Source organism: Bicyclus anynana, chromosome 14, assembly GCF_947172395.1.
Source record: "Bicyclus anynana chromosome 14, ilBicAnyn1.1, whole genome shotgun sequence".
In the NCBI taxonomy this organism is placed as follows: Eukaryota; Metazoa; Arthropoda; class Insecta; order Lepidoptera; family Nymphalidae; genus Bicyclus; species Bicyclus anynana.
Window position 1 is genome coordinate 10,962,186 of NC_069096.1, and position 144,179 is coordinate 11,106,364.

The window sequence follows — 144,179 nt, forward strand, 5'->3', positions numbered from 1 at the left end:
GATAGTTTGTTTGTTTGTTTGCTCTGAAACTATTGAACCGAAATTAAAAAAATCTCTTTTCATCTTTCTACTTTCAACAAATACTGAGTTATCTTACTGACAACTTGATATTTTTAAGTAACAACGGAATTAGTATACAATTTTCGTTTACCAAGTACGTTTTTTAAGTTGGTCGACTATTACTCTTTAACTAGCTGTTATAGTTTTCCTTGTAATTTCATTATATATCCTACTTTTGTGAATTTTTTCACCTACCTATAAATAACCAGTAGACCGTGGGGACACTTGATTCTAACAAAAATTACTTCTTAAAAACTTTAAGTATTTTACAAACGGATCCCTATATCAAAAAATATTGAAAGAAAACCCCTGATATCTTTGTAAGACCTATCCAATGATACCCCACACTATGAAATAAACGAGTAAAAAAAAACTTTACATGTAGGGGAGGCACCCCAAAAAAATATTTTTCGAGATTTTATTCTAGGACTTTGTTTACATTTTTACTGTACATACTCATGCTGATTTACAGCTTTCTAGTAGTAATAGTCTCTGCGCTAAACCGCGTACGGACGGACGGACAGACGGACATGACGAAACTATAAGGGTTCCTCCTGAACCGGAACCCTAACAAAGGGAATGTGAGTTTTTTGTTAAAAGCTTTCACGCCTAAGCCAGAAAACATTTTCTAATTTGTTGAAGGAAACAAGTGCCGCGGATTGCGTAGACGAATTTCTAAAGTAAAGTTACGTAATGGTCTAAAAATAATTACCCTTTCCTTAGGGTGAGAAAAGATGATTTGTACGCACACATATTGAAGTAATAATTAGGTATTAGATATAATGTTGCCAACTTTTAGAATAGGTATAAATTACGACTGCCCAGTGCCAAATATCATTAAAATTTGTACATGAAATATTAAAAGAATAAGATCGGAAAATTATATTTCCACAAACGAATGCAATGTTTTTCAGTTGGTAGGTAGTTCCTATATCAACATTATCTAAAATTGTCTGATTACATTCCTAACTTGTCAACTCAAGCAGATTAACTAGCTATTCGTAAATTTTTATACTCTTATTTTAGATAGCTGTGAAATATTGTAATAATTTTTTCGTAAAACATTTTTCTATATTAAAGGAAATGTGTGACATTATTGGAACGCAAAAAACGAAAAAAAGAATTGCTTTTCAGAAGCAAAAAAATAGGTTGTTAATAAAGACCAAATTAGTGAATAGGCCAGCTGGTGACAGACGGACGGACGGGAGTTTTAGTAATAAGGTTTTACCCTTTGAGTACGGAACCATAAAAAGAACCAATAATTATAAAGTATAGTTATAAGATAAGTAGTTACGGTTAAGTTCCTTAATGTATTTTTCTCGATAAAAAAGCTAAAGTTTCGTTTCTGTATTTTTCACAATTAAGATAACCAATAAAATCAATGAAACTCTTACTTATGTGTACAGGAGGAAAAATCACATTTAACAGTAAGGTGCAGTTAATGCTTATAAAAATAAAAAGACAAGAGCGAAGATGATAAGAAAAGTGGAGGGGCAAGGAAAAAAAATCGTTTCTGAATTCTGACGTAATAACACATAAAATTTCTATAGAATAAAATAATGCTGTTCTATGCCTTCGTAATAAATTGAGTAGAACCCAAGTAAGTAGGTTATAGTGACGCCAGTCATCTGCTGAATTGCAATTAACACGGTGCATCATCAAGGTATAAGTAACTCGAATACATAGAAATTGAAATAGTACACCGGTCGTCCTATTTATGGACTTGCCTACAATGATTACTAATATCATTGCTTGCCTAAGCAATATTTCTACATGCGTTTTATTTGCGTTACACGTGTAGATGTGACTACTCTATACTTTGGGATAGGGATGCTGATAGTTTTAAATTAAGAGTGAGCTAATAGTAAAGCAATTTTGTAGAAGTAACAGGGTAGGTATCTGCGATCATTACTTTTGGAGCTACAGGGATTTAAAGGGTCAAATTTGCTGCCATGGATCCCTAAGAAAACGGTCCATAATAAATAATACATATAGCACGAAAGAATGACGTCGCTGAGAAAGATAGTTAAATTTGTATTTTCAAACAAAATTACAAATATCTTTGTTCTAAAAATAAGCTAAAAATGTATAAATTTACATATAATTAAGTAAAAAGATTTTTAATTGATTTTGATATTTTATAATCTTATTTATTTTATAAACATCCAGACAATTTTGGTTTTTTTATGTATTGATTAGTTAAATTACCTTATTTAACCGAATGTCTCATAAAAATCAATATATTGAAGCCTTTTCCTCATTCATTATAACCGCAAGTAATTAATAATTCCATTGGGATTTCACATTAATGATTTTTGAATTAATATCTTCACTGCAGTTGTGCCAATAGACTCTGTGCCAAATTTTAGGTAGGTAGGTAGGTGCCTTTCGCCGGAAAATGCAGATTTCATGATCATTTTGTTGGTAAGTGCAATACTGAACGAGAATCTACGATTGCCAGACATAACTAGGTACTTACCTAATTTTTGACGACTCAAACTTTTTTTATTCTTTACATGTTGGCCCTCGACTACAATCTCACCTGAAGTGATGATGCAATCTGAGATGGAAGCGGGCTAACTACTCGTAGTTAAGAGGAGGATGACATTCCACACCCCTTTCGGTTTCTACACGACATCGTACCGTATTGCTAAATCTTTGCCAATAGTATGGTAACTAGCCACGGCCGAAGCCTCCCATCAGCCATACCTGGACCGCTTAAGAAAACCTTAATTGGTCCAGTCCATATTCAGAACTTGGCCGTCTTATAAATCCACTGCGCATGACCAGGCCGGTATTGGGCATTCCCTTTTTGTCAGCCTATGTTCCAACCATGGGTAAGTTTAGTAGTCAAGTATGGAGTTTGGACCTTCGTGGTTTTAGTAGGTAGCAGGATTAATTTGTCCATGATTAAAACATAGTTTTTAAATATTTTCTACGGAATATCCTTAGAAATCATGTCCCCATGCATCCTTATACCCTTAGCTTCATGGCAACCCTTCGCTAGAAACCCTTACAGTTTTCATAAAATCTATCTATAACGGTAATTTTCAAAGGGTTGCCGCGAAGCTAAGTGACTGGCAACTAAGAAGAAGAAGAAAGAAAGAAAATGAATTTATTCAAATCTCAAAGTGATAGACAGTAATGACAGCATGACGTCTGTCTGTAACCCTTAAAAGAAAGGGTGTACAGCTCAGCATATTATGATATAAATTATACCTAAGTATATATATCTAGGGACATGATTTTACATATTATGCCAAAGAAAATATAAAAATGTACAATTTATACTTGGGCGGTATTTAAATAAAAGAATACAGATGGATGATTTTAAAAAGTTTCCATTTATCTATTGGAGGTTTTGTTTACTTAGACCTTTGTACTTAACAGATAGTGTACTGGACATTGCCGAGCCCCTTTCGACGGGCCTCACCAACTCACCAAGCGTCGCTTATCTTCGTTACGCGAGAGCCTCCTCCTCTTAAGCCGACCACACACGATCAAGTATACCACTAACACTGCAGCGTGCTTAGGGATGTAGGCAAATATAGAAGTGTTCATTTCGTACCCATAGCGCTATTTCGATATGTTTTTCACTGTCCACATCCGTAAGCGCGCTGCAGACTTGATTAAACTTAATCGTGTATAGCTGGCATTAGGAAAATCTGGTGCGAGAGTCCAGGCTACTTATACCCGGGCGGCCGGCCGGCGGCGTCATTCGAACACGATCCGTCGAGAGCGCTGTATCTACGTTTGTGTTTCGCAACTTTGATAATAAATTAATTTTAATTTACGTAGTGTTAGAATTTAGAAATCATGAAGGGAACCCTGTTAATTATACTAGCGGTGTGGACGCTGTCTGCCGTGACGGCGATACCCAGAATGAGGGTGAGTGCTTTTCCTTTTCTAACGTATTTTCGTTTGCAGCAGCGATTTCAGTTTGTTTGTAAACAAGTTTTTTGATGTAAACAGTGTTAATATTCAGCCTGACCAAAGTGATTTTCTCGGCGTGGAAAATGTTGTCTCAGTTTATAATTAGGTACACATTTCTCTGAACGGTTTTTAAATGAATTGTATATTATAATGAAATTAATGAAATATCAGGAACGGCTGACGCGATTTGAATGAGCCTTTTACCTTTTGTCCCGGAAAAATCCGTGGTTCCCGCGGGTGTTGTGAAATAGGCACCATCTGAATTTCTGACAAAGTAGTACCCAATTAGTAATTATTAACTAGGCTCGTGATAGCCCAGTGGATATGACCTCTGCCTTCGATTCCGGAGGCTGTGAGTTCGAATACGGTCCGGGGCAAGCACATCCAACTTTTCAGTTGTGTGCATTTTAAGAAATTAAATTACCACGTGTATTAAACGGTGAAGGAAAAACATATTCTCTGCGTGTGAGAAGTCTGCCCATCCGCATTGGTCCAGCAGCGTGGTGAACTATTGGCCTTACCCCACACATTCTGAGAGGAGACTCGAGCTCAGCAGTGAGCCGAATATCGGTTGATAATGATAAGGTAGGCTACCTATTCATACAAATAAGTCTGTTTGTAACTTAAAATTTACTAAGCTTTTACTAAATGCTTATTTAAAAATAAGTTTTTTTTCTAATAAACGATAAGTATATCTGAAACGGCTGTATCGATTTTGATTGGACTTTCATTGGTAGATAGCTGATGTTAAAGAGTAACTTGGGCTACTTTTTAATCTGACGTTAATACAGAAATGGTATTAGCGCGGGTGAATTCGCAAGTTAATAATAAAAGAATAATTCGAAATAAGAATGATAATCCTTTATAATACCGTTATAATATTTTTTCCTATCATATTTTTTTCTTGGAAATTTCCTTACCGGCTTATCAATGTAAATTACTATCTACAAGAAATTAAAAACAATAGAATTCTTTTAGATGAACGATGACAAACGAACGTTTGTATACGTACTAATATCGTATTCAGATATATACTCAGAGGTACAATTATCCACCCACTTTAATATAATTGCGTCATATTAAATCGGGCGGATAAGTGTGCCTCTGAGTATGCTTGTTATGACAGTTTGATTTTAATAATATACTAGCGGATGTCCCCGACTTTGCCCGAGTGAAATTCAGCTTTCAGAAACCCCGCGGAAAATGTGGATTTATCCGGGACAAAAACTAGACTTTATGTTGCCCAATAACCTCCTTCATCTTCTAGTGAAAGTCCCATTTAAATCGCTTCAGCCGTTCCAGAACCCGTAGAAATAGACAGAAAGACAAAAATTTTAAAAAAGCTTGAATATGTTTTAGTAAGTATCTCGTAAATAAGGGAAAACAGTTATTTTTAAATCACAGACACTTTTATTTTGTTTATATGTATGTATTTGTAAGAACTAATAATGTAATGACAGTCACGACCCATCTTGATGTTAAGTTCTCATCAATACAAATTAATCAAACCTAAACACAAGGTAACTACTGTAAACAGTTGACGTGTTCCCTTGTCAGTGATTCGGCTCCATCATCAGATCGACTCCTGACCTTCAGTAAGTTGTAGTGCATTAAAATACTTTATGAAAAAATAAGGAAACGAATTGGCCGCCCCTACAATTTTCAATAGTTCCTCTCGATTTCTCCAGGATCTCATCATCAAATCCAGGTTTCCTTATGGTACCACCCTGGAAACATCTCCTTTCCAACCAAAAAAGAATTATCCAAATTGGTCTATAAATGACGAAGTTATGCGCGAACACACATAAAAAAAATATATATACGGTCGAATTGAGAAACCTCCTCCTTTTTTTGAAGTCGGTTAAAAACTTAAAATTAAAGTTACGAAGGTTCCAAACTCACAAAGAGCCAACAACAAACTCAGCCAAGGTTTATTTTTTTTACCACCATTTTACAAACTTGATTATCTAGAACTAAGCACACAATATAATATATAAAAAAATATTAAATACATAAATAACTAATGATCACTTTCATTAATGAATCAGCCGGGTTATTATGTGTCTCAGTGATTGATATTCAAATTCAATTAATAGTCACTACATCGTAGTAATCATCTAAAATTGTTTTCAACAAAATTACATAATTGACGTCATTTTACGTAGTAGCATAGACCATAGTAGTGGTAGCAGGTAGTAATGTTTTTTACCGAAAACTTGTTCACATAATTTCGTTGATATAATCATGTTGATCGTAAAGCAAAACTCACTGTCATTTGATGCAAAATGGTGTAGGATAGGTAATTTCGTTTAAAAACCTCCCGAAAGTCCGTCAACCAGCAAGGTGTTTAACAGTGAAATTCGTAGACGTTGTAGGGGCACCCCCAGGGGATCATTCAGCCGCTGATTGTCAAATTTAACCTAATTTGTTTGAGAATTTGACACTCAGCGGGTGCAATTTTGAATACCCCCGAAGGTCATGAAATTATTAAATACAGCCTCGATCAAGTCATCAATATTCTCTCATATTACTCTCATATAATATAAATTGAAATCGCTTCATCCGTTCGGGAGCTATGGTGCCACAGACAGACAGACTGACAGAGAGACAGATACGTCAATCTTATTATACCCCTCTTTTTGCGTCGAGTGTTAATAAAAGTTGGTTTTACACCCTCTGCTTTGGAGAGCATGTTATACCGCCAGTCCTGGTCATATTATTAACACACTAGAAGACGCCGCGCGGTTTTACCCGCGTAGTTCCCGTTCCCGTAAGAAAACGGGAATAGTATATATACAGGAAGAAAATTTTTTTAGTGCGGATATTTTTATATTTTGTACATAAACAAAATTTAATGATCACGTATTTTTTCTTTTTTTTTTAACTCAAAAATAACAAAATTATCGTTAGCTAAAGTTATTTACTTTTGAACAGAATTTTAGGGTCACCCTATTGTGCGTTTATTTTATTTTCGTTTGATACCTAAAGGACGTTACCAGATCACTTTTAAGCTGAATATATCTTGTTTAGTAATAATATGTACATTATTTTGTTATTTTAGAGACATAAATTAAAAAAAAAAATTACATAAAATGTATCGAACTGTTTGTAGATTTATATTCTATTAATGATACAGAACCACGAAAAAAAATATCCGCACTAAAGACCGAATCACCCTGTATAGCCTTCCTCGATAAATGGGCTATCTAACACTGAAATAATTTTTCAAATCGGACCAGTAGTTCCTGAGATTAGCGCGTTCAATCAAACAAACAAACTCTTCAGCTTTATATATTACTATAGAATATAGATTATCATCCTACTCGTACACCCGCTTATCCGCATTATAGCAGCATGGTGTGTCTAAGCTCCATATCCGCTACCCTTGGTATATACGGAGGGAGGTCTTGCCCTGTAGTGAGTTGTTAAAAAAAAGCTGGTAATGTTATATTTATCAAATAACTTACCACAAAATGCCTAGTACTATGTAGTGTTCTATTACCGTGGGGACGATAATACCACCGGCACCTAGGTATATAAAACTATGTACACAGTACGGTAGGTACACTATAAATACTCTATGCTACGAGTTGACGCTATGATGACAAGCGACGGGTTCAGCACTGACCTACAGTACTAATACCTGACTTCACTGATGTTACATACATACAGATAGGTATGGTCATTAGAAATATATGTATACCCTCATCTGTTGTTCATTAGTGCTATGGAAAAATGGTAGATAATGTTCGCAGTGACACATTGTTAATAGTTTGCCTAGTTACGTTGCGGCCAAACACATTTTTCATACAAAATCAAGGAAACCATGAACTTGGTCAAAGGCAATCTAATACAGTTAAATATAAACTTAAAATAAACCTGTAGAGAGGTCAATTCTGTACATGAAATTTCCAAAATAAGTATCAGGGGGTGATTAGTGATCGATAATTATTCTTCATACTCCTGGGCAGGTTATAGTATACTTTTCATCACGCTACGATCAATAAGAGCAGAGAAGAGAAGGGAAATGTTGGGAAAACGGGAGAAGATACTCCATTTTTACAGCGCTGCTACTGTAAGGGCTGGAATAAAAAGGTCTAAGGGCGGATGAATAGAATAAGCATTCATTTGACATACTACACAACTAAATAACTGACGAGGGTATATAAGTTTCAAGTCTTTTGGGTATATTCTAATATTCCAATAAATAACTAGAGCATGTTTTTTTTAAATTAACCAATGAGGGAAGGAAATTAAAAAAAATCATTATTTAATACTGTTCCGACGCAATTTAGCCAGGCGTCCTATGTGTAATGTGCGAATGTGAATATTTTCTATGCCGGTATATATTTCTTATGCCGCATCTCGTACTAGTATGTGTAATAATACCTAACAGACATCACTGATGTCACAATAGATAGCTATAGGCAATAGAAATCATTGTGAAAGAGATCACAATTCACAACATATAAAAAACTAGCGGACGCCTGCGATTTCGTCCGCGTAGAATTTACTTTTTCACAAATCCCCCGGGAACCATGGATTTTTCCGGGATAAAAAGTAGCCTATGTGTTAATCCAGAGTAAAATCTATTTCCATTCCAAATTTCAGACAAATCGCTTCAGTAGCCGCAGGATAAAAGAGGAAGGAACAAACATACATTACACACAAACTTTCGCCTTTATAATATTAGTGTGATATCTACTTATAGGTAATTTCAAATAGTAGGCTTTTACTAAAACTTTCCGTTTTCATAAATAATAATTGAAACACTAAATTTAGGATGATTCCACAGTTTTATAGTCCTTGTGATGACCTTGGATGTAAACTTCAGCGGGACGCTCATGTGAACACATCGGCGGGTAAACTTAGCTCAGCTGCATTTGCAATAAGAATCACTAGACAGTTCACCGGAGTGGAATAAGCTGGGGTTGGTTATTTTGGGTACAGTGTGGTACAGTATAGAAATCCCTTTGATTAGAGTCGAGATAGCCCTGTGGTAATGAACTCTGCCTTCGATTCGAAGGGCGTAGGTTCGAATCCAAGTTTTTATGTGCATTTTAAGAAATTTTCTTATATTTCTACATGTGTGAAGTCTGCCAATCCGCATTTGACCTGTGCTCAACAGAGAGCCAAATATGGATTGTTAATATTGATGATGATAAGAAATCCTATATACAACTCTTTTATCAAAGCTACAAGGCAATCTTGAAACTGCAAAATGCAAAGTTTAAAATAGGTACCTATGTGTAACTGTCTCGTTGCTTTTGTGGTTAACAATATGTGGGTTCTCCTTCTTGAAATCTGCTTTCTTCCAAAGTCACCACAGACCAAACAAACTCTACCGTAGGTACTTACAGCTAAGGAACAGACAAACTGACAGCCAGTGCCCACGTCTGGGTGACGTCAGATATCAGGGACCTTGTCTTCGCCGGCGAAGACGCTGTGTAGCTTGTGTTTGTGTTGCCTTCCCTTTAATAAACTATTTAAAAAAACTTCGTACCGTAGATATAATATGTATCAATTAAGGTCACCTGAAAATGCGTGGATTTAGAAATTATGCTTTAATTTTCGTATGCTCGTTTTTCTCGGTCGTCTCTGGTGCCCCGCTAGACGGAATGCCATATGCAATTTCTTAGCTTACAGGCTAGGCCAGGGCTTAAATTAAGGAAGGTTAATTATCTTGCTATCGGTCCATGAAGAAAGAGTAAGTTAATTAAACCAACAAGTCGAAATAAGAACGAACTTATAAATCAGTTATATTGACATCAGTTACTTAAAATAATGTGTACCTACTGCCTACTCTTACTAAAAGGAACGTAGTTTTTTCATCAAACTGGAAAAGAAATTTCGATTCGAATTATTCAACGTTTTTATGCGTGTAAATGCACTTGTTTTCAGACTAACAGTGCTTAAATATTGTAAAGATAAAATTAGCCTATATTGCTTAATAACATCCTCTATCTTCCAGTAAAAACACCATTGAAATCAGTATAGCCGTTCTAAAGACTACACCGGACAAACAGGGACAAACAGACGAAAATTAAAAAAGAATTGTATTTTAATATCGTGTACATAATTGTACGCACTTGAGAAACATACAGTTGTTTTGAAATCACAGACAGACACTTCAATTTTATTTTTATGTACCTAATTGATATTTCCGATTTTATTTTTGGCGCGGATCTGCTAAGAATAGCTCTGGGAGAAACTGATTGATGGCGGGATGCCGCTCGGCTCGGCCGTGGCTGACATCACGTATACTGTCTGTCTGCTTCATTTGTTGAACTTACACATTATTTATATACATTGGAAACATCTAGAAAATCTAAATATGTAAATGGAAATGTTCCTCGCTGACTCAAAGGAAGGTTTCCATCCATTCAACTTTCTGACAGGCCTCTTGTATGGACTTCCAAACTACGGTCTCGAGCCGTTAATATCCAGCGGCTCCCTACAACCCGCTTGATGTCTTCAGTGGGAGTCGACCAACACTTCGCTTTCCAGAGCGGGGTTGCCATTCCAACACTTTGGAAAACCAACGTCCATCGGTTCTTTGAACTATGTGCTCTGTCCATTGCCACGTCAGCTTTGCGACTCCCTGAGTTACGTTAGTGACTTTGGTTCTTCTGTGGATCTTCTCATTCCTGCCCCGCTAGCCAAGTGGCACGTCGATTCTCTTTCTTCGATCGGTAACGCTTCGAAAACTAGAAAGATGTATGGGAATGACATTTGTTATCGACAGGTCACGTGATCAAGATCTATCATTTCCATACATATTTCTAGTTTTCGAAGCGTTGCTGCGGGCTGATTCGATCTTGCAAAGAAATACCAAGCTACTCTCTTACTGTAGTACAATAAGAGAGTAAAATTTTGACGTATTTACAAGTACCTAGATTAAAATTCTGAAGCGACAAGACGCATTTTTTAATAAATTTTTTTTTGTTAGTAGATACGCACATACTTACCATTTTTTACAAATGTAACTTGGAAAATTAAGAACTTCCCAATAAAAATCTTCACCCCCTTAAAAAGACAAAAAGTATTCTTCATAACGTAAGTAACCTTCTTCGTATTAGGTTCTGAAATCTAGCCAAGTTTCATTTGAACTCATTCAGCCTTTGACATCTATGTATCTATGCATTCAGCACGGACGGACAGACAGACATACTTTCCGACAGACAGACAGATTATATAATTTCCTCCGACAATAAATTTTGAAATAAAGTCAATGTTCAGAATTAGACCTGTTTCAGTTTTATTATAAGTAGATATAAATACTCGTAGATATAACTATTATTCTACAATTTAATAGTCATTTCATTTATTATAGAGTTCAGCAGTGTTATCAAATCTCTTGCCTTGCATGTTTGAGTTAGAAACCGCATTTAACTGGATAAAGTTGAAACTTTAATTACCTCTATTTCATTCTAAGTATCTATCTATGTCTATATCTATATTAATTGTATATCTATAATTATAATAAAACTGGTCGAATTCTATACATTTATTGGCAATTTGAGATTTGACTTATACCATTTGTAACAACAAACGTTACCGTAGCATAGAATACTATTAGCGCTATACATATAATACGAATTCTGTTCATTTTGTACATTCTGTACATTGAACTTATTTTGAAATTTTTTGTTGGGGGGCATTATGTAATCGATACTGAAGCTAAAAATATTTTTTTTTCGATTTTTTGTCTGTCTGTCCGTGTTTTCTTTTGTTTTTCGGGTATCACGCTGAAACTACTGAATGAATTCCAATGAAATTTGGTACAGTTTAAGAAAATAATACGAAGAAGGTTATAAGATACTTTTTATTGCGACCTTTCGCATTTATACCTACCTATATTGAGATATAACATAATATGCTCTCATACTTTACCTTTAAGGAAGACTATATGGTCTTAAAGCTTCGAGAGGCAATAGTGAATGGACCTTGGTAGTTTTGGGAGTTTATAAATTAATACTCATTATAATAAAACAAGGTCCTGCGCCGCGTCTATCTGTTCGCGATAAGCTCAACAACTATCTCAACAGATTTTCATGCGGTTTTCAGCAATTATTTTCCCTAAATATGGGGAACTCTGATTAAAAAGATGAATTTTAAAATATAAATGGTTTTAGTTTTACGCACGCATGACCGATTAGGGCTTCGCCGGGTTTTCGGCATTCTCATTTCCAGACAGTAGTACAAGTAGGGTAATTTTGTTTACAAGTATTTTATTCGAGATAAAATAAGAATTATAATGTCGAAGCATCGTGGCAACCTTTCACCAGATACTTTTATTCTTAAATTCGAAGATAAAAAGGCAAACTGGCTAAATTTCTTCTTCATTGTTTTTCTTCCGTTCCATTAAGTACTGTATTCCTGGAAATATTCCAGACGCAAAATCATAGGAAAGTATGTAAAAATAATTTCTACGAAAATAAGTAATTAGTGTTCGTTGTGTCACCTAAATATTTTAAGTTTGTTTTCTAGGATTCCTAGCACCCATTTAGTATATGTACTTATTACAAAAAGTAAACTGGGTCGATGCACTTTATACTTACTTTTAAAAATATTAAAGGACACAGTCACCTGTATTCAGCGAATCCTGGATGCAGGTGACTCAGTATCGTGATGTTTGGAAGTCCCTACAAAAGGCTATGTCCTGATGATGATGAAAGGACAAAGTACTAAGCAAACTTTTTATGACGAGAGACTCGCTATGAGAGGTATTTTAGAAATGTAAAAGAAAATTAATATAACTATACTACAGCCCTTCTTGATGAATACCAACAAAGAAATTGGAAATGAAGGTAGAAAACGCATGTCATTTCACAAGTTATTTATTTTAAATTATGTATGGTTTGTTTATAAATATTAACCATATCTAACTGTTCTAAGCTTATTAATCAAATTTATTTTCATTTAAAAGCAAGTTAAATTATAATTATTATTAGGTGTGAAATGACTAGTGATTTTTTTTTTATTCTTTACAAGTTAGCCCTTGACTACAGTCTCACCTGATGGTAAGTGATGATGCAGTCTAAGATGGAAGCGGGCTAACTTGTTAGGAGGATTTATATTTATAACCTCATTTTTAATTTGTTTGTTGGTAAATAGTACTCATCAAGAAATGTGTAGTATAGGTAAGTAGGTAGGTAGGTAGGTAGGTAGGTAGTAGGTAGCCAATTATGGAGTTTGGGCCGTGGTGGCTTTTTTTAAGGCCTACAGCACCAGGTACCAGATGTACAATTTTTCAAATATAAAACGCATTTTTTTTGTTATTTTTCACGGGTTAACATGAGGAATCCTGTTTGCAGTTAATAGTCCTTAGCTTCGTGGCAAAGGCAAGGGACTGTGGACACGATGATTTTTTGGCGCAGTGCAGCGGATTTATAAGACTGAAACACCTACGGACAAAAAGAAAATATTAAAGTAAACACTTTTGAGGGTTTGAGGGTCTGGGCTCTTGAAACTCAGCTATATATAGTAGAAGCCTTTACAAAACGTGGTACTAAGGTGTTTCTGGCTATTGCAGGCTTTTAGTCTATACGTTATTAAATCATACTGTTGGGAGACTGTAGTCGGAGAAAATGTGTTCGGCTATAATATAACATGGCTTACTCGTAGTTAGTATATCAGAACGCGTCCAGCGCTGCTCTGGTAGGATCTTAGCAGGTTTGGCTGGGCGGGGAGAATGATTTGAGCGAAAAAGGGGAGTGTTAACTAGTTTCAAAGGACGTCTTTAACCCTATTAATCGGTCACAAGTCCGGGACTTCGCTCAAGGTCATCTGCCACTCGAGGGTTTATTGGTAACATTCTTGGTAGGAATTGTTAAACCTGATAAGCTTTCAAACAATAATTATGTTTTGCCATTTAAATCCGCTTATGTGTCAACTGCCAACCCGTCTTCGACACTACCATCAATAAGTAATGTTTTAAAATTTATAACATTACTGGGTATAGCTGGGTATAGCTTACAAAACGCTCCTGCCTGCCTTCGGGCCCCATGAGGAAACCTCCCCGGTGACCATAGGCGTATATCGAAAGCTTCCTTGCCAGAAACTGTGTCAAGAGGATTTCCCACCCAAATCTCCTGCGACACAAAATCGTTCCGTTCCGAAAGTGCGAGACAAATATGAAGATGGTCAACGACCTGCGATTCTGTTTGCGTTGTGCTACTACTTCCTGTTTACATGTTATGTGATAGTCCACGTGATCGTGTATGAATGGCGGCATACAATGATTCGGAACATGCCTAACTTACGGCCAGGATTACACCGAGCTTCCATGTCCAAACTAATATTATAAAGTAGATTAAAAATAGAGAATATGATTTTCAAAGTGATAACTTCTTCTGGGAGGCTAAACCGCTTCGTAACGTAACACGTTACAGCGCCACTCTGTCTTTCTTCCTTTTCTCTCATGCATATGTTTAGGTTATCACTTCTGTCGACCGAGATGCACACTTTTTTGGTTAGTTTGATATTATTATATATATTTAACTCAAAAACTAGTCAACAAGTCAATTAGAAAAAACTAACTGGCTATCTGCGATACGTTCGGAACTACAGGGATATATAGGGTCATATTCGCGGCGGCGGCGTCATATTATATTAAATAGCACGAAAGAATGATATCGTCGATACATAAGAACGTTAGATTTGTATGGGCGTTCAAATAAAATTACAAATATCTTTGTTATTTTTTATGCGTCACATTGAATGTAAGGAATCTAAAAATGTATGACTTTTCATCTAATTAAGTTAAAAGATTTTTGATTGATTATTATTGTATTAGTGTCGGGGATATGGGTTGATAATGATGAATGATGATGATCTATCATTATAATTTTATTTATTTGTTTGTTTTGTATGTATTAATTTTATAATATTGACTATATTCAAACCTAGTCGTCATCCCCATCTGTGTAACGACAGCATGACATGTCTCCCAGTGTGCATGCGCCCTAACTGCGCGCTCGGTTCGCCGGATACGCTCAAGGGCGCGACGTGCGCTGGCTAGTGGCGTACACTCGCGCCGTACGATGACATCACTGTCCGTGTCCACTCACCACTGTCACACCACTTTAGGCCTGGAATACATGTGTTTTTAAAGCATTCTTGTTTTTTGCACCTTAGTTTTGAGTAGAGATTCTCTATTTTTTTTGAAGTGATAACTTCTTCTTTTGCTTCCTGACGTAACGCGTTACGGAATCATTTCGTCTGGCTTCCCTTTCTCTCACGCATAGGACACAGGTTTAATGTTATCACTCGTTTTTATTTTCTAATCACGAATTAACAGTTACTGAAAAAAAGTGACAATTGATTGGTTAATTTTGCTATTGATTGGTTGGGTCCACGGGAGACCAAAGAACAATGAGCATGCTCTAAACTTTATAACAAGCTCATTGATCTCCGAGCGTCAACATTCAGTCAAAAACACAGAGCTTAGAAGCACCACTTTTTCTGCTATACGCCTGAGATACTTACGTAGGTACACATTCTTTTATTTGGCTTTTAAATTGGACCTATGTGTTTCGGAATTCATTAAATTTTGTTATATTCTCCTTCTAATACTTTTTTTAAAAATACTTTTTATAAAATATTAGAGGAAGAAAAATAATTTGGGTCCAATCCAAACTATGACATGCCCGCAAAGAAGGAATACGTGAACCAAATTTCATGGTTTCATGTTAAATAGATTTTGAGTCATAAAGTAGACAAAAGTGGCCTCAAATGGTTCGTGTAAAGATACCTTGTCTTGTCGCTTTGTCAGACGTTCTCTCTGTTTTGCTGACGCACCTCCGTGCGTCTCGATGTTGAGACTTGCTTGCTTGAAGGATGTTTGTTACTTTTTCACAAAATGGATTTTGCTGAAATAGGAATGGGGATAGATTATATAGACAAAAACAACGGTTTTATAACCGATATCCGGTTCCCACGGGAATTATGCAAAACGGAATTTCACGTGGTCGAAGTCGCCGGCATTCGATTGCATGTTATTAGTAAGTAGGTAAGTAGATATGATAAATAAACATAATATGTAGTTATTCATTGAATTAATGTAGAACCGAGAAAAAGATAATACGAGTAGGTACTTTCCTGACAAAGAACAATAATAATTAACGATTCCAGTGAATTTGACGCAATTTTATGACATGACACTGATTAAGATCCCCGTTTGCCCTTTGAGACACGCTTATCATTTACTATGTTGTTATCACACTGGTAGCCGTACTACTTACACACAACTATAGTAAAGACAGAGAGATAAGTAGGTAATCTATTCACATTCGTATACAAGAAGAAACCCGTGACATCGTCGACGAAAAAATCCGCGATTAAAGCCTCAATCGCTCAAAAGTCAAAGGGTGAACTCGTCACCACTCCGATTAGTTGGCAGGGAATCGAATTTTTTTTTGGCAGATATTCCTAGAAAAAAACCCTTCTAACTTTTAGATATTTATGTTAGGGAAAAAGTTTCTTCGCATTTTATGTAAAAATTCAAAAGGTTTGTTTTATTATTATTTATTATTACATTTGACTAAAGTATGTAGATGCCATTTTGTTGCCTATCTTTTTGCTATCTTGTAGGTAGAGACGTGATCCCTTTGCTATAAAAATTTTGGGGCATCTGATCAAAAAACTGCGACAAGTGGTTTTGGCAGTCCTCTCGTGATGTAAACCTGACACTACCTAAGGAACTCTGCAGAGACCGAAACAGGTGGAAATCTGATGAAACTGGCTGATGCATGAACACCTCCCAGCCGAACTCTCGTAATTTTTGCTCAGTGGCTAAATATGGTGAAATATATCATGGTGAAAAACCCCTTCTGTTGAATAATCCTTACTCTCAATTTTTTGCTTTAATCTCATCAGTTGTTCGCAGTACAGTTCAGAAGCGATGACCCTGCCTGGCGGTATCAGCTCACAATGAATAGTGCCTTTCCAATCCCACCATACACACAGCATCATCTTGTTGCGAGTTAACCCGGGATTTGCCACAGTCTGTGAAGCCTGACCGGCCTTTGACCACGATCTTCCTCGCACGTTATTGTCGTGCGTACTTTATCCACTTTTTCATCAACAGTTATCAGCTTTTTTAAAGATGGTTCGGTTTCATTACGTCATCCACACAAATGAGTACACGGATCATTAGGTTTCTTTCAGTGAGCTCATGAGGCACCCAAATATCGAGATTTTTTGTGTGCAATTTTTAAAAGCGCCAAAATCGTTTCTGTGGTATAATATATGTATAACTAACATGCCAATCTGCCTCCACATTTTAAAAATTTACCTTTAAAATTCCCTATAATTAGCTCGAAGTTAAAATAACATTGGTTTATTTGTTCCAGAGGGCTATCAATCCAGATGAGGCCGAAGCGGTTGAGAACAAGGCACGAGTGTGCGCGCCACAGACTCCGTGCGCCTGGGAGATCTACAACTCGCACACCAAGATATCGAAGATCCGAAATACATAGTAAGTATTCATCATAATATCATCAACAGCCTTTTTCAGTGCAACTCCTCAATAATAATCATCATCAACCTTTTATAAACCCCGACACAAAAAGAGGGGTGTTATAAGTTTCACGTGTCTGTCTGTATGTGGCACCATAGCTCCCGAACGGATGAAGCGATTTCAATTTAGTGTTTTTGGTATGAAAGGTGACTTATGTGCGAGTGTTCTTAGACATGTTTGATGAAAATCGGTTAAGCCGTTTAAAAGTTCTGGGGGTTGAAAGTAAGGAAGAAAAACCGAATGTCTGCAAATATACTCGAGTGGGGTCTCAAATGAAACCGCACTGAAAAAAAATATCGATGACTTGATCGAGAGTGTGATCGGGGGTGTCAAAATTTTCAATTTTATGTTATTGATGCAATACCTCAATAATAATCAGCATCAGCCTGCTTTTGATGCGATAAATCAATCTGCCATGACTTTTATGAGGTCTAAGTAACAATGAGCGACTTGACATACTGCATTTTATGCGATGCAAATAGCAGCATGGAAATTACAATGAATACCTACCGCGTTTAACTAAAGTGCCCCGTGGGACAGTCGACAGTCGTTCCGCCAATCTACTCTGCTGGCATCACCAGGCAATGCTTTTGCGCTCGCCCAAAACCCCTTGTGACACCGCTGAAGTCCCATTTAGAAGTCTAAGGCACTTAGACAATCATAAAAAAAATAGGCTGGTGATGATGATGACCAAAACTTCAAGTATCTCAAAACTCAAGGCTTAGGTAAAAACCTTACTGGCGGATGCCCGTGACTTCGTCCGCGTGGAAATCAGTTTTTCACAAATCCCACGCGAATTATGGAAAGTAACCTATGTGTTAATCCAGAGTAAAATCTATTGCCATTCCAAATTTCAGCCAAATCGCTTCAATAGCCGCAGCACAAAGGAGGAACAAAAATACACACTTATACACACAAACTTTCGCCTTTGTAATATTAGTGTGATTAGTGCGATAGGGTTAGGCTTAGGCAAGGCTTATAGGTAACTGAGATAAACTGAAATTAGAAACTCATTCACTATTATCGTACATAGTAAGAGCTGTGTCTTTAAGATGGAAAAGGGAGAGAAATCTAACGCTATGTTAATTTTTAATTTCAGTTGTGAATGTGCAGAAGGAACAACGTGTGAAAGTAAAGAAAAAGACGAATCTGGCAACGTGTATATCTACAAATGTCTTACCACACCTGAAAGCTAGCTGGTCAACGGGGACTATTGCGACTTCTGATGACGCTTATTCACCGAAGACTTCTTCAGAAGTACAAAGGGAAAGCATAGATAAGAATTCCTATAGCTTGGCAAATTTATTTGTAACACCCCCGATGGTTCGCGCGGGCTGGGAGGGGGCAGCGATACCCTGCGCGCACGACTTCATACCCGTGCAGTATTTCCCCGTTGCCCGCATATCATGGGACTGTCATCAACAAACTTGCCAAGCTATAGTGTCTACATACACTAATAACACTTTACGTCTCCACGGCTCCAAAATTGCTGTTTAGGTGGTCTTGTGATGCTAAACTACTAACCGACAGACCACTGTACAATCCAATAAACACAAATGACCACTTGCTGTTACAACTTCATTTGCGTCATGTCATAGTTTCCATCTGCATATATTGTAATCTATGGAATAGTTTTTTTAATTTTTAACCGACTTTCAAAAAGGAGGAGGTTCTATGTTTGGCTGTATGTATGTCTTTTTCCAAACCATTAATTTCAAGTAGTGTGAATCTAGCCTTACGACAATAATTGAAACATTAAATCATTCAATAGTGGATCAACATGGATTAGGATTTAAACCTCAATTTTCTTCAAAGTAAAGTGGACCTAATCACTATTTATTAAAGTTCTTTTTATTATGAAGAATTTGAGTATTAAAGCCTGATCCATGTTTATTAATAAGGTCGTAAGACTAGTAGTAGTTTATTAAATAAAATGACAACCGTGCAAGAGGTCCACAACCTTTGCTATCTCCATAAAACGGTCGGTACTACGAAATGTTACATTCAATCTTTTATTACCGTAGTTATAATATAGGTAATTGGTTTTTTAAAGAGCTGTAGTAAAAATATTATAATAAATAATCATTTTTCTCTACTTTTGAGTATATATAATTTTATTTTGGAATTATTATCATTAATAATTTAAAGTACCTAGATGCAATTTTAATTTTTTTTGAAGTTACTTCGAAAAATATTTTGTCAATAGTCGTGCGACGATTTAAGAGCTGTTGCCTCGAAGAGAAGAGAGGAGAAAGTAGTCCGGATTTTCATTTTCTAAGTAGATATACTCTATCGGTGAGCGTAAAAAGTCATAGCAATAGTCCATAGTGCCTCTTCCGAGTTACTTGTCGTTATGTCACTTTAATTTGGCTGGACGCGCGACCGCGTGTCTCAATTTATAAATTTAATATGTTCATCATCATCATCATTACCAGCCGATGGACGTTCACTGCTAGACATAAGCCTCTAGCACGGACTTCCAACAACAACGGCTTCTAACCGCCATAGTGTACACTTTACTAAATCATATACAAATTCCCTTTGCTTCTTCGATTTTTTTTTATCAGATTTTCGCTTGGATGATGTTATTTTTAATTTTCGTGAGATAAAATGTATTTATTTACGTATCTATATTTAGCGTGTAATGCGTGTAACATTTATTGTTATATACTATTTTTTTTAGTAGTTTCACATTTTTTTTTAATCATTATAATAAAAAGTACTTATTAGATTTGTTATGTTTTGTTAGAAATACCCAAGTATTACGTACTTACTAATGACACGGTCAAAATTATTTTAGGGCTTGGATAACTTTTTTTATATCCGCATCTTTCATAATACAGTAAAAGCTCATTATTCGCGGGGGATACGTTCTCTAAATGTGTCGGGAATACAGAAACCGTGAATATGGATGGTATTTTATTCGGGATTATAAGGGATACGTTCTTGGGTGACAAAATAAATAACAAATATATAAAGAAAAAACAATTAATTGAAGTTATTGATTAACTATTATCTTCAGTCTTAGACAATGGTTTGAAGAATTTTGATTTCTTCTATTCAGCTTCTTCTATTCAGAGTGATCTTAAGTGGTATGGTGGTGGTGGATCGTGGTATTCTTAAACTATCCATTCGCAATTTCGACAATAGGTATTTGCAAGTTAAAGTTTAAATTTGCAGTTTCGTCAGTCAGATCCGCGAATAACGAAATATTTAGCCGCGAATATAGGAATTGGGACGCAATTTAAGCGTGAATAAGGAGCTTTTACTGTACATAGTAAAAAAAAACTTACCTAAAATGTATTTTTAATAGTTTTTGCAGAACTTTTGTTTAGTCAAAATTTCATTTCGGTCTAAGTTGGAGCTAACAGTTAGCTCTTAGACTAGATTACCTAGACTTAGACCGCATGATTGCTTTCCATCAGGCTTAATTGTAGTCAAGCGCAAGCCTTGTATAATAAAAAAAAAGTTTTGATCGTGTCGATGTCGAGTACTCGTAGTACCTACCTTCGTAGTGTACCATTTTCATTTTCTAGCAATGTGAATAAGCACGTCATTGTAAAGTTCCTATTTCGAATGAGCTATTTTGAGAGTATCACAAAGAAGTTAAAGATTGTCTTAAAACATTATAACGATTTTATAGATTAATTCTTTCCCGCAGAAAAACTTTCACAACAGTCATCAGTTTCCAACCTTTTCTTATACCAAATTTACGGATACGACCCTTATTGGTCTCTCGACTTTTTTTGTATGGAGGACGGGACTAAATAAAATTTCAAGCTCTCTTTTTAATTTTTGCATATATATATAATATCAAAATGTATGTATCATATAAAAAAATAATAATTTGCAAACTTATTATATTTTTATGATTAGGTTTCTTGACTTCAGTACTATTTTTGTGACGAGAAAATCTTAGTGTTTGTTGGTAAAAAAAAGACAACCTTTACAGAAAATTTCAATAAATATTAAAAAGAATAATAAATTGTAATTATTCGCATACTAAAGAGTTATTACGAAAATTAATTTCTTTGTGGCACTACCATTATATTAGGATGAGTGTTAGTTATTTAAGCATTTTTACTTACGATTAAGTAAATAGGTAGGTTACCTACCCAGTTAATATTTAGTGCGTTAATTTGTGACATAATTCATACGTCAACTGTAGATAGTTTACCAGTGGTAAAAAAACTGTTGGTGTTAGTAGGTATTTGATATAAATAAAGACTTTTTGAAAGTTTTTTTTGTTTTAATATCACCTATCATAACAATATTGATACTTAACGAGTATAGGTAAATAATTTAATCATCATTATCAACTCATATTCCGCTCACTGCTGAGCTCGAGTCTCCTCTCGGAATGAGAGAGGTTTGGCCAATAGCCACGCTGGCCCAATGCCGATTGGCAGACATCACACACCAGAGAATTAACAAAATTCTCTGGTGTGCAGGGTACAGGTTTCCTCACGATGTTTTCCCTTCAACGTTTGAGACACGTGATATTTAATTTCTTAAAATGCACACAAAAAGTTGGAGGTGCATGCCCAGGACCGGATACGAACCCACACCCTCGGGAATCGGAGGCACCGGTCATATCCACATATCACGACTCGAACAAATAATTTCATAGATTAAAAGGCAAGTATCCAATTAATTATTTAATTTATTATTCAAAGAGAATAGTCATTGACTGCGACCTCAGAAACACTCTAAGATGGTACGGGCTTACTTAGAAGAGGTACAAGTTTATTCTACCCATGCCTTTGAGGTTCATCGTACCGATACGTCTTTGCCGATATTACGATCAACATCTGGGAAACAGTGCTATATACTGATACCGCGAATAAAAATACGTGTGGTCGCTCATTAGGCTCATCATGATGAAAAATGTGCAGAAATTTCAGACCCGCACATAAACAATTGCCAAAGTTATAAACAATTGAAGATTTCTAAAAATAGGGGTCTACATTAATGGAAATTGAGAGCCGTGTTAGCCCAGTGGATATGACCTCTGCCTCCGATTTCGGAGGGTGTAGGTACGAATCCTGTCCGGAGCATGCACCTCCAACTTTTCAGTTGTGTGCATTTCAAGAATTTCACGTGTCTCAAACGATGGAAAACATCGTGAGGAAACCTGCATACCAGAGAATTTTCTTAATTCTCTGCGTGTGAAGTCTGCCAATCTGATGCCAAAGATTCTGAGATGAGACTCGAGCTCAGCAGTGAGCCGAATATGGGTTGATAATGATGAGTAGGTATATATTACGGTTGGCAACGCTAAGTGGTGATGATGAAACGAACGTTCACCACGTCAACTTTCCGAGGCCTAATTAATTTCCTAATGAAGAAGAAAACGTTAAAAAGTTAATAACTCCGAAGTTTCCGAGGGAAAACTAATGAAAAATATAAACTTTACTTAAATAATTTAGACCTACTACTATTAAAAAACATAACCCTTCTTGAAGTCGGGTAAAAAGAGGAAAGATTTGATTGTTTGTTTGCATTGAATAGGCTCCGAAACTACTGGACCGATTTGAAAAATTCTTTCACTGTTGGGAAGTTGGGAAGTAACACTATCCGCGGGTGCTACAGGCTATATTTTATACCCGTATTCTTACGGGGAAAAAAACACGTGGCGTCTGCTAGTCTAGACTTAAATGATTCTATTTCTATTCCAATATGGGGTCTACCCTTCTGGACTTCAAATTGGTCAAACGACGATCTCCGTGGCGTGTGTGCGGCGGTGTGGTCCTGAGTTCGATCTCCGGGCTAATTGAGGAGTTACCACGATTTAGCGTTCCAGCTCGATGTCGTGTAGAAACCAAAAGGAGTGTGAATTTTCATCCTACTTCCGTTAGCAAGTTAGTTAGGTTCCATCTTAGATTGCATCATCACCTACCATCAGGTGATATTGTAGTCAAGAGCTAACTTATAAATAATAATAAAAAAAACATAAACCAGTACGTACGTCGTACCTATAAATAAAATGGAAGTGTCTATCTGTGATTTCAAAGTAACCGTGTTTTATCAAGTGCTTATAGTTATTTACACACAAAATCAAACAATTTTAAAAAAATTGCCGGACGTAATAGGTACACTGAAATGGGTAAGCCCATTTTAACAGGACTTTCACTGAAAGATAGATGAGGTTATTAGAGAACATCATATCGTAGGTTTTTATCCGGGAAAAATCCATGGTTTCCGCGTGATTAGTGAAAAACTGAATTTCAGGCGGACGAAGTCGCCTGGTATACGAATACACGAATAATATATGCCTTCTACTCTTTAGAAGATGACTAAAATATAAGACTTAAAACAAGCTACAAATATTTCGCTTGTAACTTTCCATTAATATAGTTTTGAGGGTAGTAACTAATTCATCATATTTTGTGCACAGCGCATTTGTTTCATTAGCGGAGTTGAATTATTATTTGTAACTGCATAATGTTGCGTATTTACGAAGTACAAATTTTAGCTACGTCGTGCAGGCAGGATTAATGTATAAATTACTCATAATACAAATTAAAAAGTGCTTTGAAGTCTTATGTGATCATATTAAGTAATTTTAATAAACATGTATATCGATTCCTCTCACTTATTTATAAGATAAATAAGGTAGGTACGATTATACGTACTAATAGACCGGACGGACTTTGACAAACTAAATAGTGTCCTAACATAGGCAAATCTGTTTTTTCATGAAAACTTCGCTACCGGGCTCAAATTTTGTCCTACACACCTAAATAATACGTATACTCAAAATTTCATCTTTTTTTTTATTCTTTACAAGTTAGCCCTTGACTACAATCTCACCTGATGGTAAGTGATGATGCAGTCTAAGATGGAAACGGGCTAACTCGTTAGGAGGAGGATGAAAATCCACACTCCTTTCGGTTTCTACACGACATCATACCGGAACGCTAAATCGCTTGGCGGTACGTCTTTGCCGGTAGGGTTGTAACTAGCCACGGCCGAAGCCTCCCACCAGCTAGACCTGGACCAATTAAGAAAATCTCAATCTGCCCAGCCGGGGATCGAACCCAGGACCTCCGTTTTGTAAATCCACCGCGCATACCACTGCGCCACGGAGGCCGTCAAAAAACTAAAAAATCTAACGAAAAAAAGCGGAAAGTAAGAAATAAGAAGCGAGGGAATAAACATGTAGACTTATTTATTTATAACTATGTATATCAATACAACTATACTATACAACAAATTCGTTGGTTTAAATTTTCTTTTTATAGTACTGATATTAGGTGAGAAACATATAACAGAATATCATCTTCTATCAGGGCAACGAACATGATCTCAAATGATCTTCGTTCTCAACCAGATACATAGGTGTTAATAATTGTCTGCCAGTAATATTACCGGCAATCATTCAAACCAAAACAACAATAGGTTAGTCTGCATGGATGGAGAAATAAGTTTGGCGGTAGCACTTATTCGGACAAATTTCATCCCATACTGATTTTAGTAAACTGTGTCAAATGTTACTCCTATTTTAAATCTCCTACTTGCTCATTTACTGAATTAAAAATCGTTGAAAATAAATCTATACTAATATTATAAAGCTGAAGAGTTTGTTTGTTTGGTTGAACGCGCTAATATCAGGAACTACTAGTCCGATTTGAAAAAAAAAATCAGTGTTAGATAGCCCATTTATCGAGGAAGGTTATAAGCTATATATTATTCCCATATTCCAATGGGAACGGGAACCACGGGGGTAAAACCGTGCGGCGTCAGCTAGTTATACTATAAGGCAATCCAGACAATAAGAAATTTTATACTTTGTAATGATCCATTGATTAGTAGTAGTATGGTAATACGCGTTCAAGAAAATGTAATATTTCGAGGGTGGTTACTGAAAAAGTCTACGTTCAGTATTGGCGCGACCGTTCGATGTGTACGCTGATGGAGTCGTGTAGACCTGTGTACATGTGTGCAGTTGTTTGTGTCGGCTTATAAAAATCACGCCCCGTGACATCCAGATCATTCTTTGCCTATTTGGTGCCGCTTGAAGAACTCGTGAACACGCTGAAAATTTTCAAATAAAATGGAAAGCTACCAGTTGAACTACAACAAGATGGAAGACAAGTCTATATTTACGACGGCCAATGATAATTTAGTATCATCTACGACACCAACAGTAAGTAACATTACTACTAATATTACATATTTAGGGGTTTTACCTAACCATATTTTATATTATAGATTATAGATATATAGATATGTTACGTGCCTACAAAATCGCCGCAAAAAGTGATCCGAATTTAGCTACACCACTGAGCGCACACATAATCAATTTTGTGTTTACTTATATTATATATTTAAGTATATATAGTTTTTACGCTTCCTGAACACGACATTATAGACAATATATGGGTGTTATTCGTTAAAATAACTTTCGTTGATTAATAAGCGAAAGCACATTTATCCGCCCCAGTTTTTATGCCTATTATAAAATGCCTATCTCTATTATAAAATATCGTAGGTTTTACCTATATAATTTTCTGGGTGGCATACCGTTTAGATAAATCGTTTTTTCGTGGAGAATACCTAGGTACACAAAATGGTTGCTCTTGGTGGCCATTTTGCCATGCGGTTCTGTTTTACTTTCAGCATTACCGAGTCAATGATGTATATATAAAAAAATTGTTACTATTGTGTATTTTGTGTTTGATTTTATTCAAGTATCAAGACTTACACAAAATGGTTGTTCTTGGCAGCCATTTTGCCATGCAGTTCTGTTAAACTTTCAGCATTGCCGAGGCCATGATGTAGATATATAAAAATCGTGACTATTGTGTATTTTGTGTTTGATTTTATTCAAGTAACAGGACTTGTACAAAATGGTTGCTCTTGGCAGCTATTTTGCCATGCGGTTCTGTTATACTTTCAGCATTACCGAGGCAATGATGTTTAATATATTTCCACGTGGTTGTAACCTATACAAAATGCGCTGCGCTGCCGTCGTATGGCATTCCACTGTATCTTCGGATACATTGTACATTATAAAATGTTTAATGGTTAAATAGTTTATGTAGGGGTTTATCTTTTTTTAATCTAAACTTTTGGTTAACAACTATCAAAAGTTTAAAAAAATACCTAAGCCATTACAATTATTAATATTTTATGTCTTTGTTAGTTACAAAACTAATCCCTTAAACATGCAGAAATATGTTTTTTTTTAAATATTATAACGATTTTATATAAATTTAATTAATTTTGATGACCTCGTTATTGTATCGTTAATGATAGGTACAAGTCGGGAGGAGTAGTTCCTCAACAATTGTTACTAACCAGCTGTTCTTAAATTTGCTCCCTGGAACCTGGACGTGCCTGGACTATCAACTTCAATGATTTATTTTCAAAATTCCTTATTTATGTTAAAAGTTAATGTTATCAAAATGCTGAACCCTATAATTAATTATGACTGGTTTTAGAAATTGTATTTTTTGCCTTGCTGATAAGTCTCTAAAATATTTTTTTCTTAATGTTTCATTTGTTTATTTATTTACGTACACTTTCAACATAGATACATGTGTACATATAGATACATGCACAAATAGATAATGTTTATAAATATCTAACATATATATGCACACAACCTCATATTTTTAGGAGGTTTACGTTTTCAAGTTTTTTTAAACATTTATTAGTAGAAGATCAGTATTAGAAACGAACTTCACCCATCTGTTGGATGAATTGATTTTTTATCAAAGTACGTTAAAAATATGTTGCGAGGTTACCTCATAAAGTATATTTAGTTTTATGATAAGTATAGATATAGATTTTGCCAGATTTTTAAAAATGACCAATATTCCCCTCCAACTAGTAGGGAAAGACTGTATGTATTGGTACGACAATAGCCCAACGGGGCGGGGATTAAACCACCACCCCTCAGTGATGAGTCCGATCGCTTTACCGTTGAGCTATTGAGGCTCAGAACATTGTTTTAATGATGTTAAATATTTTAACAGGAAAGCTTCGCGCCGTCTGACAATAGAGGCACCATCAAGGGCCACAGCAGCGTGTTCTCCCCGCTCGCTCAGCCGTTCCAGAGCCGCATGTCTGGATTAGTGGGGATGGTGGCGCCGCAGGAGCCCCGCGTGGCCGATGTTGGTATGGCTTTTGTATAAAATGCTCTTTTATTATGCCATCAATACGACCGACAATTTTTTTTTTAATTTATTTTACGGCCTTGGATACAAGTCCTTATAGGCCCTGCTTTAAATGCAAATATTACAATTTTTGTTTTTTTTTATTGAGAAAGAATACAATAAGGAACTCAAACTTAACCTAATAACTATACAAATCATGCCCGCGTGGAATGGTGGCAAGAATACTGGCTGCATTTCCGCGCTGGACAGCCAGGCTGATCCTTTGCGCAAAAAATGAGCCAGCCCTTCTGTCACCAGTCGAGGCAACAAGCCGCGGTGAAATGATACGGAATTTTTTTTAAATAATACAAGCATTTAAAATTATCGTCATCGTCGTCTAAATATAAATTTATTACTGTATTTCACAATTTTTCTATTGTGTTATTAATGAAATCTAAAACAGGCTTATAAAATAAATGGTTCCTCAAGAAGTCTTTAATGTGGCGGGGATCACAAACGACAATGCTTTCCAGGCAACACAAACACAAACTACATAGCGTATTCGCCGGCGAAGACGAGGTCCCCGATATCTAACGTCACCCGGACGTGGGTTTTCTAACTCACGATCTTGGGGGCCCGGACTGATTCACTCAGGCCAAGGTTATCCCTTCCCGAGGACCGAGTCTCATAGGAGACGCCCTTAGAGAGCCGTTCCGTTCCGTTCCGTTTCTTTCAGCCTTCGGGCATAGGCGTATATAGCGGGAAATTCTATGATGGACGCCAAAATACAAAATAGAGCCTGTCCGACTGTAAGGCTATACTGGACCAATAAAGTAGATTTTTTTCTTTATAGTTTTTTTTTTTAGGCTCCCTTAAACTGTCCCAATACGTACAAAAACTCTTGGTAAATATTGTTCAATAAATGACTTCATATTTTTAGCACCTACAAGCACTGGATTGGAAGATGCTCTGGCAAATTTTCGCATCGGCAGCTCTGAAACACATAGTACGAGCCTGTATGATGAGCCCGTGGAACAGAATAACCACAACTATTTTATGGGTAAGAAACAAAATCTAACTTATTCCATAGAAATGTACTATTTTTGTATTATTTTTGACGACCTTCGTGGCGCAGTGGTATGCGCGGTGGATTTACAAGACAGAGGTCCTGGGTTCAATTACCGGCTGAGCCGATTGAGGTTTTCTTAATTGGTCCAGGTCTGGCTGGTGAAAGGCTTCGGCCGTGGCTAGTTACCACCCTACCGACAAAGCCGTACCGCCAAACGATTTAACGTTCCGGTACGATGTCGTGTACAAACCGAAACTGGTGTGGATTTTCCTCCTAACAAGTTAGCCCGTTTCCACCTTAGATTTCATCATCACATCAGGTGAGATTGTAGTCCACAAGACACATAATCATCTTCATCCTTTCTTTTATGTTTTGTAGAGGTTTGTTTTGATACCTCCTTTAAACGTATACTTTTTTCTTTTCTCTTGTTCCTCTTTTCGCGACTTTTATCTTTTAAAGTTTCTTTATTAGGTGCCGACATTTTATACTCTAGACATGTTACGTGCCTACAAAATCACCGCAAAAAGTGATCCGAATTTAGTTTACTCCATTGAGTTTTGTGTTTACTTACATTTTAAATGGTAAGTATCGAGGATGATTTTTCTGGAGACTCCATCAGGAAAATCATCCTCGATACTTAGGTAACTTTCTTTTTATCTTTTTATGATTTTGGCTTGGCTCCAAACATTGACGCATTTTAAGGTCATGTTTTATTATAAAACTTTCAGCGAACAAAGATAATATATTGTCCCCAGTAAAATTTATGACTGTGTCGGGAAATAAATCAACGTTTTCATTTTCATTAGGTTGCAGGTCTGAGACTAGTGAATCGACTCCTGTGAACATTTGGAATGAAACTTCTTCTATAAAGAGCAACGATAATAATATGTTTGACAGCTTTGAATTTTTCTTAAAAAGTAAGTGCCGTATTTTTTTTTATTAGATACCTATTTATACTTAGCCCCCATTCGCACGAGAATTCTTCTAACTGGCGCTAAAAAAGCGTCCAAATACAACGAATGCATTCCCAAGTATATGTTCACACGACAGCGTTTTTTAAACACGACGCTTTTTTTCGAGCTTTTTTTTTTTGGTTTTTTTAATTTTGGGCGTTAGAAAAGAAATAGGCCGATTGAGGTTTTCTTAATTGGTCCAGTTCTGGCAGGTGGGAGGCTTCGGCCGTGGCTAGTTACCACCCTACCGACAAAGACGTACCGCCAAGCGATTTAACGTTCCGTTACGATGTCGTGTAGAAACCGAAAGGAGTGTGGATTTTCATCCTCCTCCTAACAAGTTAGTCCGCTTCCATCTTAGACTGCATCATCACTTACCATCAGGTGAGATTGTAGTCAAGGGCTTACTTGTAAAGAATAAAAAAAAGAAAAAAAACTGAATTTGATATAATGACAGACGCTTATGTTTAAATGAATCCGTAATTAATGAAGAATTAAGTAGAGATAGGTAATATCAAATAATATGTATATCTTCATAGACTAGGCGCATTGAGGTATAGTATCCATAATGCGAGAGCCGCTTTATATTTATGGTTTTCAACTCAGACAAGCTATGATGAGAATGAGATTACGATTCTGCATGTTGCCATGGTTAGTTTGTAGGTTAGGTGAGTTATAGGGTAGGCGGGTTAGGAGTAGATTAGGTAGGGTACCTAGTGTAAAGTAGGGGCTGGGTAGGGTAAGTAAGTGCACATCTCAAAGCGAACCTTGACCGGTTTTTGTTTATCTATATATCGTGTTAGTTACACGTTATTTATAACTCGTTCTAGCTTATAACTAGGAGACGGACATATGATACTTAGGGATAGGGTAGGGGTAGGGTTTCACGCGGACGAAGTCACGGGCGTCCGCTAGTATCTTTTAAAAATAATGTGATTCAAGAATACTGTACTCTGCACGTTACAATAATATATACGAGCAGTATTTAACACCACCTCTCGTTTGTTAGCGTTGTCTTCAGCCAACACGTATGCGTCGATGCTGACTCGAGAGCAGCTGTCGGTGCTGCAGGCGATCCGCCCCAGTTTGCTTTTTGAATTCCTGCAGGAAGTCGCAAGAGTGCGCAATGACAAGCGCATGCAACGAGCGCTACCGCATGTAAGTACCGTTCATCACGATATCTCGAAAACCGCTAAATTTTTATTATTTAAAAAAAAAAAATACAATCGGATCTCTAAATCGAAAAATATTGGTAAACCCCCATACAAAATTTACCTACCTACCTACCTACTTATGATTTAATGACGTCGTAGGTGCATAATGATTGTTAGATTTATATAGGCGGTCAAACAAAATTACTAATATCTTTGTTATTTGTGCGTTTATGTTTATAGTTCACTTATTGAAAAAAGTCACATTTTATGTAAGGAAACTAAAACTGTATGAATTTTCATCTGATAACGATAAAAGATTTTTATATGTAAATCTTTGTAATAGATCTTTGCTTTTTATATGTAAATTAGTTAACATTGACCTTATTTAGCCGAATGTATCATAAAAATCAATACTACAGCCTTTCCTGATGAGTACTGTTTATCAACAAAGGAATTAGAAATGAAGGTAGAAAACGCATGTCATTTCACAACTTATTTATTTTAAATTATATATCGTTTGTTTATAAAACGTTATATAAAATATATTAACCATATCTAATTGTTCTTATCTTATTAATCAAATTTATTTTCATTTATGTAAGAACAAGTTAGTAGGAAAAACCTATGTATCTTAGTGCGGGCACTTACCGGACACTGTGGACTCAATAGACACATGTTCAATCTTAAACTCCGGGACACAGATCTGTGCAGACTCTGCCTAGAGGCAGAGGAAACACCTATGCACATCTTATGCAATTGCCCAGCTCTAATACATAAACGCAACCTCCACTTAGGGCATTACACAATGGATCCAGAGGAGGTGAAACACATCCCAGCCAAGAAACTGCTGCTGTACCTGGCAGCAACCAGTATTGGAGGGGATATCTAGTCAGTGGCGATCACAATAGATCGGTAACGGTCAACGTGATACAGGACCTCAAGAGACCTGCAGAGTCGCGACATCAAGAAGAAGAAGAAGAAGAAGAAGAACAAGTTAATTATAACTGTTATTAGGAGTGAAATGACTAGAGATTTATACCCTAATTTCTAATTTGTTTGTAAATAGTACTCATCAAGAAAGGCTGTAAGTATAGTTGTCATCCCAATTGTCACGACAGGAATGCGCGTTCTGCAAGAACAACGGCGAGAACGAGGAGAAGTACGCATCGCATGCGTTGAAAGATTGGCGTGGACGCGTGCAGTGCCCCGTGCTGCGCGCCTTCCGCTGCCCGCGCTGCGGCGCCACCGGCGACTACGCGCACACCATCAAGTACTGCCAGCTCAACCAGAACGGTGAGGGAAACGCCAGCCACACACGATCAAGTTTACCCTTAAGTCTGCAACGCGCGTAGCCAGTGTAACTTTACTGGGTTATGCCACACATCGCAGGATATTGTCCTGACGGTTAAGAGTGTGCAATATGTAATTTGGTGGTTACAGATTCTGGAAAAGTTAGGAGCCTGATATTTGGGTAAATGATATTTCAAAGTGTTAGCTTCGTTATGACTATACAAAATACACAATCTGTAAAACTTTTCTCGATAGTTTATTTTTTTGAAAAATACATGTATTGCTCACATTTTGCTTTCAATCTCAGGAAAAGCAAAGTTATTTTCTTAAATTTTTGTTTTGTATAGAAAATTAGGTATATATCTTGAACATTGATCACTTTGTTTTTCGTTATGTTGTTTAATTTACTTGCAATTAGGTAAAAATGGTTTTGGCGCCACGTCATAAAATTTGCGTCGCGCGTCAATCGCTTCGTGCTTTTCACTCACGTGAAAGTCATAATTCGGCGTCTCGTTTGCGCTTCAAATTTTATCCATATCGTACCGACGCGCTGCGCGCTTAATAGAACAAATTGTTTGGCATAATTCTTTAATAAAGCGTTTTTCTTTCTTTCTTTCTGAAAAAAATCGAAACCACACCAATAACTCAACGACTTGATCGTCATGTCGTCAGTTGCGGGCGCATGCGTCTTGCAGACTTGACTGTGAATTTAATTGTAAGTGTCTTATGTTAGTTAAATTATTGCCCTGTGCTGCTAAAGTAGTGTGAAAGCAACCTTAACATTTCTGTTTGGTATATTCTTTTAAGTAGTGTACCTACGTTTTTTATTAATTAGGCAAAGAGTCTTTCTCTTTGGGAGTTAGATTAAATAAATTTAATTAAAAAAAATAGTCATTTAATACTCACCTGGCGCAATTTTACTAGGCAACCTATTTGCAGCTAGGCAACCCATTTGCAGCTAGGCAACCTATTTTCAGCTAGGCAACCCATTTGCAGTGTGTCAGTGTGAATATTTTCCATCATTTATTTCTTATCCTAATTAAATAACAGACGAAGGTATATATTCCTTATGCCAGATCTGGTACTATATTAGTTACTTTGGTAATATTATGGTTTGTTTTCAGGCTTGGACCGTCGCCGCTTTTCTTCCAGTTCGTTCGTGATAGGCAACGGCTCCAGGGTGTCGGCACCCACCACTCCGGTACAGTCGCCGTCGGCTAATTCGTCTTTCAGCAACTCATCATACTGGTCTAATTTTAGCATTAACTAAACTGGCTAAGAGCCCGTTCACACAATATGGTCTCCGTTTTCCTAGTCCGTTTTATCGGATAAGTTTTTTTTCATCGATGGCGCATGGAGTTGTATAAGCGACTTCACATATAGTATACAATATTCGGTATACAGTTTAAAAAAACGGTCCGGTAAATGAAGACATTCCGTTTTGTCATCGAATAATGGATGAAAAATACGTATCCGTCAAGTTTCCGTATAATTTTACCGGATAGACACGACAACGTGTGGCCTGTGGCCTAATTCAATATAGTTTGGTCTTTATTATCAACCTATAATTGAAGTGGACAAAAAGTGTCGTCTACATAGGTACTATTATGATATCTACCGTAAGCACCGGATGATATTTGTAATTTTTATCTTATATAAATCTGTACAAGGTGTCATAGTATATGGATGACATTTTTTCAATTGATTTGTTTTTTATATGTTGTTGAAAATCAGTAATGACGGATACGTTGAACGTAGACGGTGCCTATGTATGAACAAAGCATAGCTTTTTGTTGGATCCGATATAATGGGTACACGGAGACTAGTGTGAACGCACTCTTAAATGTATTAGGCTGGACCAATCAAGCCAATTCAAAATCGCTAAGCTTGATTTCACTTTTTTATTTATAAACTCTCCGTTTACAAATATGACTAGGTATTATTGAAAAAAAAGACATATTTCAAGCTTGACGATTTGAATTTACCGACCATATATAGTTATCTGGCCTAAAAATATAATTAGGTAGGGGCTACACAGATTTGCGATGAAAGCTTTTTCATAGTGTGGGGATAGTGGGATATTGGCGCAGTGGTATGCGCGATGAATATACAAGACGGAGGTCCTGGATTCGATTCCCAGCTGGGCTGATTAAGGTTTTCTTAATTGGCTGGTGCGAGGCTTCGACCGTGTTTAGTTACTCTACCGGCAAAGACGTATCACCAAGCGATTTAGCGTTCCAATACGATGTCGTGTAGAAACCGAAAGGGGTGTGAAATTTTCATCCTCCTATCAAGTTCGCCCGCTTCCCTCTTAGATTGCATCATCACTTACCCTCAGGTGAGATTGTAGTCAACGGCTTACTTGTAATTAATAAAAAATCTTTTTATTGCTATTATTAAGAACTTAATAAAATTTCGGAACTTTATAGTGATGGTATAGGTTAATCATCAAAAACACCCACACATTTCGGAGGCCTGTGTAATGGTCAAGTACCCTACCTAATTGAAATTTTAGTCCTTCTTTATTTCTTATTTTTTTTTTCATTTTAGAATTTGAACTATTAGTGTTATTCATATTAATTTATTATAAAAGTCGGCTAAAACTCAGAACGGAACAGAACGGAAAATCAGGCGCAGTACCGTCTACGGTTGACTAGGATTATCATTTGACGCTCTGTAGGATTTGGCGCCTGGAGCGACTGCTCCGTTCGCCGTATGGACGGGCCGGCTCTGCTCATGACTAAGGGCCCCGTGTGGGTTCGAAACTAGTCGGGCCTACTCCGACGTTGTATCACATGAGTTTTGGCCGCGTTTTATAATAAATTAATATTTTTTTTTAGTAGGATTAGTATCTATAAGGAAACGAGTTATTGTTTTACAATAACCCGTAAGTATAGAAGTTCTATAGAGCTCATAAGTATCTTTATAGTAAAAAAGGACTGTATCCACAAAAGTCGGAACGTCAAAATGTAAGTTAGTAGCCTTACCCATCTCTTGGTAGGTAGTTCGTTTATTTTTATAATTAATAAAATTAATAAGTTGCTTCCAGGAAATAGGTACAATATTTTAACTTTATTTTGTAATTTGACACTCATAACTACAAGAACGTGTCATTTTTCAGATGATGGAAAACCATTTATTTGTACTATGTATTCTATATAAATAGCTACCCCGACCTCTTCAAAATAAATAAATAATTTGGACAATATACCTACCACCCACTGGAAAACGCTTCACATTTTGCAGTTGCGGGAAAACCAGAAAGCACAACTAAGTACCTATATGTTTGTTCGAAAATAAAATATTGATTATATATAATATATACCTATATATAATTAAATATATTCTATGGATCCGATCGACAACTTGATCACGTGACCTGTCGATAATGTGCCATTCCCATACATATTTTCGTTTTCGTAAGCGTTAGCGTTTGTAGAAAGAGAATGGACGTACCATATGGCTACAGGCCCAGGTAATAATACTTAACTGACAATGTGACCCTTTTAGGATTAGGGTTCGGGTTAGTGACTGACACAAATTAGTGATACTGTACCTTCTGGTTGCAACTTATCTAGTGTGTATGACGTATGCTATGTTATTATCATTTTGTACTGCTATTTAATATTCGGATCGTCCATTGGGCAAAACAAGTTTATATTACTACTGTAATTATAAGTAGAATTGTAAACCGAGCTACATTTAGTTGTAGGGACTTATCGGTACATATTGAAGTATGCGGGCCATACTTTATTTGTTATAGGTAATTGGTCTAAAATCAACTAATCCGGATGATACGTGTATTAATTTTCGTTGGTTATTTTAAATACTTTCTTATTCGCCATTTTTAACAAAATAATTTGTAATATTTCTCAATAAACTGTATTTATATTTGAAATCAAAATTGTTCAATACAATTTAATGTTAATAGTTGAATCAATTGATAAATAAATACATTGAAATTTCATAATTACCGCCATAATGCAATAAATTGCCACATTAATAAATTATTAACATTTTAGCAGCCGATTTACCATATAAAATATTTTCTTTATTTTTATTTAACTCGGACTTATATCATTTTTGGTGTAGGGTATTTTATTAAGTTTAAACTATCATTATTTTTTTTTCTAATAAAACTAAGCATCACAAAATATGTTTTTTATTGTATCCAATTTCCTTACCTTTTATATTTAGGTACGTGTGCAATCCAACCTTCCTAGCCCTTTTTAGGAATTCGTACGCAAAGGTTCCGAATCCTATTGCTAAAGCCTCCATATCTCAAATTCAATGTACATCTCTCTATATCTCATGATTCGTTTTGGCTAACGGATAACGTATTAATAAACGAATTAATTAGAATTTTAATTAATAGGTAAATAACAAATTAAGACAGAAGAAAAGATGTCCAATTTTCTTTATATTTTATTTAAAATACAACTAAGTAATAATGATTAATATACACAAACATCATAACAGGAGTATTGTATATGTAAGCAAGACACGATTATTAACATTATCATAATAACAATAATAATTTTATTAATTAATTAATATAATATACTTAATTAGGTTACATACAGTCAGAACCAGGGTTGTAAACAAAAAAAATATTACATATGTATTTATTGTGCGAATAAAATATAGTAACTTATTTACCTGTATAAAAATCCTCTTTACAATAACAAAAAGAAATGAAAGCTTCTTAAAAGTCATGAATCCAGTCTACCTACTAACTGTAACTATAACAGCACAGATTAAAGAATAATAGGCAGAAAGAGCGCACGGAACATGACAGTGGCAGTGGCAGTAGCCTTTCTAAATACAAATTCAAAAAAACATTCTTGAGTCAGTAGTACACTAAGCGTCGCCTCAGTAATTTACAATATTATTTAAAAAAAATGGCGTCTTAAGTTTTTAAACATTTAAAAAACTGTTCACAAAAAGTATAAAAACAAGATGCGAGTATTTTTATAGGTATTTATTAATCATTAGACTTTACGATGTCAATTTACGTAATTGTTGTTAGTGTTAAATCTTGAAATACAAATTAAGAAAAAAGTTTGTACTTATATATGTATGTCAAGGCAACGCGTGACGTATATATTTTTTTATTGGTTTTACCGGCCTCGCCGTGCAGTTTGTAAAGACTCATTCTGTATCATTCTCTATTCTGTGTATAACAAAAATAAAGTTACTTTAAATAGAAGACGCCCCGCGGTTTGACTCGCGAAGTTCCTCTTCCCGTGGGAATACGGGGATAAAATATAAATATGTCTATGTCCATCGGGGATAATGCAAGATTCGAATGGTGAAAGATTTTTTAAAATCAGTCCGTCACTTTCAGAACCTATTCATTGCAAACAAACAATAATTAATCCTCTTTATAATATTTGGTATAGATATAAAAATAAAAGCTGTACCTACTAATATTTAATTTCATCATGCACGTGAACTATGTGTCGTTTATATTTTTTTATTCGATCAATTGAAGTTTCATGACACGAGATTAGATTGTAGAGATTATAAATGCATTAAACAGTGTGCCTAGTGGGAGTTTTCAATATTTTCATACTGTTACTATCGCGTCGACGTAAACGCGAATTTATATGGAATTGAAACAATTGTGCAGTATTGCCACTAGATGGCGCTGTTTCAATTCCTTAGAAATTCGCGTTTAAGTTAACGCGATAGTAACAGTATCAAACTGCCACTAGGCCCTTAGGTTACAACCCTAGGTGGGTTGCGCCAAACTTAGAGTCCCCTCTGATATTGTAACACGCTGAACTTCGCAGCTATGATTAACGCGGCTGGGATATGTTTCCGTTAACTACGTAACCGATCTAGGGGGGGCATTTGTCAAGAGCACCAAAATCGAGGGGGCGGTAAAAATGAATTGCGACAAAGTTAACTAATTCCCCAGCAAATTTATTTTATTTCTTTGAATTAGTTTAGTAACAAAGTAGGCTCAAAAAACTAAAGAAAAAAAAAATACTTTATAATATTAAGAATGGGCGGCAAAATATATCTTTTTTTTTATTCTTTACAAGTTAGCCCTTGACTACAATCTCACCTGATGGTCAGTGATGATGCAATCTAAGATGGAGGCGGGCTAACTTGTTAGGGGGAGGATGAAAATCCAGTTTAGGTTTGACATCGTACCGGAAAGCTAAATCGCTTGGCGGTACGTCTTTGTCGGTAGTGTGGTAACTAGCCACGGCCGAAGCCTCCCACCAGCCAGCCAGACCTGGACTAATTAAGAAAATCTCAATTTTCTGGGATCTAGGAGCGAACCCAGGACCTCCGTTTTGTAAATCCGCGCATACCACTGCGCCACGGAGGCCGTCAAAATCTTTGCCCGGAGCGGCAAAATTGCTGGTTTCGGCCTCTACGCAACCATACGTGTTCAGAGCGGACTCGAAGGTTGGCGCGGTCTATACTATTGGTTCATCATACACAATTCCAGTACCTCAATTCTATCGATGGCACTCAAAATGAAACTCAAACATTATATATCTTCTATACTTACTTATAATAAAATTGTAACAGATCAAATTCTTTACATTGAAGAATTTTATTTGGAAAAATGCTTAAAGGACACTAGGTAGGTATATTGAATTATTGATACTGAAGCCAGAAATGCACTATTTTATTTTTTGTCTGTTTGTCTTGTTGGCCGCGCATCACGCTAAAACTACTGAATGTATTCAATTGAAACTTAGCATGATGAGTTTATGCCACATTAACAACCTATATTCGGTATACAGGTTTGAGACATTTAATTTCTTAAATGTGAAAAGTTGGAGGTGCATGCCCCGGACCGGATTCAAACCTACGCCCTCCAAATCGAAGGCAGAAGTCAAACCCACAAGGTGAACCCACCCACATAAATTATATATATTGAGAACTCGAATATAAAGCTGCAACCAGATTGGAAGTAAGGAAAAATGGTATCAGAAAAAGTACAGAATTCCACGCGGTGGAAGTCGCAGTCGACCGCTATAATAATTATTGCTGAACTTTATTCCGGTAATATTTTTTAATTTTTTACAAGTTATCCCTTGACTACAATCTCACCTGATGGTAAGTGATGATGCAATCTAAGATGGAAGCGGACTAACTTATTAGGAGGAGGATGAAAATCCACTTTCGGTTTTTAGACAACATTGCACCGGAACGCTTTGTCGCTTGGCGGTACGTCTTTGTGGTAACTAGCCACGGCCGAAACCTCCCACCAGCCAGACCTGGGCGAATTAAGTTTCTTTTTTGGTTTTCTAAAATAGTGATGAATAATTGTAATAATCGAACCAACTCACACGAACATGGTAAACGTATATAGTTTTTCAAACAAATTTCGTTTACTTAATTTTGTATTCCTTTTTGAAAAATGATATAAAAAAAAAATAGTCTGGCAAATCCACTTAGACCGTTCAATTTTATATTTTAATTATAGCACTTGTAACAGTTTAAAACTTCTAAATTCTAAAAACAAACACGAATTCATTCATCAAAAATCAAATTGATTACCAACTTGTAGTTCTAATTTTTCATTAAGCTATTTTATATAATTTCGATTACTTATCACATTTAACTTTGAGTACTTATTTAATTCGTTTTATGTATGTATATTTCTTTTTATAAATATCAACCATACCGAGAATTACATACTTTAAAATTCTACATAATTATGTTTTTTGCGATAAGGAAAAATTTCAATCTTCTAGTTTGCATTAGTGCCGAAACAAGTCGACTAATATCATTAGTTAAGATGTATGTTTATACTATAATATTATATCTCTATAATAACACGTTTCTCATAACCATTTATAAATATATACTACGTAAGTATAAAACAGTTATGTCAACCCCTCACTTTGATATTCATGTATAGTCCGGCCGCTCAGAGATTGCGTTTCTGACAGGTCGTGATCGAATGAGAGATATAACTTCGAACTAGTGTGACGTGATGGGTAGCATCGACAGTGATTATACCATTATTTTGTGATAGAGGAAACACATCGAGCAGGTCCCAGGACTTGTGACCTTGGGAGTGGGTTTAAGGGATCCCTTTAGAATGCATATACACTCACCTTCCCCGCTCGACATGTTCTCCATGCCCACACTAAACAATTTATGAAAAACAATTGCAGCACAAAACATTATTGCACAAAATCATTAACGCGACTGGCAGCGTGACGGTGTCTACGCTGCCTAACAAACAACTGAGCTCAAGTCATCAAATACTACCTTATTTATACCAACACTAATACCTCCCCGCCACAATAACATAAATAATGAATGTTAATACCACCTGTAATCGTGGAACTTGTAACACAAGCGTCTAACCACGTCAAACTGCGCTGTTTCAAGTTTATCCCAACTGTTTGTCTTTGTACTGATGAGACAATAACGAGGCATTTGTAATTATTATGATTATGTTTGTCCCATTCGATCACGACCTGTCAAAAACGCAATCTCTAAGCATCCGGACTTTAATATAATTTTTAAATTATACTTAGGGTTCAGTTTTTAATGTAAGATTATTGAAAAAAAAATCATTTTTATGATGATAATTGATCATATTCACATACTCGTATTTATGGTTGTTTACCAAAAACATAAAAACCAAATGAAATGAAATGAAATATACCATACAAACAAATTAAATAATAATTTGTATTTGTTTGTTGATTTTTCGACAGTTCACTTTCAAATAGAAATTTCATTAGTAATTCATCTTCATATTTTAACCTTCGTATAAAAAACATCGACAACGTTTGGCAAGCGGAAGATATAGCAAAAATTTATTTACAACATACACATACAAAAAAAAAGTATATAAAAAATATTAGCCACTAAATTACAATGAGATTCGATTAGGTATACATTTTTTTAAACATATAAATATAAAAAAAGAATTAATACAGCAATTTATAATCGTTGTAAATGAGATTTGTTTGGAATGATTTTTGGATTTAAATTTGTTTTGTCAACGATTTTATATTAATAGCTACTGCACTGAGCGCACACATACAAAATTTTATGTTTACTCACATTTTTCTACATTATACAGGATGCTCGGGAGTATTTCCCATAACTTCGAGGTATTAACGAGACCATTTATAGGAACTTAACTGCATAACTAATTTTTATTAACTACAAAAAAAAATCATACAAAGTAATTCAAATAATATCGACTATCCACTTCTATACACGACTTCAGATAACAAAGCGACAACTTTGCATTTTAAAATGTAGATACGTCATTATTATAGGAATGCGAAATGCGAATGAAATACATAAAACAATGAGACAATAGGCTACGTCATTATTATAAGGATGCGTGGGACACATTTCAAGATCTATTTCGTCGTTATCAAGCTCACAGCTGAGCTCGAGTCTCCTCAGAATGAGAGGGTCAATAGTCCACCACGCTGGCTCAATGCTGGATTGGCAGACTTCACACACGTAGAGAATTAAGAAAATTCTCTGATATGTAGGTTTCCTCACGATGTTTTCCTTCATCGTTAGAGACACGCGATATTTAATTTCTCAAAATGCACACAACTGAATAGTTGGTGCACGCACCGGGCCGGATTCGAACCCACACCCTCCGGGATCACGGCTCTAAGATCTATTTACAAAAGAAATATTATTTACTCCGAAAATATTCATTTTAGAACACCATGTTCCTTGAACATTTTGAATTATTTTTTTTTTAAGAATATAAGCCTAAAGTTATAGGAAATACTCCCGAGCATCCTGTATGCGTGGAGCGACATCCGCAGCTTACTTCCGAGACGTCATAAAGACAGCAGCTATACTGTAATAGTCATTATAAATGATAATTTAGCAAAAGTAGCGAATACCAAAAATGCAATAGTTGTTTACTAAGATATTTAGGAAAATAACGTTTAAACTCCAAGTAAATAGTAGTGTTTCAACTCAGGAATGTTAACATAGAATACTATAAGGTAATTAAAAAAAAATGGAACATTTGAAATGTAAGGATGGAAAACAAGTAGGCATAAGATGCTCGCCATGATACATCTGACATAATATTGTCGACCAATAGCCGGGAAAATGAACACGCTACGCTCTTTCGTACCAACGCAACGATATGTCGATTCGAGACATCTAGTGTCGAGCACCTTACGCCTAAAGGTGAGGAGTTTTATACAATTATACGCAGCACACAATATATTCTCACCTTAAGGCCGGTCGCATACACTCGTTTTCCGTATACGTTTTCCTAATGCGTTATTTCGATTTGGAATTCCGTGAGACTACCGCAGACTTTACGTCTTTCTTCATTGGGAATGTATATTATCGCAAGGATTGTAAATTATACGCGCGGAATTTGTCTCGTTCGGGAAAAAACATACATGTTTTTTATATTGATTTCAAGCATTCGGTTTTCTGAACATGGAAAACAGTTTCGAAAACCGAATACGGAAAACGATTGTATGGGGCCGACCTTATACTGCCTTTCCACTAATCAAATTGATTTGCGACGATGCATAACGTAGGACATACCTACTCGGAGATCGCTACATTTTCCAAGCCTTCTTTTGCATGCCGTATCTGTACCCTAACCATTTTGTGATAAAAGTTTTTCACACCATTATTGCTTTGAAATTTTATCCAAAGTGAAAATATTTTAAAATTCAATTATTTTTACCCGACTGCAAGAACAGTTATTTTTCGCGCGTTTCTTGTATGTATGTATGTAATAGGTATTCTTTATTACCTTATATCTTCCAAACTGTTGAACGGATTTACGTAATTAAGATATCGTTAGATTCGTCTTAATAACGCAAGTGTTTTTAGATAGGTGAAGTTAAAAAATAACACGACGACTGAGACTCGAGGTAATTTTTTTTCAGGAGGTATCAAATTCAAGGGCACATGAAGAGGATTTCATAGTATATCATGGCCATATTAAAAAAAACCTATAACGTAATTAGAAAAACGTTATTTAATATTGTTTATTTAATCACTATACAAAACACGCGAGGCGGATGACTAGGTGCGATGAGTGCGATAGAAGGTTAGGCAGTCGGGATTTTTTATTTTTTTAATATTTTTCTTCACTTTTAATTTTGGGGGTTAAATTTTAGATTTTAAAGTGTGGAACTATGATGATGCTATCAGGTGGTAATGATAATGACCAGGAACAACGACGAAACGTGCTCTCCCGGAAGAGAGAATTTTTACTGAAAATATCTTGCAAGAAACAAAAGCTCATTAGGTATTCCCTGACACGATCGAGGATTCGAACCCTGGACCACAACGAGGTTTCTTCTTAACTGATAAAATTAGGCTATGAAAATGATGCAATCTCTTTCGTTCTGTATCGCAAATCCCTGTAGAAAGGCATTATTCTGTTTACCAAGCTAAGCTTGTATCCATATATTTCTATAATCTTTGGTTTTAATAATATAAAAGCACATCACATCACTGCTTACAATATGGGTTAATATAATTATTATAAACAATATTACTATCAGGGATGATTTTGAAAATTGTTTGCCAATCAGCATATGAGAAGATGCTATAACCGTTGTCAAAGAGTTTCAAAATCATAAAAATGCTTATTTTATATTAGTTAGTGTTGGAAGATATGGTATATAAGTCTTTATTATAAGGAATTTGGCAGCTTTTCAATTTTGATAGTGTGGAGCCTCGATAAATTTGTTAAAAGAGATCGTTTTCACAGTTAATTTTCTTCCTAACAATCTAAAAAATATGTTAAAAATTATAAAATATTTTTAACAATTAGGATTCCTAGGTCTAAATAATAAACAGGATAAGAAATTCGATATTGAAATATTTCGAAAGGAAGCAATACTCAACGCTTCAACGCTAATTGTTTTTTTTTTATTTATTTTGTATTGTAGTTGCAAAACTATGATTGCAACTAAAGTCTGACCGCTCAGAGATTGCGTTTCTGACAGATCGTGATCAAATGGGCGATGTAACTTCAAACTAGTACAAGGTTGTTGAACTGCTCTATTTAAAGGTTATGCCAACTGTTTGTCTTTGTATTGAAAAGGCAAAGTATGCTTTTCCCATTCTATCACGACCTGTCAGGAACGCAATCTCTGAGCGGCCGGACTTTAGAAAGACGTTATTCTTAGTCTAGTCCACACAAGCAATAATATTGTCAATAAAATAGAGTAAGGTTGCCTTAAGTCATACAATATTACAGTATTATTTAATTAGATAACCCCCCTTTTGGTCGTCAAAATAATTTTAATATGCAAGTGAAAATTAATATAATCCAATGAATATTGAACTGAAAGATTTTATGTGTATTTTGAATAACATAAGCTGTCGGATAGCTAATTGCTATTTATGGCTAAAGTGCAAAATTAGTGCGAGTTGACATAAAATATGTATTAGTTCATTTTATAATATTTATTTTAGTTGTTATAATTTTATGAGTGTATGTATTAATGTATAATTATTTATATATATGTACATTGTATGTTATATATTTTCCTAAACTCAAGGTGCCTGGAAGAGATCGCTATGGTACGATAAAGTCCCCTTTCTGTATTTTACTTCTTATTTTCTTATTTGTTTGTTTTCTTGTTTTGTGGTGTACAAATAAAATAAACAACTAAATTGGGCGCTTCAGATGAAGTTATATTCTCAAAGGTTGGTAAACAATAGGTACAAATTAAGCAACCTTAACCTATATATCGTCACTAATAGTGTAGAGACCACTTAAAAATATGAAACAACAGTAAAACACCAAGCACTAGCGGTATATAATTAAATAATCACCACATTGCAGTTCATCATCATCTTGCAGTTGTTCATCATCACCAAACGTGTTCATCACTCGTCTCGCCACCACAGCTGCAGTCGCCGAAACTTTTTCTCTATACGTCATTCAAGTGTTTGTTCACCTGGAATCGTTGATAAAAATATATCTGTAACTACGTAATAGTACGGGAGTCGAAGAGAGGATATTTGCAGTTACTCAAGCGCGGCAGATGAACACAAGGGAGTATACCTTGCACGTTTTTGAGTACCTCCACCAAGTATGAGCCCTTATTGGTGGGTACGTTTAAAAAAACTAACATCATTAATATGGTTGAGTATTAATGATGTTAGTTTTTCACGTCAGATTAAGATAAGATAGCTAAAAACTGCACATTTCGAAAATCTGACGATTTGAGCGTAACGTTATGGAATGGGAGGGTTTCAAAATTACAAAATAAAACCCTTATATTTACGAGTTACGAGCGCGATTAATTTTTTACTTATTTTGAATTAATTAATTTCTGACAATTTCAGTAAACCAAAGTTATAAAAATTTCTGTAGTTTTTATTCCACCACTGAAAACGAAAAAAGTAAATAACCATTTATTATTCCTATAATTTAATCTACCAAATGTAATCAGCCCCCATGACGCTCGAGTAACTGCAAAATTAGCATCCCTGGCTCCTCTACTATGAACTATAGTGAGGTCAATAAAGCATTGTTTGGGTGGCAGGTGTCAGTTTGACGTGACTAGAGATTGAGATAGCTAGCTAATTGATTGGTAAATGTCGTCGTTGTAGTAAGTGAATCTGTGTTTTACAAGTTCCTCAATTATTAGTATTAACATTCATTATTTATGTTATTGTGGAAGATTGGTATCAGTGTTGGTATAAATAAGAGGGTATGTGATGAATTGAGCTCAGTTGTTTGTTAGGCAGCGTAGGCACCGTCACGCTGCCAGTTGGGTTAGTGATTTTGTGCAATAATGTTTGTTGTAATTATTGTTTAGTGTGGACATAGAGAATATGCCGGGCAGGGAAGGTGAGTGTTTTTGCATTCTGGAAGGATCCTTTACATTGAATTGTATAGGATATTTTTGCATTCTGGACGGATCCTTTACATTGGATTGTATAGGACCTGCCTCGTTAGACTTAATTTTTCTGTCAAAGTATATGATCAACGATCTAATGCGATTATAAAAACTGTCTCTATAGAATCGATGTTAAATAGTTGTAATCGTGTTCGTCGGTTAAAGAGCTCCGTAAAAATACCTTTTGTGTAAATGAATTGTGTAAAAAACGGGCATAAACTTCTAGTTTAGTATAAGATATATACAAAATCTAAGCTCGTTTTCCTCAGAAAATGACAGACAATTTTGTTCATGACTATGAGTGCGATACAGGTCCTTCTATAATTGGTCTGAGACCTACTCCCAAGTTCACAAGTCCTGGGACCTGCTCGAGGTGTTTCCTCTACCACAAAATAATGGTACTGATACTCATAACGTCATATGTTGTACCTTCATTGTTGTTGTGGCGCGCGCGCACGAGCCGCTCGGGGTGCGAGTGCGCGAGCTGCGTGTAGTCGCGGAACACTTCGTTGTACGTGTCGTCATTGGATGACATCTCGCTCTCGCGCATCTCTTCGTTTAGCTTCGTTAGTCTTAATCTGAACAAGTGACACATTTTTGACTATAAAGCAATGATTAAGATCATTCAAATAACATTAAATTGGCTTTGAGATAAAAACTATGAATTCAAACTAAAGTAGCCATATAGCAAAGATTTATTTTATCGACGGCTTCAAGCAACCTTTGCGTTATAAATATAACTATTTTGGGACATGTCGCTGCTTCAAAACTAAAGGGCCCGATCTCAAAATTTAAGTTTTTTCAGGAGAGCAGATTGAAAATTTTCATTTAGTTTTTTGAATTTTTGGCCCTCTAATTTACAATGATTTTTTGTAATTTTATATTGTTGGATGCGTAATTTAATTCCCTATTACTTGTTTATTTTATTAATGTGGTATCTGTAACCTAAAGGAAACTAGTAGCACATAAGTCTCTTTAGCATAAAACTTTTTGTATGAAAATAAATTAATATTATGAATAAAAGGCCACAAGTCAAAAAAAAATCATGTTTTATGAAAATATTATATCGCTAGCTTGTCGGAATGAAACAAACTTAACTTAAATAAAGAAGACACGTAAATTTCAACATGAAAAAATCACATACCTATCTTTTCACCACAAAAATAGTGTTTTAACACGATACGAAATACTAGTAGGAAACAAACAAAAATATATACTTCTAAAACTGGTTAAAATATAACCACATTTGTTATAAAGAATGAGTTGTTGTCTTCAAGGCTACTATTGAGTTTAAAGATTACCATAAAAAGCTTGGTAATACTTAGGTATTACATTTTTTTCCATCAGGTTCAGTCCCCAATTTTTTTGTTTCAGAAACTTTTAGATTTTCTGAAAATATAGTTTTATGAGTTTTGTGGTTAACACAGCATCAGTCTACGTTTGTTTTTCGCCAAAATGAATACTGCATAACATTAAATATCAACTAACCATCTTAAAGCCATTATCAAATAAATTCTTATTTTTGTCAAAGCCTTTTGTCTTAGAACAAAATACTCCAAGTATCCAAAAATGTTTGACGCAAAACAAACGTTTCTCAAAAACAACTCTAAAGTTTACAATAAAAATAACATAATTAAGCATTTTTTTATTTGCTAAACGGACACATTTCAAAACATTGCTCTTTTATTTTAAAAAATTACAGTGTACATACTCGTCTTTTATAAGCGAAACGGCCGCATTTCGAAAAAAAGCCCTTTAGCTCATAAAATTCAATCACAATTTTGCGATGTGGCCCTAAAACTAAAAAGGTGGTGTCTTCGCGTTATATGAAAATAATAGGCAATTAAACCCCATTTTTGAAATAAAAGTGATTTTGGAAAATTTTGATTTGTGGCCCTTTAGTTTTTAAGCAGCGATGTCCTTTATTTTCTTTTCTTTCTTGATGATGCTTATACTTACAGAGTAACAATATCGGCGTTGGCGTGTCCGACGGCGATGTCGAGCGGCGTCCGCCCCTCGTTGTCTACGAGGGTTTGGTCCGCTCGATATCGGAGCAGCAAGCACACCTGTTTAGCAACAACATCTATTCAATATAATAAAGCTGAAGAGTTTGTTTATTTGTTTGAACACGCTAATCTCAGAAACTACTGGTCCAATTTGAAAATTCAGTGTTAGATAGCCCATTTTTTTTTAATTCTTTACAAGTTAGCCCTTGACTACAATCTCACCTGATGGTAAGTGATGATGCAGTCTAAGATGGAAGCGGGCTAACTTGTTAGGAGGAGGATTAAAATCCACACTCCTTTCGGTTTCTACACGACATCGTACCGGAACGCTAAATAGCTTGGCGCTACGTCTTTGTCGGCAGGGTGGTAACTAGCCACGGCCGAAGCCTCCCACCAGCCAGACCTGGATCAATTAAGAAAACTTCTATCTGCCCAGCCGGGGATAGAACCCAGGACCTCCATTTTGTAAATCCACAGCACATACCACTGCGCCAAAGCGTCCGTCAAAAGCCCATTTATCGAGGAAAGCTATAGGTTATATATTACTCCTGTATTCTTACGGAAACCACACGGGTCAAGCCGCGCGGCGTCAGCTAGTGTTAATATAAAATAGACATTTACTAGTATATTAACCGATGCCCCGCAGTTTTACTTGCGTAGTTTCCGGTTTGCATCTTTGCCTGTTTTCCATTATGATGACATTTTGACACGCTTGTCAATTTTGCACAGATAACGAAGTGCGTACCAGCGTTTGTTTTTTTTAGACAAATGCACCAAAAACTATAATTTATTACAAATAAAGTAAATTAATATCTTTGTGTTTCTGATACAGATAAATGGGTGACATTTACTGACAAAATTATTAAAATTAAAGAGTTAAATGTTTTTTTTTTATTATATTTTATCTCACAAAGTTAATTTTATTCATGAAATGTTGAGCATTTTTCTGACATACAAACTCTTTGCCAAGATTTAAAAAAGTACCGTTCGTTATTAAAGGTTTTATATTGCATTACGGCACATGTGCGTAATGAGATACATTACAATATCGCCAAGCGGTTTAGCGTTCCGGTACGATGTCCTGTAGAAACTAAAATAGATGTGGATTTTGATTCTACGCCTAACAAGTTAGCCCACTTAGATTGCATCATCACTTACCATCAGGTAAGATTGCAGTCAAGGGTTAATTTGTAAAGAATAAAAAAACACAACTCTCCTAAGAAAAACCGCGTGGTGAAACGTACCTGTCCGGTGTGGCCCGCCTCTGTGGCAAGGTGTAGCGGCGTCATGCCTTCGTCGTCCTGCGCGTTCAGCTTACTGCCGTTCAACAGGAGGAATGAGCACGCCATCACGGAGCCCTGGAATGTTGTGTATTTATTACATATTGTTACAATTGACCATAAGGTAAGTAAGGATAGTAACATAAGGTTCCTAATTGCTTGTCATATCTTGGAAATGAATGTCGTGACGTCACTCCCCTTTTTGTGACCTCGGTTACAATTTTGATCAATGATTTAACTGGACTTGTTGTGCGCCGCCCGCTGCAGCACTGCGTGACGTCATGCATACGTACGCTGAGCACGGCCGCGTGGAGAGGCGTGCGCTGGCCGGCGGCGGGCTCGTTGGGGTCGGCGCCGGCGGCGAGCGCGGCGCGCATGACGCACACGTTGTGCGCGCGCGCCGCCCGCTGCAGCACTGCGTGACGTCATGCATACGTACGCTGAGCACGGCCGCGTGGAGAGGCGTGCGCTGGCCGGCGGCGGGCTCGTTGGGGTCGGCGCCGGCGGCGAGCGCGGCGCGCATGACGCACACGTTGTGCGCGCGCGCCGCCCGCTGCAGCACTGCGCCCGCCGAGAGCTGCGACATGTCCTCCGCACCTGCTCACAAATTCACCATATAATATGACACCACCAATACACTACTTGTGAAATTAATGGAGAGAACAGAAAAAAGTTCAATTTAAATTTCGAAATGGCTTGCACATAGAAAGCTGTTTAGTGAAATATAGTACTTTATATTCATCAATAATACGCAGATGGAGCGCACGGAACACGACGGTTAATTTCCGTGGATTCTTTGAGAAAAGTACTATACAAGCCTTGGCAGCAACTAGGCATTGATGGACTTAGGTGCGTGTGTCTCGGCTTCGCCTCGGCCCACATTCACACGTTCGTCCATCAATGCCTCTTTTGCCGGCCGCTGCAGTAATGTACTATTGTTGCTATGTTGTTGAGATTTCTATGATGAAAAACGTACGTGTTTCTGTTAATGTGAAGAAACGTAAAGCAGACCATCTCATTTATATGTAGTCATGATTTATTTGTCTGAGGTGTTGCCTTTTCAATACTAACCCAGATCATCATCTTCCCCTTCAGTGGAGTCGTGGTCTGAAGGCAAGCTGAGATCTACTGCTCGCTCGGTGGCCAGATCCGTGCCGATCAGCAGCACGGGACTGCCCTCTGACTTGCTGGAACTTTCTGATACTGAAAACAAAAGGCATATAATATGTATTACGGCCTCCGTAGCGCAGGTCCGGAGACGGGTTCGATCCCCGGCTGGGCTGACTGAGGTTTTCTTAATTGGTCCAAGTTTGGCTAGTGGGAGGCTTTGGCCGTCGCTAGTTACCCTACCGGCAAAGACGTATTTAAGCGATTTAGCGTTCCGGTACGATGTTGTGTAGAAACCGGAAGGGGTGTGGAATTCCGTGTTAGCTCGCTTCCATCTTAGATTCCATCATAACTTATCATCAGGTGAGATTATTTCACCTTAGCGGTACGTCTTTTGCAGGTATGGTGGTAACTACCCACGGCCGAAGCCTCCCGACCAGCCATAAAGCTTCAGCCGTAAATAAATACTTACCACTGGTATTGCTGTTCGCATCACTTTTTTCATCTTTGATGGTTTCCGGCACCGCAGGGGGAGCACGAACTCTGAAAATACATAAAACTTATGTTCTATGTTCTACAGACAACTTTAAACGATCTCAACAGTTTTATGTTCTAACCTATAATTTATAATTTTGTTGGTGGTCAAATAATAAAAATAAAAAACAAATAAGTCACGCCACCTAACGTCATACCCGTCTCAGACTACTATTTCCTACAATATCTAATAGTATAAAATCTTTGTTTTTTTATTTATTATTCTTAACAAGTTAGCCCTTGACTACAATCTCACCTGATGGTAAGTAATGATGCAGTCTAAGATGGAAGCGGGCTAACTTGTTAAGAGTAGGATGAAAATCCATACCTCTTTCCGGTTTCTACACGACATCGCACCGGAAAGCTAAATCGCTTGGCGGTACGTCTTTGTGGGTAGGGTGGTAACTAGCTACGGCCGAAGCCTCCCACCAGCCAAAAAGGGTCTGAGGGTGTTACCTCCTCCGGGCGCGACGCACTGACCACCGGCGGCCGTTCTTCAGCGGCGACTGCTGCACGGAGTCGGCGGTGCAGTTCACGATGTTCTTCACAAACGACAGCTTCACGTACTTGGCGCGGATCCACGCCTCGCGCACGGCCCTAAGTGCACACAAACGGTCATATTATACAAAATTAAAAAAGAAAATATATTTTTTTTTTTTAATTAGTCTATATGTAGCTAGAGCTCAAAAAGGATTGACTGCAAATAAAAAACAAATTAACTTCGTCAAAGCAGATCCAATAACAAAATCAATAATGTATTGTTCTTTAATAATGTAATTTGTTTTTTTTTTGTAATTTTTTAGATATCATATTTTTTTGTTTTTTATATTTAATTTTATGTGACTTGTTTTTTAATTTTATTGCTTTTAGTTTATTGTAGTCTGACATTTTTTGCATATTATTTGTATTGTGTAATTTGACATTCATTCATTTCTGACAACTGTAGTATTGACATAATATTAATTTGTGTACGCTGTGTTAACCTATAATTAGCTGTGCAATAACTACTCATATATTTATTTCAATTTAAATCTTTAACATGTGAAATTGTAATAGCTGTTGGTTATCCTAATAAAATAAATAAATAAATCATCTAGTAAGCCTTACTCAATCCTAGATTCTGCACCTGATTGGACTTTATTAATGGATACGTATGATTATAAAATCCCAGTGGATGTCGCTATTTAGAGATCTAGACCAGACATTTTCCTTTTGTCCAAACAAACAAAGCGAATAGTACTTGTAGAGTTTACTGTGCCGTGGGAGACTAACATTCCGAAGGACCACAGTTTAAAAGTGAATAAATATTATGACCTAACAAATTAAGTAACTAAAAATGGCTATGTAGTTAGTGTAGGGGAGTGTTGATCGATCGTCAAGGAATTCCTTAACCCTACATCCAGTAGTCACAAGTCCTGGACTTTGCTCGGTGTTTTTCTCTCTACCACGCGATAGACCCGGCACCTGCACGGTGAATACGAGCAGAGAAGGGGAGTGTTGATCGATCGTCAAGGAATTCCTTAACCCTACATCCTGTAGTCACAAGTCCTGGACTTTGCTCGGTGTTTTTCTCTCTACTACGCGATAGACCCGGCACCTGCACGGTGAATACGAGCAGAGAAGGGGAGTGTTGATCGATCGTCAAGGAATTCCTTAACCCTACATCCAGTAGTCACAAGTCCTGGACTTTGCTCGGTGTTTTTCTCTCTACCACGCGATAGACCTGGCACCTGCACGGTGAATCCATGGAATGCTAAGATATTCGTCTCTCTTCATAACCTTCTCTAACCTTCAAGTAAAATTCCTATTAAAAAGATTAGCCCGAGCAAACAAAAAGACATACTATATGTTATTTTTCGGTTGAATTTTTTTGTTAAAAAGATTATATTTTTTCTGTTTTTAGTGTGTAGTGAACGAAAGCGCCAAAGAATGGACAATTTCGTTGTTGAACCGATTTTCATGAAAATTAAATTGGACCAATGTGGAAGTATACTCCTTCAAACAAAAAAAGAATGACGAAGTTTCCCTTTTAAGTTTCCTTTAATAGAAGAGTCCTTTTTTGAAGTCAGTTAATAAAAACATCAATAAATACAAAAATCTAAACAATCGAATGTACGATCTTAATATGAATGTACGATGTGACGTATATCAAATATGTGACGTAATAATTAATACACTCAATATGTATCTTTTAATCACAAAATGAAAGCACAATAACTTACGTATCACAATCAGGAGTGGCCCTCTTGATAGTAGCACCATCAGTATTGGCCTCGTATATTAAATTCACTATTTTATTTCCTAATTCCGCCATTACCTGTGCAAAAAATGCAAAATTAGAAGCAAAAATTTTCATGTTTTTGGCTGGAGGCTTTGGCCGTGGTTAGTTACCACCGGCAAAGACGTACCGCCAACCGATTTAGAGTTCCGGTACGATTTCGTGTAGAAACTGAAAGGGGTGATTTTCATCCTACTCCTAACAATTCAGCATGTTTCCATTTTAGATTGCACCATCACTTATCATCAGGTGAGATAGCTTCCGTCCCAGTGAGAATACGGGGATAAAATATATTCCATGTTACTGTCTGATGATGTAGCTTTCTATTGGTGAAGAATTTTTATATTCGGCTTAGTGGTTTAAGCGTTATAAAGACACAATCAGTCACATCACATTTATTATATTAGGATACTAACGGACGCCCGCGACTTCGTCCGCGTGAAACCCGATGTAAACTTTCAACTACCCCTATCCTACCTACCTAATTATAAGATCTACAATTAATTAGAACATTTTATTGATCTATCTTTTATATTTCAGGCAGCGTACACAAAATAAGTAACTTTCCTGGTTGATTTTTTACACCTGGTGTCCGAAAAACCCAAATATCTTACGGAACCCTATTTTTTTTTTCAAAATAAAATTTAGCCTATGTTACTTGTGGATAGTGTAGCTTTCGGATGGTAAAAGAATTTTTAAAATCGGTCCAGTAGTTTTTGAGCCTATTCATTACAAACAAACATACAAACAAAGTTTTCTTCTTTATAATATTAGTATAGATATAGAAGTATAGATGTAATATAGGCACCTTAATAATGTCCGGTTCCCAATCGTCTAACGTGAGTGATCTCACTTTGCTGACGTGTACGCCCAGGGAGCGATGTATGCCCGAACATTCTGAACAGATACAAACAGTATTAGTAATTTAATTTCAATACTCATTTGTTTTTTTGTATAATTGTCTGTGAAACTTCTTCATCCGCTAATTCCTCAGACCAATTATTGTATAGGACCTGCCTCGCTAGACGTTATTTTTCTGTCAAAGTACATGATCAACGATCTAATGTGATTATAAAAACTGTCTCTATAGAATCGATGTTAAATAGTCGTAATCGTGTTCGTCGGTTAAAGAGCTCCGTAAAAATACCTTTTGCGTAAATGAATTGTGTAAAAAACGGGCAAAAACTTTTAGTTTAGTATAAGATATATACAAAATCTAAGCTCGTTTTCCTCAGAAAATGACAGACAATTTTGTTCATGACTACGAGTGCGATACAGGTCCTTCTATAATTGGTCTGAGGCTAATTCTAACGACCAACTAAAGCAACAGGCCTTCCATCACTTAGGAAATGGGATATGGAGCTTCAACCTATGCAGCTCTATGGGTTAGTGGGCTTAGGATGATGAATGTCTTTAACGACCTCTAGATGTTCATGACCAATACTGATGACTTAACGTGTCTCTGAGTTATGGGTCGTTAGGACATCTTCCCAACTCCTGGTTGAGAATTTTAACCGAAGATTTCTTAGAAGAAAACCTCAGTATCACATAGCCTAACCCATTTGAACCCAGTCAAGCTACATATAAAGAGGCAGAATAAATTTAACATATCTGCAAAGTTTTCATGGCCCTAGAGCCAATAAGCATACTAGGTAAAAAGAATTTATTGACATCTTCAGCCGAAAGAGAGACTGTAAGATATTGTTTAGTTATATTACAGTTCATTATTCCTGTTTCAATAGTACATTACTGAGGCAATGATGGACGAACGTGTGAATGTGGGCCGAGGAGAAGCCGAGCACACATATGTAAGTCCATCAATGCCTAGTTGCAGCCAAGGCTTGTATAGTACTTTTCTAAAATAATGCGCGGATATTACTTAGTTTAAGTAACAATTCAGAACTTTTATTTAAAAATACAATTGAATGTACAACTCTTAAAATTTAATGTGGATTTTCCGAGAATTATGTTGATTTGAGATAATTCTAACGAATTACAAAGTTTTGATGGGAAGTCGATGGTCGGGATAAGATGCTTTCGTTAATTTTACGTGTATTTTAAGACCAATGACGAAGTTGAGAACAACTAATAACAATATTTTTTTACGCGCCAAAGTATTTTTTTTTTCACTAAACAGCTTTCTATGTGGAAGACAGTTCGAAATTTAAATTAAACCTTTGACAAGTTACCTCTTTGGTCGCCATGTTGCGGAGTAGAAGATCGTTCCATTTTTAAATTACACGACAAATATAAGTTTACATAGTAATTTATTTGGCCGCTAAACACGACATATATAGATTTTCATATTTGCCGGCCGCTGCTCGACCAGTACGGCAATTTCGATCTCGAAGAAGGTTGTCAAAATAATGCTCAAATTCCCAAGCATGTTTGAGAAAAGAATATTCGCATATCAGGTATGTAGTATAATGTAAGATTACCTATGCACAATGTGATGCCGAGGTTAATACTGGCCCAGCGCGGGTTCGGACTGCCGCAGTCGCAGCAATAATTATTGCCAGGTATACTCAACAGTTGCTCCCATATTCTGAAAAAAACCAAACATTTGTTGAATTTTATGACAAATACGCCTGGTTAACGCAAAAAATACAAATTCTTAAATTCATCCATAGTTGAAATTCAGGTTGAGCATTGCTTAGCTAAAGTATTTTTTAAACATCGCTTAGCTGAATATAATTTGTGAATCTGAGAATAATTTGCGAAAACAATTAAATGTACAAGCGGTACTTCACACCAGAACAACTTCTATACTTATACTAGCGGACGCCCGCGACTTCGTCCGCGTGAAACTCGATGTAAACTTTCAACTACCTCTACCCTACCCCTACTCTACCCCTACCCTACCCTTAGGGGTATAAAATAGATGTTGGCCTATTCTCATAGATACCGGATAAGCACAAAAAATTACATCAAAATCGGTCAAGCCGTTTCGGAGGAGTACGGCAACGAAAACTGTGACACGAGAATTTTATATATTAGATCAAGCTCACGTTCCATTGTGTATGGAGTACTGCTTTCATTTATGGGACGGTTCCGCCAAACACCAGCTCTGCTGCAGCTGCTTTGGATAAACTTGCTAGAAGGCTCATTTGCAACGAAGCAACAGCAAGTTGAAAGTTTAGAGCATCTCCAAAAGGTTGCCTGTCTATCTGTATTCTACAAAATATATTTCGGTGCGCTCAGAAACTGTTTGATCTGGTGCCACTTTCTTCGTTCTACCACAGGACTGCTAGGCATCGCAGAGATCTACACCGTTACGTCGTCAATATTCCTCGGACGAGTGCTATGACGTGGAATACTCTTTCAGCTACCGTTTTTACTACCACCTTCAATATTCTCAATTAAAGAGTGAATAGGGATCTTCTAGGCAAGCGCGTTCCATCATAGGCTCCGTCATCACTTACCTTCAGGCGTGATTGAAGCTAAGCGCTCACCTGATCTTCTTCATAGCGGGCGAGACGGTGAGCCTGCGGAGGCAGTGGTCGGGCACCAGCACCATCTGCGAGTTGGGCTTATCGTGGCTCTGGCCCAGCTGGATGTACAAGCGTGTGCTCCGAAGCGCTCACCTGATCTTCTTCATAGCAGGCGAGACGGTGAGCCTGCTGGCGCAGTGGTCGGGCACCAGCACCATCTGCGAGTCGGGGTTGTCGCGGCTCTGGCCCTGCTGGATGGCCGAGCGGATGCCGTTCTGCAGCGCCGTGATCCACGCGCCCAGCATGTCCTCCGAGTCAGCTTGCAGCATGTGGCTTCTGGAGACCAATTGTACCAGGGCTTGTTACATACATAATTTTATAAATACTCCAGTCAAAATAATTATTGACTTACATTCAATAACAACCCATGTTCGGCTCAATGTTGAGCTCGAGTCTTCTCCCGGTATGAGACGGGTTATGCCTTAGTCGGCCAAATGCAGATTGGCAGACTTTACACACGCAGTGATTTAAGAAAATTCTCAGGCGTGCAGGTTCCCTCACGATGTTTTTCCTTCACCGTTTGAGACACGTGATTTTTAATATCTTAAAATGCACACAACTGAAAAGTAGCATGCCCCGGATCAGATTCGAATCCACGACGACTCTAAGGCAGAGGTCATTTCCACTGGGCTATCACGTATCTAAGCACTTGCATTGCATGAATTAAATTTTAAGAAGCTTAAATGAATTTTCGTGAACTTTATTGATACAGAGAATAGTGACTTCTTCACAATTTCATGTGAAGATGCGAACATCGAACATCGATTTTATGCACCATTTATGTACAAATAACATGAGTGTGTTTTTAAGCAGTGTTTCTGTTTGAAGGGTATGGGTGTTAAAGCCTCTAGATTACGGACACAAAGTAGCACATTACAAGACATCCCATAAAAAAAATACAGAACAATAGATGATTCTGCAAATTAAAGGAAATAACATCAATAACGAAGCAAAGTTGGTCACAACTTACAAGTAATTTTGGAACTTACTTGGAAGGCGAAAGAACTTCGAAGCAAAACCTCCTCTCGCCATCGAGCACTGGTTTGACCGTGCACAATCTCAAATCCTCTTCCATCACAGTGACATTCAGTTCTCCGGTTCTCTTCCTGCAATCAGTTATACGAATTCATGATTTTTATTATACTTCATTCATTTATTTATAAGTTTTTTTTTATATGCTTAGTGTTGAACTGCATTATACAACTGTGTACTTAGTGCAAGATAAATTTGTAAAATGGTGGTAAACAAAAAAAAAATAAACCTTGGCTGAGTTTGTTGTGGGCTCTTCTCGGATCAAGGCGCTTTGGAACCATCGTAACTTTAATTTTAAGTTTTCGACTTAACTTACCACCAAAAGACGTATCAAAAGTGCTTGTAATACAAGCCTAATTGAAATAAATGAATTTTAAATTTAAATTTATAACTTAACAATGTTCATTAAAAAACAATATGTGTATTTATAATAAAATAAAACTAAAAAAATAACAAAAATATCCAGCCGCCCCGTTGCGGGACATTGGCGTGCCCCAGCAATCTGTGATCTGTTGCCCAAAACGGTGATCTAGTACTCATAATGAACCATTTACCATTGGCGTAAGTTCTTAAGCTAAGATGCACGTCTACGGCCAAGCCTTCGTTTTCTTTCCTTTTATCTTTCCCTTAGGAAGATGTTAACTAAATTTACATATAATTGTATAATTTGTAGCATTGATCAAAGACAAAAAAAAATATTATGAATCTAAAAAAACATGCTAGGTACATAGTAAAACAGTATGTTACCAAAAAACTTCGCAGTTTCAAGTTTAGTAACTTCGATTGGCAAACATTCAACAGTCAAGCTCGTAGTATCTTAGTAATAAATCAGATTTATAACGTCATTGTAGTCAAATTCAGACACCGTTGGAGTTAAGTAACAATTTGTTAATAGAAGTAATTATGACAAGGGCAGAATAATTCTAAATGTGCATAAATACTCGTATATTCTATCAGTCACAATAAATATTATTATTATTTATTGCGGTCAATTGAATTTTGTGAATACTTTCTCTCTCTCTCCGCGTCGTGTTCCTTATTACTGAGGGTCGTGACCCCTATCACACATTCATAACTTTTTTCCGCACGATGTCACGCCATGCGGCTCGGCTTTCGAAAAGGAACCGTGGAATACTTATGTGTTTATTGAATCGAAGTATTCTATTACTAACGAAGGGTTCTACCTACAAACCATATTCCCTCCCCTATAACGATACTGTCTTGTAATAGCTCGTTAAAATGAATTCTTACTGATGATCACTTATCTTCAGGTGAAAGTCTAGTTTAACGTTTAAAAGAAAAAAAGGCCATACATACTCCGTCCGTCAGTTAGTTGTACAGTACGTAAATTATGTTAATTCGCGAGGCCCCGACCTCTAGCGCGTCCCACTTTAACAGCCTTTAGAACTCAAGCGTGACGAACTCGTAGACAGTAAACAAACAGTGAACACGCTCACCGGCACACGGGACCGTAGCCTTACAAGCTAAAATGTTTTATATCACATCACACTAATATTATAAAGGCGAAAGTTCGTATTTGTGTGCGTGTGTAAGTATGTTTGTTCCTTTACGCTGCGGCTTCTGAAGCGATTTGGAAAAAAAATCGATCGGAAGTACATTATTGCATAGAGCTTGGCTGCAATCACACGTGGTGGTTATCAAACAAGCAGTCTACTGTATCTATTGACTCTATGTACTTTTGACTTAAATATACCCACGTTATAGGTGAAAGTTAAAACGGAAAATGGAAGTTGAAATGCCCGGAAGCTGAAAGTTTTAATACCCTTATGCTCAAATCTTCGCAGTGCCAATTTAGAATAAGGAACTAAGTTCCTTGACTACAAAACATCTGTTTATCTTTACTCAATACTTTGTGAGGTTGTAGAAGGTAAGTAGATCTACTGAACGAACTTTGAAAATTTTTTTACCAATATAAACTATATTCATTCCCATATTCCCAAGGTAAGGAGAACTTCGCGAGTGAAACCGCGGTTCTGCGGGGTCTTTTATACCTACTTCAAATGAGGCCTTAGGATATAATTGATTTATATTTTGCTTAAATGTCATAACATTGACATAGAGTCGATTAATTTAGTAAAAAATATATTATGAATTAACTGATAAGTTAATCATAATCACTGACCGAACAATCGTGAAAAACGATCTAAAAATTAAGACAAAATTTTGTTTAAATAAGAATTAATCGCATCAGAAAGTACAACATTAATGAAGTTGAACATTAATGAACATGAAGTTGAAATATTGGTAAACTCACCTATACACAAGTCTGTTGTCGTACAGATAGAACCACCGCCTGTTCCATGTTTTAAACGCATTGGAGGTGCGTTTGAAGAGATAACCCTGCATCCGAGGCATGTTCTTCAAGCAAGGCGTGCTCAGAAGGCCGTCTTTACTCTCCCCTTCGGCCGCCACGGATTTGCAGCTAGGCAGCACCGTGTCCTTACTGTTGACTATCGTGTGTCGATTCTCCATTTCCTTGTCAAGTATCTTCGTATCGTTACGCATTGCTGCAATCTGCAATGCGCTCGTTAGTTAGCTAGCTGGCATTAAATTGCTTCGCGATTAATACTTTTTAATTGGTTAACATATCTGAATAGGTAATCTCGGTAATGTGCACTTCATTTATGTAAAAATGCACTGCTTATCTCATAACGAACCAATGTATTGGAGGAGGTTTCCATTTTACAATTTATTTGTATTTAATGCCTACTCTAATCAAAACCATATCCAGACCTTTAAGCAATCTATACTTTATTAAGAGAGTAGAAACGGAGTGTCTGTACATTGAATAAAATAACCAAAAATTGGAATATCTTCATTAAGTTATGTTCTTAGTATCTTATTGCACTAAACTCCGGAACAAATGAGCTGAATCAAGGTATCATATACGAATAAGTACTGTAAGAGACGCAGTTAGGACTTGTTTCGTTATTTTTTCTTCCCTTTTTTCGCATTATTGTTTTCCATTTTTTTTTAGTTCAGCATTAAGCATTAAGTACTTACAAATTATAGTACATAATAACTGAGCTCGGTATGTTTTTTGGTAAATTTTCTGAAAATTAAGCCTAGCTAGATCGATTTATAGCCCCCGAAACCCTCTGCATACTAAATTTCATGAAAATCGAGCCGTTTACTAGATTCAGATTATATACAAGAATTGCTCGTTTACATAGATAGATAATGCACCATAAAACACAGTAACTTCTTGTTTATTGTACATAAAAACAGATATACGGATTACTTGTTCGGATGAGATCACATTTTAATTGGTTCTGGTCGTCACGAAGGTACATCATCGCCTCTTTAGTTTATAATTATTGCGTATTGGATGACCCCTGAGCCTTAAAAGGTTGTGGAAGCCTAATACGTCTTGCGAAACTTATTGCGCATTACAATTGTATAACACTTTCGATTGTGATGACAATTTTAACTTGATAAAGAGATGCACTACTATGAATAATGTGCTAACGAAATCTAAGTAAACGCCTCAATAGCTCAACGGTAAAACGGACGGACTCATCACCGAAGGGTGGTGGTTTGATCCCCGCGCCGTATTCAACGGGGTGGGGTTTTTCACTAAGGCACGTCAAAAACTTAACTGTGGGTCTCTGGAGAATGGTTGACACAAAGCTAAGTGTTTGACGAATGGGGTCATGATTACTCATATTATTCGAAGAAAATATAAAAAAAATATGATTTTCACTTGGATGACCAAGGAACCTGTGAAAACTACGTAAGGTTTTTTTTTAAATGACTTGTCTGACTACATATAGCTATAGGTATAGCAAAAATAAATTTAAATAAGGAAAAATTATGTTTGAAAGTTTTGTTTGGTACTAATGTCTGGCCGCTCAGAGATTGCGTTTCTGACAGGTTGTGATCGAATTGGCGATGGTACTTCAGACTGGCGGCAAAATTTTCAATATTTTTACTAACCATATTAACAAATAATAACATTGAAAGTTGAATAATTATGCCAAATCACAATAAACGTTTTAATTATACTTAAATAACAAATATAAAAAGGTGACATTGACAGGTCTCAGAAACGCATTCTCTGAGCGGCCGGACTTTATAAATGGTTTGCGTTTACCTCGTCAGCGGTAGATTTGAGGAAGGGTTCTAGGTCTTCAGAAAGGTCCGCTCCTTGGTGATGGTAAGTGCTGCAAGCTTGCAGATAAGATAAGAACTGAAACAAGTGAATAAATTGTAATATACTACTAACTGTTTCTAAAGAACTAAAAATTAAATTAAAGAAATCGTAAATGTTATTAAGATTATTAATCATTATAATCATAACTTGATTTCTTTCTTTTGTGGCGTTTTAAGGAGACCTATCAGAGGATATGATAAAGATTTTTTAAAGATTATGAGAAGGCTGTTTTCTTGCTCTATTTTAAACAATGTTATGTCAAATATGTATGTATATATGACTGCCTCTGTGGCGCAGTAATGTATGCAGTGAATTTACAAGACGGGTGAAGAAGTCCTGGGTTCGATCCCCGGCTGGGCTGATTGCGGTTTTCTTAATTGGTAAAGGTCTGGCGGCTGGGCGGTAGGCTTCGGCCTTGGTTAGTTACCACTCTACCGGCAAAGCAGTACCGCCAACCGATTTAGCTTTCCGGTAAAACGGTTCGGTCTTCAATTTCAAGCAGTTTTTCATGACAATGAAATGGGACCTATCTCTCTCAAACAAAAAAAAAATCAAAATTGGTTAATAAATGACGAAGTTATGAGGCAACAAACATTAAAAAAAACACGCGTCGAATCCAGAACCTCCTCCTTTTTTTGAGCTCGGTTAAAAAAATGTTAATTGTAAGCGTTTTAATAAATAAATAAATAAACAAACAAAACATCATGGAAACGAGCATAGTGGGCTTATGCTTTTTATTTTTAACGACGACGGAAAAGAGGAGAGGAGAGGAGGAGGGAGAGGAGCTCCCGAATGGATGAAGTGATTTCAATTTAGTGTTATTTTATCACTATGTGCGATTACACTATGCGCGAGTGTCGAGAGAGTAATCAACTATTTCATGACCTTCGGCGGTTTTTCAAAATTTTTAATTTTATGTTATAAAACAAAAAAATATAAATTACTCAAAATACAGTTCACACATTGTGTATTACATTTGAAATGCATAGCATGTAAAAACTAATACGTATTTTAGTGTTTCGCTGTTATAGTACGTGAAGGTCACATATGTGAACAGTCATTCAATACAAGATAACAATCATTGATCAATATCAAAAGTAAACAACTCATGTAAGGTGTTGTAAATAAAGGAAAGCACTTGAAAATTATTGTTTGATTGATGGAGCTAAATTCCTCAGTGTTTATAGTTGATTTCAAAACAAACATGAACAAACAAATAATGTACAAGCAACTTTAAACATAAATGCTATCTAAGCCTCGATAGCTCAACTACGATAAGGCTCAAAGGTAATAGGGCCCAGACTCATCACCTAGAGGTGGTGTAGTTCAATTCCCGCCTGATGGACTATTGTAACTGCTCCTGCTTTGTGGTACGACAATAGTCCATTGGACGGGCGGGAATTGGTCATATTTTAAAGATAAGTATGGCAAATAATATTTAAAAAAAACGGTTTTAAACACAATATTATTTCTTTAGAATAATATTATCACACCACAGCTGCCTTGAAAATTTCATAAAAGTCTATATAAATATTTATTTCTGATAGTCAAAGCTACGTCTGTCAGTCTGCCAGGGCAGACAGGGCAGCTTCTCCCCTTGACACTATAAAAACAAAGCAACCAAAGTTTCAAGGCCATTCAGGACATTAGATTGACAACAATCGCATAATCGCCATAGACGTACATATCATCATCATTAGGTGCCTTCTTCCAGCTGAAGTTTGGCGGTCATGTGTAGAAAACTCTTCCGGTCTTTTGCAGTATTTTTAAGCTGTGTATATGTTAACTTGGTCCACTCTTTGACATCATCTATCCACTTTCTCCGCTGTCTTCCTGGAGCACGTTTTCCGGGTATCTTACCTTCTAGGATCAACCTAGGAAACTCATAGAGGGATCCCCGTTGCAGATGCCCGAAAAATGCGATTTTCCTCCTCTTAATGGTTGTCATGAGGCTTCGGTTACAATTGGCTCTTTTTAAAACTTGATCATTCGAGACGAAGTCTTTCCAGGAAATTTTGAACATTTTCCTTAGCCCCCACATCTCAAAAGCTTGCAACCGTCGACAACACTCTTTTTTTTAGGACCCATGTCTCGCACCCATATAAAAGAGTGGACCAAACATAACATTTAAGAACGCGATATCTTGTAGGGAAAGGAATCTTGGGGTCACATAAGGCTTTGGACATTTTATAAAATGCAGCCTTTCCTTGTCCAATTCTGCATTTTATTTCTTCTTGATGGTCCAAGTCAGATGTGAAGTATCGGCCCAAGTATTTAAATTTATTAACTGCTGGGAGCATCTGTCTACGTAGATATATTTTGGGAAGTGGAACCTCAGTTTTCGCTATAACCATTGCTTTGGTTTTACTAATATTAATATTCAGTCCCATTAGATCACCAGCATTAGCCACATGCTCTAATAAAATCTGCAACCCGCTTTCTGAATTAGCTATAAGCACAGTATCATCCGCGTATCTGATATTGTTGACTCGTTGTCCGTTAACATTTATTCCCTCAGGATGATTCCTTAATAAGTCGGTAAGGATGTCCTCCGAATAAAGATTGAAGAGTAATGGGGATAGTATGCATCCTTGTCGGACTCCTCTCTTAATCGGTCTCCATTCGGATAGCTTACCTTCAATTTTAATGGCAGCTTCCTGGTACCAATAGAGATTCCCGATTAGTCTGCGGTCTTTTTCATCTAGTCCTTTTCTATCGAGAATCTCCATCAACTTATGATGCTGGACACGATCAAACGCTTTCTCGTAGTCTATAAAACATAAATAGACACACTGCTGGTGTTCAATTGCCCGTTCCGCAAGACAATTAAGTGCAAAGATGGCCTCCCGAGTTCCTATACCAGGTCTGAAGCCAAATTGTTCAGAACTTAAGCCTTCTAAGCATTTACTTTTAACGCGGTTGTAGATAATTTTCAACAATACCTTCATTGTATGACTCATCAAGCTTATAGTACGGTAGTCCTCACACTTTACTGCCTTTGATTTTTTAGGTATAGGTACAAATGCAGAACGAAGCAAGTCTTTTGGGATAACCCCGGAGTCATAAATTATATTAAACAGTGTAACCATTTTGTTTTTCATCCTGTTTCCCATGTGCTTTAAAAGTTCTGTAGGAATTCCATCTTCTCCGGTAGCTTTGCCTGATTTCATATATGCAAGTGCATAATCTAGCTCTTCTAACAAAATTGGTGGTCCTGACAATGACAATGGTGAACTAAAATCATGCTGAGCGGGTCTGCAATCGTGAAAAAGATTCTGTATGTATTCTTCCCATCTATTAAGTTTGTCTTCTAATGTAATTAAAAGATTACCTTTCAAATCCAAAATGGTACTAGGGCTAGAGGGTTTTATACCTGAAGACAGTCTTTTTAAGGCCTTGTGTAATTCACCATACTGATGTGTGGCTTCTAGATGTTCGATTATTTGGCACTGAGTTATTAAATCCCTCTCTTTTGCTTCACGAATTTTAAGCTCAAGCTTGCTATTAATTTGCTTATAAGTGTCTGTGCATAACTTATTCTGTTTACGCTCATCGAAAAGTTTTAAAATTTCTTCCGTTATCCAAGGTTTTCTGCTTACATACTCCCTATAACCAAGTGTTTGTTCAGCCGAATTTAACAAAGTCTCCTTAATATTACTCCATAAGGTCTCAACACACTCTGTCTGTATAGTATCTGTTGTGTTAACTTCGTCAGTTTGCTTCGAGAATTGTTCTTTGATTCTGTCGTCTGTCAACCTAAGAATACCAAGGACTTTATTACTACTATTACGTTTTTGCACTTTCTTTAGTTTTAGCCTAATTTTACAAGTAAGTGGATTGTGATCCGAGTGGATATCAACCCCTGGATATGTTTTAACGCTAGTAATGGCATTGCGATATCGCTGATTTACACATATGTAGTCAATTTGGTTTCTTATAATTTTACCATCTGCGTGTGCTGGGGATTGCCACGTATATAAACGCCTCTTTGGTAGTTTAAACCAAGTATTCATTACGGTTAAAGTATGCTCTGTACAGAACTCTATTAGGCGGTCACCCCTCTCGTTTCTCTCACCGAGTCCATATTGACCGACGATGTTGTGCACAAGAGTCTCTCCAACTTTGGCGTTAAAATCGCCCATCACTATAATAATCTCATGTTTTTTAACAAGTTTAAGTATCGCGTTAATATCCTCGTAAAATTTTTCACACTCATCTTGAGTGCTTTCAGCTGTTGGTGCATACACTTGAATAAGGTTAGTCCTTATCGGCTTAGTATTCAATTGTAATAACATTACCCTGTCAGAATACGAAATATATCCTGTTACACAAGACTTAACCCTCTTGTTTACAATAAAACCGACGCCCTTTTCATGCTTTTGGCCCCCTGAATAATAGAAGTGAGTATTCTCGTAACTTGGTATATCTCCGCCGTCTATCCATCTCACTTCGCTCATTCCCAAAATATCCCATTGATGTTTTCCCATTTCGATAATTGCATTCTCTAGTTTACCATCTTGGTATAACGTTCGCACGTTCAAAGTTGTTACCTTTAACTCGCCATGGTCGTTGTTTTTAAATCGGAAATCCCGCCCGGAGATTGTCACCCTCGATTGCCGGGCACTGAGGGTATTTGTTGTTTTCTCACTCATGATTTTACTAGGGAATGATAATGTGGTAGTTTCCCGTTGCTTTCCACATCGCAGTGTTGTGACCAGTAGTCAATTTTTAGACCTGCTCACAGCTGACTTGGGGTGAAACCGGTTCCAGATGCATTCTGTTGCGCTTTCCTTCCCTACTATAGAGGACTGCTGCCTCCCCATAGTGCAGTAGCTCCACTCAGAGCTATAGACGCCAAACGGTATCTTAAGCTACTGCCCCGCGACCGACAGCACCTAGCCAACGCCTTCATTATAGTGGCGGCGTTTATTCGCCACTGTCATCCATTATCATTGAGTTTAGCGTTGTTTTACGAGTATCCCAGCCACGGGCACCCCAACGCCTCTCCAATGGACCGCCCCGTTGTCCGCGACTGCTTATTCAATATATTCGCAGCTAACCCTCATATCTGAGGGACGTTCGCTATCCGCAACCTGCGACGCGTGTGGTGGCAATGGGCTTTGCCTCTGGGAACTGATCACCCAGAACCACATGATCACCCAGAACCACATCGTACATATACTATATAGTTCTATACTGTAAAGTAAACTAATAATTATGTACTGTCATCATCCTTAATATTAACAACCTATATTCGGCTCACTGTTGAGCACGAGTCTCCTTTCAGAATGAGAGGGGTTAGGTCTTTGTCCACCACGCTGGTCCATTGCGCATTGTTTCCTTAACGACTTTGAGACGCGTGAAATTTTATTTCTTAAAATGTACATAACTGAAAAGTTTGAGGTGCATGCCCAAGACTGGATTCGAACCTACGCCCTCCGAATCGAAGGCAGAGGTCTCTCACGTCACGTTATGTAGGTACATGTTACAAATAAATAAATAAAATAAAATATATATTTATATTTTACCTTTAAATCATGATCACTATCCAAACAGTAAAATATTAAATCCACAAATAGTAACTCAAAGTTTTACAGCTTGACACACTTTTATTTTATATTCGTAATAAAAACAGAACAGATTCGTATACAAAATACACCTGAAACCAACTGTCGCCTCAAGATGCCGTAATCGAATTGCGAATTAGTCACTTGGTCGACCTAGCGATTGGCGTGCCACGAAATCTATCAAGCATCGGTTCGCTTCGCTGTAATCAATGAGTAATCTCAGATAGCTTCTGATATACTCGAATGGTATTATAATTTGAATGTAATACGAGATTACACTATCTGCGATACTACATGTGACAAAACATTGATTGTATCTTCGAATGAAGCGACTCATATGATAATGATAAAACTTCACTCATTTGATCCTATATTTTTTTTTACTTCCGGGCATCCGGATATATTTTTTTTTATGTTGAAAAGCATTATTTTTATTTTGGATAAGAACGACATAAGTATCTGCAATAGGTATGGACGAAGCTTAAATATGAAAAACACATGTATATCTTTATTTGTACTTACAGAGATAAGTACAGACGCACAGATACAAAATACTCTTGCGAGTTAGAGTGCGTGCACGATAAGTTTGCTCGTGGCCAAAATCGGAATTAATCAAAAGCCCCGCCATCTTGTCGTCTATCTCTATATATCTGTTGGCGGGTAAAAGAGATCACTAAAGCTGGCAACATAATTGCGCCACCAGTCGTGCGCAGACTTATTTTGCACGCACTCTATACTATAGTATGCGCATTATCATCTGAGTCGTCCGGTCATAAAAGTCAAAAAAGATAGGAATGTGCAGCGCGCCTACCTGCGCACCCTAATTATCGATAAACGGCTACCTGCGCACGTGCTAATGATGAGTCAATAATGATTTGGACGATTCTGATTGGTCGGTTTCTAATGTAATTGCATTGCGTATTTTTTTTGCTATAAATGTGTTTACTGCAATTAAATAAATACATTCATGTGTTACTCGTTGCGCACTATGGATACTAATATATAATAAATTTGGCAGAAGACGAAGATTCTGATGATGAAGACTCAGATGAAGATTAATTTTATTTAGTTAATAATTATATAATATGAAATATGTATTATATTAAATCAAATATTGTTAATTTTTTTAATTTTGTGAACAAGATACGATAATAAACTTTACTTATCGATAATATGTCTTTCATTGTTACACCCTTCACTAGACGGCTCCATAAGACCCATAAGTGCAAGCGAGATAGATATAGAGAAATGATTTATGGCCCTAAGACTCAGTTGTTAATGCTATTAGTATAATAGCATTAACAACAGCGAGATAGATATAGAGAAATGATTTATGGCCCTAAGACTCAGTTGTTAATGCTATTAGTATAATAGCATTAACAACTGAGTCTTAGGGCCATAAATCATTTCTCTATATCTATCTCGCTTGCACTTATGGGTCTTATGGAGCCGTCTAGAGATAGATATAGAGAAATGATATAGAGAAATGATTTATGCCCCTAAGACTCAGTTGTTAATGCTATTAGTATAATAGCATTAACAACTGAGTCTTAGGGCCATAAATCATTTCTCTATATCTATCTCGCTTGCACTTATGGGTCTTATGGAGCCGTCTAGTGAAGGGTGTAACAATGAAAGACATATTATCGATAAGTAAAGTTTATTATCGTATCTTGTTCACAAAATTAAAAAAATTAACAATATTTGATTTAATATAATACATATTTCATATTATATAATTATTAACTAAATAAAATTAATCTTCATCTGAGTCTTCATCATCAGAATCTTCGTCTTCTGCCAAATTTATTATATATTAGTATCCATAGTGCGCAACGAGTAACACATGAATGTATTTATTTAATTGCAGTAAACACATTTATAGCAAAAAAAATACGCAATGCAATTACATTAGAAACCGACCAATCAGAATCGTCCAAATCATTATTGACTCATCATTAGCACGTGCGCAGGTAGCCGTTTATCGATAATTAGGGTGCGCAGGTAGGCGCGCTGCACATTCCTATCTTTTTTGACTTTTATGACCGGACGACTCAGATGATAATGCGCATACTATAGTGAAGGGTGTAACAATGAAAGACATATTATCGATAAGTAAAGTTTATTATCGTATCTTGTTCACAAAATTAAAAAAATTAACAATATTTGATTTAATATAATACATATTTCATATTATATAATTATTAACTAAATAAAATTAATCTTCATCTGAGTCTTCATCATCAGAATCTTCGTCTTCTGCCAAATTTATTATATATTAGTATCCATAGTGCGCAACGAGTAACACATGAATGTATTTATTTAATTGCAGTAAACACATTTATAGCAAAAAAAATACGCAATGCAATTACATTAGAAACCGACCAATCAGAATCGTCCAAATCATTATTGACTCATCATTAGCACGTGCGCAGGTAGCCGTTTATCGATAATTAGGGTGCGCAGGTAGGCGCGCTGCACATTCCTATCTTTTTTGACTTTTATGACCGGACGACTCAGATGATAATGCGCATACTATAACTAATCCTGGACAGTTAATGTGCAAACTTCATTCAAGACTCAAGTTCAACCGTTTTTGCGTGATAGACTAACAAACATCCAAATACATGTATACATAACAATTAATCTTCCACGATTACATACAGAAGAGTGTAGACGGCAATTTTTTTAGGTATGTTATATACTTATTACTTACCTAAAAAAAATTTTAATAGAAAAAATTCAACCGACTCCAAAAACATCAAACATACCTACTGACTAAACTAAAAAGCGAAAAATAACATCGCACTAAGTTCTATGTATCATAATATGTTATAACTGATGATCAGTTTGAATGCGGTGGTCAATGGAAAAAATTTAAAACGCTATAGTTGCCCCTACGTTTTTTGAAAGTTCCCCTCGATTTCTCCAGGATCCCATCATCAGATCCTGAAATGGTGACAATGGGACCACCTCAGGAGGTCACCTTTCAAACAAAAAAATAATTATCCAAATCGGTCCAGGCGTCTTTAAGTAATCAGAAACATACAGACGAATTGAGAACCTCCTCCTTTTTTTTTGAAGTCGGTTAAAAATAAAGCAACATTTGTCACCTACTTACAATTTTACCACTATTGTTCAAAACATTTTCTCTAGGAAGATCTTAATCATTTACTAAGCAAGTACTTGTAACATGAATGTCACTGTAAAAAAAGAATCATTAAATCCGTTTTGGGTTACAGTTCTTTGCCCCAAAAACATTGTTTACAAAAACAACAGTCTGCAAGTGAACATCTTTGACAAAAACATCGTGTGCTCTTTGTAACGGTGACTTTAACTTTTGTTCGTAAACGTTTCACTCATTTGAAAGCACTAGCTAACTAACAAATATATCTGTATTTTTTTACTAGCGAGTGCCCACAACGAGCGAGCAACATTACAATTTCAGTAAAATTCTTCATTAACAGCCTAATTCCAGGAGTGCTTTCAAGTTATTCGTATGTATACAAAGTAATAAGAATAAGAAGGCTCAGAGTCAATCAGCGATGGAGCGAGCTATGCTTGGAGTTTCTCTCAGTTAAGAATCAGAAATGAGGATATCCGCAGAAGAACCAGTCACTGACATAGCTCAGCGAGTCGCGAAGTTGAAGTGGCAATGGGCAGGGCACATCATTCGAAGAGTCGATGGACGTTGGGGTCCCTAGGTGCTGGAATGGCGACCCCGCACCGGAAAGCGCAGTGTTAGTCGATCCGCCACTATAGATGGACCGAAGACATCAAGCGGGTTGCAGGAAGCTGCTGGATGCTGGCGGCTGGATACCGTGATGTTTGGAAGTCTATACAAGAGGCCTATGTCCATCGGCTAATAATGATGATGATGATGATACAAAGTAATACTTCTCACGGTTACTCATTTCTCTTAGATGTCTCCAATCACACAACACTACGGCTTATGAGACAATATGAGAAGGGTGTACGAGTTTTTAACACAATGAAATATTTCGCGCAAAATTGTACTTGGTTATCTTTGCTCATCCGTTTCTTTAGTCACAGAATAGTCTTCTATGAGTTTCTGGAAGTACGGCCGAGCTATAAAACGTTACAGCATAACATGTCTGATGTCCAAGGGCAGTTATAGCCCAGTGGGTATGACCTCTGCCTCCGATTCCGGAGGGTGTGGGTTCGACTCCGGTCTGGGGCATGCACCTGGTGTGAATTTTAAGAAATTAAGTATTACGTGTCTCAAATTGTGAAGAAAAAACATCGTGAGGAAACTAATCCATATCAGAGAATTTTCTTAATTCTATGCGTGTGTGAAGTCTGCCAATCCGCATTGGGTCAGCGTGGTGGACTATTGGCCTAACCTCTCTTATTCTGAGAGGAGACTCGAGCTAAGCAGTGGGCCGAATATGGGTTGATAATGATATGATATGATGATAATGATGACATGTCTAATCAAAGTACACTACTGCTACAAATTACCTTCCAATTTTGTCTACGTCTATTCAAAGTGACCCCACGATAATCGATAGTAACTCGATTATTATTAGACTTACGAGTAAAACGTTCGCAAATTTTAAACAACTACTTAAAGCTAATTAACGGACGTAAGCACTACTTTTATGTTTTCTCTGAATGACGTGCGACGATATAATTGCCCGAACAAGTGTTTTTTTTTTTTTTAAATACAACCGACTCCAAAACATTAACGTACCCACGAAACTAAAAAGGGAAAAATAACATAATAATATGTTCTACCGATTGATCACTTTGAAGGAGGTCCCGAGCCAGTGATCTATTAATTCAAGGCGTACCTATAACATAAAGATTTTTGTTTCTCAGACGATCGTTTTTTCTTTCATATGTTTTGTTCAGTTACGACTAAAATCAACACAGCTTGGCACCGACTTGAAAGAAGAGAACGCACTACACTTCTTAGCCTTCCTCCAATGTACGGCGACCATTAGAATGCATTGGCTTACCATAAAAAGCGACCGCAGTGAAACAGCAACTCTTACAAAAACTATAATAAATTAGTTTTAAAACCCAAATAAACCCAAACACCCACACTAAACACCCGATTTGACGAAATGAGTTCATTCACTGGTACGAAACAAAGTGACGGTGAATCTGAATCCATAGAAAGACTTGCTTTAATTTATTTGTATCGACTAATTCTAGTGATATTTGATACGGATTTGATAGGTGTCTATTATGTTCTGCGTTATTTATAACTAGCGGACGCCCGCGACTTCGTCCGCGTAAATTAGTTTTTTTAGAAATCCCTCGAAAACCATGAATTTTTTCCGGGATGAAAAGTAGCCTATGTGTTAATCCAGAATAAAATCTATTTCCATTCCAAATTTCATCCAAATCGCTTTAGCAGCCGCAGCGTAAAGGAGGAACAAACATACACACACACACACACACAAGCTTTCGTCTTTAAAATATTAGTGTGATAGCGGTCATGCTTTCGCTTTCGCTTTTACTTAAGTACACATCTTCCCTACCCCTACCTTACCCTACTCCCTACCTAAACCTACCCAACCCTACTGTGCCCCTACTTTTCCCTTACCCTACCGCTAACCCTAACCTTACCCTACCCCTGCCTTACCTCTACCCTACCCTTACCCTACCCCTACCTTACCCGTACCCTACCCGTACTCTACCCTACCCGTACCATACCCTACTCGTACCCTACCCCTTCCCTACCCTACCTCTATCCTACCCTTCCCTATCGTACCCCTACCTCTACCTTACCCCTACACTACCCCTACCCTACCCTAAACTACTCGTACCCTACACCTTCCCTACCTTACCCCTACCCTTCCCCTACCTTTAGCAAAATCAGTCCTGCCCTTTGAGCGTGGTGCGATGACCAAAGAACTATTTCTCAAGAAACTAAAGTGGGGTAATCTCTGGATCTACTGGACCGATTTAGAAAATTCTTTTACCAGTAGTAAGCTACGTTATTTGCGAGTGTCATAGGCTATGTTTGATCCGCATATTCACACGGGAACGGGAACTACGTAAATGAAAGCGCCGGGCGTCATATAGCGGAATTTCTGCGTCTTTTAGAAATTTTGTATTATCTCCGAAACTATTTAAGTAATTAACATACTGTAAAGTGCAAATCTTATCTCCATAATATCCTTGTGATTATTTAATAATTTATTTTAATAAGGATTAAAGTTTAGTTGTATAAATAATGACGTAAACCTAAGTATATAAAATTAATACTTTTTAAAACACAAAAGGTACTATATCTGCTAATATATAGAAGATAGATATATGGTGTCGCGGACTTTTTTGTAGAACTTTTCAAGATACAAAAAGTCTCCATACATTAATTTCAATTTTACACAATACTTAAGGCAGCGCATGCGAATAAGTCTGTTTAAGAGGATTTTCAGTCCGACCTGTATGACAAAAACTGTGATAACTCGGCTAATATATATGATACCAATATAAAATATAGCCTATAGCACTCCCCGATAATGTAGCATTCTACTGGTGAAAGAATTTTTACAATCGGACCAGTACTTCCGAAGATTACCCTATTTAAAAAATGTGACAAACTTACAAACTTACAAACTTTACCTCTTTATAATATTAGTATAGAGTATAGAAGTATAGATTGGAACTACAATTTAAGCCATCCAATCCTGTTATATTTACTACACTAGTGTCGTAAAAAAGCATAAGAATCAAACCAAAAATCTTGTAGATAAATAGACCATACAAATATCCTCATTTATATATTTTGCACTGTCTAGGAATTATAAAATCACCTATACAAAATTTTAGTAAATTAATTTATAAATATAAAATCTTTTATATATAAGTAACTTTTCTTTTAATTTAAGTATATAAAAAAAATACATATCCATTGGGCTATCACGTCTCTTAACGCCCAGTGGATATGACCAGTGGGCGTGCATCTCCAACTTTTCAGTCATGTGCATTTTAAGAAATTAAATATCATGTGATGGTGAAGGAAAAACTTCATGAGGAAAGCTGCATACATGAGAATTTTCTTGATTCTCTACGTGTGTGAAGTCTGCTATTTTATAAGTTATCATAATGGAACGCTAAATGCTTTTTTTGCCGGTAGCGTGGTGACTATCCACGTTCGAAATTACTATCAGACTAGAGCCAATTTGGAAAATAAAACAATCTCAATTGGCCCGAGCCGGGAATCGAACTCATAGACGTTAGGAAAAGCAAACATTACGTACTGTGTCAAAGAGGTCATCCAGTAATATCTTAAACCAGTGACTATGCCGTTAAAGATTATTTCGCATCACGTAAAAGCAAACAATACAGGTGTTACGCAAACTGCTGTGTATGAATTAGACGGAAATGCGTGACTCAGTACCACAACAATGAACATAATTGCCCACACTGCTATCTTACTGTGTATATCATATATGTTTGTGATTATTTGCAAGAAATATTAAAACAAATTAATGATTGAATCTAATACTCAGAAGTGAAGCAGTTTATTAGACAGGCTCTATTTATAACGAGAATTCTAATACATTTACAATTTTAACAAACCGAAACATTTACCTGATAAAACATTAGAAAGCGTGCATTTTTGCTACTTAAAAAATCGTAAGCGATAAAGGACAAGCTTAAAGGGACGGTCTGTTTAGTAAAAGGACACCAAAATTTTTTAGGAATTCTTCGATCTGACTTATGACTCTCTGTTCTCTGTCTTTTTCTGTTCTCTTGTGTATCTTCTCCGACATTACTGAGCGGTTTTTCGTACAGATTTTCAAGTTCAAAGTCAAGCTTGACGCAATTTAAAATTTTTGTGTTATTTTATGTAAATAGGATGTTTAGATAGTATAGACATATCCTGTGTTTCCTTGGTATTTGGTTATCTTAAAAACTTCCCACTGAAGAAAGAGTTAAACTGCCTCTATGTTGATATAGGATTAGTAGCAATGGTAGGGGTCTACATAATATAATACAGGATAGATATAGGAGGTAGGTACCTCGAAACTTCGCGATGGTGTTTGAAGTTTATAAGACTACTTATTAAGAAATAATAATTAATTAAAAAACCCGACTTTGAAGCCCCGCATTGACGCAGCCTGTCTAAGCCACAAATCCTCTCTCCTAGAATGAATGACCAAGTGCGGAAAAGGCCCAGAAGGAGGAACAAGAATAGTATCTGGTTTGCTACGTATTTTAGCCTCAGTGTCGACGATTTAATGCCATATCTATACTAATATTATAAAGCTGAAGAGTTTGTTTGTTTGGTTGAACGCGCTAATCTCAGGAACTACCGGTCTGATTTGAAAAATTCTTTCAGTGTTAGACAGCTCATTTATGGAGGAAGGCTATAGGCTATATTAACACGCTAAGACCAATAGGAGTGGAGCACCAATAAAGAATGTTTCAAAATCAGGGGATTTTTTCCTATTGAGAGCTTACGTTGCGTGCGGTGCGTAAACGGTTAAAGCTTCGCAAAAATCATATATCACAGAATTGTTCCCGCGTGATATGTGAAAAACTGAAATCCACGCGTACGAAGTCGCGAGCGTCCGCTAGTCTCCTGTATAAATATCGTTAATGTTCCAGGATTTTTTCCTGAGTGTAGTTAGGTAAAAAAAGACGGAACTCACAGTGGCCAGTATGTCGTGTCTCTTCCTAGCCTGTAGCATGGTGATCTTGTGCACGTGGTCCAGCGCCGTGTGCCGGAAGCAAGAGCGCGTGGCCAGTAAGAGATTCATCACTTCCTCCGCGTCGGTGGGCTTGTGGCGAGACACCTGCGGCCAAAAAACAATAGTAATTATCCAAAGACAACGAGAGAAAATATCTTAGCATTCCATGGATTTACCATGCGGGTCCTTTGTGTGGCAGAGAAAAACTCCGAGTAGAGCCTAAGCCTTAAGTATATCCTTGACAGTGCTCACACTCCCCTTCTCCACTAGCGTGGTTCTCTTTGCTTAGCCAAATTTGGTATGATCCTACTAGAGCAGCTTTGGATACCCGTTCTACTATAGAACTTGCATGTCTAGTGAGGCCAAAGTCTTTAAGCAAGTTATATTTTAGAGATATTTTGCTGGCAATCCACTCGCACCTACTTCTATGGCGTACTAACTAACCACATGACCATTTTTAATCAGTGCATTTGTTAGGTCATGATATTTTATTCACTTTTATACTTTAGTCCTTCAGAATTTTAGCTTCCCACAGTAAGCTTTACAAGTAGTTTAAGTTAGGTAGGTTTAGTAGGATCAGTTTGTTTTGAAAAAAGGAAAAAGTGATTTTATAATGATTTTCATACATATCCATTAATAAAGACCAATCAGATACAGAACCTAGCATTGAAAAAGGCTCGCTTGTTTTTAATAACTATGTAATTAAAAAGTATGAAGTGTAGTTATGGAATATCCTTACAGATTCCAATTTTCCTACTGCCTACAGGATGTATTGTATTATTATATGTAGCCTATATTATAGGACACCTTTAAGGCAACTGCGTTCCAAACTAGGCTGAATGTTCTTACTATCAGTCATGATTTCAGCAAAGAGCTTGCTGAATAACGTAAAATTAAATATTATTTACTCAAAAATTGCTCGTAAATATGTTAAATTTAAAATATTAATTTAAAATTAAATAATTAATTTAAAGGTAGCATGCATCTCTGGCTAATGTTCCTTGGTCCTGAAAGATGAAATGACATTTTATGTGGTCTATTTGAAGCTAATAGACTTGGCAGTGACTTCACAATGAATTTCGTCACGTGTATCAGCTAGTTCATTTATTATTTATTTCGAGCAGGTTTGATGATAGTTACCTGAGAATTCCTATTTAAAGCTATATCCAGATCATTAGAGATTTTATCGAAGTGATGTTTGCTTTCCTTCACGCCCTTGATATCTCTGTAAAAATACACACAGTTACAATGTGTCGACAATGTAAACAGTTGGTTGAACTTAACCTTTATCAATTATTATTGTTATCAGTGTTTGGGATGTGTGTGACTCAATGTTTTTACTACATAATAATATTATTTTGATGATACAGCTTTTAGTTTCAGTTATGTATAAATAATTATAAATATAAAAATATTGCCTCATTTGTCTAGTGGTTTGCTGTGGCTTCATGAGCTCATGGGTTCAAATCCTAAGCTGGCTATGAAATTGCTATGAAAAGTTGGTTCTGTTACAACCCATGCCTTGGAGTGCAAATAAAATTTTTGTTCCTGGTTGTTATCATTGTGATCATTATAATAGTCATTCTAATAACTAAATAGCCAAAGCCAATTTAAAAATAAAAAAAAAATTGCCATGTGTAAAAACTAAAATTCCCTAAAAGAAAGTGAAGAGTGATGTATATCTAAAGATATTGCATGTAATTTATTACTTCAGTGAATGCACTATAACATAAACAGTCATTCTCTCAGTCTTGTGTAATAAAATCTAATTTTAAACTGTTCTCCCTACAATTTACGATGCAAAGTTTATTTAAGATGACAGGTAGATTTATAGCGTGATACACATTTCCTGCAAATTATACTTGACATAGAAACTGGTATGTAGTTTGTGAATAGGTACATAAATATAATATCACTAGAAGTTGTTTGCAAGTTCTCTATACGTAAAACCTTTGGGTTTTATGGATGCACACTTGCATATAAAAATTCCTCACTGGCACATATTAGTACTCCCTTATTAGTACTTGGCAAAACTTTGTGATGGACCGTAAAAACATATCTTATGATTTTGAGACTTGGTCGCTAAAGAGGGCTCAGAGTCACACAGCAGGAGATGGAATGAGCTATGGTAGGAGTATCTTTGCGGGATCTAATCAGAAATGAGGAGATCCACAGAAGCAATCTGTGGCAATGAGCAGAGCATATAGTTCAAAGAGCCAATGGACATTGGGGTCCCAAGGTGCTGGAATGGCAACCTCGCACTAGAAAGCGCAGTGTTAGTCGACCCCCCAGGTGGACTGAAGTGATGTTTAGAAGTTCCTACAAAAGGCCTATGTCCTGCAGTGGACGTCCATCGGCTGATATTATGATGATGATGCTCCTCCCCCTTCCTCTCTTCTGAATTTATATAAAACATAGTGCTTGTCAAAACTTGATAATAAACAATAAACAAATACATACACTTTTATAAAAGCGGTGAGATTTTTGAGTATAGTCCTGGAAGCTTGGTCCAGTAATATGGAATGGAACTTGGTCATCTCCTGCAGTGAGTGGATCATACGGTTCAAAGCTGACAACACGGTAGAATCCTCTGTGAAGTTGCTGCTCATGTCCCATAGTGCATTTGTGAATGTGCTGGAAGAAATAAACTTGCTACTCTTTGTCTGAACTCAACTGAGGAAAAGAACTATTAACTGGGTACACCTCAAATATTGTATGTATGCAATCTTTATAATTTTTTTTTTTATTCTTTACAAGTTAGCCCTTGACTACAAACTTCCTTCTTTTAAAAGTTGGTTTTTAACCAACTTTTAAAAGAAGGAAGTTTCTTAATTTGACAATATATATTTTTTCAAATACTTAACTGTTAGTTAAGCAAATTCTGAGCAAAAAATTATGCAAACAAACAAATGAGATGGACGATAATTACGGTTAATTATAATAAAAACATATCTTACCTTCTATGACTCATGTAAGTTTTTCCTGACTCTATCATAACAGAACAAGTTTTCAAAACTTTGTCGAGCTTTTGCTCCAAAGCCTCTATGCTAGCTTCTTCAGTCTCCAGCTGCTCCCTATAAGCACAAGTTGCTCGGATTTATCAATTTGTAAACAAATCACGCACCGAATTTCACTTTCTATTTACGTTCATTTATTAATCAGTGCCTTACCTGAATTTAGGGGAGTCTCTGAGACATTCATCGAAATCTATTATAGGCTTCATTTTAAAAGCTATTGCTATTATTTTGCTAACACGCTGAACTTTCCATTGTCCTTATCAAATTTTAGTATCGACAAATCAAAGAATCACAGACGAGCAAAAATTTTATGGAATAATAAACCACCAAACACTATCTTCCATAGTCAAAACGTCAAAACACACAGAACAAGAACAACAGTCACAGACAAAAGTAAAGATAACTTGACAATTGACATTGCCAACAGACAAAACTCGAGTTTTTTCTTTAACTGGCTTATATTTTTGGCTTCTAAGTCTTTTGAGACCGATAAGAAAAAGCAACTTTTTACATTTTTTATTTATTTTACGGATACCAGTCTTATAAGGCAAGGATATTTTAAGCATAGATTTATACGGCAAATTAAATTATGCTGCCTTGGTTTATCAAGCTATATATAATACATTTGCTCTTCCCTTATGGGAAATAAATATTTTCACAATTAATACAGTGCTTACAATTAATGACAAACTTCATTTTCATCAAAGAATAAATTCTATTATCTGTGAATCACAGGTTGAGGTTGATAATGTTTGACAGTTATGCACCATCTAATCTGTGGAGTAAATTAATATTTTCATTGATTATCTATTATTTTGTGTCATTGACATTTGACATGTTTTGAAGGAAAATAAAAAAGAAATCAAAAATGTGGAAAAAACATAAATGTAGAAATTTCTGTATGGAATTAAAATTTGTTTTGTAAAAATTAAATACATAAAAAATATGCTAACTTGTGTATGCGATACTAAAAATATAACCCAAGCAATTAGTTCCAAGTGATATTATACGGTACTCGTGTACAATTTCTGTGAGGCCGGCAACTGCCAATTTCCATTTCCAATCAGTCTGCATTCTACTCTGCACTTATTAGTGTCCGGTTCCGCATCTTTCTATGTAGTATGTGTTCCGACTGTTGTGAAACTAAAAATTAAGGGATAACGTTGATGTTTAAAATGGCTGACATTACAAAAAGTAACGTTAATTCATCAGAACAAAAGAAGGGATTGCAAAACAATCACATTCTAACGGTTCTGCTCATTACCCTTGTAATACCTCTATCAATGTCAATGTGGATAATTAATTTAGTTTATTCAAAATTTATATTAAATACTGGAGGGTATGATGGTAAGGCTGTATTTATATAATTTTCTTTAATCTGTTTTCTCTTAACTTTTTCTTTCTTGAGAACTTTGTGAGCCTGTTCAAAGTTTAAAATATTTGTGTTAGCAAATAAATTAAAAAAATAAATGTATGAGAGAAAATAATCATAGACATAATATATAGGAGGGAGACCGGGTGGGTCGCGCCCACCCTATAATGGTTCTGTGCCCACCCTAGGATTTTGGGCCACCAAAATGGAATTCTATTATGATACCTCTATTAGACTTGATGGTCTATTAGACTAGGGAAATAATCCTAGATTTTTTTTTATTCTTTACAAGTTAGCACTTGACTACAATCTCACCTGCTGGTAAGTGATGATGCAGTCTAAGATGGAAGTGGGCTAACTTGTTAGGAGGAGGATGAAAATTCACATCCCTTTTGGTTTCTACACAGCATCACACTGGAACGCTAAATCGCTTGGTGGTACGTCTTTGCCGGTAGGGTGGTAACTAGCCACAGCAGAAGCCTCCCACCAGCCATACCTAGATACGCCAATGAAAATAAATAATTAGAATAAATTGCTGACTTAATTTAATTAAAATATCCATCAATTCCTATAATAATTCATTAATTACATTTCATTAATTTCTATAATAAATTATACAATTGTTTTTTCAGAACCAGTAGTCATTGCACCAACAAGATGGTTGACTTCTTGTTTCTTACCTATTGTTGTAGCCATATATGGATATAGAAGGAAGAGTCTGAACATGAGTGGCGCTCTTCTTGGATTACTTGTAGCATTTGTACTTACTCTCTCTAACTACTGTTTTCTGATGGACTTGCTGGTATTCTTCCTGTCCTCTTCAAAGGCCACAAGGTTTAAACCACATTTGAAAAGGAAGATTGAGGAGGACTTTAAGGAAGGTTTGTATTTTTTTGTTACATAATAGAGGGAATAGAATTTTTGTCACACTTAATCAAGGCCAAAGTTTATGTTATGTTACTCCTTCAAACCAAAAATTCTGAACTGATTAAGTTAAAACATTTTAACCTGGATTAACACAGGCCACATTTTGTCTAATTGTCCCTTTGGACGAAGGAATCATGATCTTTTTTTCTATAGTTCCTGATCCCTTGCAGATTTTGTCCAATATATATTCATTAAACATCAAAATGTCTTTCAGGTGGACAAAGAAATTGGGTTCAAGTACTTTGCAATGGAGGCATGGCTACTCAACTGGGGCTTTTATATTTGTTAGATGTTGGTGCCTCAGAGAGGCCTATAAACTTTTCAAAGGACTATAGAGCATCCTGGCTGAGTATTGGTGTACTGGGTAAGATGTTAATGAATAATGTCTCAAATAAAAAACAAAATGCAAAAATAAAATGTTGTTTTGAAGATGAACTTTATAAATGTTGAGGTTGAGGTTGTCAAACTTAATTCAGAGTCCTCAGGACTATTGTAGAGACTAAAAGAGTTTAAAGTGTTTTTCAGATAGCATGGCTGCTGTAACAGTATGTTTCACTCTTGAAAGTTTGCCACAATTCACAATAATAGTACATATTATGAACGTCATGTGGCAACTCTCACTGTACCCATGCTATCTGAAAAACACTAGGTATAGCAATAAATATAATTTCATTTAATTATCATTATAAAACTTAATAAACAATAATAATATGTAATTTCAAGTTATTTCTCCTTATTCTTAAAAATATTTACTTATTAATTTAAAAAGGTAGCACACATGCAATGATATTGTCAATAACTACTAGATGGATATAAAATTTTTGATGTACCTCTATCTCTGTAACAATGCACAATGTGCTAAAATTTTGTTGTAATATAACACACAAGATGTGATAAAAAAAAATTGGATTAGTTTGGTTGATTTGGAACATTGAAATAAACAATGAAAATGCCTTAACTTTTAATTTCCAATTAAAATTGTATTTTTATTAGCACTCACTATATCTCAATTATTTCACTAATTTTAAAAATATTGGTACCAATTTTACATTGTGTTTATTGGTTAGGGGTATAGAGTCCTTTTTATGAAAGAAGTCCCGCGGCTAAAACCTGAACTAAAATTACCGCCATTACCAAAATACATCGCCATTAAGACATTACCACCCTACCGGCAAAAACGTACCGCCAAGCGATTTTGCGTTCCTGTACGTTGTTGTGTAGACACTGAAAGGGGTGTGGATTTCATTCTCCTCCTAACAAGTTAGCCTGCTTCCATCTTAGATTGCATTGTCACTTACCATCAGGTGAGATTGTAGACGAGGGCTAACTTATGAAGAATTAAAAAAAAACTTCATTGACAGTATCATTGCATGTGTGGAACTTAATTGTCTAATAAATCTTTAAAATACACTTTGATTTACAGGTGTGTTTGCATGCTGTAATGGTGATACATGGGCGTCTGAACTAGGCACAGTGTTAAGTAAATCTGACCCAGTTTTAATAACAACATGGAAACAGGTCCCTAAAGGAACAAATGGAGCGATCAGTGCTATTGGGACTATAGTCAGCACTCTGGGAGGGCTTGTCGTTGGGCTGACACATTACTTAACTGTTTTATACTTTTCGGACAGAACATTACTTATGTATGCACCTCCACAGTGGTCTCTCATTATATATGGAGCATTTGCAGGGCTTATTGGCAGTGTCATAGATTCGTTGTTGGGGGCAACCTTACAATACTCTGGTGAGAATACAAATGTACACTTTAAAATAAAAACCCTGTTGGTAAACTACATCCTACATGGAAAGTGGGTATGGATGTTTGTTACTCTCTAATGCTGAAGCGATTTGGCTGAAATTTGGAATGGAAATGGATTTTACTTTGGATAAACACATAGGCTACATTTCATCCCAAAAAAGTCCATGGTTCCAACGGTATATGTGAAAAACTGAATTCCACGCAGACGAAGTCGCGGGCGTCCGCTAGTAATATTATAAAACCATGTGTTTAACTCAAAAACTACTGAATGGATTTTCAATAATAGGTAGAGCAAATCAGGAAATTTTTAGATATTCATTTTATAAAAGGTCTATAAAAAATGCTGCGGCGGTATAATTATCTACCTATCTTTATATCTACCTGTAATCTTTAAATTTATTTATGGTTTACTTCAAAAAAAAATGTCTAAGTACAATGAAAGTTTAATACTCAGCGGCAAAAATAGCAGGTGTTTAATTAACGTTCCATAATTTATTATTATTCTCATCATTAAGTCAAAGTGTCAAGTCATGTTTCATTATTACAAAGTCTATCTATAGTATGCTTGTAATTAATCTTTAATCTCTTTAAATAATGATTTGTAATCAGCATAATAATTAATACTTTTAAGAGACACATTATTCTACTGGCTGGTAACTTATACCTCATAAACCCAGTCTTAGCTATATTCTATTTTCGAAAGACTTGGATGTAGTTGTAGGAAACTAACTAAACACTTATTTTTATCTATTCCAGGTGTGGATAAAGACGGAAAAATAGTATCACATTCCAGTTTGAGTGTAAAACATATCAGCGGCCGAAACATTCTGGATAATCATAGTGTTAACTTATTAACTACAATAATTATGGGAGTATTGATGCCGACTATCATCAAAAATGTGTAGTGTTAAATCAATTTCATAACATTTAATGTATTTAACGAGAAATTATTAATAATATTAATTCTAATTCAGATTAACATTAGGATATAAATTATCGAGAATTTTTAATTACACTTTTTTTATTAAACAATTAAGTACTTAAAATTCATATATTTTATTTCACTTTTGGGAAGATGGTTTTACTAAGTTATAAGTTACAGTTGTAAATTTAACCAATAAAAGTAAGACGCTCATTTAGATAGGTAAGTATGTTTTTATTTTAAATCGCTGTGCTTAATTATCTTCACTCACTGTAGGTGAATTACCAAGAAAATCGCGGAGGATAGAGGTCAAACAAATAAAACAAAGTACTTTGTACTTTATTGTTATTATTCTGCGGCTCTGCGCATCTTATTATGTTGCAGCTGCTTATTAGGGCTTTAAAAAAGTTATACGCCGTTAGAGTTTGGCTAATGAAAGTAGAGACTAAAATCGCCCGCCAAATTTAAATAGAAACTGAGTAAATTCTGAAAATTAAAGTGAAAATATTGGAACAATACTTACTTAAGTATAGGCAGCAATGTGTTCACAAGCAAAAAAAATATTTAAATAAATGAAAACGCATGTTTTTTTAATTTGTCTAATTGATTTTTTAAATTTGGTGGGCGATTTCAATCTCTAGTTTCATTAGTCAGACAAAGTGTACTTTTAGTCTACTAAACTCATTTCATTTGGCTGGTGGGAGGCTTTGGCCGTGGTTAGTTACCACCCTACCGGCAAAGACGTACCGCCAAGCGATTTAGCGTTCCGGTACGATGCCGTGTAGAAACTGAAAGGTGTGTGGATTTTCATCCTTCTCCTAACAGTTAGTCCGCTTCCATCTTAGATTGCATCATCACTTACCATCAGGTGAGATTGTAGTCAAGGGCTAAATTGTAAAAAAAAAAAATATTATAAAGTAGCCGACACCCGCGACTTCTTCCGTACGGCATTAGTTTTTAGGTTAGCTTTTTTCGTAAAACTTGCAAGAGCTTACTTGCAATACTTTAGGCTCAGAATACAGAAAAAAAGTGATTTCTGTATTCTGAGACTTTAGGTTTAGACATAATGTACTCTATGGTTTAGACCTCCTTAATCCGGCCTTGTCGCAGTATCCCTTTTATGGTTTTTAAGCCTTAACCATTCGTAGCGGAGGCATAGAATACATCACAGAAGTCAGAAGTCAGAATATAAAATACATAATATTATAAACTATTATTGTAGCTTGTTTAATGCAACACGCGACACAAGAGCAGTAAATAAATGAGGGCTCTGTAATCGTTCGTGGGGTAACCCTGTCATCCACTTGGGATTGCATTGCAACTACTTTGATACTTGATAATAGTTGTTAAGTTCTATAATGGAAAAGGTCGGTCGCTCGGTCGGTCGGTAGTCCATAGTTAGTAGGTATCTGCTAATAATGGATTTTGCGATAGGGCCCAACAATATTTTCCCCGTTTTGGCCAAATTTTTGATCGGTGCTTTGCTCCTATTGGTCGTAGCTTGATGTTATGTAGCTTATAGACTTCCTCAATAAATGGGCTTTTCACAAAAATTTAAATTATATTTTAACCATAGATTTATGATTCGGTACAAGTACCTAATAATTCTATTAATTTAAACCTTAGTTCGTCAGTAGGTAAGGCAGAAGTACGAAATTGTCAGGTGAGGTGAGCAAATGTGTGACGTGATAATGATGTGATGGCTAATCTAGTCTGTACAGCCTTTAAAAAAAGCTTTATAAGTTATAAAAGAGAAGGTTCAATGCCGTAATAGGCCGTATAGACTTAGTTAGTTAGTACTACTTTACTGTAGTTCGGACTACTTTAGTATTTTAGTCGAGTACGAACAATTTTTGGATTTACCGCCCAAAAATCGTTCATACTCGACTAAAATACTAAAGTAGTCCGAACTAGGCGTATCATAGACTTAGAACAGTTAGACTTAGTTATATATCTATGAGGCGTATAGCCAGTTAAACAGTGACGTTCAAGTCAAGATGTGTCAATGTCACTTGTCAGTTGCAGACTGCGTCAAATTTGAAATTTCTTTGTTTGTACTCTATGGCGGCGAGAAATACATTTCTTTGTTTACGTACAAATTCATAATAAAAAATTGTATGAGTCATTAAGTTTGTTACTGTTTAATACGAGTAAAATAGTTATGATCTGCTTATGGTTCTAATTTGAATTGCTAGTTTAATAGAAAGTGCATTTATTAATCATTACTCTAACGCGTTGTTATGTTTTGAGCCTGAACCATGGCTCAGCCTGTAGAAGAAAGTACTATGTTAAATGATGATATAGAAAATGATGTCACGAGCAGTCACAGAAACCTCGTTGTTAACGAGAGAGGTAATCTAAACGTAAACTGTTGTTAAAATGTAACGGGCTAAATGACAGCAGACTACTCATAAGCAAATAGGAATAACATATAAATCAGTTGGGTTTGATAAACCATGTATAACTCAAGAACAACTGAACGAATTTAAATTAAATATAGCTCAGTGATAAATTATTGTCTAGTCCAGTCATAGGCTACTGTTATGCTTTAAATTTCCATAAGAATAGGGTCTACTAGAATATAGTTCAGTTTAATTGGTAGGTAAATGCTACTATTATATTCCTTTGTTTATTTACTGAGTAATATTGAATCAACCATTATTATCCTGATAATTGTTTTAATTATTGGTCTTATAGTGTAAAGCTTTGAAAAACATTTTAAGAAGCTTTCTCAGGACTGTTGGATTAAGGGTACCATACAGAAGTAAGTTATTCTTTAAGTAGCTTATACTGTGAAGACCTCCAGTTGCTTGGGCACTTAAAAGCCCTGCAACAGGAGGAGTAGATTTTTTTAACAATATGTAATAGTTCTTTTTATATAAAAATTATTAGGTAAACATTTAATAAAAATAATTATACAATGAAGTTTTAAAGTTATTGTCTTGAGAGTCATAAAATTTAACAAACCACTAAAAGAATATCAAATCGCACTAACATCTTTGTGTGTTGAAAGTGATTTTAATAATTTTATTATAATTCCTTCGATTAAAAGTGAACAAATGTACATAAATATTAAATAATATATTTGAATGAAACAAGACATGTCATTTCTCAGCAGATATAATTTCTGTCATCAATTCAGAGGGCATAGGTAAAATTTGGTTCAGGTCATGCACCTCTAACTTTTCAATTATGTGCATTTTAAGAAGTGTGAACTGGGTGTGTGAAGTCTGCCAATCCACATTTGTCCAGTGTGGTGAACTAAGGCCTAACCCTTCTCATACTGCAAGGACATTCCAGTTCAACAGTGAGCCGAATATGGGTTGTTTATGGTAATGATGATTATGACAGAACATTCAAATTAAGTCTTACTACTGTCACAGTACACATAAGTATCTTTTGCAATTTTTGTTAATTACTTAGTACATCATTTAAATGTCAATGAATCAAAATATTTACATAATGCAAGGCTAGCAATAGCTATTTACATACTCTTGTATAATACAACTGAATAGTGATAATAAGCAGCTTATCTATGTATAAATTGTATAAATGGCTGTAATTAATGTGCCAATATTATTCTAAAAAAAAAATTCAAAATTCATTTATTTCAAGTAGGCTCAGTTTACAAGCACTTTTGACACGTCAGTTGACTATTTGTAAAGATTCTAGCACCGGTTCGGAAGGCAGGTTCTGCTGAGAAGATACCGGCAAGAAACTCAACAGTTGCTCTTTTGAAAAAGTCATACAGTATTACAATTTACATTTGATAACAATTAAATTACAATTTCTTATAGTTTTATTTCCTGTGTGAAGGTGGAAGCTGATCCAATGGCCTCCAAGCACCTTTGTCGTTAAGGAACTCATCAATAGTGTAGTAACCTCGACTAAGAAAATGTTTTTTCTTTGAAGTATGATTACCTACTTTAATGAATGACTAAAAATTTGTTACTTTAACTTTGTCTATTGTCAGGTTTATTGTCAGATTAGTGGGATTTCCAAATATTAGTCCTAAATTATTTAGGGATTAGAAATAAAAAAAATGTTAGTCTTGCTTGGGAACAGTAGTTTTTATAATGTCTAATCTGTCATCTGTCTAATCAACTCACCCCTTTTAACATATTAAGCCTGAATAGCTTCACAGTATAGGTTCTAGACTAAATGCTGATTGGAATTCTATTCCCACCCATACAATTTTTGTCTTTTACTCAAAACATAGTCAACATGGAGAAAACTAAAATATTAGTCATATTCTTTAAAAAAAAAACTTAAAACAATGTGTGTGTCCCAAAAGCTAATTGAGAAGAACTTTGAATTTGACTTAAATTTAGTAAAGATAATAATTAAAATAGAACAAAGTAGGTCAAATGCTATGTGAATTCCAGAACTAACGAACTAAAGATAAATCCATTGACTTACATAAACACTTTGGTGCTAAATGTTTATTATATAAGCATATTCTTTATCAACCCATTTTCGGCTCACTGTTTAGCTCTTAGAATGAGAGGCCAGTAGTCCACCACGCTGGCCCAATGCTGATTGGCAGACTTCACACATACAATAATTTTAAATTGTATTAAGTTATTTCACATTCTTTACATTATATTATTGTATATTTGTATATAAACTTTGTCCTTAGTTGAAGAAACAACAGGATGGATCAAATGTCGAACAGTACTGGGTATTATGGGCTTCCTGGGCTTTGCCAATGTATATGCAATGAGGGTCAATCTGTCTGTGGCCATTGTAGCCATGATAAACTCTACAGTACCACTACCTTCAAATGATTCCACATTAGATGTATGCCCAACCAGTGGACCTACTAATACTTCTATACCTACAGTAAGTATGATAATGTTAATAAGTTCTTAGTAGTGTAAGAGTCCCTTTGCCCAACAAACTGCCAATGGAGTGCCATGGTGGTCAATCTACGTCAAACACAAAGTCCAATTTTTTTTTAATTATATTGAAAACTGCCTTTCCTTCATTGACCTCATACAATAAAAAGACACACAATCATGTAGAAAATGTCACTTAAAAACTGACCAATTATTCTTTGGCAGTTTTAGAATTATTGGTAAAGAAAATTATACCTAAATGCCTTTAAATATCGTCCAATATTCTATAAAATCCCAATTCAGAGGAAATTCAACCTTATGAATTGAGTTCAAGGTTGAATTTGCAAATGTGACTACTTGAATTGAGTGCCAAGAAATTGTGTTTGGCACTCTTGAGTGGGGCGTTTTTTGGTTGCATCCACTTTTTAATAGAAGATTAATGTCTACCTATGCCTACATCTACATGTATTGTGATTTGTAAATATTTAAAAAAAAATCATAAGGTCATATATTATGGTTTTGTTGATGTAATAATTGTGTTTTTATCAATTGCAGAAACAAGGAGATTTCAACTGGACTGCCGAACAACAAAGTATTATATTAGGTTCATTCTTTTATGGTTATGTTTTGACACAGGTAAGTTGATACTTTATTGACGATAATTATTCATTAGAGTGGGAGTAACCTTACTCTGCATCCAGGCTATGGATTCGTTTTCCATTACTGGAAAATAGTTATTGATTAATCACTTGATACTGTTAGTATGGCAATTTTAACATGTTTACAGCATCAAACTGGTAATTATTTGGTTGGATATTTTACTAGAAGAGCACTTTATAATAAAGCTCGTCCGGAGATATACTAGATATACTACATCGCATTTGCGCTAACAAAATTGGGGAGTTGTGGGCAGGATGAGTACCGTGACCACACAACTTTTTTGCCTACTTCCCTCGCTACTTCCCACGCAAGTGAAGCTGTTCAATGTGTATTTTGTGTGTGTTGTTGTAGTGTTTATGTTTTAGATTCCGGGAGGGCGAATAGCGGAAATATACGGCGGAAAACTTGTTTATGGTGTCGGAGTTTTACTCACGGCTCTGTTCACTCTACTCAGCCCCGTGGCAGCGTATATAGACTTTAAACTGTTCATTGCTGTCAGAGTACTAGAAGGTTTGGGCGAAGGTGTAACGTATCCCGCAATGCACGCCATGCTGGCGCGATGGATACCGCCTTTGGAGAGATCGAAGTTCGCGGCTTATGTTTATGCAGGTAATCTTTTTCTACAATTTTGGTAACTTGAGGTAATGCAACTGCTGCTGTACCTGGCAGCAACCAGTATTGGAGGGGATATCTAGTCAGTGGCGATCACAATAGATCGGTAACGGTCAACGTGATACAGGACCTCAAGAGACCTGCAGAGCCGCGACATCAAGAAGAAGAAGAAGAAGAGGTAATGCATCTGCTAGGCTAGCAAATTCTGCATCTTGCCTTCAAGCGTGTGTTTTAAACAGATATTGAGCATTTTTTAGTAGTATCAATCTGTAGGTCTAAGTGCGTACATACATATCGAGAGAGAGGAATAAAGACAAATAATGGTGGAAATTAAATTATCGTTGATTGGTGGTATTATACCCAGACCTTAGACGTTAGGCCGCCGGCCCCCGTAATACAATTTAATGTATATCAATAAAGTCTGATAGTGATTGTTACTGAAACGTACGTCACCCTAAGTCCGCCAACTCGCAATTCACCAGCATGATAGGTCTACTTTCCAAATCCCTTATAAAGAAGGATGCTCGGCCCCGGCGACATAACGACCGGAAGATTGAAACGCTTTCCAAGTAACAAACACAAGCATACATAACGTCTTTGCCGGCGAAAACGAGGTCTCCGATATCAGACGTCTCCCGGACTTGGTCTAATTAGTCATGGGGGCGTCAGGTCTGATACACTCATGCCAAAACACCCTTCCTGAACAGCGAATTAAGCCGAGCTCCAAATCTCATGGAGATGCCCTTAGAGAGTCTTCCCGGGTTCCGCCCATCTCTTCTGATTCCACTTTTTGGCCCCGTCAGGCGAGCTTTCGCCCAAACCCCTGGTAAAACCGCTGAAGTCCTATTCAAAAAAGGCCTGTTGTAAGCCTCCGGTCCTATATTCAATAGTCCTTATCAACCCATATTCACTGAGCTCGAGTCTCCTCTCAGCATGAGAGGGTTTAGACCAATAGTCCACCACGCTGGCCCAATGCGGATTGGCAGACTTGACACACGCAGAGAATTAAGAAAATTCATTGGTATGCAGGTTTCCTCACGATGTTTTCCTTCACCATTTGAGACATGTGATATTTAATTTCTTAAAATGCACACAACCGAAAAGTTGGAGGTGCATGCCCCGGACCGAATCTGATCCCACGTCCTCCGGAATCGGAGGCAGTTAGTATCCAATAGGCTGATAGTTATTAAGTTATTTATTTTCCCAGGTTCTAACATAGGTACAGTGATATCACTGCCTATATCAGGCTGGCTCTGCACACTGGACTTTGGTGGCGGATGGCCGCTTTGCTTCTATTTGTTCGGCGGGCTCGGCGTGATCTGGTTTGTCGCGTGGATCTTCCTCATATACGACACGCCACAGAGACATCCCAGGATATGTCCCAAGGAGATTGAGTTCATCACGCAATCTATTGGACCGCAGCAGGTATCGTTTTGCTAATAGTATCCTTAATTTATTTTTATTGAAGTAGGATGGATGGCAGGCACACTAGCGTTTTTTAATGGAGGGGTAATTTAGCCGGTAGGAGGCACTATCCAAATGGGTGTCCATGAGGATTTTTTACCCTATGAAGGGAAAAGCTGATTTGATGGACCTGCCAATGCATAGCTTTAAGCAATGTGTTAAAAAACATTTACTTAGTCGAGGTTTGTAATTGTAATCTTGTAATCAATTGTAAATTATAATATTGTATGATTTATTTTTTAAAAGAGCAACTGTTGAGTTTCTTGCTGGTTTCTTCTCAGCTAAACCTGCCTTCCGAACCGGTGGTAGAATCTTTACAAATAGTCAAAAGTGTCGTATCGAAAGTGCTTGTAAAGTGAGCCTACTTGAATTAAATGAATTTTGAATATTTTGAAAAGCTTCGACTGCGATTTCACTTGATGTTAAGTGATGATGCAGTCTAAGATGAAAGCGGGCTTATTTGGAAGAGGTACCCACACCTGTGATGGTTTCTATACGCAGAAACATACCGCTAAATCTGTGTCCGGTGCGCCTTTGCCGTTATGGTGGCAACTATCCATGGCTAATGACTACCACCAGACCGAACTTGAACCAATTTCCTGCCAATGCTAAATGACATAATGTTGAGCAATGGGTCTCCAGAATAAGAGTGGTTAGGATAATAGTCCACCATGCTGGCCCAATGCGGATATCACATATGTAGAGAATTAAGAAATTCTTAGGTTTGCAGATTTCCTCACGTCTTCTTCACAGTTCGAAACGCCTGATATTTGAGGCAATATGCACCTGAAAAGTGCATGCCCCGAACCGGTTTCGAACCTACGTTTTACCCACGAAAATGGTTGGGAATTTAACCCAGGACCTCTTTGTTGAAAACCACTGCTCTACCACAACTGCGCCAGTCAGGTCGACAAAAATAAAATAAAAAGCTCACATGTTGCCGATATGAGGCATGTTTATTTTCTCTTTAGTTTTCTCTGTAGTTTGTTTATTTTCTAGTCAAAAGTTTAGCTCTTAATCATGTAGGTCAAAACGAAACTCCCATAAATCAAAAGTATGTGGAAAACATCGAGAGTACTCAATAACAATTTGTTGTTGTATTGAATTATGCGTTATCATCAAAAGTGGGGCGTATAATGAGTCACAGGTCGCGGCATTGGCGTAATGTTTGAGGTTACAACAACTATATGTGCATATGTTTAGCTACCTTTTTTACGCATTGCTTAGGAAGCAATATGTCCTAGGTTCTATTCCTTGTTCGGATCTAATTTACTATTATTGTGATAACTTCTTATGGGAGGGGAAACCGCTCAGTAACATAATGCGTTACGGCACCACTCTGTCTGACTTCTCTTTATCTTACGCACACGGCAGCAGGTTTAAGATAACACTTCTGTCGAGCGTCCTGAGACGCACACGTGTTTTTTCTTCTTCTGTGTTTATCTTTTAAAAAAAGAATAAGTAGTTCAGTTCAGTTTTGCTCTTTTTAAATTGACTTCTGCCTGCCTGGTTGACATCGACAATGGCTTGTATGTTGTAACTTAACACCAAAATAGGATAGCAGTTTACTATTCTATGTATGTATTTTTTATAGCGTTAAGGCAATGAGCTATAAATAAAATACTAATATCATATAGTAATATTTCATTTGTGAATATTGTATAAATTATAGCTTCAGAGGTCTTAAAAGAGATTCAATAAAAGTTATTGGACACTTATTTGTAATATCTGTCATTATATTGTTCCGAACGGAGTATTAATCATAGTCAATCCATACATGCACATACATACTATAGATGGATAAATTGTTATTGGTATCTGGCCTTATTTGTGTTGCGTGGATTCACAAATCATCTTTGTTTAATTGAATGTATCGCTCACTAGCTTTTGTTTGGAGCAAATAGATTTTTTGAATTACTACAATTATTTAACAAAATATGTTCTATGTACGACTTCCTTAAGTGTACTTAAGGTGTACGTAACATAGAACATATTTACGATGTGAATAGGAGATGTGGTGCTAAGTAAAAATCACTTTGCAGACCCGTCCTTACCCACGGGACATATATGTCTACATTTTTTGTGAATTTGTCCCTAGACTATGCCCCGCAGGTCCTGGGGTTTCTATTAATAAAGCATTTAGAAGAGCCAGAGACAAAAAAGAAATATTGTGGTTGGTGGCAAAATTCATGATTAAATATGTTTTCTTTCTTCATGCATATGAAAAGATTACTATTTTTGTATATTACGAATAAACTCAAAACTGTTGGACCGATTTGAAAATTTCTTTCATCAATAAAAAGCTACATCATCAGGGAGTATCCTAGGCTATATCTTATCTCCGTATTCCCACGGGAATGAGAACTGTGTCTTTCAATATAACGGCTCAGCCAATTGATATTGCTAAACAACTTTCTAGTCTCGTAATATTTTGGGCAGGACGAAGAGTCTACGCCGTCGATCCCGTGGTGCAAGTTCCTCACATGTCTGCCGCTGTGGGCCATCCTGATAGCGCAGTGCGGCCAGTCGTGGCTGTTCTACACGCAGCTGACTGAGCTGCCCACTTACATGAACAACATACTGCACTTTGATATTGTTTCCGTGAGTATATAAGTATACGTTTACCTAGGACATACGATCCAGTTAGGAAGGTCCAATTTCGAGAAAGAGGAAACCGTCGGTTCCAACTCGGCTGGGCTGAATTCGGGAAACTTGGCGACATCTTTTCCAAAATTCCTCAGTGCCTGACAAAAGTCTTCGAACAGTGCGTGTTCCCAGTGATGACCTATGGTTCCGAGACTTGGTCGCTAACTATAAGCCTCATAAGAAGGCTCAGAGTCACACAGCGGGCGATGGAATGAGCTATGTTAGGAGTATCTTTGCGTGATCGAATCAGAAATGAGGAGATCCGCATAAGAACCACAATCAACGGCATAGCTCAACGAGTCGCGAAGCTGAAGTGGCAATGGGGCACATAGTTCTAAGAACCGAAATACGTTGGGGTCCCAAGTTACTGCAATGACCCCGCACTACAAAGCGCAGTGTTGGACGACCCCCCACCAGGTGGACTGACGACATCAAGCGAGTCGCAGGGATTCGCTGGATGCAGGTGGCTCAGTATCGTGATGTTTGGAAGTCCTTACAAAAGGCCTAAGACCTGCAGTGGACGTTCATCGGCTGATATGATGAGTATTTAAGAGTCTTCGTTGTCTCACCCGTGGCGCAATTTCCTCAATTGTTTGCCAACATCAACAACGACAAAGACAAATAATTCGACGATAACTTTTATAATTTTTTGAATTTCAGAATGCGCGGTTGTCCGCGTTGCCGTACCTCACGGCGTGGGTGGCGGGCATCCTGATCAGTATATTCGCTGACTGGCTGCTCGCTAAAGGCGTTATATCGCGGCTTAACAGCATGAAGTTGTGGAATACTGTCGGTAAGATTTTTTTCTTTCTGATTGTGTTAGTGCCGTAGGTGACCTCAGCGGCGTCACCGGGGGGTTTGGGCGAGCGGAGAAGCATCGCCTGATGGGGCCCGAAGGCAGAAGCGGAGTAGATGGGCGGAATGACTCTCTAAGGGCATCCCCTCTGAGACTCGGACCTCGGCTTAGAGGGCATTTCGAAGGGTGTTTCAGGTCTGGCGCCACCCGAGATAGTGAGTTAAAAAGCCCACGTCTTGGTGACGTTAGATATCAGGGCCCTCGTTTTTAGGCGTCTAGATCTACAACTAGCGTTACTTTATTTCCTTACTAGCGAACGCCCGCGATTTCGACCGCGTGGAATTCAGTTATTCACAAATCCCGCGGGAACCATGGATTTTTCCGGGATAAAAAGTAGCCTATGTGTTAATCCAGAGTGAAATATATTTCCATTCAGCCAAATCGCTTTAGTAGCCGCAGCGTAAAAGAGGAACAAACACTTATATACTTTCACACTTACACATAAACTTTCGCCTTTATAATATTAGTGTGATGTGATAGTGTGACTATCGGACCCGATCAAGCTTCGTTTTGACTCATTCCCTTTCCTTATAGACTTTTACCCTAAACCTACCCTACCCTACCTCTTCCCAAGCTACCCCTACCCTTCACCTACGCTACCCATACCCTACCCCTATCCTACCCTATCCTACCCTATCCCTACTCTACCCCTGCCCTACCTGATGTAAACAATATTTTAAGTAATTTTGTTACTACTTGGGTTACATTATTGGACTTTTAGGAATAATCCCCAATTTTTTTATAATATAATATAGCCTTATAGCACTCAGGGATATTGTAGCTTCCTAACAGTGAAAGAATTCCGCTAGTTGATAAATTAAAAAAAAAATCTGTTTTGTTCCCAGCCGCATTTATGCCTGCCTTTGGGTTGCTAGGCATCGCGTGGGCGGGCTGCGACCGCATCGCTGTGATGGTGCTGCTATCCGTCACGTCGGCCTTCGGCGGCGCCGCCTACGCGGGTATGAATGAATAAATCGTCGTTATCAACCCATATTCGGCTCACTGCTGAGCTCGAGTCTCCTCTCAGAATGAGAGGGGTTAGGCCAATAGTCCACTACGCTGGCCCAATGCGGATTGGCAGACTGTACACACGCAGAGAATTAAGAAAATTCTCTGGTATGCAGGTTTCCTCACGATGTTTTCCTTCACCGTTAGACACGTGATATTTATTTTCTTAAAATGCACACAACTGAAAAGTTGAAGGTGCACGCCCCTGACCGGATTCGAACCCACACCCTCCGGAATCGAAGGCAGAGGTCATATCCACTGGGCTATCACGGCTCGCTCTGAATGAATGAATGAAATATAGGGACTTCCAAACAACACGATACTGAGCCGTCTGCATCCAGCGAATCCCTGCGCCTCGCTTGATGTCGTCAGTCCACCTGGTGGGGGGTCGGCCAACACTGCGCTTACTAGTGCGGGGTCGCCATTCCAGCACTTTGGGACCCAAACCCAAACCCAACATATCTTACCGTTACTATAACCTAAAAATTAGGTCAAAATGTTTTATGTTTCAGGTAACCAGATGAACCACATCGACCTGTCGCCGCAATTCGCGGGCACCATGTACGGCATCACCAACGCGGCGAGCAACATCTGCGGGTTCATGGCGCCCTACGTCATCGGCCTCATCATCAGTGACACGCAGGTCAGTGCAGCTAGCGGTGGTGACGTGCTTAATCAGTGGGTGTTTGATCAGGGCATCTCATCATCTCATCATCATCAGCCGATGGAAGTCCACTGCTGGACATAGGCCTCTTGCATTGACTTCCAAACACAACAGTCTCGAGCCGCCAGCATCCAGCTGCTCCCGCAACCCGCTTAATGATGTACTTAATGATGACCCAGTGATGAATGGATCACTGGGTGAACGATTCCAGCACCTTAAGACCGTCCATCGGCTCTTCGAAAATTTCGAAAATTCATAAAGATTTACTGAGTTTTAATAACCCTCTGCAGAGACAGGCCTCTATTTAAAGAAGGGTTTTAGAGTATAGGTTGAAAAATATATAGTAAATATTATTTTTGAAGTAAAACTTCTTAGTGTTAACGGGCGATGCGTGCTGCCATCTACAGGAATAATGAAACAGTGTTAATTATTTTATGTTACCAATAGATGGCGTTTTTAGAGAACTTTGAAACAAACCCGTTTATACACTTCAAGAACCAGTTGCGATGCAGTTATGCCTTAGGCTTTTACATAGATGCCGCTTTGTTTTTGAAAGAAGTTTTATTTCAATCGTGTGGTCTACATAACACTGGGTTTTTTGTAAAACAAAGTTTCTCTTTAATATTTCAGCAAACGTTAGGCCAGTGGCGCGAAGTGTTCTACTTGGCGGCCGCTATCGACCTGGGCGCTAATCTCTTCTACTTATTCTTTGCTAGCACAGAAGAACAGGTATTTGTTGAAATTTAACTAATATCCTTTTAACCTTTGGCTTGCATATTGAGAATAAGGTACAAATTATTTCTGGTGGGTCTGTTAGACCCAAAATTTATTAATATGATGGTTTTAGCAGACTCAGAAGTGGTTTACAAACAATAAGAAAACTAATGTCGAAAAAACGTTATGATTCACAACATTTGTCAGGACAACTTTAATTAACAAATCAAACTGTAACCAAAATAAGTCCATAGAATGGCAGAGAATGACCTTGAGTGGTGTCACGCACTTGTGAACGTTGTGTGTAGGGTATCCTAAGTAACCCACAAAGAATTACACAACAAGAAATGTGAATGGCTCGACCGGACCGGACCGGACGACGCCGATTATTGGAAGTCGTTCCCGCCAACTGATCGCTACCCCTCTCTAAATCCCTACTCCTTACGAAACAAGTCGCACCACCTAGCGTCGGCACAAGCCAACACGAGATCGAGCGACGTCATATCCCTCCCAGACTACTATTTCCAACAATGGATTTATTAATGACAAATTTTCATGTAATATTAATAAATATTGTAAAGAACAATGATTTTAAAAGCACAACTATTGAATTTGTTGCCGGCTCTTCCGAGACTGCGGTAGAATTTCTACAAATAGTTAAAAGTTTAAAACTTGTGGGATGTAAATGTGGGGAAAAATAACCGAATGTCTGCAAATATACTTGGGTGAGGTCTTAAATTAAATAAAATATTGATGATTTATCGAGAGTGTAATTAATAATTTCATGACATTCGGAGGTTTTCAAAATTTTCAATTTTAGGTTATTTACAACGATTACAATGATTTTTTGTTAATTTTGGACATTGCGTAAAATTTCAATAACGTTCTGTTGTTTCAGGATTGGTCTCGCCCGGAAATAGATGACATGACGATCTCTGCCCCAGTGGAGAGCCTTCTATTCCCGGAGTCCTAGGGCTCCGCCCTCCGCGGCGCCGACACCGCGCTGTAGTTTAATTGATGGACTGGGCACTTGTTTCGTGCTTCTTCCATTGTGATACGCATTTTATTTTTATACTAATAGGATTTATTTAAACAATATTAGCTATGCATTGAACTCGGACTATCTCTTGGTGATCGAATCAGAAATGAGGAGCAGGTGAGTTGTGTAATTTGATTGGATCCATTTGAAAGCTCCACTTAATGTAATACACATCAAATAAATGTCAAATCCCTAGCAAAACTGTCAGTTTGACCATTATAATAACAAGCTCCCGACTGAATTGTATTTTTCGGCCACAGCGGCCTTTCTCATTTTGAGATTAAACATGTACGCAGGAGAGAAGTGCACAAGTGTGTATGCAAGCACATGTGCACTCTCCCTATTCCCTCACTCTCATAGTCCGATGGGACGGCAAACCGACACGACCGGTGATCAGGCGCAGGACCGACTGCTTTACATGCTCTGCGAGGCACGGGGATATACCAATTGTATCTCTGTACCTCGTGCCTCGATAGATATTTCTTGTAAGAAAAATCTCAATGACGTATTTTTTTTTGTTGGCCTGACCCGGGATTCGAACCCTGGACCTCATTGTCCGTAGCTGAACCAGCTAACGACGGAACAATGAGGCAGTTCCATTATAATGGAATGAATTTACTGTCACACGGATCCGATCAAGTTACGCAATTACCCCCTGAACCAAAGTCACTGATATAGCTCAGCGAATTACGAAGCTGAAGTAGTAATGGGCGGCATATAGTTAGAAGAGACGATGAAAGTTGGGGTCCCAAGGTGCTGGAATCGTGTTGTGGCCCAGTGGTTAGCTTTCATTATTTATGTTTTTGTGGAGGGGGGCTACCAGTGTTGGTATAAATAAAAGGGTATTTAATGACTTCAGCTCAGTTGTTTGTTAGGCAGCGTGGACACCGTCACGCTGCCAGTCGTGTTAGTGATTCTGTGCAATAATATTTTGTGTTGTAACTATTGATAATGTTTTGTGCTGTAATTATTGTTCATAAATTGTTTAGTGTGGGCATGGAGAACATGTCAGGCAGGGAAGGTAAGTGTTTATGCATTCTAAAGAGATCCCTTAAGCCTACTCTCAAGGACACAAGTCCTCGGACCTGCTGGATGTGTTTCCACCACCACAAAATAATGGTACAATCATTGTAACTGTTACACGTCACGTAACAATTGAGCGTTTATAATATCTTTTTAAATAACAGCCCGGAGACCCCTGCCTTGGAGAGACCTTAGCCATCGTTCCCGATCATTTTACCGTTACCAGTGATAGCCTGGTAGTGATCTTTACAGAGTCAAATATTATAAGCCAGCCATCCCGTATTGGAGTAGCGTGGTGGGATTTAGCACCAAATCTCGTATAAGAAATGGGCTGATGGTAATAAAATATGACGTCATTCCTCACCAATCTGTTTAGCATCCCCGAAAATCAGTTTTGGCTCGTATTGTCAAAAAACATTTTATGATTGAAATTATTATGATTTAATTTTTTTTTTTTAATCTAGTAGAACGCTGTGAACAATTTAAGACGCTTTGAAAAAAGAGTCAAACATTGTATAGAACAACAGATAAAGTTTTGAATGATCAAAAGTTTATAAATATTTTCGATACATTATCAAGTTACATGATAATATGTACTTAGTTAGCTACATTTACAGTTTATATTACAGCAAAGTTATACACAATCATTTCCCAATGCTCAAATAGATACTTATCAATTTTTGTAAGTTTCATCACTATTATTACATCCAATCTGAAGCTCTCTCTATATCAGTCCTCTCCATTCCATTGAGGTTTTATAATTCAATAACCAGTTGTAGAAAACTATAAAACCAGTTTCTTGTATAGACTTTGAAATTGTAAATAGAAAATTATTATGGTGCTTATTGTCATTATAGCTTTTTAGTTAATCGTGGGTGCTGTGTCAAAAACATTTAAGTGATTTGCTATGATGCAAAGTTATTGTTTTAGTCGAAATGCAAAGAATTCTAAAATTCCAAAATTCGGATTTTGAGCTTAGCATAGATAGTCCATACAAGCCGATTCCCGCCGTGTTACCTTCTAAAAATCCATACATACATATTCATTATTGTAATGTATATATGAAAAAATTCTTTGGGACGCCTTACCTTGTAAAAACTCCATCCTTCGCCACTGGTAGATAGTAATATTAATAAGAAGATAATATTATTAGTAGATTTATACTAACATTATAAAGAGGTTAAGTTTTTGGATATGTAGGGGGTTAACTCTGGATCTATTGAACCGATTTTTAAAATTCCATTACCACTAGAAAGTCACGTTATTTTTGTCATACGTACGTACGTCAGCTAGTATAATATCATTATTCAGACGTGCAGAATACACAAATTTTCATCCAATCCAATTTGTCACAAAAAAAATGTATGTTATTTGAGGCCTCTGGTGCGTCATAAGGCTCTAGAATAAAGGTCCCGCGATTTTAAATAAACCCGCGATTGCCGGTCCTGTCACCCTATAGATAAGCCTGATACAGGTCTTGTACTAAATAGAAGGTCCCAGCCCAATCAGTTATTTAAACTTGGTAAAACAATAAATTTACAATTCAAGCCTCTGTTTTTATCTCATTACATTCGTTCCTGGCATATAATTTTTTTTCTGGAGAAAATACAATGCAAAATATTCGCCACTCATGTTCAAAGTTCTAATTATGCTAAAAGGCGAATGTCCACCGGCCCATACAACGCCGGCCCAGGGAACCCAGGTATACCCCCGTATAAAAGTATATGGACATGATAATATTATGATGTGTAAATAAGGTTCTTGTTAAATAATTGGCTTAATAAATGTATATTTTTTTACCACTATAACGTGAGACGAATATCTTAGCATTCCATGGATACACCGTGCGGGTGCCGGGTCCATCGCGTGGTAGAGAGAAGAACTCCGAGCAGAGTCCTGAACTTGTGACTACAGGATGTAGGGTTAAGGAATTCCTTGACGATCGATCAACACTCCCCGTTCTCTGCTCGTGTTCTCCCTGCCTAGCCAAATTTGGTAGGATCCTATTAGAGCAGCTTTGGATACTCGTTCTAATAAAATAAAATAAGCCTTCAAAAATATCGCAAAACTCAAGCTGTATGTGGCAATGATCTTATCTTGTCTGTTGAGACGAATAAAACAGGAATTACGTTAAAGTAGGATTATCAAGATTTTTTTATAGATAATAAATTGCCAGGTGGTTAGGTTAGGCCAGGGCCGAAGATGGGCATACCCTTTTGCATGCTGATTTCGAATATATCGTGCATTGTCATCCAACTTTAACGTGTATACAAAATTTCAGCTCAATCGGTTGAAGATATCTACTTCAAAATTGAGGTCAAAGAATCCACCGTAACATCCTACATACATTGCAAGTTACATAAAAGCTTTTAAAAAAGACAACTTTTCCAATCTGTTGCAATTAAGAAAGCATTATGAGGTTCATGTGATAGCAATTAATTTTAAATGAATAATCGTGTAACAATAATTTTATTACTGAAGCAAAAAAAGAAAATGACCAAAGAGTCTTTGTATTATTAATGAAATGGTTACAGTAAGGTTTTTCTATTATTTGACTTGAAAAAATTAATGAATTGTATAGAGTAATTACATGTTTAATATTCTGTATTTGGGAGTTAAAAACGTTTTCCATATTAGGCGCCCGGTGTGAAAGTTTCAAGCGTTACCATAAAGCATTACGTTTTTCTGTGTAACATCCTTTGCGCACTTTTCACTTTGAGATCATTATGACTTTTTTTGTAAAAAGGGTAACGTATAAAAATTATTAACAATGTCATTATTATGTAATACTAGTGGACGCCCGCGACTTTGTCCATGTAAAATATTTTTTTCAGAAATCCCCCGGGAACCATAGATTTTCCGGGATAAGCCTATATGTTGCTCAATAACCTGCTCTATCTTCAAGTGAAAAACTCATTAAAATCGGTTACAGATATTAGCCTGGATAAACACAGACAGACAAAAATGTTGAAATGTTGTTTGTCTTTTTGTATAACTTGATAAAACAGTTATTTTAAAAATCACAGACACATACTTCAATATATGTATTGATTATTATTTTATAACGAGGGTCAATAAACTTTCCTTCCAAATATTTTAAGGAATTTTTATAATGCAGATTGAGCTGCATCGGTCCAAAGGACCTTTAGCCATAGATGGTTTAATAACAAGGCAAAAGAAATGGCGTGTACGTCCACACATCCGCATCGCACGTATCGGACGCATAGCATCAATCGGACCTTAGTATTCTTTCTATAGAAAGTCATACATCGTCAACTGATCTGCATCGTACGGATCGCACGAATCTACCGTAAAATTAAAAATCCGTATGCGATGCGTGCGATATGTAGGATGCGGATATATGGACGCCTACCATTGAAGTGTGAATTTGTCGTCGTACTGTGGCGCTCATAAGGTATCTAACTAGGGTAGGTACTAAGCCTAAAATACCCACTACCTTTGTAGTAAAACACGCTATTTTTGTTGCGTTGTTATTAAGATTTGTATTACCTTAGCAAATATGATGTAATCATTCCGTTAATTAAATTATTGTTTTTATAAATTAATAGAGAATTTATTTGTGACAGTATTCTTTAATCTTTAGTTTATTGTACAATGCTTGTAATGATTTATGTTGGACACGCAACCAAATATAAAATGCACCTATGTTTGCGACGCGCTATGACGACCGTTATGATAGTGATATATTTCAAAATATTATTTACATATAATTTTTGTAGCCTTTAAATAATCAATGTTATTTATATATTATGTATAGAACAATTATGACAACAAACCGTAGCAGCATAAGTCTCCACTCCCAGAATGTTCCATACTATGCTACCGTGAACTAACTCTTCTAATTCTTTCTGCTATTATTATGTTTTACTATCTTGTCTTTTTACTGTCTTGGGTACCAGATAATTACTTTTAGACCAATTTTCTTCTTTATTCCGCAGTAAATGATTATGTCCACTTTCATTTCTGATTGTATAAGTTATATCAATAATGTTAATTACTTGTACTACTATCAGGCAAATGCTTAAAACTTTTTATGCGATATAGGTTTGCGTTTGACTACAATTGATTGTAAGCATTAATGTGGTCTAAGTTGGAGCGCGTTTACCTAGAAGATGCTCAATCACTCTTGTTTTGAAGGTGTTTAAATTATAAGTGGCAGGAAACACAAACATCGGAAGGGCATTCCAAATTTTTGCTGTGCGAATTAGAAATGTGGATGCAAATCGTGTCATACTAGTTGCCTAGACATCCACAACGTAAGGATTCTACCGTTCGCGGCGTCTTACTTTATACTCGTAAGCTTATAAGTAGTATTAAGTAATTCACATTTTCCAGTGTTAAAAATAACGAAACCAGTGCAGTAGCGCTATTCTGTAAAGATGTTTTTTATAACACGACATTGTGAGGGTCGAATTCGTCTCTGTCTTTCATATCCGTAATGATAAAAGGACGTACCTAACTATTCGTAGGCACGAGAACGAAAATAGTCCAGTCCGGTTGCTTTACCTATTGGTTGACCTATTGGGGCTTATTTACTTATTTATTACTATTAAAAATGAGATTCGGTATTCGTCCCATATGTTGTAAGTATGTTTCTCAAAAACTACTGATCCAATTTAGGTGGGGTTTTCGTTACACAAATGTATACAATAATGTTAAATACTGTAGATGTGAGATGTGTTACTAGGTCATGAAAAATGAGGCGCTCAAAAGAGGAAATTTCCACATCTCAATGTTAGTTGTGGTCAACAACGAACGTTATTTAAACAAATAATACCTAAATATCGTCTACAATGTCGAGTAGTGTGTTCAGGAATTAAAGACAAAATTGTTCATGTGTGTGCTCGGTGTTGTAGCCTATTATTCGGATCACTTTTTGCGGTGACTTTGTAAGGCCGTAACCGATCTATAGTATAAAATTATCATTGAATGTATATATTAAAATGGTTTGTTTTTAAACTTCTTTACATTGACTATGTTGATACCTAAATAATAGTTTATTATTATGTAATTTTGTGTTTAAATACGACAGAATATTATGTTATTATCATTTTCACTATCCACGTCTTTGATATCTTTGGAATCTCTTAATTTTATGCTTTATGTAACTTTATTTTATTTTTAATATTAACAATGTTTTCGACGTATACAAAATCGAACATGCTGCACTGTCTGTGTCGCTCTTGTTAAATATAAATTATTCTGATCTATACTTGTCTAATGTTTTCGTTTCATTTACGAATGGCATATTTTATATAGATTCTATTATAATTATTTATTGTAATCAAATTATTTACAAAAAATTAAGAACTTACAAACGGAGCATGTCCAAAAAAAATATTATCTATGAATCAAATATCATACTATATTTTAAACGCACCAAACTTCTAGTCCGCTCTGAAGTTGCAACATGCTGAACTATTTACTCTGTTGGAACATGTTGAAGCAGCTACACTCCACGTGTTCAGAGCGGACTCGATATTTGGCGCACACTGTACACTAGATAATATGTATGACCCAAAAAGTATATAGGCACTAATATTTTAGTTTCCTGAAATGTAAATAAAGTTCTCCGTAATGCAGTGACAACGTCCCATGATACATTTCGTTCTAGAAACTTAAATGTGATATGAAATCATGAAACGTGTGTATACTTACTTGAAAATAAGGCTACTGTTAATATGTTAAGGATAGTTTTAAGATTTTAAAAATAAATGAACACAAAGAATATAACTATATGTATTTTTGTAGGAGGCATACGAAAATAAATTTTCAACAAAATTATCGTAATTTCATTTTCACCTGACGCGAGCGCACATATTAAAAAAATCGCATCGCAAAACGTCCGTGGTGTAATAATGGCACGTTAGTTTTTTGCTCCTAACATTCGCTTCGCTTTGAGAAAATTATATGGTGCGTGTATGAAATATTAGTCTAAGAGCCCGTGTACCACAGACCTTCGTCATTTTATAGAAGCTGAAAGTTATTCAGCTCTTGCTCCTACTATAGATGATTACCTTACCGAACTATGGAGTTTGGTCCGTGGTGGCTTTTGGCAATATTAGGTTACAAGGTCCCTCAACCATCTAAGTATAAAGTTTTTTTTTTAAATTTATATCAACATATTAAGAAAAATGATAATTCCCATCTGGCAGACACATGGCTTCAAGGCCATCCTTCGAAAAACAACATTTAATTTGAATTTGAAAATTTTATTCTTTACAAGATAGCCCTTGACTACAATCTCACCTGATGGTGAGTGATGATGCAATCTAAGATGGAAGCGGGCTAACTTGGTGGGAGAAGGATGAAAATCCACACCCCTTTCGGTTTCTACACATCGTACCAGAACGCTAAATCACTTGGCGGTACGTCTTTGTCGGTAGGGTGGTAACTAGCCACGGCTGCAGCCTCCCACCAGCTAGACCTGGACCAATTAAGAAAACCTCAATCGGCCCAGCCGGGGATCGAGAGAACGAGAGAGGAACTTCTAGGGTCTCTAGCGAAGGGTTGCCATGAAGCCAAGTGCAAAAGCAAAATTATACTTTATACTTAGATGGTTGAGGGTCTGGATCCTTGAAACCTGCTACCTCCCATAGCCACCAGTGTCCAAACTTACCTTGCCTTGCCATAGTATGGTAGGAGCATGAGATGACAAACTTTCAGCTTTAATCTAACGACGAAGGTCTGGCGTTCGCTAGCTCTCTGTCTATAAGGGTTTGAGCGAATTTTTCGGCGGCAATCTTTACACTATCGCCGTGTTGCGCCTGTGGCGATCGTGATTACTAAGTGTGAACGACCGACAAAATACTAATATTTGTTTTCGACCCCGAGTAAATATTCTCGCGGCGACTGACCACGTAACAAGGTGTGCCATGTAATTATACCACAATTTTCAAAGCGTTTCACGTTAATTGTGCAGTCGGCAGGTGCGACATTATACAAGAATAGATTTATAACGTCGTATGTGTAACATTATTCATCTCGCTTTCTGCAATCTTATGGGAGGAATTTCGTGAAAAGTGTGTAAAAAGAAGCCAGGAATCGGCGCCTTATTTGAATTGACTAATGTAAAGGAGAATGCCCACCGGCCCAACTATTCAGGAATACTTAATTATTTATTTGGAAATGAAAATATGGTGTATAAATAAGGATCGGCTTAGTAAACTATGGTTTACTAAGCCGATGTTTCTTGAAGAAAATATAATTATTTTTCTTTTATTCTTTACAAGTTAGCCCTTGACTACAATCTCACCTGATAGTAAGTGATGATGCAGTCTGAAATGGAAGCGGGCTAACTTGTTAGGAGGAGGATGAAAATCCACACCACTTTCGGTTTCTACACAGCATCGTACCGGAACGCTAAATCGCTTGGCGGTACGTCTTTTGCCGGTAGGGTGGTAACTAGCCACGGCCGAAGCCTCCCATCAGCCAGACCTGGGCAAATTAAGAAAATCTCAATCTGCCCAGCCGGGGACCCAGGACCTCCGTCTTGTAAATCCACCGCGCATACCACTGCGCCACGGAGGCCGTCAAAATATAATAATAAATATAGCAGTGGACGTCTATCGGCTGATAAGGTAGGTTGACAATGGACATAAAGATCGGCATAACGAGTTCATCTAGCTATAGGTTTGATTAGAAGTAGAGTTATTAAAATCAGACAACCTTGAAGTTGCAAAAGTACTAGCGTAATTTGAAATAGATTTTATCAAGGAAATACTAGTTAAAATAAACGTGATTGAATGTTAGCAACTTATAAAAAGCAAAAAATATGCCTAAATATTTTACGTTTGAAATCCAGGCTAAACTTTCTACATAACTTAACGTTACGAGGCTCATTTTGTTAACTTAATTGGCGAACATAAAATGCTATTAGGGAAAAAGTTTTAAAACTCTCAACTCGATATTTTAAACCTTTATGCAACGTTGTAAATTCAAATAAAAAGCTCGACAAAAGTCGTTATTGAGGAACCCTTGCATTTCACCATAAACAATGCCGATGAGAACATTATTTTCGCCAGGGCGTGTTGGCAAATATTTTGGCTCTCATTGTCCTTTTGTCGACCGCCTTCAACCCGTCAATTTTACCGTAAAATTTAGAGGCGAAATTTTAACACAGCGTCGGGAGAAAAACTTTATGACTCCGCTAAAGGCTACTATGTTAACAAAGCTTAACGAGCGCTGTGTTTATGACTGTATTTAACAATGTTTCTGAATACGAGCCCGCTTCGTCCTCTCGCTGTATTGTGCTATATTGTTGCACGCACGGCCGCCGCCAGGATTTATCTCAGGGGGGGCTTGTAAAAAATGCAACTAATTTAAAATTTCTTTTTTAAAATGTAACATGATTAATATTTCTCGTTCATAAAAAGCTTGCGATAATTGGAGTAGTAGGTATTCCAGTCAATCAATCAATGTTAGGAACTCTCGCCCTCGGTTTTGATAATCTACGCTAAAGGTCAATTTTTATGAATTACTTATTTATACTACTTACTCTGGTTTATACTAGTCTGGTGAAGGAAATATTTTTTAAATTATATTCCTACCTATAAACCTTATTCATAAAAGGGTTTTAAAAACAGGTTTCATTAAAAAGCCTAACGAGAATGGACGAACGGGATGTACGACTGTACCGAGTACGAGTGCACTGTCTGTGACTGTTTATGATAAAGTAGGTAAACGTTCTATTCTTTTAAATCAAACTTGCAAAAATACTCTTGCTATGCAGGGGGGTTGGAAGAACCCCCTTGTACCGGGCCCTGCTTGCGCTAAAAATAACGGTTTAAGTTAAATAATAAGTTTGGTTAAGAGACAATGGTGCGTTTGTCTCGTAACCAAAACTGTTTGTCGGCGAAATCTTTTGAGTCCTTTAACATTTAAAGAAAGGGACCCATGAAGGCTATTGGGTTGAAATTTTTATTTGAGTTAGCTTGCCGACAAATGATTACCTAATGTGTTACTTTTAAAAGGAGAGAGACGTGATAGCCCAGTGGATATGACCTGTGCCTCCGATGCTATTCAGTTCTGTGAAGACGGTGAAGGAAGAATATCGTGAGGAAACCTGCATACCTACCTGAGAATAATTTTCTTAATTCTCTGCGTGTGTGAAGTTGTCAATCCGCATTGGCCCAGCGTGGTGGACTATTGGCGTAGTCTCTCGGAGAGGAGACTCGAGCACAGCAGTGAGCCGAATATGGGTTGATAATGATTAGGCTCTATACGTACGGTTTTTGACGGCCTCCGTGGCGCAGTGGTATGCGCGGCGGATTTACAAGACGGAGGTCCTGGGTTCGATCCCCAGCTGGGCCGATTGAGGTTTTTTTAATTGTTCCAGGTCCTGCCGATGGGAGGCTTCGGCCGTGGCTAGTTACCACCTTACCGACAAAGACGTACCGCCAAGCGATTTAGCGTTCCGGTACGATGTCGTGTAGAATCCGAAAAAATAAATAAGAAAAATTATCTGGTGTGCAGGTTTCCTCACGATATTTTTCCTTCACAATTTGAGACAAGTGAAAAGTTGGAGGTGCATGCCCCGGACCGGATTCGAATCCACACCCTCCGGAAACGGAGGCAGAGATCATATGCACTGGGCTATCACCAAAGAGCCTAATACCCTAGTTAACAACCTCGAGTACGCCACTGTAAGAAATTGCATATTTTTTACTCAAAACGACATTTAACATGAGTTGTACAATGCTCATATAGTTTTCAGTCGACTAGTTTTGTAATAAAATAAAGGCTCTTTTAATATGTCCAGCAATTCGAACAGAAAAACCTACTTTTCCGGCTTGGACATTTTGAGAGTAGGTCTTTAATTACTTTATCATTAAATGATCATTGATAGTAAACAGCTTTGACATACTGCCTACCTACGTCTGCCTTGCCTTTCATTGACTCATTGACTATTTATTAATTCTCAATTTATTCAGTTACTGCGGTTCTGTGGTATAAAGAATTGTAAGGAAAACCCTTTTTTTGGTTTGTTAATTTTTATTGCTACCGCGACGAATAGGTAAGTAGGAGGTACACGCTGTTGCTGTGTTTGTACTTTGTATTTTTGAAAAGAATGTCTTTTGTTGCTAACGGCGTCGCCGCGTCGGTGCGGCGGGCGGTTGAAATAAAAGTGACGAAGTGAAAAATAAAACGCAGAATAACATTATTATCTTATTTAGTTACGGTAAACCTATATTGTTTACAGTTTATACGGAGAGTTAAAACATTCGCTTATAGGACGTTTTAGGGAGAAACACATTGGTCGATTTGTATACTTTAATTTTAAGAAACAACCAAACCGTAAAAGTAGGTAAGATAACGTATATTTATGTGTATAGATATATATAGATAAGGTAAGATGAGAGAAAGTATGTTAGATAATGGCTTGGCTATTAAAATAAGATTATAGAGATGAAAATAGGTATATATATTTTTTTCAAAAAATACAGCAGCTCTGAATTGGATGATGTAACATCGTGAACATTTTAGATTTGTCCTGATCATTATCATAAACATCTTTTAATTAATAGTGACCGGATAGGAAAGCTCCAAAATGATGATGAATACCTTTTTTTTTTTCTTTTTTTTTTCTTTTTTTTTACTGATCATTATCATAAACATCTTTTAATTAATAGTGACCGGATAGGCTCCAAAATGATGATGAATACCTACCTACATTAGTTGTACCTAGTAGCAGACACCCGTAACTCCGTTAGCGTTGAATTTTAGTGGACAACTATACGACGCCACGTGGATTCACTCCCGTAGTTCTCGTTCCCGATGACACTTACAAATAACGTTGCTTCCCAAGCAGAAGAGAATTTTCAGAGATTACCCCCTACAACACCACAAACACCTCTTTATAGTATTACTAGCAGACGCCACGCGGTTTCAGCTGCGTAGCTCCCGTCCCCGTATAAATATAACCTTTAGCACCCGGGGATAATGTATAGCTTCCCAACAGTGAAAGAATTACGAATATTATTTAAACGGGTACATACCACGATAAAACGACGAGATTTTTAATGTCGTTTTATCGTGGTATGCACCCGTTTTAATAATATTCGTAATGAACAACCACGAAATAAGTTTAAAATCATTAGTGCAAGAGTTTTTCAAATCTGTTCAGTAGTTTTAATGCCTATTAGCAAACAAACAAATCAAATCAAATCAAATAATTATCCCTACATCCTTAGAAAAAACACCAAGGCTTATTTCGGTACAATTCGGTGTAAATTACCGACTTTGTTTAGGTATACTTACATGATAATTATGTATTTTAGGTAAGTAAGTAACGTATTAGTATTGTTTATTTTGAAAATATTGATATTCACTCCTACACGTGTCTGTGATTAACAATCATGGGTCTATTTATTTTTATGAGTCCGACTCAGATGACATATTCAGTGGCCTCAAGCATTGTTTTATCTTTAATTCTTTAAAACACCGGTATTTTAAGACCGTTATTATACAAAGATGGTATTTACAAAAGACTTAACAGAATTTGCTCTATTTTTAGAATGTAAAAACATTTAAAATAGGGCAATTTTTATTGTTTGAAAGACCGGCGGTAATAAAACGTGAATGTTTTTAAACGGGACGAAAAAATTGTAACAGTTCCTTTGTTTATAAAAACACCAAACGGCTAACGGTTTTTAAGTAATCTTATTTTTTTTTATATTTCTGCGTTACACAGATTTTTTTTTTATTTAGTGGCGGGGTTTGGATTTTAGTTTCTGATTTTAATCGTACAGGTATACTACCTAAACCATCGAAATTCTTACCTACCTGTATTGTCTTCAAATCTGACGAATAATAATTATATGTATGAGTAAAGTTATTCCTAATACATAAACGACAAACACATGAAAATTTCTCCATAATGAGTAAGGTGCTACATACAAGCGCTATTTCCGTGTTTTCAGTGACAAGTTAGCCCTTGACTGCGATCTCATCTGATGGTAAGTGACTATACAGTCTAAGTGGAAGCGGGCATACTTAGAAGAAGATAAATTGGTTCCATAGATACTTATGACGGTTTGTACGTTGCATCGTACTGGAACGCTTGGCGTTACGTCTTTGCTGGTAGAGTCGTAACTAGCCAAGGCCGATGCCTACCACCAGGCCAAATTTAGAAATTATAAAATGTTTAACTTTACCCGAGCTGGGAATAGAACACAGGACCTCACCAGGCACCAACTGCGCCAAGAGAAGTCGTCAAGTGGTCTTTTTGGATAGCTATATTTATGGTTTCGTAGGTTTGAAGATCGGGCCAAATAAGCACCAGCTCTTGTGTCACCTGACCAAAATTCAAAATTCAATATACATTTTTTTCAATTAGGCTTAGTTTATAAGCACTTTTGAAAAGTCAAGTTATGTCATAATTTAATTTAATCTAATGGTGGTAATAATACTTAAAAACTTAAAATTAAAGTTACGAGGGTTCCAAACTTGCCTTGGTCCGAGAAGAGCCCACAAAAAACTCAGTTACTAGAGCGCGGCTAGTAAATTATTGCAATTTTTGTTGGTTGACCAAAAGTCTCAAACATAGACGCTATATATATATATCATCCTACCAGTCCTTTAGTATAATATTATGATCTAGTATTTACGATGCCTAAAAGAGTTTGAGCATATTCAGCGGTCGCGCTAGCCATTTGAATCGTGCTTCGTCGAGGTTTTCATGAAATAATTTATTAATGCCCAGTACCTTATGATCCATAATATAGCAATACATATAGTTCGGATACCACGTCCTAAATAGCTCACAATTCGCCTTCTCGAAAAAGATTTATTTAAATTAAAATAGGTGGGAATATTTTTATTTATTTTATAAGTAAACAATTCCCATTTAAAATATATAAAAAGAAAGTTTTTTATTGAAATCGTTTATTCTATTATAGTGTACCTTCTTGACCTGGGTTTGCCTTGGGTTGGAGAATTATTATTCGATTGCAGGGAGCCGCTGGATGCTGGCGGCACAAGATCGTGATGTTTGGAAGTCTGATATTGATGATGATGATGATGATGATGATAATGATGATGACAATTTGCCCATTTTTGGGCCCAGCAATGTATGAATAATTGGCGGCCTCTTTTATTAAATGATACATTCTATGAATTGCTCAAAACTCAGCTATTTTTAAGTTTCTATACATAGAGTTAAGTATAGACGATGTAGTAGTTAGACGTTGATAGATTGCACAGTCAGTCTGAACAGTTATAGAGTATATTTATTCAAATGTTGTAAGACATTCCGGACATTGGGGTTAGAAACGAAAATTTGAATAATAATCCCAGGCTTGGCGGACATATAATGAGAGCTGAAGTCTGAGCAACGTTTGCATATGCAAAGCGAAGCTTTGATGTAGCCGACGGCGGAAGATTTATACCGCGCATTAGAGCTGCCACGACACCGGTGATGTCAGAGAGTGATATTTGAACATAAGAACTTTAGACTGTGCACTATACTCGATCTTATTGGGCAAAATGTAACCACGTAACCTTAAGAAACTAAACTACCTCATGATAAAGTTTACCTTTTATGCTAACCACTGGACTAACGTGGTACTTTACATTACGAGTAAATATTTAAAAAAAAAAATCTTGATTCAGATCAAATTTTATGGTTGATACCTACTCCACACAAATTAGTGTTATTGAAAACTGTCATATACTCTCTCTACCAGAATCTATCTCTATCTAAAACAACCTGAAGGTGTAACCGCACTAGGGCGACTGGTGCTAAGCTAGCGCTACAAATAGAGTTAAATGGTATGGGCCAAACTTTGCGTAATAATATCTACGGAAATATTATAATCCTAATATTAATACATTTTTGCTGATTGTGTAAGTGCGGTTTTAGGCGAACGCAGAAGCTTCGCCTGATGGGACTCGAAGGCAGAATAGATGGGCGGAACGACTCTCTAAAGACGTCTCCTCTGAGACTCAGACCTTGGCTTAGAAGAGCAACCTTCAAGAACCAGACCATTTAGGGTCGACCATCTAGGGTCGACCATCTAGGGATTCTATAGCAAGATTCTATAGTAAGGACCTGTAAATGCATAATTTTAAGCTATGTGTTAAAAACATTCAACTTAAATAAACATTTAATATAAACTGAGCCTACTTGAAATAAATTAATTTTGATTTTTTGCATTTTAGGGTTGTTCTGAAAGGCTGTTTTAGACTGAGTGTGTCAGTTCCAGCGCCCCCAAAATCGTGAGTCCCCACGTCTAGTTGACGTAAGATATCGGGGACCTCGTCTTCGCCCGCGAAGACGCCGCCTTAATGTGGTTTCACCTTTATACGGCGGCGCAGGCACGCGTCCGCCTCGCATCCGAGATGCAGTCGCGTGCTCCAGCCTCCGCCGGCTCCCGGCGCACGCCACATCTCCGGCCAGTCGTGCGCCGACCGCCGCGAGCGTCGCACGTGCCGCTATGCTGTGAATCTCCCGTACGCGCGTGTTCAGTGCTTGTACCATGGTGACGGGTGTCGGCAGCCCTCAGCAAGGGGTGTCCAACCCCGCGCCCAGTCCGGGCATGCAGGACCAGAAGAAGTCCAGCGATAATAGAAGGGTAAGTTAGCTCTCTAGCGTTCAAACCTTATGAATTATATTTCATTTTAATAAATTTTTTACACCTTTTATGTAGTACAAGGAATATAATTAAGACATGGTACCAATTACCATTAGCCACAAGTGCTTTTTTGAATACCCATGGGTTCGCGAATCAGATATAAGCTTATAACTAGGACACTAATCAATCTTAGAAATAGAATAATTTTGTGTATTAACTCTCTACTAATAGTACTTTCCTATGTAATATTTATCTCAATAATTATTAATTATTATTAATATTAAAGCACTGTTTCAATTCACACAATTACCATAATAAGTAAATTTCTAACAATTTGATACGAAATAATAAATTGGTTTACTTTTTACTCGTACGTAAATATAAAAGCTGAGGGTGCTTGTATTCAATTTAATGCATGCATACAAAAGACATCAACGCGTAATCAAATTAAGTAACTCTTAATGTGACAATAAAAAGGTTTTTATCAACTACATTTTTCAGTGTTTGCATAAATTTTTAAATTACAGAATTTACAAATACGAGTATACAAAACAATTAGTAACAACTTTATTGATATAATTAAAATTAGCTCCAGAATAATTTACGATAAATATTTTATATTTATTTATTTTTATATTTTTTTTTTTTTTTTTAAATTAGTTTATAGATAAAAAAATATGCCTAGGTGGATATAGACTAGGTGGTTAGTTATTAGTAGGTAGCACTCGAAGAAAGACATTCAGCCAAGCAATTTAACAACCCTGTAATATGCGACGTATAAATCAGATATCGGTTTGTACATTTTCTAAGCGCGTAGTCTCTATCTTACTGAATTTCTAAATAAATAAAGTCTTGTACATACTATAGTAAAACACTTAAATGAGAAAAAATCCTCTTTTTTGGACTAAGGTTAAATATTGGGTATTTTTAGTCAGTTAACGTTTATTTAATAAATATACACGGTGTTGATAAGTATTCATAGGTATAGTTTCTACCAAGTATGTTTTTACCAAGGTATAGTAAACATATGTACAAGGTTCATGGGACAAAAAACAATGCCCGCATGTATAAATTGTTTGCAAATCGATATAGGTAGGTATATACTTACCTAAACATGAAACAAAGTAGGTAAGTAGTGACGTCTCTACAGTAGGGACACATGACTACAATTCATGGGACCATGGACTACAATGGCTCTAATTTTACTATGAAATGTATACTAATAAAGAGAAGCTGAGTATACTCAAATTTTCATTCTATAGAGGCAATTTATGTCCGCCCAAAGGCCGTGCTTAGTTTAAGGCGGCCCAGTAAGTACAAGTAGGTGCATACTGTATGATAGGTTGAAATTGAAAGGCTTTAGAGTTAATAGTTAAAATAGTTTGACCTTCCACTTGCACATTCAACATTTTTCTAGTAAAAAGAGAGCAAAGTCATATTACTAGAAAAATGTTGAATGTGCAAGTGGAAGGTCATAAGAGGAGAGGAAGGCCAAAGAAGAGATGGTTGGATTGTGTGAAAGAGGACATGTGTGTAAAAGGAGTGGATGATGAGTTGACGAGTAATAGAAATGAATGGAAAAGATTGACATATTTTTCCGACCCCACTTAAGTGGGATAAGGGTAAGGAGATGATGTGTTTCCTCGAAGGTCGTCTCAGAGAGCTGTTTAATCAATGCTTGCGAACTGGACAGTTTCCTGAGTCTTGGAAGGAAGGCCTGCTTTGCCTTATTCGTAAGGAAGGTCGACCGTTGGACACTCCGGCGGCCTACCGACCGATAGTCTTACTCAACGAAGTCGGGAAGCTATTTGAAAAGATCATTGCAGATCGACTCGTTGAGCACCTTGAAACTGTCGGTCCGGGGCTTTCAGCTGCGCAGTTTGGCTTCAGAGCGGGTCGGTCGACCCTCGACGCCCTGGAGTCACTAAAGGCCCTTACGGACGATGCGGTGGCTAGAGGGGACGTCGTTCTCGCCGTCTCATTGGACGTCACTAACGCCTTCAATAGCCTCCCTTCTGAGACTTTGCTGGAGGCACTTCGGTATCATAGAGTGCCTCCATATCTCGGGAGACTACTGGATTCATACCTCCAAGATAGATGGATAGCCTGGATGGGGAGAGATGGACGAAGAACGCGGCGGCAAGTGCTGAATGGCGTGCCACAGGGGTCGGTCTTGGGTCCGATTCTTTGGAACATCGGCTTCGACTGGCTCCTGCGGACACCCCTACTTCCTAGGATGAGGGTGTTTTGCTATGCGGATGACACCCTTGTTACGGCTTGTGGAAGCAACTACGGGGAGGCGTCTCTGCTGGCTACGGTTGCAACTTCTTTGGTTGTGAGGAGAATCCAAATGCTGGGGCTGAGAGTCTCGGCATCCAAAACCGAGGCTCTCCTATTTCACGGTCCACGTAGGGGTCCTCCTCGAGGTGCCTATATCAGAGTTCAGGATGAAAGGGTGGAGTTGAAGGCCCACATGAAATATCTGGGCCTCATCCTGGACGGCAGATGGACGTTCCATAGGCACTTCGAGCTCCTGGGTCCTAGGCTCGTCGGGGCAGCCGCCGCTCTAGGGAGGCTTTTGCCAAATGTCGGAGGGCCTGCCTCGGCCTGTAGGCGCCTATATATGGGTATCGTCAGAAGTATGGCACTGTATGGTGCCCCCATATGGGTGCAAGCGCTGTCTGCGCAGAATTTGGCCCTTTTGCGTAGACCACAAAGAGTCATTACAGTGCGTGCTATCCGGGGGTATCGTACAGTGTCGTGGACGGTTTCCACTCTCCTGGCGGGCGACCCGCCGTGGGAACTACAGTCCGAGATTCTCGCCCAGGTGTACCGCTACCGGTCAAGTCTCAGGGCACGAGGTGAAAGACCGGGACCTGATGAAGTAAATCGTTTAAGAACCCTCGGAAGTGAGGCCCTGGTCCGCAGATGGAAAGAAGACCTCGAGTCCCCGGTGGCTGGCATCTGGACGGTGGAAGGTCTCCGACCCCACCTAGAGCGGTGGCTGAAACGGCGTCATGGTGCGTTATCCTACTGTCTCGTGCAGGTGCTTACAGGACATGGTTGTTTCGGTAAGTACTTGCACAAGATTGCGAGGAGGGAGGTTACGCCGGTCTGCCACGAGTGTGGCGCGCCAGAGGACACGGCGCGCCACACCCTGGCGGAGTGTGTGGCATGGGCGCCGCAAAGGCACTCACTGGTGTCCCTTCTTCGGGGAGACTTCTCGCTTTCGAGCTTTATCAACTACATGCTCGACAGCGATGAAGGATGGTCTCATGTTGCCTCCTTTTTTGAGACCGTTATCGGTTTAAAGGAGGCATCAGAGCATCAGAGAGAGCGGGCGCCTGACGCTGACCCACTCCGCAGACGAAGGACGGGTGGTAGAAGGCGCCGATATGCGCACCTTCTTCCACCCTTGTAGACACCAGTGAGTGCGACGACGAGTGCGTCGGGATGCGAAAGTGCCTGCTTCCGCGATCCTTTCGCATCCCAATAGGACGCGGGTGGCTCCGCTGGGTTTTAGTGGGTATTCTGGTTCAGTGAGTCCCACATACCCGGCCGTAGAATGCGACTTTTGCCATTCTACGATCGGGATGCGTAAAAGCATTTCCCAGCGATAAAAAAAAAAAAAAAAAAAAAGGTGCATACTGTATGATAGGTTGAAATTGAAAGGCTTTTTGCACTTTGATTATCACAGTAAAGAGTTATTTTAGTGCGGCATTACTATTTGCTTAAGTTCCGCACCACTGTTTAGCGTGACGACGCAAACTGCGTTAAGAAGGGCATCACGTTTGTTCGCGATATAGGCTCCAAGGCATTGTACTCGTAAGTACATAGTAGGTTCGTCTTTACACACAAAACAAAAGATGATTATTATGTACCTACCTACCTACCTCGTAAATAACGAACATCCACTACTTTGTTGTCAATTGCCTACGTTCTATTCAACATTCTAATATAATAGCGACAAGTTGGCATATTGCTGTAAAGTTGCATTAAAATAAATTTAGTAGTTTTGTATGAATTTTAACAACATTCTCATACTTTCTTGTTAAGAGCTGTCTAGGTGAATGTTTGTTTTATAAAAAGCTTATTATAGCTTGTGCGCTGTAGGAAGGTGCGGGTGACAGTTCATTTTATCCTTAAAAGTTTGCCGTGATTCACGATAATAGTATGTATTATGAACGTTATACGGCAACTGTCACCTGCACCAAGCTACAGCGCACGAACCATAGTTGTCACGCGTTTCTTCTATTAAGTACATATTTTATTACCTGGTTTAAAAATTCAAGACAAAACTTCCATTATCATGCAGCCTTTAATTCGGAAGCGCAAGGGAAGTACAATTCATAATCGGGATATTACACTCTCGGTAGGTAGCTGACAGGAATATGAGCTCTAGAAATGACTCATTGCAATGGGCATCCAGTGGGTTTTAATGGACTAATTGCTGTAAGATTGAAAGATCATTGACGCCTACGAAACCCACACTGGCCATCTTAGATACATAATTATAAAACAAAAGTTTATTAATATGAGCCGTTGTCAAAGAATTTTCATTCAGCTAATAGTTAAAAAAAAAAAAAAAAAGAAAAAAAAAATTGTATGTAGGGTTCTCCTAAAGGGATTTATCTAAACCGAATGTTTTTTGTGATCGGCAAAATAGAGCTTTATCTCTAAACTGCTTCGTGACGTATCCTACCTGCTGAGTGACGGTGCAGTTTAAAGACAGTAGCGCGATTGGCAGGGGAAGTTTCTTCAACTCATAGACGTGACATGACGTTACCATAAATAAATCGTTTGGCGGCGGATTCTTGCAGTTTTGGGTAGCTGCAATAGGGTATTTGCTAACTTCGCTGATTTCGGGGGATTAAGTCAACCTAGCTACGTGGGTCATAAGTTTTGTATCATTGAGTGTTACAAAAATATTCCGTTGTTTAATGTTCAATGGATTAAACTTCAAACGATTGTACTTAGTGGTTTTCATTTTCTAACAGCTACAGAGTTAGCGAATAGCCCAATTGAGCTCATTTGAAACATTGCTTGGGCTGCGGTTAAATGAATGCCATAACTTCCAAGACCTGATTTTTATTGTTTTGTCAGACATTGCATCTGAATGATGCTCAAATATTAACATTTGTAGTATATAACTATTAACCACGTTGCCAATAACTCTTTGAATTTGTTAGCCCATGGGTTTAAAAACAGGACCAACCCCTCCAATTAAACCGTAAACTAAATTTGTTTTAGAGAGGTTACGACAATAGTTCAAAAGTCCTGAATAGAAACCTAAACTTCTTAGATGAGAGTCCGATATACAGGCTCTTGCATATTTAGCATCTTCTATCTACAAACCAAACTCCTATCTATCACAGCGCGTACATACTTCTACAGCTATCTATGACAGCGTGTAGGTGCATGCTTCTAACTATTTATCACGCATATACATACTTCTAGCGACGGATGAGACGTTTATATGTGGAGTTCAAAATAGTCGCAAGCATGTCTGTACGGCAGACGGGCGCCGTGAGTCACTCGCGTGGGCGGGGCGTGGGCACTCGTGGGCTAATTGTCGTGGGAACGTGAGAGCGCGCCCACGCGGGCGCATACCTACCTACCTAGTCTTTGTGGCGACTTGTCTGTATGAACGTGAATAAACAACGGAATCAAAATAATAAAATGCAGGTAGATGTATAGTAGGTCGTGATACAAATGGACTTGCGCGAAAGAGTTGTGTAGCTCCATCAGATGAGGATTTATGGCTGGAATATGATATGTAAAATATTTTCTAAATAGTATTAGGAGAAACGCATTATTACATAGGCCAAGCGATTTAGCGGTCCGGTACGATATCGTGTAGAAACCGAAGGAAGCGTAGATTTTCATCCTACACCTAACATGTTAGCCCGGTTCCATCCTAGATTGCATCATCACTTACCATCAGGTGAGATTGTAGTCGAAAGCTAACTTGTAAAGAATAAAAAAAAAGAAAATAAACTTACAGAAACATTCAATAATTTGTACGGTATACACGAAAGTATGCCAATGGGCACCAAATATGACAATAGTTATAAATCAGACGCAACGGATAGAAATTTAATTAACACAGGCTTTGAAAGAAATAAATCACAAACGTTCGCAACGCCCAATAATAATAACGTAAAGGTCATAGCTCATTAGAGCCACCCGGGACCTGTCCCACACCGCCTTGTCGTTAGGCGTCCACTTGTAATCGACATGTAGACCACGGGTGGACGCCGAGTTGTCAGCTGGTCAATGAACCTCGCGTGGTCAACAAATTTCCGGGTAGTCTACCAGCGTTTAGCCCAAGGTGTCCACGTGTGTTCAGTGATGCTAACAGCGGGCTATCATCGAGTGGTCCACTCGCAGTCAGCGCGTGGACACCTTGCGAACGAGGGGATCGGTGTGAATGTCTATACATACATACGAAGAGTTCCAAACCATTCGAGGCGAGGCGGTGCGGGTCGGGTCCCGGCTTTAATGAGCTACGACCTTGATAACCGGTGGCGACGTCGCAGCTCGTAAAAGCCGCGGAGGAGGAAGCTATTAGGAGTCGGCGAGCGATCCATCATCGGGCGATAAATATCGTGCGGCGAGATTACAGGCCGGTATGCGCCTACGCCGGCATCTATACTTGCCGCCCGCCTACGAGTCGAACAACACGGATTGAATAAATACTTGTTGGTGAACCAAAGAGGATGAATATTGAAAACACATTTGGCGCAATCGCTCGACACGCGGAGCCAATAAACAACGAAGAAGACTACGAATCACGAAATCACTATGAGGTATCTACGATTCGATTATAAATGTGCTGTACTGAAAGCGAAAAACTATGTTATGTATTGTACTATGTAGTCTACTACAGTGTTTTTCAGATAGCACAGTGAAAATCGCCTAAATGACGTTCATAGTACGTACTATTATCGTGAATCGCGGCAAACTTTCTTTCAAACTTTAGTAATCGGTTTATAGTCAATGCGGCGGTGCAGTGCAGTGCATATAAGATTGTTCAACCTAGAATAAAATCGCGATCCGTTGCCAAACTAAAATAGGTACTTCTAGAAATAAAGTTATACTCGTCAGTATAAGTCTCGAATAGGTCTCTATATCTTGGTCTAAACAAATTCGAAACTCCCATACCGTATAAAATATCTTTACAGAATAGTGCTCCAGGTTCAATCTATACTAATATTATAAAGCTGAAGAGTTTGTTTGTTTGTTTGTTTGATTGAACGCGCTAATCTCAGGAACTACTGCTCCGATTTGAAAAATTCTTTCAGTGTTAGATAGCCCATTTATCGAGGAAGGCTATAGGCTATATATTATCCTCATATTCCTACGGTAACGGGAATCAAAACCGCGCGGCGTCAGTTAGTCCATTAATAAGATACTTCTAGAATGAACTGAGCTCTCAGTAGGTGGGTGCGCTGCGAGCCGCTCGCGACGCGTGCCGGAAGCGGGCGCGGCGCGGCGTCCGCTCCCACGCCTTGGCACGTGCCGGCGCGCCTTGTGCCAGCGCCGCCGCCGCCGCCGCCGCCAGTCGTGCCGACTGCCAACTAACGCTATTGCGTTCCACACACGATATTTCTGGCCGTAAGGCCGTCTGTACATTCAAATTATTTTTGGGACTTCTGTCTAGCTATTCAACGTAATCTATCACCACTTCCTGCTGTCTGGGATTGTGGTTTCGGTTTTCGCGCGTACTAGCTTAGATAAATTACCTCGACTCAAAATGTTGCAACTCAACACAACACTTGAGTTCATAGCTACCATCATGTAAAATCATTAAAATGAAGGTCGGAACGGAAATTGTTTAAATTTAGTTCTTTTGAAATACCATTTACCTACATCTAATCCTTATTAAAAGAACTTGAACTGTAAGGTTCGCGTCTTTTCTCAGAAACACGGTCAGGGATCAATACCATTCCAAAGTCTGTCTTTCCTGTTTGAAATGGGTAATTTAGATAACTTTGAACTACTACTACTACTTACTAAATAGTGCGTACATGGTCTCGGCTGTGTGACAAAATTTTGCAATTGTCACCTGGGAAACAGTATGGGCTGAGCTTTCAAGATTACTGACAAGTTTGAAACTTAAAATGATGATAGATGGGAAAACTCGTGTATGCTTTAAAATTCGGGGACGGTAATACGTCAGTTTTGCGCTGGCAGAAACGTAATAGATGGGTAAAGTATAGTAGGCATGCAATCGACCTTATGTTTCTTTGTATTTATACTTTGTTTAACTGCGTATTTCGTGTAACCTTCCCAATGCTGGCGCGGGATTGCATTTTCTCTTCTCTCAAAAAGCGTCAAAGCTATAGCGCATTTTCCACAATTAATAATGAAATAGACACTTTAACGCGACGTTACATGACATACTCATGAGTCATCACCAAGAATCACAGATGATTCGGAAGTAGTCGTTTTCCGACAATAATATAAATTAATTCATAGAAAACAATAAGTTCAAAAATTTCAAGTTCGGATCGTATATGATCGGATAGCAGATAACAAACGACCTTATCAGATGTGATAATAAATAATGACCGGACTTAATGACACACATTGCGTGTGTTCAATCACATTGCGACCAACACACGATCATTTTTCGAATATCAAGTTGTTAGCGCTGCAGGCACGTAGGCTTATTGGTTGGTGGGTGGTTAGTATAACGTGCTCTTTATAGACACAGCGGTTTGACACTATCAAATGCTGCCGTGATTACTTAGCAGAAAAGCTTAGTGTTTACTTCATAGACCAATCCAAGAGACGAATCGATGACATCGTCACGTCACATTAGCTAACTACTGGCCCAATGGGGCAGCTATTAATAAGCAATGATAGGTACGTAAGTATACCCGGAGCCAGACACGTGCGTGGTGACGCGTTGACGGCGCCTCGCTCCAATTGCGGGCTGTGACCGAGCGTTACGTAAACCTCACGTTGCTGTCTGGAATCGATGTCTGATAACTATTAATAACCGGCCAAGTGCGAGTCGGACCCGCCTTGAAGGGCGCCGTACCATCTATACTAATATTATAAACACAGAACATAGAAAGCGCTAAAACTAACGGCTAATTAATATAAAGAGGAAAGTTTTTTATTTTTGTATGAAACTAATAAACTCTAAAACTACTAGACCGATTTGATAAAATTATACAATAGAAAGTTAAATTTTAGGGAATAATATATAGAATAGGAATACTTAGGAACAGAAACTTTTAGGTTGAAATTATAAACAAAAACGCAAAAATAAAAAACAGTTAAATAAGTAAGTATTTATTTTACTGTTTTTTTTTGTATTAGTTGTTATAGCAGCAACATAATCTGTGAAACTTTCAACTGTGTACCTATCATGGTTCGCTCAGCCTCAGGTGACAGACAGACAGACAGACAGCGGAGTTTTAGTAATAGTCTAGTAATCTCGTTATGCCCTTTGGGTACCTTAAAAAGACCCATTTCTTTCATAAACGTATATCTACATGACTAGATTCCTCGTTAAACCAGTGATGAGTCTATACGGTTTTGTTGTACACACAACCAATTCTGTGGTTTTGTGTCGATGAGAAGAAGAAGACGAAATTCTTAATTGCACACAAAATATAAAACAAATTAAAAATTAAAAAAATAACAATAATCTTAACTAAAAAATAGCATGTAAGCGGCTTTATTGCTATAAGAAATCTCTAACAGGCAACCCTTGGTGACAGGATTTGCGGAGAAAGTTGAAAGGTGCAATGTAAATAAATATACATATATCCTGATGAGGTCCTAGTGTGTTCGAATGATAATCTCGACAGTGATTATCGGGATACACTACTTGCCTCGGAAACTACGATGTACGACTTTAACATGTAATACTCGTTACACAGTCAAAACTTATCACCATAAGCCAAGACTTAGATAAGGCTAATCTTCAAATTCCTTTACATAATGAGAGAAATCTGCTGTAGGTACCTATTAATAATTTGGTTTTGACTAGGAATAAGGAATTCTCGGCTACCTTATTTCTATACGAATGATCGATGTGGATGAAGAACCAAAATAAATTAGGTAGCCTAGAATAGGACATGGTTATTAGATTTTTCGCGGCGACTGTTGGCTAAAAATGATGTAACTTGAATAGACACAAAATTAAAAATATAAATTCACTCTATGGTCGGTTGTCTGTGACGCTCTTTATCTTCCAAACCTTATTGCCTAGTTCGGACTACTTTAGTATTTTAGTCGAGTACAAACGATTTTTGGGCGGTAAATCAAAAAATCGTTCGTACTCGACTAAAATACTAAAGTAGTCTGTACGGCCTATAAGTGCGCGTAGATGTTCATACTTTAATATATATTGTAATAAATAACGTATTTGCTACGATGAATATCATTTCTATTCCATACCTACACTCCACTTCCATACCTACTAACACTGCGGGCTACAGCTATACTAATAGCATTAACAACTGAGTCTTAGGGCCATAAATCATTTCTCTATATCTATCTCGCTTGCACTTATGGGTCTTATGGAGCCGTCTAGTGAAGGGTGTAACAATGAAAGACATATTATCGATAAGTAAAGTTTATTATCGTATCTTGTTCACAAAATTAAAAAAATTAACAATATTTGATTTAATATAATACATATTTCATATTATATAATTATTAACTAAATAAAATTAATCTTCATCTGAGTCTTCATCATCAGAATCTTCGTCTTCTGCCAAATTTATTATATATTAGTATCCATAGTGCGCAACGAGTAACACATGAATGTATTTATTTAATTGCAGTAAACACATTTATAGCAAAAAAAAATACGCAATGCAATTACATTAGAAACCGACCAATCAGAATCGTCCAAATCATTATTGACTCATCATTAGCACGTGCGCAGGTAGCCGTTTATCGATAATTAGGGTGCGCAGGTAGGCGCGCTGCACATTCCTATCTTTTTTGACTTTTATGACCGGACGACTCAGATGATAATGCGCATACTATAGTAATCAAGGTAATGTTAATCAGGCAAGCTCGTATACTAATACAAGTAACTTGTCATCGAAAAAAAAGTAACAATAAAACCTGTCCATCACAAGTACGTAAGACCTTCATTTGCGCTCTACATAGGTAATACAACTTAAAACACGGCACCGCGTTCCGCTAATCCTCATTGTATTCAAAACCGCATTGTTCTGTCAGCCGCGCACAAGTGACAACTGCGAGATAACACCGTGTGAGATGCTCCTCGAGCCTATTCTCCAAATGTGATAGCAACACCATATTTGCTCATGCTTAAAATGTAAAGATAGCTTATAGTGAATTTGAATAGAAGTCAGTAGGTGCGCAGCCTTTGTTTAATTCAGAGGATTAAGTTGATCGTACATTATAAAACAAACAAAATGACGAAAAATTTGCTGGTGGTCGGAATTATTTTAATCATCATTATCAGTATTTTTACGGTTTACTATAGGACCAGGCCTTCCTCCTTGTATGAGAGAAGATAATATGGAGCTTCGATCCACCTCACTGCTCCAAAGCAGGTTTGCTGACTTAGAACGATAATGCAAAACTTTTTTACGATCACTATCATTATGATAATGATAATGACCGGAAGGAACGATTTAACGGGTTCTTTGAGGCAAGAGCCTCAAAGAACCCGTTAAATAAAAAATTTTGTAATAAAACCAATTGGTCCACTCCGGGCTGAGAATTATTACTGAAAATTTCTTTTTGTAAAATACTGAAACGAAAAGCTTAGTATTTCACAGCCTGATCTAGGACTCGAGCCCAGAATCTCGTGATCCGTAGCCATTTAGACGAGAATAAGGAGACAGATCAATCAATGTTCAAAATTAAATAGAAATTCATTCAGTATTTTTAATGTTCAAAATCAAAAATGCACAAATCGAGTGCATTTGACGCATCGAACAATTGAGTCTAGTGTATAAGACGAGAATCTAAGCGTAATTTCACTTTTTAGAATATGTATACTTGTTAATAATTACATATTAATTATCTTATGACACATCGATGTGCGTCACAAATTAATACGTCTGAATAAATTGTTATGGAATAGTAATTATGGAATGTCGTTATATTATTAAGTATGCTGAACAATTTTTACTTTAATTTAAGTTTGACTTGATTAAACATTAAAACAAACGCCGAATAATGACTTACTTAAAGTTCTACTTTTATATTTGATACGTTGAAGCTAACGTTTATTAGAAATAACATTAACCACGGTTTTTACGAGTCCAATATTCTTCAGGAAGAAACAAAATATTTAATAAATCGACCCAGGACTTGAACCCAGGACCTAAGAGTCCGAAGCCGCATAACCTAACCAACAAGGTAAATTATTGGCGCGCGTTTGGTATTTAAGACAAGAATATGGAGCTATAGAAATAAAGTACATATTACGACTTCACTTGATGGCATATAAAAACGCACGTTCAATTTTAATTGCTTATTGAAGCATCACGCGATAACAAACCTGATATAAACAATCATGGTTGTACTCGCACAGGTACAAGTACAATCATGATTGTACTCGGACAGGTACGAGTATGAGGTCGGCTGCCAATGTTATCTTAAATCCCGCGACGTTTTATGAAGCTCCACTTGTTGCATTGAATGCATTCATGTGCAGAGCGCTGCAGAAATCAATGGGATTATCTTTATCATTAATCAGTTACAACTTTTAAGAATATTACAAAAAAGACGTTCATTGCGCACAAATGTATGTTATAAAAACTGGACAGTCGAGTCGGATTGACCACCGAGGGTTCCGTACAAATAAACCTTCGCTAAAATCATAAAAATAATTAAATATCTGTTTATGCTTGTGTCAATAAAATTTTGTTTCTCTATGTTTATTTTTAATTATTCCTATACTTGCGGTATAGGCGATATTACTTGCTAAACATAGTTCTAGGTTAACGGGACATAATTAATTTAGTTACCCGTAAGACCGTGGCATTATTATTTTTATGTTATGATAAAATTTTAAGAAATTAAATATAATGTGTCTCAAACGGTGAAGGTAAACATCGTGAGGAAACCTGCATACCAGAGAATTTTCTTAATTCTCTGGTATGCAGGTTTTCCAATCCGCATTGGGCCTGCGTGGTGGACTAAGCCTTAACCCCTCTCATTCTGGGAGGAGACTCGAGCTCAGCAGTGAGCCGAATATGGGTTGATAACCGATCAAATTTTGATTGAATGATCTCGATACCTTACAAAGGTTCTTAACAAAGAGTCATACATACAGACAAATGGACAACAAATTGATCCGTTTTCCCTTTTGATCGTACATACGAGTACGACATAGAGCCACCTTTATGTCACTTAAACATGACACGAATGTGTGCAAAAGTTTGTTTTTTGTGAAAACAGAGACAATTTTTTTGTATTACCCCTTGTAAATAGTAATATAAATAATAAAAACTGATCACGAAAATAAAAACGCTGACAAGTTTACTTGACATAAACAAAGAGAAAGTCGAAGAGACAGCCGTAAAAAGTCTAATTGTTGGAGGTATTACAAAAATTTGCACTGCCTTGCACAAAAAAACAAACGTTTGCATACATTCATGTCACGTCTAATTGACATAAAGTTGGCACTATGTTCTATTAGTGCGTACGTCTCGTAATAAGACAAGCATGCATAGTAAATCTCGTGAAGAGTGTGACGCGGTGTCACGTCGCGCATTAATGGCGACCTTCACCTTGAGCACATGTATTATTATTGTAGAATAGTTCTAATAATCGCTTTAATATTTAGGTTATTAAGTTTTTAGCCCAAAAACTAATTTTGCACGCGTTTATGTCTATGCGTAGGCATGTTGTACGTAGACAATAAGACAGAGAAAGTAATAGATGCCTTTAAAACACCAGTCGTATTTTCTCAAAAAAGATAATAAATATCCATGGACTCTGTAAATAAACCCGCGGCGATAAAATATTCCGTGCTTTGGTGCGTGCCATTTTTGCAGATTTATTAGGTCTGACAAGTTTTCAGGTTCAGGGTAGTGTGTTATAATGTGATACACGTCAAAATGTTAAATTCGAATATTTTTTGACGGATATCGGCACGCTAATCATTGGTCCATTTCATACTCCATCAACGTTGTCATAGGTACGTGACGCAATAAGACAAGCGTGCATTGTCTTAGTAAGTCACGTGCAGCGGTGACGTGGTGTCACGTCGCGCGCCAATCGCGGCCTTCACCTTGAGCGCATGCTTATTATCGTAGAATAGATTAATTGACGCTATAAAGTCACAAGTTTTGCTTGGAGGCTTTAATATTTAACTTAGTAAGTTTTTGTATCCAAAACAAACTTGCACACGTCTATGCCATGTAAAATTGACAAAGTAGGCACTATGTCGAATGTACATAAATGACATAAGGTAAACTAATGCTTACTGTCGTATATACGTCTCGTTATAAGACAAACGTTTATTGTCATAATGAGTCACGCGCGGCGCGTGACGCGGTGTCACGTCGCGCGCGAACCGCGGCCTTCACCTTGAGCGCATGCTTATTATCGTAGAATAGATTAATGGATGCTTTAGTCATAGTCACGCGTTGTGCTGACAACCGTCGAGATCCGTTGTGGATGGACGGCGGCTTTATTTGAATTTAGGAGGCGTTAAATTGCGTTGATAAACAGATATGCTTTTTTTTGTTGTAATGTAACAAAAAACTCCTAGTTTTTATACGACCTCTTTGGCGTAATTTGTTGTAATTTCAACCACAGTTGTCAAATTCAGAGGTCCTGGGCTCGATCAGATTATTATTTTATATTTTCTAAACTGGCATAAGTGTGGCCCGATTGTAGGCTCCGACCGTGTTATCATCCAACCGGCTAAAATGTACCGCTCACCGATTTGACGTTCCAGTATTATGCTGCGTAGAAACCTTCAGAAGTGTGGGTACATATGAGGCGTATAAAACTAAACTTAATACTTAAAATACATTGAAATATTTTTCATGAAGTTCGATTAGTGAACATCCAATTAATGAAGTTACAATATATTGAAATAGTATGCAAATATACCAATTTGTACAAAGCAAATATTGAGGAACTTCCTTGCGAAGTTTTCAACAGAATATATTAAGTTTAAAAGTTTTCTGTGTAAGAAATGACAGCTAAATTTACATTGCTGAAATTCTCCTCTCTTTGTTACAGAGCAACAAACCCATAATGGAAAAACGGCGCCGAGCACGTATTAACAACTGTTTGAATGAACTGAAGGCTCTTATCTTGGACGCTATGAAGAAAGACGTAAGTATTTACTACAGTCATAGTTGCGGTTGTACTATCTCTATGATATATTTATATATTTTGTGTCTTACCAGAATTAAATTGTATAATAGGAGTCCTTTTTCAACATTTTTTTTTATTTAAAAACGCACAATTAACAACATAATCGCAGTTACAATTTGTCAAACTTCTCTGTTTTGGGAAACTGTTCTCATTTCTAAAAATATATTGATTTTTTTACATTCTGTCTAGTCTTTAAAAAATATTTCCTTGTTTATAGCCAGCACGCCACTCGAAATTAGAAAAAGCTGATATATTGGAAATGACTGTAAAACATTTGGAAGGATTACGCTCTGAAGGATCCGGTTCTCCAGATAGGTTCAAAGCTGGATACCGACATTGTCTGACAGAGGTTACCAAGTTTCCTGGACTAGAGGCTGGGTTGAAGAGGCGCCTAGTGCGACACTTGGAAGGATGTGTCAGTACTCCTGGTGCACGACCTTTCGCTGCACCTACTCCACCCTCTGATACTGAAGATGCTGTCTCTCCACAACGCTCTACCATATTTATCTCAGGTATGTTATGACACGACATTTTTTAAAATTAACACATTTGGGTGAATGGAAATTTGATAGATATCACGTAATTAAGAAATCATTAGAAGTACCAATTAATTCAAAACACAATAATTCGAATAGCGAATGAGTTTGTTACTCAATAAGAGTAACATAAAATGTACGTTATTTACTCAAAAAAATCTAAATTTCACAAGTTATGCAGACACCAAAAATTTATTTGATAACTAAAACTTTGCACTAACATAACATCTAACATTAGGCACCGTTTACAAAAAAATTAATTTTTATATTTTTTATAGCTGGGCCCGGATCTGGAGTACGCCTCGTTCCAACGAGATTATCAAATGGAGACATCGCACTTCTACTACCGGCTGGTGTCAGTGCCAGCACATTAGGAACCGTACCGACGTTGGTGCCTCTATCGCCGAGGGAGGTCTCCTCTACGTCGTCAGAGCCCAGGTGTTTCTCTCCAGCCAGTTCAGGGTGGGAAACCCCCCCTCCACCTACAGAGGAACCGGCCCCCTTAGCACTCGTTACAAGGAGACAACCCCCCGAAGAAAAACCTTGGCGACCTTGGTGACAATAATTCATTCCCTTTAATTTTTAATCTGTGATCTGTGATATTTATTTGTAGTTGTATAATATAATATTCGAGTGATAGATTATAAAAGTTCCTATATATATCCTGTAGAATATAAAAATTACTTGCTTGGTCAGTATATGTTGTGTGATAATAATAAATAACACGTAATAAGTGTTTGTGAGTGAATTATATAGTTTTAATGAATTAACTTGTCTAGTGTTAGTCTTCCTTTGGATTAAGTTAGGTTTGGTAAGATTGTAAATTTTTTGATGACATCTAAGGCAGTATTTCATGAAAAGGGACGATTGTCCATATATTAACAGAAATAAATATATTTTATATTATTCATTATAATCGCACTCATATAGGTACATAGTACATTATAATCATAATCAAAAATAATATAACTCGTTTCCTAACATCGCTGAGTACTGTTTACATTCATAAAATCATATAAAATCAGCCATATTATAATTTAGGTTTTGTAATGTGTAAACTTTTGTAACCGAACATGCTTGCCAAATTAAAAAAAAATGTTTAATAAAAAATCATTGTTATTTCAAGACATTGCTATTGATAATCATCTTCTAAAATAGATCTAGCATGATAACGTAGGTAATCTTATAAGTTTAATTTATATACTTAGGTATAAAATTATAGAATTCTGCGTGCCTTATACAGCAAAATCGTATATAGTCTTCCAGTTATTATATAAGTTGACTTATGTTTTGAGTAATATAAGTTTTATTGCCGGTTTCATCCTTTTCAGATAAGTGACTGATAGCTTCTTTACAAGTTTTGTCTGAGACATTTTAAAAAGTGACAAAACGGTTGTAATACGCGGCACTTATCTGAAGTTAGTGAAACCGACCCTTAATATCATTAATTTTCATGTATAAACCTAATAAAAGTATGTTACCATAACTAAGTAAATAATATGAATGTCTTCCTTTGCCAGTTACCGATATATGGACAGTAAAAACATGGTACTAGTACTTCCCTATTTAATATACATATTTAGTAGTAGGTTGCGCATTCATATTTTGCTAATTTCTCTCACGAACTTCATTGTAAGTTTTTAATTTTAAAATCTTGAAATTTAAAGTTTTTTAAATTAAACAAAATAAGACTTTGTAATATGCTATGTTTAAATAATTACCTACACACATATAACACGTGTCTCTGATTGTAAGACTTTCAATTAAATTTAAAATTAGGGCTATAATTTGTATTACAAGGTTGTGACTTAAAAAAACAAATATTTAAGTACGATTTTGTATCATGAAAACATACTCGTAAGCATCGTGTTTACGTGTACGTATATAATTTAATATTTTAATGTATACAATTTGCGCCCAGCTCTTTGACTATACTTACAACAACTTGGCCACGCTACAATGATAATAAATAATTTTTAAATATAACAATTGTCATTTTATTATTTATTCGCAAGATACTGAAGTACCTATTTAGGGTTCCGTAGTCCACAAGGTACCTTCTGTAGGTATGTCCGCGGTTAAGTGCAGAGACTATTAATACGAGAAATCTGTAATTTAGGATGAGTATGAAAATTAATAATGTCAACAAAGTCGTAAAATGAAATCTTGTAAAATATTTCTTTAGGGTACTTTCTTTGTATGTATTCCTTTGTGTAAAGTGTGTAAAATATCCCCCTTCATGTAAAGTGGGGATGATTTTTCACTCATTTATCTCATAGTGTGGGGTATCGTTCGATAGATAAACGGTTTTACAACTTAAAGAACGTAATTGGAAATCAAATATTGCATACTAATTGTTTATTAAAAAGACAAAGTTGTTATAAATATAATTCAGAGTCTGCTAAATCTAGAGAGTTGAAATTTGGCATGCGTATATTGACGACCTCCGTGGCGCAGTGGTATGCGCGGTGGATTTACAAAACGGGGTCCTGGGTTCGATCCCCGGCTGGGCAGATTGAGATTTTCTTAATTAGTCCAGGTCTGGCTGGTGGGAGGCTTCGTGTAGAAACCAAAAGGGGTGTGGATTTTCATCCTCCTCCTAACAAGTTAGCCCGCTTCCATCTTAAACTGCATCATCACTTACCATCAGGTGAGATTGTAGTCAAGGGCTAACTTGTAAAGAATAAAAAAAAAATGTATATACATTAACCACTCCCAGTAAATGTTAAAAAATAAATTTAATAGGGTTCCTTTTCCATATGAAAAGTGAGGATGATTTTTTTATTATCTATCCCGTAGTGTGTGATAGTGAAAGTGTGTATCACTATCGGCATTTTTGGTTTAAAGGGCTCAATTAATTTAACCCTACACTGCGCGGGGCCTGACTTCGCCGGTTTTTATGTAAAATTTTGAAGAAAATTTCGAGTTGCTTTACAATTTTACATGCTGTAATGTAAAATGTATACTAACATTTTATGTAAATCTAAATGGATATGTTTAAGTAATTAGATGGTATGATACAGTGATATTATTTTAAGATAATTTAAGTTGATTGTACCTAAAAGACAAAATAAATATTACGTGATTTTATATATTTTCTTGTTTTATTTTATGTTCTACAATTAAATACATAAAACGAGGAGTTTGGAGTTATACAGTTATGGAGAACGATATTCTGTACCAGTGGCGTGCATAAGGTTATTGACCAGGGTATGCACTATTAAGAAAAATTAGGCATATTCGGAAAATCTGCATTTAATACGCAGTAAGAAAATTTTTTTGGGGTATGCATAACTGAAGTGCACGTCACTGTTCTGTGCCTACTTTGAAATAGAATCCAGTAAATAACATCTAGAACATGGGATTTGAAGCTTAGACCACCACACTTGACGTGACGGCCTTCGTGGTGATGGTATGCGTAGTGGATTTATAAGACGAAGGTCCTGGGTTCGATCCCCAGCTGGGCCGATTGAGGTTGGTCCAGATATGGCTGGTGGGAGGTTTCAGCCGTGGCCCTACTGGCAAAGACGTACCGTCAAGCGATTTAGCGTTCCGGTACGATGTCATGCAGAAACCGAAAGGGGTATGGAGAGTGGAGAGGAGAGTTAGCCCGCTTCCATTTTAGAATGAATGATTACTTACCAACAGATGAGATTGTAGTAAAGATTTTTTTTTCCAAAAAAAAACACTGCTCCAACGTTGGCTGGCTTATGGCATTAAATTATCTCTGGAACGATCACTAACATACATTAACGATAATGATCGAGCTTAACGTTGTACGAGGTAATCTATGAGGTACGGGGTGGTACGGGACCTTATAATGTTCATCATCATCATCAGCCTGTATCCATCCGTTGCTGGACATAAGCCTTTCCGAGTGCGCGCCACCACACGCGATCCTCCGCCTTCCTCATCCAGCCATTTTCCACTACCTATTAATGTCGTCGGACTATCTAGCTGGAGGGCGTCTTACACTGCGCTTGCTGGTACGTGGTCTATCTTCTTCTTCTTCTTGATATCGCGGCTCTGCAGGTCTTCTTGAGGTCCTGTATCACGTTGACCGTTACCGATCTATTGTGATCGCCTACCTATCGATCGTGGTCTATACTCCAGAACACGTCTGCCTCAGCGGTCATCTGTTCTGCGACAAATATGACCCGCCCTGCCAGTTCAGTTTGCTAATTCTTTGGGATACGTCGATTAATTTCATTGTATTATGTTTAAACTAACAGTTACATATAGCAAAATCAAGTAACCATCCCCTGGACTTCTCCGCTCGCCCAGACTCCTCGGTGAGGCTGCTGCGGTCAAAGAAGCCTGCAACAATTACAGCCTACACTATCAGAAAAACAAACATGTTTTTGTGTAGTCTTATTTGTACACTACTGTGATGTTTGTTCTATAGTAAATTGTTTTACAAGGTGCTAAAATTACCCATTACGAGGTAATTTTAGGCAAGCTTTGGGACGAGGTGCTAAGTAGGTAGGGTTGAGTAATGGGTTATAAGTTAAAACGCTACGTGTTATTGTCTACTTTTCACACGATACTTTTCGTTAAATAATCAAATACAATATCTAAATATACAGTTCAATGAAACAATGAATCCTATATTCTAGATTCAATTCAAACGTTTTTATTTAATTTACGCCGCAACGTCATTCTCCCGAAAATATACCCGTATTTTATTTCCAAAATAAAGCATTATTTCTTTTTAATGAAGTAGTTATATTATAGTTATACATAAGTCGATGCTTTATACATCCATACTAATTATTAGTATTATAAATGTTTTTCCGTCTTTCATGGCAAAACGGAGCGAGGAATTGACGTGTTTTTTAAGTGACAATCCCTTAAAATAAATAAATTAATTAAACATATAAAAAAACCCGACAGCTTAAAGTATAAAAAAACTGAAAAGAAATAAAACAAGCTCAGTGATTTGAAAGATATGAGGTAATAAAGAATATTACATACATACATACTTACATACATATATACATACATACATACATACATACATACATACAAGATACGCGCGAAAATCATAACCCTTCTTGCAGTCGGGTAAAAAGGGGTAAAATTTTACATGGGACATTTCGCAGTTATCAAGGCAAGAAGCTAAAAATCGGTACACAAAGTTAGGTAGGTAGGGTAGGGCTAGGGTAGGAGTAGGATGGGAATAAGGAAGGGTAGGGATGAAGCGCTCATTAGCAAAGCGAAGCTTGACCGGGTCCGCTAGTATAGATATACAAAAAATAATAACTTGTATGCATGTATAAATAGTCATAGTTCGAAGTGATGACGTTGGGGTCCCAAAATGCAGGAATGGCGACCCCGCACCGGAAAGCGCAGTGTTGGTCGACCCCAACTAGATGGACTGAAGACATCAAGCGGGTTGCAGGGAGCCGCTGGATGCTGGCGACTCGAGACCGTTTTGTTGATAAATTCAAGCGGCCTATGTCCAGCAGTGGACGTCCATCGGCTGATAAATAATACTGTGAAGCTATTTCATATTTTTTTCTACATCTTGATTTCATCTAGCAATACTGTCGAATGTTAAGCAAGAGAAATGAAAACACATTACAATATGTAGAACAAACATCGGTGGTGGTCGAAAAACATTGTCAGCCGTTTAATAATGTCCGTATGTTTGCACTGTCGAGGCATTAATAGCGGTTATTGAGTTATTGCACTGCAATTTGTTTGAACTGCCGCGCGTTGCGATATTTATTATTTTTTAAGCCCACACGCCACCCTGGTTGCTGGTTGTGAGTTAAATGACATTACTTTTGTTTGAAAAAGAAAATTTGTACTAATTGTACTTTGTGTAGGGTCCTCGGCATCATACGCTAAAGTTAGGGTAAAAGGAGGTCCAGATATGCGCACCTACTCCCGCCTTAATTTAGAGCGGACAAACATCGGAGTATAAGACTAGAATATGCAAAGTATCCTGTGATATCATCAAAGCCTCAAAGCCAAGGCCTCGTGATCTGAAGCCACATAAGATCACCACTGGACCAAAAGGGTATTACCTTGAACGCTTAATCGCTTGACGGTATCTTTGCCCATAGGGTAGTAACTAGCTACGGATAAAGCCTCCCACTAGCTTACCTGGACCAATTAAGAAAATCTCAATCGGCCCAGCCGGGGATTGAACCCAGGACCTCTGTCTTGTAAACCCACCGCGCATACCACTGCGCCACGGAGGCCGTTAAGATATGTACTTAATGAAATATGGTTGGTAGTGATTCATGTTAATGTTTTATTTATCAATATCAATATTCCAGTCAGGTTTGTCTAATTATCCGCTTATTAAGTTCGACATTAAAATTCATAAGATGCGTAATGAATACAGAATCGCTTCTCTAATGACCGAAGTCCACCGAAGTCATAATTGAAATGTTATTTTTTATGAATTTTAGGAACATCTGTCAAGCCACCCAAGTGGTCGCTACGGGCATCGAAACGTACCGTTTTTGCAAGCAATTTTAAAACTCGCAATTTCCTTAATAGTATATGATTTGACGGGTTTTAATTGTTTCGAAATTCCCGACTCGACTCGATTGAGAAATAAGAAACAGTTCCCGCGATTTCGGAATACAATTTTTGTGTTTTCCAGTCCGGTCATCGTTTGGAAAGCGATGGATTCCGTAGCTTTATTAGCCTCGAGTATTATATGTCACTTGAATCGTTCGTACATCCTATTGCTCTCCGACAAGACCGAGCTCTCCCAGGCCTGAGACTTTCCAACTCTAGGCTGCTGGTTATTGCCACTTTTCCTATTGGAAGATAATATCTTTGGGCCTGATTCTTAACCTCATTATTGGTAGCTGAACTACTTGTACTAGTAGAATAGTAGTGCAGTTATATGTAATATAGCTCGTACGAAGAAGCCATCATACTCAGTTTTTCAAGTGCAATTATCTACTGGCACATGAGGCTTAACGCCCATGGTTCAGGTACAGCACATATATCGATAACCTATATATGGCATATTTGCAAGGTTATCGATATATGTAATATCGCTAAATGTTGATTTACTATAGGCAACGGTTTTCTACTTAATATCAGATTAAAACCCTAACCCTATAATAACCTGAAGACAAGATCCTCGATTTGGTGCTCTTTTCATGACGTGGGCTTTATTCACAGTGACGGGGGCTTCAGGACTGATACACTCAGCCCAAAACACCCTTTCGGACCCCACCAGCCGGGCTAGCATGGGCAAGGGATAAAATTTTTATCCACCAATTATATCCACTGACTAAGGATATAAATCCACCCGTCATAGCATGGCCACAAGGGAAAGACAAATTAATCCCCGATTGACATTACGCGTGGAGATCTTTTCCTCGACTATGGCATATGGAGTGGATAAAATGATATACTTTGGGACTTTAGACATTTAAACGCGATAAATTTATCCCTGTGAAGTTGATGTGGGGATAAAACTTTACTTAAAAAAACAATTATGTCTCGCATGTTTTGGTCTTTAACAATTGCTTCGCAATATGGGGTGGGGTAGGGGTAGGGTAGGGGTAGGGTAGGGGTAGGGTAGGGTGGGGTAGGGGTGGGGTAGGGGTGGGGTAGGGGTTGTGTAGGGGTGGGGTAGGGGTAGGGTAGGGGTGGGGTAGGGGTGGGGTAGGGGTGGGGTAGTGGTGGGGTAGGGTAGGGGTAGGGTAGGGGTAGGGTAGGGGTAGGGTAGGGGTAGGGTAGGGGTAGGGTAGGGGTAGGGTAGGGCAGGGGTAGGGCAGGGGTAGGGTAGGGGTAGGGCAGGGGTAGGGTAGGGGTAGAGGTAAAGAAGGGTAGAGTAGGGACAGAGAATAAGTGCACTTATGTCACAACGAAGCTTGACCGGGTCCGCTAGTATGATAGATACTATAGATACCTACTACAAACCACCGCAAAAAACAATCACCAAACAAAACAATGCCAACAGAAAACAGATAAATAATATGCACAAAATAACCAAATATTATCAAATTTACGTTTATTTCGGACTATTAATATACCTAATGCCAATTTATAAGATATATACAAATGGGTTGACAAGTCTTTCCCTCCGTTTATCCACCGGGGATATTATATCCACCGGCGTGCCCATGCGCGGTGAGTGGATAAAACGAGTGTGGGGGATAAACGTTTTATCCTCTCCCCGTGGATAAATTTCTCCCTTGCCCGTGCTAGCCCTGCAGGTGATACTTTTGCGTTCGCTCAATAAACCCCGTTGACACCTCTGAGGTACCTACAGGAGCCAACGTAAATTACGCAGCAGAAGAAAAATAAACCTTTAAGTAGGTACAAGTTATAAAAAGAGTTGTATACACTCCTAACTTCACGTTTAATAAAAATTTTGAACTTATTGAGAGACTGCCGATCATTCAATCTAGAGAATGCGTGTAGGCATCGAGTTGCATATAAATTGAAGTTGTCAAGCGAATCGGCGGCCCTTATACCCTGAGTGACGGCTCCTCGTTACCGAAAGGTCGTTGCTTGCGTGTCATTCTTTTTTCCTGTCTGTCCGTATCAGTGACGGAGGCCAATTAATCAGTGTTATGACGCATCACGCATGACACGACGTAATGAGAGTTCGAAATGGACTTTTTGTGGCGTCGTACGAACTGTCTATTATGATCGCAAGATCTGCTTGTAATTACTCCTACAATGATCGATTTGTTTCTGCGGCGTTATGGAGAAAAAAAAAGTCTTTAACATGTCTACTTACTTATAGATTTTAGATAAGTAGAAACATTTAATTGGATTCAAATTGAAAAAAGTATATGAAGTAGGTACTACTACTAGATAGTAGATAGTACTTAGTAGTTTTCTTGTTTTTACATGTTCGACAGCTAGGATGAGCTTACTTTGCCTCCGTTTGTGAGACCGTCATAGGCTAAAAGAAGGCAACATAGCAGAAGAGAGAGCGGGTGCCTGATGCTGACCCGCAGAAAACGATCGGGTGCGTTATGTGCATCTCCTCCCACCCTTGTACCTGATACCATAGAGCGAAATGACGACATAATAAAATAAGTGCTCTTTTCAATGATAAATACATTTCCTACCTTAATTCTCGTTTTCATAGCCTTTCCATAGAAGATTCTTCTACCCCAATATTTCCTGATCCTTACGTCTCAGATATAGGTAGCTTCTATCCAAACAATAATAATGCAATAATCTAGGAGAACAAAAAAAATGTTAGAAACAATAAAATTTACATGCACATTTTTCTCAAATGTTTGGTAAAGATTTTGGTTGAATTTTTCCAAGTATAGTTTACATCAAAAATATATACGGTCGAATTGGTCCATAACCAGATACATACTTATAAGTAAGAATATCTATCGAGTTATTTCCATTTATCACTGTCCTGTCCGCACTATCGGTGGTCTGAATAACGCAAGTTCCATGTTTTTGTTGTGCAAAAAGTCCATCCAAGTAGCAGAGCCTAGGTGGTCGATGAAGATGTGGACCGAACTTTTTTGAGACCACCTGTAACCTGTTATACGAATCATTTGAAGTATTGTTGCATTTGTTCCATGTACGTGGAATTTATTGTTAACTGCTGAATTTGGATAAAGCTATCTATTTCTGCGGGTTAGGAATGTGAATGACTAAGCTTGACGGACCTATAGGGATGATGACAGTTTTTTAAATTATATATAAACTAGCGGATGCCCGCGACTTCGTCCGCTCTTAGACCTTCTTAATCCGCCCTATTCGCAAAATTCATTCTTAGCAGACCTCTACTACCTATAAACTACCTCACTGCTAAATTTCCTCTATGTACGTCAAGGGGATTTTGAGATTTCGTGATGAGAGTATGCTAGTACATAACAGTATGAGTAATGTAAAGCAATTTTGTAGAAGTAACAGAATGTGCGATTATCTATTACTTTCAGTGCTGCAGGGATTCAAAGGGTCATATTATTGGCACTGCCACATCGCTCTAAAATGCCTCATACTAAATGGTACGAATGAATGACGACGTCGATGCGTGAAATCGTTCCATTCGCAATTTCGGCAAAATTTCTAAGTTTGAATTTGCAGATCTCAGATTTTAGTCGTCATTTTCGGCAGTCATATCCGTGAATAACGGAATCTTTAACCGCTAATAAAGGAATTGGGTCATGATTTTTAATCCGCGAATAGTGAAAACGCGAATAAGGAGCTTTTACTACTTAATAATTACCTACTTAGACGATCAATAAGTTTCGTTTCGGGATTGAATTCAAAGTAGGTACTGTTATGACATTTCATATTATACAATAAATTCCCCAACCGTTAAACTAATATCGTAGGTATCCTAACAATCCATGGCAGCACTTTTTCAACGAGAATGGTCGAAAGGAGATGGTCCAAAATTGTATGGAGCCCAGGATCAGTTATTGTACCCTGGCGGAAATAAAAGAAGATATTTTTTTAACTGTTTTTGATTATACAAATGTACGAATATACTTTAATTCTTTCGAAATAATATTCATTATCTCCCAAGAAATGCAACATTAATAAGGGTAATAATGGCGGATTGATGACGTTTTTAATGCAGTAATCGATTTGACGTTTGCTGTCAATTGTCATGTCATAGTTGTTCTATGGGCGCCATCTTGATATAACTCAAAAACTTGTGTTTTTATTTTATTTATTTCTTTTTATTTAGTTAGATTTATTCACTTTAATAATTTTTAATAAAATTCTTGTATTTTTTAAATTTCAATGATATGGTGTACAAGAGTGGACCTGAAATGGACCTCCTTTAATAAGTAGACCTCTACCATCTTTCGTAAACAGTAAACGTGGCATCAATCATAGCACAGCATCGTGGCACAGTGATACGCATACATACTGTCTTAGACCGATGATAAAATTTCTTTCATTGTTCTTCTTCACGTATACAGATAAAAAATCAGTGCAAGGCAACCCGAGCTGGGGCACGTCAGGCCGCACGTGCGCGTCAGTCGCTGTGGGTGGTGGATCTGTTGTTTTGCTTTTTTTTTCTGTTTTCCTCTCTAAGTTGACACGTGATCGCCATGTAAACAACCTCGGCATGTTGTCGGTTTTATAGGACAACCCTAAAGATACTGAGGGGATGCAAAATTGCATCTATTTTTATCCTCAAGCGAATCTAAATCTAAATATCTTGGTACCTATACATATAAAACAGCCGTGATAGCCCAGTATACCTCTGCCTCCGATTCCGGAGGGCGTAGGTTTGAATTCGGTCCGAGGTATGCATCATTATTAACCCATATTCGGATCACTGCTCGAGTCTCCTCTCAGAATTAGAGGGGTTAGGCCAATAGTCCACCACTCTGGCCTAATGCGGATTGGCAGATTTCACACACGCTGAGAATTAAAAAAAAATTCTGGTATGCAGGTTTCCTCACGATGTTTTTCCTTCAGCGTTTGAGACACGTGATATTTAATTTCTTAAAATGCACACCAAAGTTGGAGGTGCATGGCCCTGGACCGGATTCGAACCCACACCCTCCGGAATCGGAGGCAGAGCTATGAAATACTGAGCTTTTCTTTCTTCTCAACCCAGAATGGGGAAGTTTGTGGTGTTACACTCCTGTGCCTCGGAGATGTGCCGTCGGTTAAGTTACTATCATTAACATTTGATGGTGTTCGTTATTGTTATTGAATTTAACATTATCGCCAAGCCGCAATGGATCTAATTCCTTATCCTATAAAGAAGGATTGGCCCTGTAGTGGGCCGTTAAAATAGGCTAATGATGATGAATAGGTAAAAATATTTTAAAAGCGTGATCTACTCCAAAAAACACCTATTTTAAACACACAATAATTAATTGTGTCGTAGGTACACACGCATAATATGAATTGGAATTGATGCGCAGTTTTTTTACACAATTGTGTTTAAATTAGATTGTTATCTATGAATCAAATATTTTAATCCACATCCCAGTTAACCATCAGATGTTAGTCCACAAGGCAGCGCAAAATTGCCGTCGATTATAAAAATTTCATGCGTAAAAACTGCTTCGTTATATTAAAACTTGGCTAATTTATCGTAAGTTAAATACTTAAAATACCGTTCATAAATAGACAGGAATTTATTCAAGCTTCTTACCTAATTGCCTTTTGAGAGGGAAACAAACTAATTGGTGCGAATATTGTTTAAACTATACTTAAAACATTATTAGTAAGTAGGGAACAACAGAATATTTACAGGTAGGCTTCTCTAATATGCGAAATATTTGTTTCGTTTCTATCATTAAAGATTTTATCTATAGGTATTTTCCAAAGCGTACAAGTAGTTAAACTCTGTATAATACCCTGTCATAGCCAGACATTCTTCATTTAAATAAAAGCTGAAAGTCTGTCAGCTTATGTGTCTGGTGTATTACTTACCTATACCATAGGCGATAGGTAAGTAATACACCAGTAGGCAACTGTGGAATTAGAATCATGATGGCTTTGTGAAATAGCGGGTTTCAAGGGTCCAGATCCTCAAATTGCCCTCACAGATAACGTATTTTTTTTGTATTTTACACAGGATATCATGAGAAATCTTGTCCGCAGTTGCCAGACACTTAGTTTCAATGCAACTCTTCTTTGTTATAGACCCATAAAGTTTAGTATAAACAGTAAGTATTATTCGCAAAGTTTTGCTACTAATACTAAGTGACTGACGACGGGGACATTATTTCACATATTATGCCGTAAAAATAAATCACAAGGTCAATCTGCTACCTCTGAAAGCCATTACTGTCAAAACTCCTACCGTACTTGCATGATAGGAGCATGGCTGACAAACTTTCAGCTTTTATAAAATCGGAGTGACTATTTATACAGTAACCTTATGAATTCTATATTTTTATTAGTTCGATAAATAGTGAGACAGACGACTAGCATATAGTTAAAAAGAAATTGTGGAAAATGATATCCAGAAAAAATGTATGCAATTCATACGAACGAATAGCTTCAGCCTTATAAAATGAAGAAGTTCTGGCTATCACAGACTCTCGTTTTATAAGTAGTTAAAGTCAGGATCTGATTCATTCTCAACATGCCTTCAATATGTACATTGTTGATACAAAGAAAGAATCGATTTTCGCAGCGTGCATTAATCGAACCAATTACCATCGCGTTCCGTCGATGGAAGGTAAGCCATCCTTTCAAATTAATTGAATTGATTAACCAATTGAACTCCACAGTTAGTTTTTATTCGAGTTAATTGTGAGCCAAGTAGCCATGCGAGGATTATGGACACCTACCGATACTTTAATTAACATTGTTTCAATTGTTCAAATCACAAGAAAATTCGAAAGTCTTGAAGTTATCCATTCTGAAGTATGCCTTAAGCAGACAGTGGTTTCCAAACTTCTTTTTTATCGACGTCCATCCATTTGTATGGTGTTGTGCAAAACCAGACAATAGATTTATCCCAGTTTTGGTCGGTTATTTAGTAGGCACTAGTATGCAAACACATTGTAAATTTTACTATAAATCAGTTTCCTCCAAAATTCCTGTGCTGTGGTAATTGCTATAAAAACTATATTTCGTAATAAATCAAATTAAATTTATTTTCTTGAATAGTTGTGGGTTTATAAATGATACATATTTAAAAAAAATAATATTATCCATATCTTTTAAATATGACCATTCCTCTCCAACTAGTCAGGAAAGATTGTATTAGAATAACAATAGTATAACGGGGCGGGGTTCGAACCACCACCTCTCGGTGATGAGTCTAAGCGCTTTACCGTTGAGCTATTGAGGCTTTTCATAATTATTATCTTAAATCTAGTTCCAATATATTCTGTCATTTCGGCGTGCTAAAATTAAACTTAAATTATAAAGCTATTATTAAGCTTAATTTATTAAAGTAGCTTTCTTTAATAGATATTGCTTTAATAGATAGAATATTAAGAACTTGACATGACTTTTGAAACTGAAGATTTTCAAGAATGACGTGACGTGTCCACGTTGTATTTTCATACAAGTTAATCTAATACTGGCTACAAACAATCTTTAAGAAAGTTAGTGGTTTTTAATATCTAATCATAGAGGTCTAAGTAATATCAAACATATTTTAAGGACCAACAGTGGGCGAATTATTTCACACT

General features: G+C 37.1%; 6 protein-coding genes across 8 annotated transcripts; 5 read left to right on the forward strand and 1 right to left on the reverse strand.

Moving 5' to 3' along the window:
- Nucleotides 1–3,766: 3,766 nt before the first annotated feature.
- On the forward strand, nt 3,767–21,755 carry LOC112043558 (uncharacterized). The gene is made up of 3 exons (XM_024079031.2): nt 3,767–3,948; nt 17,349–17,473; nt 18,615–21,755. Exons 1-3 carry the CDS (start codon nt 3,877–3,879, stop codon nt 18,709–18,711), a joined length of 294 nt encoding a protein of 97 aa, XP_023934799.1. The 5' UTR covers nt 3,767–3,876; the 3' UTR covers nt 18,712–21,755.
- A 3,746-nt stretch (nt 21,756–25,501) lies between these two features.
- Nucleotides 25,502–35,714, forward strand: LOC112043557 (uncharacterized). Its single transcript, XM_024079030.2, has 7 exons — nt 25,502–25,664; nt 27,499–27,640; nt 28,559–28,678; nt 29,494–29,604; nt 30,650–30,798; nt 31,913–32,087; nt 33,209–35,714. The coding sequence occupies exons 1-7, from the start codon at nt 25,572–25,574 to the stop codon at nt 33,352–33,354; spliced, it is 936 nt and encodes a 311-aa protein (XP_023934798.1). The 5' UTR covers nt 25,502–25,571; the 3' UTR covers nt 33,355–35,714.
- A 771-nt stretch (nt 35,715–36,485) lies between these two features.
- LOC112043556 (arf-GAP with coiled-coil, ANK repeat and PH domain-containing protein 2) lies at nt 36,486–79,476 on the reverse strand. Of its 2 annotated transcripts, XM_024079029.2 has the most exons (20): nt 79,264–79,476; nt 79,051–79,167; nt 78,554–78,727; nt 77,234–77,318; nt 76,055–76,198; nt 61,792–61,887; nt 59,953–60,212; nt 57,635–57,751; nt 56,739–56,921; nt 55,593–55,699; nt 53,963–54,051; nt 53,099–53,193; nt 51,333–51,473; nt 50,815–50,885; nt 50,307–50,438; nt 49,675–49,832; nt 49,200–49,313; nt 47,909–48,015; nt 46,379–46,527; nt 36,486–45,001 (listed from the first exon to the last, which is right to left on the reverse strand). In XM_024079029.2, exons 1-20 carry the CDS (start codon nt 79,314–79,316, stop codon nt 44,982–44,984), a joined length of 2,412 nt encoding a protein of 803 aa, XP_023934797.1. In that variant the 5' UTR covers nt 79,317–79,476; the 3' UTR covers nt 36,486–44,981. The 2 variants fall into 2 exon arrangements, 1 of the variants encoding a protein (XP_023934797.1); XR_008251463.1 differs by lacking the exons at nt 36,486–45,001; nt 46,379–46,527 and having other exon boundaries at nt 47,987–48,015; nt 49,529–49,832.
- A 447-nt stretch (nt 79,477–79,923) lies between these two features.
- Nucleotides 79,924–84,214, forward strand: LOC112043555 (transmembrane protein 19). Its single transcript, XM_024079028.2, has 5 exons — nt 79,924–80,457; nt 81,115–81,363; nt 81,624–81,773; nt 82,833–83,153; nt 83,925–84,214. The coding sequence occupies exons 1-5, from the start codon at nt 80,277–80,279 to the stop codon at nt 84,071–84,073; spliced, it is 1,050 nt and encodes a 349-aa protein (XP_023934796.1). The 5' UTR covers nt 79,924–80,276; the 3' UTR covers nt 84,074–84,214.
- A 1,739-nt stretch (nt 84,215–85,953) lies between these two features.
- On the forward strand, nt 85,954–105,416 carry LOC112043554 (sialin). Of its 2 annotated transcripts, none has more exons than XM_024079027.2 (11): nt 85,954–86,442; nt 88,730–88,932; nt 89,484–89,564; nt 89,954–90,197; nt 91,408–91,625; nt 94,104–94,265; nt 94,971–95,103; nt 96,012–96,125; nt 96,687–96,817; nt 97,469–97,567; nt 98,451–105,416. In XM_024079027.2, exons 1-11 carry the CDS (start codon nt 86,349–86,351, stop codon nt 98,523–98,525), a joined length of 1,554 nt encoding a protein of 517 aa, XP_023934795.1. In that variant the 5' UTR covers nt 85,954–86,348; the 3' UTR covers nt 98,526–105,416. The 2 variants fall into 2 exon arrangements, with proteins under 2 accessions (XP_023934795.1, XP_052741579.1); XM_052885619.1 differs by lacking the exon at nt 85,954–86,442 and adding an exon at nt 86,475–86,854.
- Nucleotides 105,417–113,989: 8,573 nt separating this feature from the next.
- LOC112043553 (protein hairy) lies at nt 113,990–133,186 on the forward strand. Its single transcript, XM_024079024.2, has 4 exons — nt 113,990–114,208; nt 129,419–129,514; nt 129,774–130,068; nt 130,371–133,186. Exons 1-4 carry the CDS (start codon nt 114,113–114,115, stop codon nt 130,649–130,651), a joined length of 768 nt encoding a protein of 255 aa, XP_023934792.2. The 5' UTR covers nt 113,990–114,112; the 3' UTR covers nt 130,652–133,186.
- Nucleotides 133,187–144,179: the final 10,993 nt, after the last annotated feature.

Coding starts and splice junctions, on each gene's coding strand:
- LOC112043558 (XM_024079031.2), top strand. CDS start 3,877: ATGAAGGGAACCCTGTTAATTATACTAGCGGTGTGGACGCTGTCTGCC. Junction 3,949..17,348: donor CGGCGATACCCAGAATGAGG/GTGAGTGCTTTT, acceptor TATTTGTTCCAG/AGGGCTATCAATCCAGATGA. Junction 17,474..18,614: donor TCGAAGATCCGAAATACATA/GTAAGTATTCAT, acceptor TTTTAATTTCAG/TTGTGAATGTGCAGAAGGAA.
- LOC112043557 (XM_024079030.2), top strand. CDS start 25,572: ATGGAAAGCTACCAGTTGAACTACAACAAGATGGAAGACAAGTCTATA. Junction 28,679..29,493: donor TAACCACAACTATTTTATGG/GTAAGAAACAAA, acceptor CATTTTCATTAG/GTTGCAGGTCTGAGACTAGT. Junction 32,088..33,208: donor CTGCCAGCTCAACCAGAACG/GTGAGGGAAACG, acceptor GTTTGTTTTCAG/GCTTGGACCGTCGCCGCTTT.
- LOC112043556 (XM_024079029.2), bottom strand. CDS start 79,316: ATGAAGCCTATAATAGATTTCGATGAATGTCTCAGAGACTCCCCTAAA. Junction 53,194..53,962: donor GGGAACCGGACATTATTAAG/GTGCCTATATTA, acceptor TTTTTTGCACAG/GTAATGGCGGAATTAGGAAA. Junction 51,474..53,098: donor GCCACTCCTGATTGTGATAC/GTAAGTTATTGT, acceptor GTGTGCACTTAG/GGCCGTGCGCGAGGCGTGGA.
- LOC112043555 (XM_024079028.2), top strand. CDS start 80,277: ATGTTTAAAATGGCTGACATTACAAAAAGTAACGTTAATTCATCAGAA. Junction 81,364..81,623: donor TGAGGAGGACTTTAAGGAAG/GTTTGTATTTTT, acceptor AATGTCTTTCAG/GTGGACAAAGAAATTGGGTT. Junction 83,154..83,924: donor GGCAACCTTACAATACTCTG/GTGAGAATACAA, acceptor TATCTATTCCAG/GTGTGGATAAAGACGGAAAA.
- LOC112043554 (XM_024079027.2), top strand. CDS start 86,349: ATGGCTCAGCCTGTAGAAGAAAGTACTATGTTAAATGATGATATAGAA. Junction 96,126..96,686: donor CGGCGGCGCCGCCTACGCGG/GTATGAATGAAT, acceptor TTTATGTTTCAG/GTAACCAGATGAACCACATC. Junction 96,818..97,468: donor TCATCATCAGTGACACGCAG/GTCAGTGCAGCT, acceptor TTAATATTTCAG/CAAACGTTAGGCCAGTGGCG.
- LOC112043553 (XM_024079024.2), top strand. CDS start 114,113: ATGGTGACGGGTGTCGGCAGCCCTCAGCAAGGGGTGTCCAACCCCGCG. Junction 114,209..129,418: donor AGTCCAGCGATAATAGAAGG/GTAAGTTAGCTC, acceptor TCTTTGTTACAG/AGCAACAAACCCATAATGGA. Junction 129,515..129,773: donor TGGACGCTATGAAGAAAGAC/GTAAGTATTTAC, acceptor CCTTGTTTATAG/CCAGCACGCCACTCGAAATT.